Raw genomic sequence first — 142,654 nt, 5'->3', positions numbered from 1 at the left:
ATTCCTCTGCTATTCCCAAATAAACTCAACCCTGCTTTTATAATTTGTCAATTATTTTATTTAAGATTACAGTTTCTTTGGTTAAGAAGGAATTCTGACTGGCCATAATCTATATTAACATTTCTCTTCCCCAGCCCTGCTTGGCTGTGCCCTCTGAGACCCTTTCTCTTCAGGACCTTCCCAGCCCAGTTACTAGCTGTTCCCAGCTGAGCCAGGAGCAAGAGAAATATGCCATCCCTGCTAAAAGTTGGGGAGTGTTGAGGTTGGAAGTAAAAATTTGGGAGTCATCTCATATTGGGGGGGGAGCTGGAGGAGACTGAATAACCAGTGAGTATGGATAGCACACAGAGATAGATGTCCAAAGACTGAGGGCTATGGCACTCCAAAATATAGATGCCAGGAAGAAATGTAGGATCCAGCGATGAAGACTAGCTTGCAGAATTAGCTTGCGAGTTATAGTGAAAACAGCAGAGTCCCAGGTCTTGGAAGGCAAGTAAAGAAGGTGGGCAGGACCACTTACCCAAGCAGTTGTAACTGTTAGTCTCCAGGTGCAACAGTTTCAAAGCTGTGAAAGCTATGGGAACTTCTGGTTCAGATGAATGATCCAAACATAGTTCTAAAAGCCAGTTCCTCCTGAAATCCTAAACATGATGCAAAGCCTTTGTCTTAGGCCATGATGAAGGCCACAGACTGGGTGATTTATAAACAGCAGGAATGCACTTCTCCCTGTTCTGGAGGCTGCAGCAGGTCTGGTGAGAACCTACTCCTGGTTCCCAGACACCATCCTCTCACTAACCCTAATCCCTGGGCAAACAATGCTGTGACTTATACAAAAGGAAGCCCTGTTATTCTTAGTGACAGTCTACATGCCTCTACCTGCAGTGGAACAAACATTTGACATTGAAAAACAAAGTCTTGATTACTTTCAAGACTGGGCCAGCTGAGGATCCTGAAAATATTACATGAGAGCTGGATAAACCTCAGTTAGGGTTAATTCCCATCACAAGAGTTATCCTCTCGTTACCCAATTCATACATCACCTGTCTTCTGCTAGATTTCTAGGGCTTTACCTGTGTAGCAGAAGCAGCACCTTGTTTAATTCAAGTTGCCAAATGACGACCTTTAAAGACATTTTGATTTTTCTTTTTACTGCTAAAGAAAACCTTAGCTCCATACTACTGCCCGGGTGGTGGGAACCACAGGGTCTCCAGCGGCTAGTCCTCTCCATCATTCTGTCCGATGACCACGTTGTGGCCCCTGCTGCGGCCTCTGGGCTCACGGAGCAGAGTGGGGAGCACGACTCACAACAGAGACCGAATCCAGGTGGGACAAAAGTTCGCACTGAAGTCAAGCGTTGGGACTTTGAACACTGTTCCGAGGAAATACCGCCAAAGACTTTTTTTTAAAGGATCTCTCAATTTCCAAACCAGAAATACTGAAAAAATAAAGTGTGTGGAAGACGTTTACATGGTAATTTTACTACTGATACACAGTTGGCAGAAATGGCTGTGTGCTGAGTTTTCCCAGGTACTTATTTGTCCTTTTTAAAAAATAATTAATTAATATTTATTTTTGGCTGCGTTGGGTTTTCGTTGCTGTGCATGGGCTTTCTCTAGTTGCCCCGTGGGCTTTCTCCAGTTGCAGAGAGCAGGGCTACTCTTCTTTGGGGTGCACGGGCTTCTCATTGCAGTGGCTTCTCTTGTTGTGGACCAGGGGCTCTAGGCATGCGGTCGTCAGTAGTTGTGGCTCGCGGGCTCTAGCGCGCAGGCTCAGTAGTTGTGACGCATGGGCTTAGTTGCTCCGCGGCATGTGGGATCTTCCCGGACCGGGGCTCGAACCCGTGTCCCCTGCATTGGCAGATGGCTTCTTAACCACTGCGCCACCAGGGAAGCCCTGTCCTCTTGTTTTTTAATGCATTAAATGAATGGGAGGTTGACAAGAAAATCTCTGTCGAATTTCTTGGACGGCAGGGAGGGGAGGGCGCACCAGAACTCTGAGGCCGGCCTCGTCCCCAGTACGCCCCATGCCTCGCCCCGCCAGCAGCGCCGCCTAGCCCAGGCCAGCACCGAGGCAACGCCTCTGTCAGCAGCGCAGTCACGTCCCCGCCACGCCCTGAGGCCTCGCCCGGCCACCAGCGCGGCCACGCCCAGGCCAGCACCGAGGTGACGCACCGGCGCCGGGCAGTTGGTAGTAGGAGTCCGAGTTCTGCCCCTGGAGCTGACTGGCCGGCTGCGGCCCCTCACACTGCCCCGATTGGCTGCCGCTGCTCCCGCTGTGACCGCCGGTTGGCCCAGGCCGTTGCCCCGGCGACGCGGGTTGCTGTGGTTCCGCGCCGCGCTGGGAGTTTGGGGTTGGTCCCAGCCGCCCGCTGGAACAGAGTGGCCTCGGACGCTGCAGGTGGCAATCACCCAGACCCTAGGCCGGCAGGTGAGCGGGGTCAGACGGCCAGTGGGGTCCGGGCAGGGAGGGGGCCACCCGTCATCCGGACCGGGGGCGGGGTACCTCGGGACCTGCTGTCTACTCGGCGTGTGTGTGCCCCTGCTGTATACCCTGCCTGGACGTGTCCCTGCTGTATACCCGTGTGGATGTGCCCCTGATGTATACCCTGCCTGGACTTGACCGCATGTCCCGAATAGTGAGACGCCTGCATACCTGTCAGGTGGAGGAGGACAGACAGAGCAGGAACAGGGACCCGGCCTCTGCAGCTCAACCCCCGCGTCGGTTCCTGGTTCACCCGAGAACAGAGAACAGCCGGTCCAGCGTGTCTCCCGGCATGAGGAACACGAGCAAGGAGCTGCACGGCGCCGCAAGCCGCTATGCTCCCTGCGGTGAGTGACCCGAGGAGAGGAAACCCGCGTTTGCTCTGCGGCTGGACTGGCTCGGCTGGACTGGCTCACACCAGCGGGGGCTGCCGGGAGGGGACAGGACAACACGGGGTACCCTCAGAGAAAGCTGCGCACTGCCCCTATGCCCCAGTGTGGAAGCAAGGCTTAAAGGGTAGCATGGGGGGGGAAACTAGGTTTGTTAGTTTGCTTGTTTGTTTTTTTCCCTATATTCAACAAAAGAAAGCCAGGCTACCCACTGCTGTTGGAGCGCCTCAGTTTTTGGAGCGATAGCGTCTCTGAAAATTTCTCTGTAACAGCAACCCTGTGTAAGTCTCACAGGGGTCTCCCTGTATGTTGGCTTGGGCACTTTCATTTTCAGCTGCATCCCCATGTATTTCATTGATCACCTATCTCTTGCTCCTAATTTAGACCCCAACCAGGGTAACTATGTCTCCTGCTTTAAGCAGTGGGACACAGGAAACAAGCCTCTGGTGGAGGCTCCGATGGCACTGGGCTTGTCACTGTGAAACTGGAAGAAGGGAAGGAGGAAGACCTGGGTGCTGGAGTCTGATTTTGCCTTGATTTTTATGCTGCCCCATCTGGAGAAGGGCTGGAGAAGGAGGGAGGAGAAGAGAGCCCCAGAGCTCGGCTGGGAAAGGCAGGGTGAGGGCTGGCAGGGGGGCTGCGGGCAGAGGGACCAAGTGTGGTCTTCTTCACAGTCTCAACATGCTTCTTGCCTGGAGCTCTGCTGTGGCCACTATGGGTGGGTCCGTGGCTGTGCTGGGAATGGGGCAGGGGACACGAGGCCTGGGTGTCCGTCTCCACGGTGGGCTTTCAGCCTGGGTCTGACGTCTCAGTGCCTTAGTGTGTGGCCTCCCCGTGTGAGCAGCGCAGAAGACGGCGACACTCGCCAGGTGCTCTGCTAAACACTGTCACACTAACACTGAACTTCAGAACAACCTGCCGAGGGGCCCTTAGCCCTGGTTTATAGGTGAGGAAGCCGAGGCTCAGAGTTTCAGGAGGCTGCCCTGTTCTCCAAGGCCGCGGCGGCCCAAAGGCCGGGCTCCAGAGCCCCGTGGGATGTGCCCTCAGACACCAGAGAGCTGCGGGGCTGAGTCCCTTTGCGGTGTCTCTGAGCCTGGCTCCTTATGGATGAAGCAAGCACGCGAGGGGGCAAGGGAGCCCGTAAAGGAATCTACGTGGTAGTTAAGTGATCTGGCGCCATACAAGTACTGATAATGTTTGAGGACAAGACAGTTCTCGTTCCTTTAACCCTGTGTGTGTGTGTGTGTGTGTGTGGTGACAGTTGGTTCACAGTGACTCGTGTGCTGGCTCTCTGAGCAGGGCACGCAGTGATAAACAGCCAGCTAGGTTAGAGCTCAGTGCCCGCCCAAAACTTCCAGTACTGAGAAGTAGAAGCCACTCTGTTCTCTGTGGATTAATTAGTAATCAAAACACAGAGAGGAAAAATAAAGCTGGAACCGAATGCCTTCCCTCTAAAGGAAAATATTTGCGCTGAATACAATCAGATAAGATGGTCCTACCCATCCTCCTAGCTCTTAAATTTCTTCTCTGTGAGCTTGGGCACACTTCTTTAAAACTTTCCCAGGGGGTGGTTTCTCATTTTCAAAACTATAGTGTTTCCACTATACTGTTCATCTAATTACTGTTCTTTAGATATATAAAAGATTTCCCATGAACATTCATTGTCATGCAATGAAGTAGCTTTAGTTCCAAGTACAGACTGGGTGGCTAACTTTTAGCTTCAGAGGACGGTGACTTCTTGTTCCTGGGAACCATGTGTGCTTGTGTAAAGGGATCTATTCAGCGCCGCCTTCCTGTGCTCCTACTGTACCAGTCGGGGTTCTCCGTAGCCCAGCGATGTGTGTGTGTGTGTGTGTGTGTGTGTGTGTGTGTGTGTGTGTGTGTGGAGAGAGAGAGAGAGAGAGAGAGAGAGAGAGAGAGAGAGAGAGGGAGATTGACGGGGAGATTCATTTATTTTAAGGAATTGGCTCACACAGTTGTGTAGCAGGCAGGTCCAAAATCTGCAGGCCGGAGACCCAGGGAAGGGCTGATGCTGCAGTCCTGAGTCCAAAGGCTGTCTGGGGGCTGAATTCCTTCCTCTTCAGGAGACCTCAGTCTTTTCTCCTAAATCATTGAACTGATGGCATCAGGCCCACCGACGTTAGGGAGACTTACCTGCTTTAGTCAGAGTCTATTGATTTGACTGTTAATCTCCTCTAAAAAGCACCTTCACAGTAACGTGCCGGACTAAACATCTGGGAACTGTGGCCTAGCTAAGGCGACACATAAAATTACCTTCACACCTGCCAGGAGCCAGTGCTATGTTAGACCCTGAATGCCATGCTTTTTTTTTTTTTTTGGCCACGACGCACAGCTTGTGGGATTTTAGTTCCCCGACCAGGGATTGACCCTGGGCCCTCGTCAATGAGAGTTCAGAGTCCTAACCACTGGACTGCCAGGGAATTCCCTGAACGCCATGCATTTTTGACAGCTGGTTCCAGTAAGCTCGTAAATGCAAGAGTTACTTGTGCTATGATAGTGGCATCTTTCTTATCTCACACTCCTGGATTTTGTGTCCAAAGTTTTCAATCAGCTGGGATATTTGTTCTTATATTTGGACATGCGGTTAATCAGTTTCTGACACAAAGAGTCACCAGCACACCAAGAGCCCGAGTGTCCCAGGGTCTTCTCTCTGTGGAGCCATAAGTGGGCCTGATCACTACAGGTCCCTGGGCTTCTGCCCACACCTCTCGCTCCTGGCAGGGACCCTCACAGGTGGTCACAAAGCAGCCTGCAGGGCTGTGACTTAGGTGCCCACTGAGGGGGCCTCAGGGCTCTGACAAGACCAGTTCAGCTCACACACACACCGCCCCCCCCCACCCGTGGCCACGCTGGGTGGGGCGGGGGATTCAGATCGATGGGGACGGAGGGCAGGGAGCAAGCTTGCCTTCATTCACCACCCCCGTTTGTCCTCCCACCCTCCTCTTCACGGGACCCTCTCCCCTAGAAATCCCACAGCTTTATCTACACACCGCGCTTCACCCTTGTGGGACCAGACTTGATGTTTCCATGGAAGCCACGCGCAGCCCACCCCTGCCAATCTGCGGCCCCAGACGCTTCCCACAGCATGAGGATGCCCGGGACAAAGCCCCGCCCCCCCTGCCCTGCCCCGTTCAGCCACCCTCCTGAGTGCTGCTCTCCTTTCCTGTCTGACGACTCGTCCCGCTTTGGCCTCAAGCAAAAGGAAAGCGGTGGGGTTCAGATAACATTGTTTGCCAGTGAAGCCTCCCTGATGGCGGCACGCAGTCCTGCATCTTTCTGCTCCTGTCAAATTAGCAAACCTGTTCAGTTAGGCTCTTACTTCTGGTTCAGTGTTTGTTTGTTTTTCCAATTGGAGTATAGTTGATCCACAATATTGTGTTAGTTTCTGGTGTACAGTAAAGTGATTCACTTATAAATATATATCTATTCTTTTTCATATTCTTTTCCATTATAGGTAAATATTTAGTAGAGTTCCCTGTGCTATACAGTAGGTCATGATAGATTATCTATTTTATATATAGTAATGTATATATGTGAATCTCAACTGCCTAATTTATCCCTCCCACCCACCTTTCCTCTTTGGTAACCATAAGTTTGTTTTCTATGTTTGTGAATCTATTTCTGTTTTGTAAATAAGCTCATTTGTATCTTTTTTTTGATTCCACATATAAGTGATATATGTGGTATTTGTCTTTCTCTGTCTGACTCTGACTTACTTCACTTCGTATGATAATCTCTAGGTCCATCCATGTTGCTGCAGATGGCATTATTTCATTCTTTTTTATGGCTGAGTAATATTCCATTGTATATATGTGCCACATCTTCTTTATCCATTCATCTGTTGATGGACATTTAGGTTGCTTCCATGTCCTGGCTATTGTAAATAGTGCTGCTTATGAACATAGGGGTGCCTGTATCTTTTTGAATTAGAGTTTTCATCTTTTCCGGATACATGCCCAAGAGTGGGATTGCAGGATCATATGGTAGCTCTATTTTAATTCTTTTAAGGAAACTCCATAGTGTTCTCCATAGTGGCTACACCAATATACATTCCCACCAACAGTGTAGATGGGTTCCCTTTTCTCCACACCCTCTCCAGCATTTATTATTTTTTAAATTAATTAATTAATTAATTTTTGGCTGCATTGGGTCTTTGTTGCTGTGCGTGGGCTTTCTCTAGTTGTGGTGAGCAGAGGCTACTCTTCGTTGTGGTGTGCGGGCTTCTCATTGCAGTGGCTTCTCTTGTTGCAGAGCGCGGCTTCAGTAGTTGTGGCACGAGGGCTCAGTAGTTGTGGCTTGTGGGCTCTAGAACACAGGCTCAATAGTTGTGGCACATTGGCTTAGTTGTGGGATCTTCCTGGACCAGGGCTCGAACCCGTGTCCTCTGCACTGACAGGTGGATTCTTAACCACTGCACCACGAGGGCAGTCCCCAGCATTTATTATTTGTAGACTTTTTGATGATGGCTATTCTGACTGTTGTGAGGTGATAACTCATTGTAGTTTTGATTTGCATTTCTCTAATAATTAGTGATGTTGAGCATCTTTTCATTTGCCTATTGGCCACCTGTGTGTCTTCTAAATGTTTATTTAGGTTTTCTGCCCATGTTTTGATTGGATTGTTTAGATTTTTGTTATTGAGTTGTATGAGCTGTTTGTATATTTTGGACATTAAGCCCTTGTCCATCACATAGTTTGCAAATATTTTCTCCCAGTCCATAGGTTGTCTTTTCGTTTTGCTTAGATTTCCTTTTCTATTCAAAAGCTTATAAGTTTGATTAGGTCCCGCTTGTTTATTTTTGCTTTTATTTCTATTGCCTTGGGAGACTGACGTAAGAAAATGTTGCTACGATTTATGTCAGAGAATGTTTTGCCTATGTTCTCTTCTAGGAGTTTTATGGCATCATGTCTTATATTTAAGTCTTTAAGCCATTTTGAGTTTAGTTTTGTGTGTGAGAGAGAGAGTGTTCTAACTTCATTTATTTACATGTGGCTGTCCAACTTTCCCAACACCACTTGCTAAAGAGACTGTCTTTTCCTCATTGTATATTCTTGCCTCCTTTGTCACAGATTAATTGACCCTAGGTGTGTGGGTTTATTTCTGGGCTCTTTATTCTGTTCCACTGATCTGTAGGTCTGGTTTTGTGCCAATACCACACTGTTTTGATTACTGTAGCTTTGTAATTTCATCTGAAGTCTGGAACAGTTATGTCTCCAGCTTTTTCTTTTTCCTCATTATTGCTTTGGCAATTCTGGGTCTTTTGTGGTCCTATATAAATTTTAGGATTATTTGTTCTAGTTCTGTGAAAAATGTCATGGGTAATTTGATAGGCATCATGTTAAAGCTGTAGATTGCTTTGGGTAGTATGGCCATTTTAACAATACAGTAAGTCCCCTACATACAAACAAGTTCCGTTCTGAGAGTCCAATTTGTTCATAAGTCCAACAAAGTTCGCCTATGTACCCAAATAACACAATCGGCTATATAGTACTGTATTGTAATAGGTTTATAATACTTTTAACACAAATAATACATAAAAAACAAACAAAAAGTAAAGAAAATATTTTTAATCATACAGTACAGTACCTTGAAAAGTACAGTACAACAGCTGGCATCCAGGGGCTGGCATCCAGTTAACAGGCAAGAAGAATTACTGACTGGAGGATGGAGAGGAGGTGGGAGATGGTAGAGCTGAAGGATCATGAGCAACAGGAGTTGGAGGGCAAGCTGCAATTTCACTCATGCCTGATGTTGATGGCACAGGTTCTGGTTCCTTGCTGGAACCAGATGCATGTTCACATCTTTGAAAGTGTGCAACTTAAAGGTTCATATGTAGGGAACTTACTGTATTAATTTTTCCAACCCAAGAGCATGGGATATCTTTCCATTTCTTTGAATCATCTTCAGTTTTCTTTATCAATGTTTTATAGTTCTCAGCATATAAGTCTTTTGCCTCCTTGGTCAGGTTTATTCCTAAGTTTTTTTTTTTTTTTTTTGTCTTTTTGATGTGATTTTAAAAGGGATTTTTTTTTTTTTTTACTTTCCCTTTCTGATATTTCATTGTTACTGTAAAGAAATGCAACAGATTTCTGTAATCTTGTATCCTGCTACCTGGTTGAATTCATTTATCAGTTCTAGTAGTTTTTGTGTGGAGTCTTTAGGGTTTTCTATATATAGTATCATTTCATCTGCATATAATGACAATTTTACCTCTTCCCTACCAATTTGAAAACTTTTTATTTCTTTTTCTTGTCTGATTGCTGTGGCTAGGACTTCTAATACTATGTTGAATAGAAGTGGTGAGAGTGGGCATCCTTGTCTTGTTCCAGAGTTTAGTGGGAAGGCTTTCAGCTTTTTACCATTGAGTATCATGCTGGCTGTGGGTTTGTCATAAATAGCTTTTATTATGTTGAGATATGGTCCCTCTGTGACCACTTTGGTAAGAGTTTTTATCAAGATATCTCAGTGTTTTTAAAGTTCTAAGTTGATCAAATCTTGGCTAACATTTGGTCACATAGTCCAGAGGCTTGCCCACGTTTTAAGTGCTTTGGGATCTTTCAGGAATGTGTACTCCCGGAAATGCAGTCTAGTCCCAATTTATGGAGGATTGAAGGAGAAGAGAGAGAGAGCTGCACATGTAGGGGATTTGGATACCTCACTGGGAGGCTAAAAACCCCAGGGAAGGGCTCTGCTCTCACTGCTTTGGGACAGAGGGGCAGCCAGCAGCAGAGGGGCCAGCAGGCCTTCTAGAAGGTGCTTGTCATCTGCTGGGCGCCGTGGCTGCTGCTCGTGGCCTTTAGGGACTGTTAACTACACGACTGGCAGGGTTATGCCTCGGGTGACAGGCATTTACAAGAGGGCAGTTTCACCTGTGCTGGTGCCCCATGTTGATGTCCTCTTCTGGTGTCCTGGGAGGGTGTGACGCCCTCCCTGGTGTAGTTATCTTCTGAGCAGTGGACCAAACCAGCCTGGATTCCGTAAGTAATGACCTGACCCTTGGCCTCCTCTTCCCTAGATTGGTATTACCACCTTCCTGTGAAGCAGTCTGAGAAAGCCGTGGATGCCCCGCCAGCGTCCCAGATCCCAGGCCTCAGTGACCTGAGGGCAGCCCCCAGTGGGCACACGCCCGGGGCACGAAGGTGCTTGGTGAAGGAAACGGACTCAGAGTACGTGAAGCTGGCGAAGCAAGGTGGCCAGCCCGGTAAGCACTGCAGGCTTGTGCTTTGTGGCGGGAGTGACACGGTCGTCTGGTCATTGTGTCCTCCCTGTAAAAATATGTGAAGTGTATGAGCTTTGCCCAAGGCCGTAGGAAGTCCAGGTCAATGGATACAGTTCAGGGTGCAGACTCTTCAGGGGCGTGCTGCCGTTTATGGGAAAGACCTACTAGGCTGTGAGTTCACCGAACTGGGATTTTCCTTCTGAGTGACACCCCTGTGGTGACTCCCTGTCTAGCTGCAGTCTCTGTCTCTGCACTGCAGTCGCCCAGCTCAGGGCCACCCCTTCCCCAGTCGCCTGTGAAGCATCTTTGTTCCTGTTGCTCTGTCTCATCATCCCTCATCCTGTGTATTAATATCTTCTTGGTAATGGGAGGCCAGGGATGAGTGTCCATGGTGATGTTTATGAACACCACACTTTTACCCATGATGTAACTGAGAAAGGCCTGTTCAGCTGTGCTAATTAAAGTTGCTGGTCAAGTTAGGAGTCACATCTATCTAGCACACCTTCTGGCTGGCCTTTGTGGTGAACGAGCCTGAGAAACGCTGACCTTTCTCTCTTTCTGACCCCTGTTCCTGCTGTGGAGATTGTCACGGGGAGAGTGGGCGACATGGCAGAGGGCAGCACCTGGCTTTAATGGTCAAAAGCCCGGAACAGACCATGTGACTCACTGCGTGTAAAGCACAGAAGGTCCACCACCTCCCCACTCCCCAGCCACCAGTTAGGACATTAGTGGGACTGCTGGCAGAATCTGAACAAGATCTGTAAACTGGATAAAAGGATTGCATCACACTAATTTCCTGATTTTGATCACTACACTGTGATTATGTCATAACTGTCTCTGGAAGCCTCCCAAACGGTCCCCCAAACAGCAATGACAGTGACAATACTAATGGGTGGGGGGGGGGAGAGAGAGAGAGAGAAAGAGCAATAAAGCAAATGGGAAACAAAACGCAGCATTTGAGGAATCTGGGTGAAGGGTTTAGGGGAATTCATACCATTTTTTGGACCTTTTGTCTAAGTCTGAAATATTTAAAAATGGAAAGTTCAAAAAAGAAAAAAGTTATACATGTCTTTCTAATAGTAAGAACAGTCGAACAGTCGATGCTGGCCGTCGCTCCCGCTTCCCCGCCTGACTGACCCCTGCCTGGGAAAAGCCCTCAAGCCGGGGGAGGGGGACGAAGACCTAGCAGCAAGTCGGGGGGTCGGCGGGAGCTAGAGCCTGAGCGCGTCTCTGACCCTCTCAGCCTGGCTCCAAGCGGGGCACCGGTTAACACTCCCCCTGCCCCCAGGATTTAGAGGGGCCGGTGCCCCGCTTCCCACCGGAAACCTGGAGGGGGCGGCTCACCCCAGAACTGCCGCGTGGGGGGTGGAGAGCAGACTGTCCTGGCCAGAGAGAGGAGCCAGGGCGCAGCCCCCCGGGGGGCCCGAGGAGTTCTGTCCCCGCAGATACCGCCCTGGGGCAAGGACCCCTCCCCCTCCCCCCCAGAGACAGGGAGGAGGTGGCCTGCGGCGGGGCAGGGGTACAGGAGGGATGTCCTCTGGGCACCAGGCAGCACGAGCACTGGCGGGTGAGGACACCGCGGACACCCCGGCGTGCTGTCCCCGGCCCAGTGGAGTCCAGGAGGAGAGCCGGTCCCCTCGTCGCTGCGACCTGCCTGCTGGTAATGCGCAGGCCGCTCACAGCCGTGTCTTTTTGGCCTCGAGATCTGTTGAAGCACTTTGCCCCCGGGACCAGTAAGGGCTCCCCCGTGGCCTACTCCTTGCCAGACTGGTACGTCCACCACAGCCAGCCGCCGACGGCCGACCGGAGGCAGTGAGTATCCTGACCCCCGCGTTGCGGCCCCGCCCAGGCCTGCGTCCCCAGCCTCTGACCTCCGCGCCCGGCCTCTCCGCCCGCCGCCTCCCTGCAGCCCACTGTCTCCGGGAGGCTGGGCGCCCTCTTCCGTCCCGTCCTTGCTGGGGGTCGGCTGGTTGCCCAGCTTCTCCCCGCCGCTGCATCCCGGAGGGCCCTTCCCTCTCCCCTCCCCTCCCCTCCCTCTCCCCTCCCCTCCCCTCCCTCTCCCCTCCCCTCCCCTCCCTCTCCCCTCCCCTCCCCTCCCTCTCCCCTCCCCTCCCCTCCCTCTCCCCTCCCCTCCCCTCTCTCTCCCCTCCCCTCCCCTCCCTCTCCCCTCCCCTCCCTCTCCCCCTCCTTCTCTGCTAAGGGCCTGGACTTTATCCTAGCAGAACCAGGAGCCCAGAAAGTGAGGGGGGTGTGGGTGGGCGGGGACTGGAGAAGGTCAGAGCTAGGTGCTGGGGCGGGGGGAGGGGGAAGGAGGGAGGCAGAGAGGGGAGGTCAGGAGGTGGCCCTAAGCCGCGGGCCGGGGCCCTTCCGTCCGTTTCTGCAGGGTCCCCGCTGCGTCCATACCGGATTACATGGTTTATGAAGAGTCTAACCGCGATCACGCCAGTGGCAACTACGAGTCCAGAAGGGGGCCCTTCGACTTTGACATGAAGACGGTTTGGCAAAGAGAGGCAGAGGAACTGGTAAAGGAGAAAAAAAAGGTGACTGGAGCCCCACTAGATGGCATGGTTTTGCTTGCCGCCCGGAGCACGCCCCGCGATGTGCTTGTCGGCAGGGTGTGTCCCGTGGCCCCGGGATCTGCATCTTAAGTTCGATCTGCTAAAAGGCCAGAGGCCACGGGAAATTAGCTTCCTTCTTCTCCTTAAGAATGCGACCCTTGAGGTAAGATTGCCTTTTACTGAGTGTGTTTTAACCAGCTGACACTCATCTCTGGGAAGGTTGGCCGTCACTTCTCATCTGCCCAGATAGAAAGGACATTATCCAGTTTCTGAACAAGCCCGTTCTGTTTAAGGGTTTAAGTTAAAATTCCCCGGAATACCCTGTACGGACAAGAAGGGAAGAGGAGACGCTGCTTTTCTTCTGTGCAAACCCTGGGTATTTGTATTTGACCTTGAAGGAGCACCGAATGCAGGACACACACTTTCAAGGCATTTCTGTTTCAAAGGCACCCTGTGAAGGCCATCTCGGGTCAGTGGCTTTCTGGTGGCGGTGTCTCCGTTCATGGGGCTGGCGTGGCTCCTGGGACGTGGGGATCTGTGGGTGAACTGGTGACGTTCATGTTAAAACCGGCAGTGGGTCCTGACGATGAGCAAGGTTGGCCGCCCTCCCCCCGCACGACAGGGGAGCGGCCTCGCTGGCTGGCAGGTTCCTCGCCTGACCCCAGCCCGCTTCGCAGTGTCTGCTTGGAAGAGAAACCCTGGAAGTTTATTCCGGGGCTTGCAGAGTTGAGCACTGTGCAGTGTCAGCTGCGTGCAGCGGGCCGGCTGTCTGTCCTCAAGACACCCTGTCCCAGCCCTGAGCCTGGCTCTGGGGGGTTGGCATGTTCAGTGAACGGGCTGCTCCTGGTGACACTTCCCAGCAATAAACAGAGGCTTCGGATGCTAACCAGGGTCACGGTGCCCATGCCCTATAAAAGGCTGGATGCTGTACTGCCGCCAAACCATTGACAGAGCCATGCAGGGGCTGAGAAAGTGCAGGGAGCAAACCCTTCTAAGTCAGGGTATCGTGTGTCTCTCTGTACAGGTTAGGCTACCAGCCATCAAGTCCAAGTATCCGAGCAAAGCCGGGACCCCGCTTGGCCCCAAAGACCCTGCAGGAAGCAAACTATCCTTTCCCCCCATGTAAGTGCACAGGCTGCGCCAGCGTGGTCTGGATTCGGTTTGGGTTTGATCTTTGGTCCAAGTGACAACAGTGACAACCATGGCTCCAATACACGATGCTGATGCCGGCCTAACAGTATTCGCTTCCCAGCAGCAGGTTGTGGTGATATGACTTCAATGGCACAACTTCCCATGGCCTGGCCCTGTCTACTGGCCTCCTCTTCCATTTTCCCTTCCCTCTGGGTGCCCCCTGGGCCCCTGTGGACCCATCCTCCCCCGCCCTGAGCGCTGAGCTGAGCTCTCTCCTCTGTCAACCTGTGTCACCCAAGCTCACCCTATAAACTTGGGGCCACATGTGTGTGCTACTCAGTCCTGACGTTCTCTGTCCCCAAGGCCTGGACCCTGGTGTCTGCGCCTGGTGAGTCCTTGGCTCTGCATTCAGCTGGAACATCTGTCAGGCGCCCTGACACTTCATTACTCGCCCAGCTGGAGCGGGGGTCCCCGAGGCCTTCTGTTTCTCTTCCCGTCCCCAGAATCTCACTGTAGTGCTAGAATTAATGCTGTTAATTGTCTGACTACTTCTTACAATTGCTTCTCCTCTAGTGAGGCTGGGGGAGGAGCAATCAATCAGTTACATTGTGTGACAAATGCCATGAAAGCACCACACTCAGACTGGGAGGGCAAAAAAATTATATCTGTCTATCATCCATCAACTATCTATCTATCTATCTATATCTGTATACCTCTATGTCTTTCTATCTATATCCATCTATATTTCTATATCTACCTATCTATCTATATTTATATATCTATATCTATCTATCTATCTATCTATCTATCTATCTATCTATCTATCTATATATAGAGAGAGAGAGCACGCCAGAGCCATTAGGAAGACTCTTGACAACAGAGTGATTTACAAGTAAGAAACCCAAGGGTCGGAGGGCACAGGTGATATGCGTCACCTGTTTTACATCTGATCTCCCCGCCTCTCCTAATGGAGGTTATGATAAGGTCTGCAAAGATGTAAATGACAGAGAGAAGACAGAAGTGTGTAAAGAAGCAGCAGATAATCTTTAACATGAACAGGGAAGAACTAATTAAGAAAGTAACAATTTGTTTGAAAGTGGTAGAGTCTGAGTCACTCATCCCTCCCCAGGGAAGGGGCGGTTCTTTCATAAGAAGGCATCCCTGGGAAATGCTGGAATTCTTCTTCTCTTTGGCTGTTCTGAAGAAAGGTTTTGGAAACTGAACTAAGTGCGCGCTCACTGTGTACAAGGATGCTTGGAGGTTACTTCCTTATGCTTAAAAGTGGAGAGAGATTGAGAAAGAGAGATAGAGGGAGAGAGGGAGAAGCATCTCTGTTGTGTCTTCAGGGACAGTAACGCATCTAATTTACCATCAGTATGTTCGCTGAGAACGCTTCTGGATTACCCTTCACCTTTGTACTTAAGTACTTAATTTTTCTCTTTTTGAGGCCTGGTCAAAAAATCAGTTCACCCACAAACGTTTCCAAACTTATTAGCAATGGATATAACGCTGAGTGGTTACAGCAGCAAGCAGACCGAGACAAGAGGACCCTGCAGACATCCAAGGCCTCTGCTTCGTCTCTGTCCCAGTCTCCGTGGGACGCCGAGCCGCCCCCAGACCCGGAGGCTCCGGAAGGCGCCAAGGAAGGCCCAGGTGAAGTGCACGGCCCCTGAGACCCCTTGTCTCATTACCTATATCATAATGAGTGATCTAAAAACCGCATAAAAAACCTGCAGAGTTATTGAGGTTACAGTTACACATGAGGATAATATATATTGTGCTTCTTTCCTCTTTATTCAGATGAATAGCAAAAGTCATTTCTGTGGCTTTACATTTTATTCTAGTTGTCAAAAATTCTGATGCTTTATGTGTTGTGCCACACACATGATATCAGTTTTAGTCTCCTGGGTCCAAAAGATTCTGATCCCTGCAATGCTTGGTCCTCTCTGAGGCAGCTTCAGATAAAGCCCCAGTTCCTGAAAAGAACTCACAGTTCAAGCTTGAATTTGTTCCATTATCAGCATTTCTTAAACTTTGTCATTAAACTTTGAATAGCTGAGATATTTCCGTGAAATTAGCTGTTCAAAAAGTTTATTAGTTTGATTTTCAACAGTCACTGTCACAGGGACAATTAGTCTTATTTTGGGCCATGTCCATCTTAAGGTCTATCGAGTATGATATTTAGTTTCTGTAGCTCTAGAACTTATTGACCATTTGCCTTTAGGAAACTTATTTTCACTCCGAGGCTCCATTTCTCTGATTAAGGAGGAAGGAGCTGTGTTGTGTCTCTTCAAGCATCTCAAGTGTTTTATGTGATGTTTTGTAAACATGAGCTCTGCCCGTCTTCCAGGCCAGTGGGCACCACACTGGCCTGGCCAGTGTCTTAATGATACCCTCTCTCCATTGTCATCATGATGCCATTTTAAGTCATACAAACTTTTACTGATTTTTAAGGAATTATTGAGAGTAATTCTTTTAAAATTAGCCTATTTTATTAAATTGAACAACTAATGCACTTGTCCTTTATTACAGAGTCTTCTCCTCCAAGTGAGTATTTATAGAGAAACTGACCTGCAACCAAGTATAAAAAGTGTCTCAGACACAAAAACAATTGATGGACATAGTTCTTCAATCTGGAGATGATGCATCTCAGAAGCCTGTGAGGTCCCTCTCCAAACCACCCGTGTTCTAACTACAAAAGCTGGTGATATCTATGTCTTTAAAAAGTCAGAGTTCTAGGACTTCCCTGGCGGTCCAGTAGTTAAGACTCCACGCTTCCATTGCAGGGGGCACAAGTTCCATCCCTGGTCAGGGAACTAAGATCGGCATGCTGCGCAGAGGGGCCAAAAAAAAAAAGAAAAGAAAAGAAAAAAAAAAGTCAGACTTCTAGAAACACAGTTTGGGGACAGCAAAAGAAGGACCACTTACATTATTACAACAGAATTATTCTTTTATGCATATCACACAAGATAAAGCATATTTCAGTTTACTTCAGAGGCATACATTTTATTAGACACTACGTGAGAAATGTGGGTTTAAATAATGGTAAAGAAGTGAAAGGCCAGGAGAGGCCTCTAATTTAAATACAGGTGCCCCTATATACACTACCAAACGTAAAATAGATAGCTAGCGGGGAGCAGCCGCATAGCACAGGGAGATCAGCTCGGTGCTTTGTGACCACCTAGAGGGGTGGGATAGGGAGGGTGGGAGAGAGGGAGACGCAAGAGGGAGGGGATATGGGGATATATGTATATGTATAGCTGATTCACTTTGTTATACAGCAGAAACTAACACAACATTGTAAAGCAATTATACTCCAATAAAGATGTTAAAAAATATAAATAAATAAATACAGATGCCCCAGGCACAGAGACCCACCTGCACAGGGTCTCTGAGGGTTTTTAGTATTGTTTTTCTGCATGGTCTTAAGTAGATAGAATTTACCTCACCACCACCAAAATATCTGATCTGGTCTAGGAACTGTCGTTGGACATTAAGGTGACACACTTTCTACTGGGAAATAAATCACTGCAGTGCTATATACTCCACGTGTTTAAATTAGCAGCAAGACCCTCTTAATCTCAGAGGAAATTTTTAACAGCTCAAAATCAGTGGAAGACTAAGTAGGCTTGGTAAAGCCCCTGTAACCTGGAAGAATCACCGTCTGGCTGAGCAGACCTGCCTCTGCGCATGTTCTGGGTCGCCGAGGTGTCACTGACCGGGTGCCGCCCCGCCCTCCCCAGAACTTCAGATCCGGCCGCGGCGCGCTGGGGCTGACCTCGGCCACTCGCTGCCCTCTGTCTCCCGTTCCTCCTCCTCTGTCCATCCTGGATTTTAACGTGATGAACAGCAATCGCCCACCGGAGCTTGCCTTTTCCGACCCGAGCCGGCCGCTGCAAGTGTCCGGACCTCATCAAGGCTTCTTTAGTGTGTTTTCCCTCCACCTGTCGCAGGATTGTCATTTTTCACTGCAATTTTTGCAGCCGCTCGAGGTGTTCCTGACACGCCAGATAGCTAGCTGGCCTTTTAGATGAGTGGCACCGTTAACGCGGGTGCGCAGGGTGCGGTGTCGGGGTGCACGGTGGGGGCCGGGCAGCATCCCCTGGGGCCGCAACAGCCCGGTGGAGCTGAGCCGCCCCCCTGCCCAGGCCGCGCCCCACTGCGCGTTCAGCTCCGCCCTCCTGTGTCAGCAGAACCTTCCCGGCACTTGCAGGCTTGACTCAGCGATCACCAGCCGCCTGCAAGTTGGAGGCTGATGTTTCCGACGTGCGATTTGTGGCTGCGGGTAGGACCGTGCACTAGACTTTTGTGTAGACTTCAGTAACAATCCTTATAAATAGGTGCAGAGGTGCATGTTTTCTTTTAGTTAAAATTAATAGGTTCAATTTTTTAATTTATAAAACGCGCCATCTTTTGTCTCTTTGCCCTTAAAGTCTTATCTTTATTTTGCACTGCAGGTCCAGTAGCACCTCCAACTGCCTCAGCGCCCGCGGAGCGCAGATAAACCCCGCTGTGATGTGCAGCTAGGACCTATGTAACAGCTATAGTTATAAGGCTCCTGTTACAGTTTGTTAACATAGATTCTCACGAAATGATCCATCTTAGAACAGATTTGACGTCGCTGCTGCGTAGATGGTGCCAGTGTTGGGTTTTGTTTCTTGCATCCCTCTGGGACGCCAGGCGCATGGGCTTTGCGCCACTGCGCCTCGCTGGCCTGGGAAGTCCCAGGGTCTCGGAACAGGCCACTTCCTTCCCACCCTCGGCCGACGTCACCACCCGCGTGTGAGCCTCTACTGGCACTACTTCTGTTGAAATCTACGGTTTAGACTCTTAACCGGAAATAACTCACCCAAAAGCTTTTTCACTATTTGGTCCTGTAATCTTTGTAGGAATAATTTTTCTGTTACAAAAAGTATTTAATTCCAGAATATTGTGCAATAGTTTATATTAAGAAACAGATTAATTTATTATGCCTTGAAATTTTAAACATTTAGTATGAAAACATTGTAGCATTTGCTAGTTTTAAATGTTTGAAAATATTTTTGGCATAAACTGAAATCCATAATAGTGAACATTTATTATTTTGTATTAAGTAAAAATATGTTTAATTTAAATATTTAATTTAGTAGTCTTAACAAAAATGTTTTACTACTCAGACAATTCTCTCAGTTTATAAATTTCATTGCTATTTATATGTAATTAGCATAAAAATGTAGTTTTATATTTTGTACATTTAATTCACTCATAAAATAATAATATTCTGCTGGAAGATTTTCAGAGAGCCAAGTAAGTTCAGAGATGTTTTAGCTTCTTTCCCAGAATAAACTTATCATGCATTTGCTCACGTAAAATCTAAACGTTTTCAATTAATTCTTTAAACGATATACTGAACTGAACGCATGGATGCATGTGGTTGGGTAACTACACAGCTCAGAGGACGTGAGTGGCGCGTGCGGTGAAGGGAAAGAGTCTGCTCTAGAGGAAGGTGCCGACTGTCCCTGGTTTCTCCCCTCCCCCTTCCTTTCTCTACTTCAATCTCTACCTCATTCTCAACCCGCCCCCCCCCCCCCCAAGAAAAAACCATCAGGAACAGGTATCAGTAGCTTAAGATCCTTCGATCCATTTTGAGGATATTAGAGTAGCAGAAACCCGTGGTTTTAGGGAGAGGACAGAGTTTGGGGCAGGGACCTGTGATCAGATCTCGGCTCCATGCAGGGCACCTGGGGTCTGTTATTGAAAAAGCCAGTCGTGCAGTTAACTTTCTGCTTGGTAATAGAAAACAAACGTTATGAAAACAGAAGATTTGCACATTCCATCTAATTGTTCTGAAGTAAAGCACTTTTGCCAAAAGATCAAAAATATAGCTAGATCATACTAAATATAAATTGTCAGTTAAAACCAGCAAAAGAAGTGTTTAATGAAATAGTACTTTCACACGTATGTGCATGCATGCACACTCACACACACCCTTCCAGTGTCGTGATGTTTTTCTGACAGGCTCAACACAGCCCAGCTCACAGAGCTTAGCTCTGAGCCTTGGTTTCCTCCTTTATCAAAAGGAGATACTTCCGGGACTTCCCTGGTGGTCCAGTGGTTAAGACTCTGCGCTTCCAATGCAGGGGGCACGGATTCCAGCCCCAACGGGCCATCCCACAAGCCATGTAGTGCGGCCACTAAATACATACATAAATACATAAATAAAAAGGAGATACTTCCTATCCAAGGGCTGTCATGATGATTAATCAAAATAAGTTTCAACAAGGTTCCTGACACAATATCTGACACTGTACTCAATCATTCTCTCAGCTTTCATAAATCTGATATTCAATTTGGTGGTCAACTTGCCCATGAAGGGAGCCCCAGATACACATAGGAAAGCCAGCATCCCTGGAGAAAGCTGGGATTCTAACCTCTGTTAACTGATTTAGTACAGAGCCTGAGATCTGCCTGAAATGGGCCCAGAGGTCACGCTCTATGAAAAGCAAAGTAGAAGTTAGTGGAAGAGAGGAAAGACGGAGAATAGCTTCAAGGAGGAGAATGCAGAGCAGTACAATAACAAGTAAGGCACCATGGAAAGAAAGTGGAAATAAATGTCAGGAATTAGAGCAGATATGATGACGGAAGAGAATGAGGTACTTCGCACCCTACAAAGGGCTTAACTCGAGCCCAGGAAACATCTTAAAAAATTGGCCAGATTGTACATTAAAAAGCAGCAGAGGAGCTTCCTGGTGGCTCAGTGGTTAAGAATCTGCTTGACAATGCAAGGGACAAGGGTTTGAGCCCTGGTCCAGGAAGATCCCACATGCCGCGGAGCAACTAAGCCCGCGCGCCACAACTACTGAGCCTGTACTCTATAGTCCGCGAGTCACAACTACTGAGCGCATGTGCCGCAACTACTGAAGGCTGTGCGCCTAGAGCCCATGCTCCACAACAAGAGAAGCCACCGCAATGAGAAGCCCGTGCACCACAACGAAGAGCTGCCCTGGCTCGCGGCAACTAGAGAAAGCCCACGGGCAGCAATGAAGACCCAACGCAGACAAAAATAAATACATTAAAAAAAAAATCATAACAGGCTTTTGTATCTCATCTGACCCTCGTCGACCCCTGCAGCAATGGGCATCGTTCGCATGTGAGGGATGAGTTCAGCAAGTCACCGGCCAGCACGCAGTGCGGCCAAGGGCACCAGGGTAATTCACATGAGGGAAAATTCACTACAGACAGCACCAGTTAATGGTTTAGAGCGAAAGCAATGGGGCAGAAAGCTCGTGGAAAACGGCCTGCAGGCAGAGCCATGTGGATAACCCTGGGCTCTCATGCGCCTCTGTGTGTGATGTCCCAGAGGGGACACTGGGGGGTGGGGGGGCTGCCCTTTCCTGTGCATCTGCCCGCAGCACTCCTGCAGGTGAAGGCCCAGTGGGTGCCAGCCTGTCAGCAGGTGGCATCCATCAGGTGCCTGGGAGCACTCCTGAATGTTTGGGTGGGCGGCCTGAGAATACCCTGTGTGACACGGAGGTACCTTACCCCCCTCCGCCCCATCGCGTGTGCCAGGAGGGGTGCTTTTCTCCTCCATCCTGTCTCATTAAGGATCAAATGCTGGCTCTGCCCCATGATGTTGGTTCATGACCTCCTGATGGGTTTCTTCAGGGTCTCCACCGTCGCTCTGAGAGGCATCCAGGAAGTAGGGCAGCCCTGGGCTGGAGAGGGACTTGGCCGGTGGGAAGCAGCAGGAAGCCTCACTGAGTATCTCTGAAATACTCTCAGCTTTGGGAGAATCCGAGCTTGGAATCACTCTGGGGTTTGGGTGAGCCCGACTGAGTTGGTGTCACCACTTGGTGCAGGGCAACCAGTTCTGCAGAAACCTTTGGAGTTCTCTGGTGGGTTGGGCTGGCCTGGGGAGGTGACGGCGGGGTGTCCTTGGCTTTGCTAGCTGAGGGATCCGCGCTGGAGCTGGCCGGGGCTGGGCTGGGTTCACCCGTGTGGTTTAGAGAAGGCTGGACACAACTTGTTTCCAGGTGTCACATTTACCAGGTGTAACTTAACAAATAGGTAAGTCTTTGGTATTTGGTTTTCTGGCTCCTGTGCAGCCTGTTGGAAAGGAAGGAAAAGGAGACCTTCATCCCCCAGGGGTAGCAGGCCAGTGCCATCCACCGCCCCAGAGAACAGGGCTCCCCGCACCTCCTCCCCCCACCCCTGTCCGGGTACGTGACGGGACAGGCAGCTCTGGCAGGAGACCCGGAGGCAGTTCCGCCGCCTCAGCTGGTGGTTCTGAATGAATGAGTCATTTCCTCCCGGGCCTTCCCGGGTGCCGGGTGCTCCCAGGACCAGGATGGTCCCAAAGGGAAACCCAGCGCAGCGCGCCTGGCCTGCCCGGCCCCACTCCTACCCCGGGGCCCAGGGCTCCCCATCTTCATCCTCTCTGCCACTTTCCCCCGGCCCTCCGGCTCGCGCTCGGGGTGGGCCCCGCGGACACCCGGGCTCTAGCATGAGCGGTGACCTCGGGTAGTCACCTCTGTCCCCCACGTCTCTGCTGTCAGGCGGGGAGGAAGCCGCAGGGAGGTGTCGTGGGCGAGGCAACTGGTTTCAATTAGTAACCTGCTGGTCATCCGCCGCCGCCCGCTGCGGAACAAGAAACCAGGCGGGGGTGGGGCGGGGGCGCCGGGAGGGGAGGGGCCCCGGGAGAGGAGGAGGGGCTGGCGGGCGGGCGGGGACCCCCGGGCGGCCCTACTCCACTCGCTCGCCGGTAGCTCTCGGCAGGCGTCGGGCGCAACCCGTGGCGGTCCCTGCACGGGAAGTGTCTGCGGCCAGCGTCCTGTTTTCAGGAATCATCGACCTGCCGGTGAGGCGGCTCGGGCTCGCGGACGCGGGGCCATCTGCGGGGAGGCTGTGCGTGGAGGGGGCGCGGGCAGAATGTGCGTGGAGGGCGCGCGGGGAGGATATGTGGGGAGGGTGTGCCGGGAGGGCGGGTGGGGAGGATTGCGCGGAGGGCGCCGTCCGGATGCTGGTCCACCTGGCGGAGGCGATTCGCGCGTGGCGGAGCTGGGCAGGTCTTCCTCAGTCCAAATTGAGCGGGAAGGGAATCGGGAGCATTTGGAACGTCCCCGTCTTGTCGGGGGAGAGGGGAAATTACGTTTTGGAGAATGAGTGTTACCGTACTTGCAGAGTTCAAATGGACTCAGGTGTGCGCCTTGAGCCAACAGACGACAAAGTGTCATAGCGTAAAATACTGGCGTCGAGGTGTCCGGCAGGTCAAAAGAGAAACTTCAGTCACAGAGTATCTGACACAAATCCGATTTGCAGCGGGGAGCGGGTCCATCTGCAGCTCTTGTATGCAGCAGGCTGTTCTTAAGACTGGCACCTGGGGCAGCCTCGCCGGCTCCGGGGTCGGGGCGTGACCCGGGGACTCAAGGTCACCGGCCCGAAGTCTCCCTGCCCCCACCGCCCTTCCTCCAGGACTGGCGGTCTTTGGCCCTCCCCGCCAGAGGTCAGCCGTGCCCTGGGCGGCTCCCCGCCCATGGTGAATTGCAGAGAAACCCCGTCTGAAATCCAGGTTAGAACAGGACCATTTCCTGGAAGGCCTTCGAGGCCGGCTCCAGGCGTGGCGACCCTGCGCTCTGCACTCCCCTCGGCTGTTTTCCGTCCTTCCGTCTGCCTCTCCGCCACCTTGCCCTGACTAGCCTGGCCTCACTTTGACCCATCTTTCCCCACTTATTCTGTTTTCCGGGTCAAAGAGACCTTCGGTTCTATTCGTTGGCTGTGACCTTGGCTTTTAAAAGACTTGCGATTTCCCTGAATAGAAAGATTGTCTGCATCTGGGTTTCCCACCCTGCCAACCCCTCCCATCCTGTCTGCTTTCACTCTGCCAGGCTCTCGGCTCCACTCTCCCACTTCTCAGCCAGTCTTCCATGACTTTTTTCCCTTTTCAGAGGCCAAACTGACCTTCTAGTTATCTCTCTACTAGACTCCTTAATTCAGCCAGGTTTATCGGGCATGAATTATAGTCTTTTCTAGGACTTTCAGCCCTGGTGGGCACTGAAGTAACACTTTAGTTGAAACAGACAAAGTAGTTTTTCTTTACATTGGCTTTTGTCCAAGTGGACTTTTTCGTTAATCAAAAAATTAATACAAACTCATTGTTAAAAAAAAAAAAAGAACCAAAACTAACATATAACAGAAAGTGAAACTTCCAGCTTTTCCCACTTCTTAAAGGTAAACCCTGAACATTTCTTTCACTTCCTCCCATATACACACACACATTCGCTTTTGAAATACGTTCATTAAAAAAAAAATGTTATGGGCTTCCCTGGTGGCACAGTGGTTGGGAGTCCGCCTGCCGATGCAGGGGACACGGGTTCGTGCCCTGGTCCTGGAGGATCCCACATGCAGCGGAGTGGCTGGGCCCGTGGGCCGTGGCCGCTGAGCCTGCGCGTCTGGAGCCTGTGTTCCGCGGCAGGAGGGGCCCCAATGGTGAGAAGCCCGCGTACCGCAAAAAAAAAAAAAAAAAAAAAAGTTATAAACGTTTACACACTTAGCTATATGCCAAAGTAACCCACCTGTCTGAATTTGGTTTAGTGGGTTAAAACTAAAATAAAACAGAACAACAACAAAACAAGAAAACCAAAACCAACTGAAGGGTGTTTTGATTTTGCAAAGTTAGTGTTGCTGAGACAGTCTTAAGTAAGGAAGGGGTGGGGTCAAACCAGATAATGTCGTATCTCATGGAAGTAGAACAGGCAACAGAGAAATTGTAACGTGCGCTGACAGGCCCACATTAAGAGCTAGAGTGCGAATTTCGGTTCGCACTGTGTTCCCTTCAATGGTGGTTGGGAGGAAGGTGAGCGATGGCCTCCCGTGTCTCAGGTGGAAACAAAGGGTAGTTCTCAGTAATTAATGATTTAAAAAGGAACAAATAGTTCAGGAACAACCAACTGTTCTCAGGCAAGAGAAGTCACCATAGCAAAGGCAAGAATCAGTCATAAAGACTCCCCGTTTTGTTTCAAAGGGAAAGATTGGCCTGAAGCACATTCTTGAGCTGTTTTGCAGGATCCAAACCCCTTTAAGCGCCCAACCACCAGATTAACTGGTGCCTAAGGGGTGGTGATGCTGACCTTTGGGACCCACAATCAGGTGCCTGGATTTTGTCAATCTAGAGTGACCTTTACCTCTTTTTAATGCTAAAATATCTGCCCCAAGGGTGGGATTGCCGCCATGTTTGCACATGCACTGTGTGTTGGGGCATGTTGTCCGCTGGGCAAGGGCGTCCAGAACTCCCGTCTACACGGAAGGTCACGTGTGCCCTTTCATGAGTACACATGTGCCTTTGGCTTAAAGCATCCCCATCCCGCAGCTGGGGAGACGGTGCTTGGACGGCTAGCTCCCTGTCTCCTTCCTTGTTACCAGCAGTAAAGGCTCCTGCTTTAATCAGAAGTACCTGGTGTGTTTATTGGCTCAGCGCCCCAGGCAGTGGGCCCATCGGGTCCCCTAGCAGTCGAGGAGCCTGAGACCCCAGAGCCAGGATCAGAGTTCTCTGGGAGGTGGCACCTCCCGGCCGGAATCTAGTGAAACCCTCCTGTTTAGAGAACATGGGGTCCTGGAAAGTGAGAGGAGACACCTTTAGGACACCCGCGGCCCTTGGGACAGTGTTTGTTAGAAGGCATGCTTTCTGAGACAGGCTCCAGGTCGGGGGGGTCTCACGCCGCTGGTCGGCCGGGCTGTGGGAAAGCCGTCAGCTCTCCTGGAAGCCCTGTCTCTGGACTAGGGCTCACCTGGGACCCTGCTGCCCCCTGAACGACAGAGTGGAAAGTCCATGCTTCTCTAGTACTGGACTCGGCCCCAGGCGCCTAGTTCCTACCGGAGGCCCCGTATCCCCCGGCATTTCTGCCTCGGGTGATGGCTGCAGGCACCTTGTGCAGGAACCCAGTGCCTCTGACGAAACGTCCAACCTCACCCCTTGCTTGGAACATCACACTGTGGCCTTCTTTCCCTGTCCTCCCACTCGACACAGCATCCCTGGCAGCCTCACCCTGATACCACCTTCCAGCCCTTTGGATTCGCCTCCTGGATGTGGAAGGTGCCACACTTTCCTGTTCTGATTGCATCTCTGCTCACGCTGTGTGCCCTTCAAATCCAACTGCAGGGAGGAAAAGCTTCTATCCTCTTAGATTCAGTTCTTGGGGGACTGCAGGTTAAAAAGACAAAAGACAGATTAGCAAGAGAAAAGACAGATTTTTATTTACATGTGTATGGGAGAGTTCAGAGAAAAATGTGATTTCAGGAGGTAGTTGGAATTTGGGGCTTATATACCATCTTAAAAGACGGGGTGGGGAGGGCTTCCCTGGTAGCGCAGTGGTTGAGAGTCCGCCTGCCGATGCGGGGGGATGCGGGTTCGTGCCCCGATCCGGGAAGATCCCACATGCCGCGGAGCGGCTGGTCCCGGGAGCCATGGCCGCTGAGCCTGCGCGTCCAGAGCCTGTGCTCCGCAACGGGAGAGGCCGCAGCAGTGAGAAGCCTGCGAACCGCAAAAAAAAAAAAAAAAGGGGGGTGGGGAGAGGCAGAGAGGCACTTCTGGGAGAGAAAATGACAGAAGGGGGTGGGGCCAAAAGGGCACTTAGAGAAACACAGAGGACTTCTGAGAGACAAATGGCCCCTTAGAAAAACAGATGAGATCTAAGATAGGACAATATCTATTTGGGTTTTTTTCAGAGAAAAGAGTTTTTTCCTAAGGAGGGGTGGTGACATGTTTGGAAGTCTCTAGGTTCAGGCAGGTACGGGCTTTCGGGAACTCAAAGTCTTCAGCTCCGAATAGTTGTTATGTGACAGCGGCTTATTCTGGAGCCCTTTGTGTGGATCCAATATACAAACCTCTGACTGTCATTCCCTGCTTCCAGGTTTTCCGAGTCCCCCGGTCACCCCCAGGACGGTGTCACGTTGTCGGTGGTGACACGCGGCTGTCTGGGCACCTGGCCCCTAACCAGCGCCCGAATCCCGTCTCCCCATGCTGAGCTGGCTGAGCTGTTTCTTCTGCACCCTCCACATATCTCATGGGGTTTCATGTCTCCTTGTTGTAAATACCGTTAGTCCTGTCCTCTCTCTGCCACATCTTTTCCTGGCTATTCCTAGTCGGGGACCACTAAGAAACAACCCATTCCTCACGCTGAACTAGATAGACCTCCGGGCACTGTTTGCACCTTTCCCTGGCTCTCCGTCAGCCGACCTGCATTGGAGCTCATGGTCACTCGTGTTTGCGGCAGTGGACTCCGGCTTCTCAGAGCCCTGGGTCTTTCTCATCTCCCTTCAGATCACACACACCCCAGCGGGTGCGGGTTCTAACCTGAATAGGTACACCTTGAGGAACCAGGACAGCTACCTGTTGGGGATTTGACACATTGGATGACTAATGTGTGCAATGCTTAGCACTTTCTGCTCTCTTACAGATAATACTTAATTAGAAAGGCATTAAGTTACTAAAAAGGTGAACTAAAAGTACCAGGCAAGTGCCCGAATCCCCCCTGGTGTTGCAGCTCCATCCACAGCCACAGGGGCTGAGGCGGGGCAGACAGACCAACCACCTTGAGTCTTTCCTGGTTGGACAGCGCTGCGACGCTAATTCAGTGATGGGGTTTGGCAAGCTGTATTTTCTCCGCCACGGAGGAAACGAAGTGTATGCTCCACAGGTTTCGTCCTGGGATGATGCCCAGGCTAGAAGTCTGCTGTATGATGTCAAGCGTGTGTCCTTAGGAAATGCACATACATATTATCTGTTGGAGGAAACAGGTCCAGGTGCATGATAACATTAATTCAGTAAAACAATTGAAAAAGCGGTTGTCAGAAACATTCCCTAAATTCTCTGAATGAGCTCACCTATGAATGGCCTCTCCTAGTTACACTGCACAAGGGCAGTGCTGGACAGTGCCCGCCCTGGGCCTCTGCGTGCAGAGTAGACGGTGGGGCATCCCCCCACGAGTGTTTGTCTATGCCTTAAGTTGTGACCCGGAGTTGAACAGACTGCAGTGGACCCTGGGGGACTCCTCCTCTCCGTGTTAAACCCCAGTGGACCAAACTTGGGCCTTGTTGGTAAAGGGACTGCAGCATCCCCTGGGCCTGTTTCCTGATTCCTTTGACGGTTGGAAAAAATAATGCAGCTTGCTGACTGAAAAAAAAAAAGCACAACCTAACATTTGGGAAGTATGTTTTATGCGGCGGCCTCCCTGAGGACTAGCCCAGCACACAGCCTCTCAGAGAGCTCTGAGGGACTGCTCCGAAGAGGTAAGGGGGGAGCCAGGATAAAGAGGGAGTTTTGCTGAAAAACAAACAAACATGTAATTAAAAGATTACTACTAATCAGAAAAGCAGGCATCTCAAGGATTTCAGTGCTATTCTGTGTATGGGAAGATGCAAGAGTCTGGGCTCATGGAAATCATTCCTTTGATGTGCATCTTCACTACCTAGGGCCAGTGTCCTTCTTTTCTCCATCCTGAGTCCCCTCGGGGTGCACCATGAGGGCTGCTGCAGTGGCTGATGGAGGTAACATTCCCTGTTTACAGGAATGACTGGTGCCATTCGTTTGCCTACAAGTTTATGCACTTTTTTTTTTAACTTGAAAATTTCTTCTGAGATTCCACCATTGCCCTGTGCCCCTGCGTGGTTATCACTCCCTTCTTAATCATCACCAGGGTCTCCTTTCACAGTAACGGGGCCCGCTCCCCTCGCTAGTGGCCTCTGGAAGAAGGGGGAGTCTGGGTGAGCAACCAGCCTGCCAGTGAGAGTAGAGTGGCTCCTGGGCTCCCCGTCCTGTTCTAACTGGTCTCAGCGGAAGTAAATTGAGAGGTTCACCGCCTCCCCACCTTTGACCTTTTTCAGTGGGCGGGGTAGGGGGTGGGGTGGGGGCGTGGCCATATCGTTGATCCTCCACACCCAGGTCCTTCTGAGAATGAAATGTGGCTCTGGTGACTATACCGGGACTCCCAGGCCAACCTGCCTGTGTGCTCACTCCACCTGTAAGTGTCTTAAGATACTTAGTGGGGAAATTTCCAATTAGAACATTGCAAAAGTCTGTGATTTTCTCTGCACAGAGTTGGTTCAGTAAAGCCTTGCTGCCCCCAGGATGAGGCTCAGGCCCAAGGAGGAGTTACTTTGGGGGTGGGGGGTGGGCGGGGTCGCAGCCTGGAGGGGAGCAATCACCTGGCACTGAGAGTACAAGGGGAAGCAGACCCCGAGCAGACTCAGGAAGGAGCCCAGGTCTGGGGCAGCAGAGGGCAAGGCCGAGGCAGGGAAAGCGGTTCTCTGGCTCAGGGGCAGGAGAAGCCACCCGGCCTAGAGAGCAACACTTTCTCTGCAAGGCCAGACAGGAGGTCTTCTCTGTGGCTGAGATTCCTTTCCTGGAAAATAGGGGTTGGGGACCTTCTGGGGTGCACTGTGCACCTCTGATTCAGCCGCTGCCCCGTGGGAAGGCGCCTCTAGCTCTTCCTCTTTCTGAGCTCCCCACCCCCTACCCACAGAGGAAGAGCCAGCAGCTAGGAGGGGACGGATTGCAGGAGGAGGGGACCCCAAGCCCTACTTCATCTCTCAGTGGACAAGGGAGAGCCGATAATGAGGGCTGGGGGCTGGCTTCGCCGGAAGGCACGTCTGCACTTACTGCAGACAGTGAGGTGGATCCCAGAGGGATAGCGGCTGCTGACTGCAGGGTGGAGGTGCCAAGGGCTGCATTTCCTGGAAGCCAGACTTCTTCAGAAGCTGGGCTGTCTGCATCAGTCTGTCTGATGGATGCTGTAAAGGCAAATTATGACCTAAGATTCTGATCACCAAGTACAATTCTACTTGGTTTTCCCCACACTGTCGAGCAATTCTCCACACCAGCCCCTCCACCAGGGGGTCCTACAATCCAACTCAATTCTGACACTGTCTACCTGGGGACAGTGTCAGACCCCAAAGGCTAAGGGCTCAGTCTCATAAGACTGCCCGCCTTCCCCCTCCCACTGCCCCCGATCACAAGTCCAGGTTATCACCTGTGCTTCTGACCCACTGGCTATAGAGAGGAGGTTCCCATAACCCCCCTCCTTGGGTTCAGTCAATTTGCAGTTGACTCACAGGCTGACATTTCCTCAGAAGTGTCCTGTAAATGCTAAGGGAGCATGAAGGCTAGGCGAAGAGAGACAAGGCAGCACTGCAGGAAAATCTGTGCTCCAGACCCAACTATGACAATATGCTTTGGTTTTCAGAATTTGCCAAAAATGGTCAGTATCTAAGTGTAACAGCGGCCATTAACCCTTTTTTCCAAAAAGAGGGCTTTGGGTTTTAGCTTTGTGAGGCTGGTTCTCTGGTAAGTGGCTGGTGAGGTAGCAGGTTGAGAACCTGACCTGGGGATGGGGAGCTAGCTCCACCGTAGACCACTCACCGAGTTCACCCAGCAGGTGCTCGGGCTCAGCTCTGCGGGCACTGGTGTCGGGTCGGTGCTCTGGTGGCTGAGCCCCAGTAAGAACTGTGGTTGTGTCTCATGGTTTTCCCTTCCTCTGGTTCTGGAGTGGGACCAGGGCAGGGGTTGATCCCTACCTGCCCCAGGTCTTTCCCTTCCCTTCATGGCAGGCCCTCAAGAGCTGGTGCCTTTGCCGGGCCCCTCTCTGCCCCCTGAGCTGTCCTTGAGGCCTGCTGGAGGAGAGTTAAAATTCTAGAAGCGTGAGGCACCCAGGTGTGGTCTGTTGGGTCAAGGCAGTCTTGTCTGAGGGACCAGGAAGTGAAGAAGGGTTTTCTACCAGAGTAGGAGACGCCAACCCAGGCTCGCTTTGGGCACATTTCCGCCAGCTCCTCTCTGAAATTAGCAACCCTCCAGGTCTTATATATGTACGTGTATGTGATGTAAATTTGTTGAGTTCCTCTTGATGGCACTGACCTTCCACAGGTTAGTGTGGCCTTGCTGACGGTCCAAGTGACCTTGGTTCCTATTGGGGGGATCCACGAGGAGCCCATTGGACTGAGGTGTCTCTAATGCCGAGGCAGCCTGTGTCAGCACACTGAAATCTAAGCTGTAAATGCCTCCAGGCTACAAAATCAAAATGCTATGAACAACCACTCACACAGGCCCCTGGGCCTCATGCTGCAGCCGTCAGTCACGTCCTTGCTTTGCTTCCACCTTCTCTCCGTCTGCCGCTCTCCTGCTCCCTTGTCAACCACTGACTCCAATCGAAGTGCGCTCATATAAGCTCCTCAAGTGTTGACTATTACTTCTAACAGACTCTGTGCTGTTTTCTCCTAGGGTCCTGCCTCAGCTGAGGGATGGCCTCGCCAGGGGCTGAAACAGAGAAACCTGGAAATCACAAGTAAGGCTCTGACCTGCATGCTGCTGGGCTCGGGCTCACTGTGATGACTTTGAGCCACACAGTGCTCTAAGAGCTGACACACGTGGACACCTTGGTTCTCATGTCAGAGCCTGAAGCCTGGAGGACTGACCACTCAGTGGGCATACAGCTGAGCTGGCTGAAGACCCCTGGCACCGGGTGCCAGGGCCGCTGCTCGTAGCCTTGGGATGTTTGTTTCCCAAGGACGTCTGGGCACTTGCTTGGGGTGCCCAGACCTGTGTCCAGTGGGGTTTCTTTACATCTGGACACTCTTCTGAGTCACAGTCCCTGCTTCTTTCCCAGCTCTCTCTTGGTTCTGACCTTTCAATACTTTCCTTATTTCTTTGCAGTTTTTCATTATTCCACTATGTGATTCACATGGCCACTCTTTTATGTATATTTGTGCATTGCTGGTGTTGATGAAAAAAAATTACTCAGTAGTTGATCTAAGGAAGAAATGGAAAATTTTATTTGAGCCAATCTGAGGATTATAACCCAGGAGACAGTTTTTCAGAAAGCTCTGAGCATTGCTTCACCCATAAGAGGTCAAAGCACGGTTATATAAGTTTTTGAGACAAAGGGTAATAATACCAAATGATGCGTTACTGACAGTTTACACAATCCAGATCTACATGTACAGAGTAGTGGGCATGGGTCATCATGGCCCCTCACAAGATTAAGAAGGAAGGTTATCTCTTAAGGAGTTGTGACCCTTGATGAGATTAAAAAGGAATGCTGTCTCCTAAGGAGGTCTGGCTAGTACAGATGTACAACCCCCACTAAAGGGAAGAGAGGAGATCCAAATGGACAAAGGAAATGTTATGTTTAAATTTTTCTCATTTAAAATTTTAAAATATGAACTTTTTCATCAATTTCCCCCTTCTGATCATTAATCTTTTGATAGAAAGCCTTAGGTGATCAAATATTTGTTCCTTTGATGCCAGGGTGGTTGCTTACCTGCCCTGGGTTCATCATGTCCCTTGATGTCCAGACCTAATAGCCTGCTCCTTTCTTTCCTTTTAAGGGGTTATATTAGTAAGATGTCTGGCAAGGACTGTCAGTTCCAAGTTGTCCAGTAGAAGTTATGCCAATTTAACCTTGCATGTACCTTGTGCTTGTTCATTAATTTATAGTGAGCAATAGATGTGATCAAAATTGACAGTAAAATTAATGTCATTAGTAAGGGTTTAAGCGAAGATCCTCCTAAACCAAAGCATTTTTCTAGTATTTTTACTAAATTTGGAAGATGATCATTCAGAACAGAAATTTGATCCTTCATATGTCATAAGACGAGCTAACAAATATCTTGGCCAAATGGTCATACCACTGGAAAACTGATAGAAACCCAGAATCCTCATATTAAAGGCAGATTGGCAGGGGTTGTTTTCAAGGATACCTGCAGGTGAACTTAAGCCCAAGGGAAAGCAACTACATCTTCCTAACCAACCCAGGGAAAGCCAAGGCCATAAACTTTTCTGTAGGTCTACTGAGTCCTGTTAAGAGATACCCAATATTTAACATCTAGTGAAAAGGAGTATTTATGGCCAAGTTCAGAACAGGTGTCATTAAATTGGCCAGGTAGGCTGGTCTCACTTAGTGATATTGGTGATAATGTTAGCTTGAATGGTGCTGATAGTGTTGGTCTTAGTGGAAGTCTAAGAAGGCCTGATATGGTCCCTTCCAAGGTGGCTGTAAAGAGTCCTTTATCTGATATCTTTTCCCGTATGCATAATCCCCTGGTTGCAGGTCATGGCACATGTGATCTTCATCTGAAGATAGATGACTGAGATAAGTTTCAGAAACAAACTCTACAGTAATGTAACATAGCAACAAGGAATTATCTGAGAAGTGAGTCTGAGGCAGTAAATACAGACCTCAGTTAACAATTATCAGGTAATTAATTTTATTACCTGATAAAGCTACTGGGAACCCAGGAGTTCCCAATTTCTGGAGAGATTAGGTAGAAAGAAAAGATAAATGTCTCAATTCCACTTACAAGGGAGTAATTTACCCAAATTGCTGTAAGTCATAATTAGCTTGAGGGGAAGAGTTTCCTTATATCTGGAAAACAGATTCAAAAACCACCAACCAGGGAATTAATTCCCTGGTGGTCCAGTGGTTAGGACTCTGTGCTTTCACTGCAGGGGGCACGGGTTCAGTCCCTGATTGGGGAACTAAGATCCTACAAGCTGCACAGCGTGGCAAAAAAAGACAACAAAACCAAACCCGGAAAACAAAACCACCAACCAGGGATTGAACCCAGATCCCCACAGTGAAAGCACCTAGTCCTAACCACTGGACCACCAGGGAATTCCCAAAAAGTCCTTTCTATGAATCTTTTTGAAGATGAAGCAGTCTATAAATGACAAAAGACTTAAAAAAGCAAGGTTAAAGATCTGATTACAATGCAATTGTCAAAGAAACTTGGTTATTGCTTTGTCATACAACATTTTAAGACAAGAACTAGAATTATGACTATAAACATTTACCAGGACATACCAGATTCTTAGGAGCTCCATATAATTTCTAGAATATGTATATTAATAATATTTACCCATACAATATAACCTAGGAAGGTTTATCACCACTCATTTGACAATGCTTCCCATGTAATTTAACATACCAAATAAGCCTAATTAATTTAATATTCCTCTCTCTGAGGTGCTTCAGGGGTCCTCTCTGAAGAACCCCAAAGTTAGCTAGAGGTCAAAAGAACTTCAGGGAGAATTTGATATTTGGGAGTTTGTCAAAATATCAAAAAAGGTTTAAAACACTTGGTCAAATAGGATATAGGTCACTGAGGAACAATACTTAATTCACTTAACCAAAGTGACAATAAAATATTTCACAAGCAAACACAGCTCACTCAAAAGGCTCACTTAAAAGGCAAAGAGGGCTTCCCTGGTGGCGCAGTGGTTGAGAGTCCACCTGCCGATGCTGGGGACGCGGGTACGTGCCCCGGTCCGGGAAGATCCCACATGCCGCGGAGCGGCTGGGCCCGTGAGCCATGGCCGCTGAGCCTGTGCGTCCAGAGCCAGTGCTCCGCAACGGGAGAGACCACAACAGTGAGAGGCCCGTGTACCGCAAAAAAAAAAAAAAAAAAAAAAGGCAAAGAAACTTACATAATCCATTACCAAAAGCAACTCAATGTTCCAAGAAAACTTTATTCTCTTAACAGAGAGAGAAAACCAGACTCCAGTCTTGCATCAGCTACTCTTAATAACAAATGTATTTAATTCAATTCAATGCAATCCTAGCCTCACCACACACAGAACTCTTTTCTCAGTGTTCCCTTTTCCACACACTTTCCATAATGTTCTGTCTTTTGTCCCTTATTTATTGATTATGCAGAAAAAAACAGCTCTAGGACAGAATTAATTTCTTTCCGTTGAACAAAATGATTTCCATTCCTCATACCTTCTTTGGCTGAAAACACGTCTCTGACCTTCCTTGCATACTGAAATGTTTCCCTTATTATTTTAGTGGCTTTAGTTACATATATATTATAATTCTTAACCTTAAAACCTAGTATCCAGCAGAAACTAACAAATAGGCAATTATGAACTGTCTTTTACATTAGCATCCCAAACATTATCATCCCACACATTAGCAAACGTATACATACTATTTACCATTTCTAGAAAACACATGGTTTTTTTTTCTAACAGAAAATGTCTTAGTGTGGCACCAAATATATTTTTATTAATAGTCCTAAATATCTTTAATTTCTCTGTAAAAGGAAGCTTATGTTCAGTAATTAATGTTTCAGTATCTTATTTGGAATTAAATTCTGGATAGTCATTGAATTCCCATCCTTTAACTTAATCTAACAAAACTCTAAAGTTTCAAGTTATCTAAATCTGGAGAGACTATTTTTAAGCAGACATTCCTAAAACATAATTATTCCTTTAGAGTTTACACCAAAACTCTCATCATTTCCATTTAATTCACTTAAAAGTTTAGCATACCAAGTCATTTCTCTTGCTGACAAATTTTGTAACAGGAATAATAAGATCTTATGTGATTTCTAGTGAACCTGGGTACAGTAAGAGTATTATACTTAATGTTGGTGACTGTAAAGACATGTCTGTATTAATTAAACCATTTGCTTTCATTAAAATTAATTTTAATGAAATTAAAATTAATCCTAGCTCACAGGATTCTGAAATTCATTCGAGATAGTTTCTTTTATATTTCTAGGTATGTATATAAGTAGCAGCTAACTTCCTTTAAGCCAATTAAATAGAGCTCTTATACAAATTAATTTTGGCAATACTACACATCGACAATACAGTTAGACACATACAGACACACAGACAGAGACCCCATGGTTCCCAAAGTTCCGCAATTTCAGCCCTGAGTCAGGAACAATAATAGAAATCCCTTCAGTTACAAAAGAAGTTGGATTCAGATTGGGTTTCTGGCAGATGCAACAGGGTTGCCTGTCTAGAGGGCCAAACCCTTTTTACTAATATTTATGAAGAAGACACTTAAGATTTGCGTGTCCTTGACAAGTCAAGTTCCAAATTACCTATCTCCCTTTTGTTTTCTTCTCTGGATAAGAGTTGCTTTCCTGAAATCTGCATTTTAAAAAGATTGCAAATCATTCTGGAGGTGATCAGGTAGAATATTTGCATCTCAAAGGCATAGAGGGAGAAAGGCAAGTTCCTCCTAGGAGGACTTTGTTCCCTTAAGGCCAGGAGTTTTTTTTTTCTTCTTCAATGCCTACAAGCCTCTGAAGATAAATAGGGGAGGATTTTGGAGTGGTGAAAGGATTGGTAAGCTTTGAGATGTTTCTGAAGGCACACCTCATGTCCTGTAAAGACTAGATTTGTAAAACAAGGGCAGCTGTTTTTCATTCCTCAAAGAATTGGGTGACCTTCTCAGTGTATCAAAGGACTGACATGCCCATTCGTGTATGTTGGAATGTTTGACTTCCCCTCACTTAGCTTAGGGGAGAAACCCCCCACCCCCCCCAAAAAAAATTCCTGTCAAGCTCTGAGTATCAGCTCTGGTCAGTTTAGTCAGACCACAGACCAGTGCCCTCCCATCTTGGTAATCCGTTCACAAAAAATTTGAGGATCCTCCCTGGCTTTAAGAAATTCTTTAACTATGGCCCTCAGTTCCAACTTTTTGAGACAAAGGGTTGTATGTCAAATGATGTGTTGCTGACAGTGAACACAATCTAGATCTATAGGTACAAAGTGAGTAGTGGGTCATGGGTCGTCATGGCCCCTCACAGGATGAAGAAGGAAGGTCGTCTCCCAAGGAGGTCTGGTTAATGCAGATGCACAATCTACAGTAAAGTGTGTGTGTGTGTGGGGGGGGGGTGGCGGAAACAGGCAGAGAACAATTTTATATTTAAAATGTTCTCATATTGCCCTAAAATACAAATTTTTTTCATCACTGGAGAAGCAAGAATTTGATGTCTTAATCCCAATTCCTACATGGACTTGAAATCCACTACTTTTCCCAGTTTCCTCCCCACCCACCTCTGCTGGGGTTCCCTGGGAGACCCCATCCTGGGCAGTGGCCTCTCCTGGTTCTGGTGGCCTCTTGCCTTGATGATGTCCAGGGCCGTATGCTGCCCTCTGGGAACCCAGCTTAGGGCTCCTTGGTTCTCTTCTGGGAGGTCCCTCAGGAACTGCTCTGGATACTTGCACGTGTGGGTCACCTAATTTCACACGGGCACCTGTCCCCCCCTTTCCTTCCCCATGGGTTCTGAGGTCCATTTTCAAGTTTTGGAGCTGCCCTGAGAATAGTACTTGCAGAGAGAATTTTTAATTGCACTAGTAGGATCGCTGGTGCTTCTTCTTTTTTTTTTTTAATAAATTTATTTTTGGCTGTGTTGGGTCTTTGTTGCTGCGCGCATGCTTTTTCTAGTTGCGGCGAGCTGGGGCTACTCTTCGTAGTGGTGCGCGGGCTTCTCACTGCGGTGACTCCTCTTGTTGCTGAGCACGGGCTCTAGGTGCGCAGGCTTCAGTAGTTGTGGCTCGTGGGCTCTAGCGTGCAGGCTCAGTAGTTGTGGCTCACGGGCTTAGTTGCTCCGCGGCATGTGGGATCTTCCCCGACCAGGGCTCGAACCCATGTCCCCTGCATTGGCAAGTGGATTCTTAACCACTGCACCACCAGGGAAGTCCCTCCCTGGTGCTTTCAATCATTGACAAGCAAACACGCCCTGTCCCCACTTTCCGAGCCCCTCCCCCCCGCCCCTCCCTGCCCCACCCCCCTTCCCGGGTTGAGGATCCTGGAGGCTGGCTGAGCGGGTGGTTGAAACGAAGGCTGGAGAAGGGAGGCCTGGCGTCAGGTGCCCTGGATGTGACTCCACTGAGCAGCGACCCCTTCCTGTTGGTTAGTCATTATCTTCCCCTCCCTCCGACGTTTTATGGTCAATACCAGCTTGTATGGTCCACCCTCCAGAGGCCAGCGTGTCCTGTGAGGAGCCCTGAAGTCCAGCTCATGAGCACAGCCTCTTATTAAAGGTGTGACCCTGAGCCTTTATGACGGGGACTGGTAGAACCTAGCCTCTGTGGCAGTTGTGGTGTCGAATGACTTATACGCACCACCACTAATGGCATGGTTTCCACCGCAGTTGAATGTCTTCCACCCTGCTGCTCTCTGCATCCCTTCGGCCTGGCACAGGGCCTGATGCGTGCTTGTGTGAGATTCAGCTGAGGGTCCCCCTCCTCCCTGCCCCAGAGCCCCTTCCTTGTTCTCTGCCAGTCCCTTGAGCGTGCGGCGCAAGATGTCTGGGCCAGTTTGTCTAATGGTCAGTCGTGTTGTCCCTTCCCTGCTGATAAACTCCTGGAATCAGAAGCCGAGTTTCATTCATTTTGCATCTCACCCATTTCTTTTACAGAGTAGGTGCTCAATGAATATTTGTTAAATGAATAAAGTGACAGAATAAAGCAAGGTAAAGTCACTTGACATCATGTGTAGACTAGAAAAATAGTTTTCCAAGTAATATGTCTGTGACTTGTTATTTTAAAATCCTTTAAAAAGTGGAGTTTAATCTATAAAAAATTGAATCACTATGTTATAGACCTAAAACTAATACAATACTGTAAGTTATCTATACCGCAGTAACAAAAATACTTGTTCTATTCACTGTTACGTGTCCAATTTACATATTTTAAAATCCTTGTTGGTCTTCACAGTTATGCCATATTTCCTTCTCCTCTTCCTGGAATGAAAGAGGAAGGAAACGTTTTCTATTTTGAAATATGACACAAAGTTGTTGTATCTCATTCTGTTTCGTCAGTTCCAATGCTTGGCCGTTAGCCCTTCTATTTGTACTCTTTGTTCATAACATCCTGAAGGAGAACAAGAACCATAATTACAGTAAAATATTTGTCTTTAAAGGAGCTTCAGATGCTCTGGCTGTGTTATGACTTCAGAATTTCAGCTTGGTCTGGAGAACTGGATTTGGTCCCTTGAAAAGAGACCTCCCTGCCCCAGGAGAGTAAGCCTGGTCAGGACCGGTCGGGGTCCAGTGCAGACTCTGGCTTGGGCAGGTTGCTTGCCCCTCCTGAGGGAGACTCTCGCATCCCTGCCCCGGTGCCAATAGCACAGTCTGCTAGCGGTCCTGCTGCCAGTTTAGTGATGAGCTCAGCGTGTTGGCCAGTCCACCAGCACCCTCCCCTTTAGAAAAAGATCTGTCTCTCTTCAGTATTTTGTTCGCATCTTTTCTACATCAGCCTTTTGAGACTGTTTGCCTGTGAGTTAACTTAGATGCCATTCTAGGGAAATCGGAGGGAAATGTGAGAAGCACGAAAGTAGGAAGCGAGGAGATGCAGGAGAGAGAGAAGCAGGTGCCCTCGGCCTGGAGCCTGGGCATCTACGGTTGCTGACCGATGGATCCAGAGAGAATAGGTGTTTACAAATCACAGGCTGCTGAGAACTTCTCTTCCTGTATGGTTTTTTTCTCACAGAGTTAGACGGAGAAGGAAATGTGATCCGTGGGTTCGGGGCGGAAAGTGTGACTCTGAAGGAAGAAACAGCAAGTCTTGATTGCTGGGGACCCATGGCTGCCTCCCTCTGTGCCACTGGCATCTGGCAGCACACCTGTGAGTGGAGTCAGGAAGGCACAGCTGTGGAAGGAGGCGTGTCTAAGGCTGGAGATGCAATCTAGACCCGGGCATCGTGTTTGTAAATAAAGTTGTGTTGGAACACATCCACACTCATTTGTGTGTTGTCTGTGGTCACTTTCATGGGCGAACAGCAGGGCTGAGAAGTGGCAACAGAGCCCCTATGAACTGCAAGGAAAAAATACTTACCATCTGGCCTTTTATGGGAAATGTTTGCTAACCCCTATTGCAGGCCAGCAGCGTGCTGTCCAAGAGAAATATAATGTGAGCCACACAAAGTTTCTAGCAGCCGCACCGAGAAAAACCAAAATGAAAAGATGTCTTGTCTCATTACTCCCTTTGGACATTGTACCAGCAAAGTGCTGGCTAGTGAAACAAAACGAAAAAGCAAGGCCTCAGATTGGAAAGGCTATCTCTGGGTGGGAGAATTAGAGGCTATTTTTCTTCTTCTCATCCATCCATATTTTCTGTGATAAATGTATTATTTTTATCCATTTATTTATTTATTTATTTTTTTGCGGTACGCGGGCCTCTCACTGCTGTGGCCTCTCCCGTTGTGGAGCACAGGCTCCAGACACGCAGGCTCAGTGGCCATGACTCACGGGCCCAGCTGCTCCGTGGCATGTGGGATCTTCCCGGACCGGGGCACGAACCCGCGTCCCCTGCATCGGCAGGCGGACTCTCAACCACTGTGCCACCAGGGAAGCCCTATTTTTAAATTGAAGCCAAGTTTATATGTTGAATGAACCTGGGTTGGGTAGCAACTGGCTACATGCTTTATATGGGATGATTTGGCGTTTTGATCTTTTTTTTTTTTTTTTCTTTTTGTGGAGACTTTCGACTTCGGGGATCTTAGTTCCCTGACCAGGGATTGAACCCGTGCCCTTGGCAGTGAGAACGTGGAATCCTAACCACTGGACCGCCAGGGAATTCCCATGATCTTTGTGCTTTTTTGGTGTTCTTCTGCGTTCTTCCTGATCATCCTCCAAAGAAGCCCTGGGTGTGAAGAGCGGGTGAGGGGAAGGAGAGAGGGAGGAACGGAGAGAGTGTGGGAACCTCTGCAGGCTGGGATCGGCCTGCCCGCTGTGGCCCATGCGCCTCGCTGGCACAGGGTGTCGCTGTGGTCCTGCCGGCCCCTGGACGCTGGTTCTCTAAACTGCCTCCTTTCCTGTTTTGGGACAGCGACTTTGTACAGCTTTGCAATCCCCACGTGGCTGCAATGAAAGAAGATGTCCTCTACCATTTCAGCCTTAGCACCAGCACGCACGACTTCCCGACTATGTTTGGAGACGTGAAGGTAAAAGCAGGGGTTTTGATTCTGGGCATTTGCCCCAAGATTACCCCCCTTTCAGGTGACACAGGTAGACTGCGCCACACAGGGCGGAGGTGACAGAGGACAGGCTCTTGAAGTTATATGTTGATCGGATTTTTGCAAATTGTTACCTTTCAAGAATATGAACTATTGAGTGAAAGAAAACTATCACAAAGACGTATTGGTTCCTATAATTGAAACAATGTAAAATAAATTTCCTAATGCTTCACTGAGAGACTAGAAAGGAGCAGACACTACTCCTTTTCTAGGGGAGCAAGGGATACCCAGGAGGGGCAGTCGCATGTGTCTGCTGTCTCTCATTTAAGATGCACATCCATCTGTTTAGCTAGTTTGGTCCTGACTTATCCTCGCAGAGGACTTTTAAAGTGTCTAATCCCCGTGTGGAAAAGTGGGCTAACGTTTAGAATTCAAAACTGAAACAAGCCAGTGACCCTAGGTCCAGGGCTGCCTCATGCGATCGTAAAGTCATAACCAGGTTACATCCTGTCAGCCACCCAGATCTTTTGTTCTGTTCGTTTCAAACCGAGGGACGACTTTCCACGTGTTGTTGTCTTTTTGTTTTTAAATTTTTATTGGAGTCTAGTCGATTTACAATGTTGTATTAATTTCAGGTGTACAGCAAAGCGAATGAGTTATACATATACACATATCCACTCTGTTTTAGACTCTTTTCCCATGTAGGTCATTATGGAATATGGAGTAGAGTTCCACGTGCTATACAGTAGGTCCTTAGTAGTATCTGTTTTATATACAGTTGTGTCTATATGTCAATCCCAATCTGTCAATTTATCCCTTCCCCTCCTTTCCGTGTGTTCTTAATTCATTCCGTTTTCATTCTCTCCTTAAGTTTAACCTGTAATTTTTTCTAGGCTACAGAAGTTTTCCTTTTTATGTTAAGAGGCTAATAACTATTTGATCACCAAGTCCTTAAGACTGGCTTATTCACCTGTTTTTCTTTTGACGCTTTCACGTACGACACTTTGCAGATGAAGGTTCTACTCCTCTGAGAGCCACCTGCTCACCGCACAGCTGCGACTCCCCGAGCCCCCACTGGCCCCCGGCTCTTTCCACAGGTTGGCCATTTGGGCCTCTGCCAGCCAGTGAAACAGCAGTTAGAAGCCCGTGTTACAGATGGGCTGTGGGGCCCTGGTTGCACACTGAGGGGCCCGCAGCATCTTATTTCAAACGCCGGCTCTCTCCAGTGCAGTGGGCTGCTGTGCACACGATGTGTGGAGCCTGGGCGGGCGTGGAGCCTGAGCTTTCCTGCTGGAGAGGGCGAAGGTGTGGTTGTCCTGGCTTGTGTGGAGCTGATTGCTCTGCACTGTTGGGGCCTCTTGCACTGAGCTGTGAGTCCATGAACGAGTGCTTCTTAAACTCAAGGGAGTGTCAGAATCAGCAGGGGGCTCCTTAGTGAACACATTACTGGCTCCCCAGATGCGGGGGGGCCAGGGAAGGGACCTGCATTTCTAGCAAGTTCCAGGAGATGCTGCTGCCGCTGGCGGGGGGCACTTTGAGGACCCCTGCTGTACAGACGGGGTGCAGCGCCTGTGCTGATTGGGGCTCTGTTCTCTGTCTGCAGTTTGTGTGTGTTGGGGGAAGCCCTTCCCGGATGAAAGCCTTCATCAAGTACATGGCCGTGGAGCTGGGCCTTGACCACCCAGGTGCAGAGTATCCCAACATCTGTGAGGGCACCGACCGCTACGCCATGTTTAAAGTGGGCCCGGTGCTGTCGGTCAGCGTGAGTACCTGCCCTCGTGGTGGGCTCAGCCCTTGGCTCTGCAGGCCCCATCCCCGCCCTGCACACAGCCTGACAGAGGAAACAGGAGTCGAGGAGAGCCTGGGGCTGGGCTGCACAGGTAGTGGAGCCCGTCTCCAGGAGAGACAGATACACACGTACAAACACACGCGCACACCCACCCAGCTGTGCGCACACAGTGAGCACCCAGGTTGGAGACCCGGGAAGATGGTGCTCTGCCTGGACCAGGGCCACGAGGAGAGCCGGGCACCAAGTGGTCCCCACGCCATCCGCCTGTGTTACTTCACACACATGCGATTCAGCAATGGGTGAACACAGAAACCTCTGGTGTTCTCGTTTTCCAGTTTTGGTTCCCTTTGCAGAGGAGAACATTTTTAGAGGAAGTGCTGCCTTACAGTAAGGCTGCCCCTGAGGCTGGGACAGGGGCCCAGCCCTCTGGGCAGCTGAGACGTCTGGTGGTACTAACCACCCGCAGCACACCCAAGAGTAAGACGTAATCCATGGAAGCACTTCCCACAAGTAAGACTGCAGGACGAACACGTTCTCCAAAGAGGGCTTGGCCTCAGGGGCAGCTCCTGGCAGACGTGGCACCGGGAGGGCCTCTGAAGAAGGGCGGTTTTGGGGATGCGGAGGTGGAGGAAACGGCACAGGCAGAACCGCGGCGGTGGAGCCACCAGCCAGTTACCGAGTTTGGCTGCGGCAGAGCGTGTGGAGAAAAGGGAAAACGTGTGCGGGGCTTCCCACGCCAGGGGATGTCTGTTACCTAGCAACAGCAGCCTCCTGGTCCTCAGCTGCCATCTCTTCCACGGGTGGTGTGGATCAAAGGGGTCATCCATTCGACAGCTTTGTGCAAACCTTTACACTTCCCCAAGTGTTCGGTTTTTACATGTACGTTAGGAAGTTCATCTTCTTTACCACCAGTTAGCAATGCAGCACAGAACACACAGAGGTGCTACCAGAGCGTGACGCTGGCATTTCTCCCTGGTTCTAGCATGGGATGGGCATCCCCTCCATCGCCATCATGCTGCACGAGCTCATCAAGCTGCTGTACCACGCCCGGTGCTCCGACGTCACCCTCATCCGCATCGGCACCTCTGGCGGGATAGGTTAGTGTGCAGAGTGCCACTGGGACCCGGGTGGGCAGCGTGGGGACCCAGAGCTCCTCCCTGAGCCGTGCCCAAGGAGAGCTCAGCAGCAGCAGGCATTTTGTTATTTTTTTCTGGTCCAGCTACTTCTCCCAACTCATACCCCAGAAATAGGCAGAGAAAGGCACCAGGCCACGTGCACCCGAAAACCCGTCCTTTTGGAGTTATACAACGTGTGCCTTCTTGTTTGCTTGATTCTCTTTTAATTCTTGCTAATCCCTCTTTTCTCTGCCTTTCTCCTTCACTTTGCTCACTCCTCCTCTTTATTCCTGCAAAGATGTGAAGCACCTTATGAGAAAACCTACAGGAAAATCAAAGGGGGAAGAGACAGATGCAATACAAAATTAAGATGTGTCCTTAAGTTGCGTAAAAGCCCTCCCGTTCGCAACATAATTTTTTTAACATCGCAAAGGCAACAAAGAAAGAAGAGGATGCAAGGAGAAAGTAAAACGCTAAACATCATGTTGAGTTTTCAGCCAAAGTCTTTGAGGCAAACTTGTTTTACTCTGATGTCCCACCTCTGGGCCGGTTTTTCTGCGGAAAACTGGGTGCTAGTAATTCTCACTCCCGCTGGGGAGCTGGGAGCTGCTGGAAGGAGGTCTGCGGTCATCAGCCTGGCCTCTGTGCATTTGTTTCTGACTGCCTAGACCTGACCTCCCCTGCATTTATGGTAATTCGAAAATTTAGGTTTTCTCGCTGTGATAGAGGATCGCTGTAGGTCCTAAATCTTCTCAATAGGTTATCTCATTTTTCTTTTCACTATATAGACAGATTGATGGTTAACATCCGTGTTTGCAGATTGTAATTCAAAGTTGAAAGGAGCTGTTCTCGGGAAAACACCCCAATGACCACGAGCTCCCAGGCTGTGCACACTTAGTCTGTGATACCATCGACCCAACGGACTCGTGGCTGTGCACATCGCATCAGTGTGGGCGAGGAGCTCCAGCAAATCCTTCCTGAGTTCTTGCTTTGGAGGGATTTTAAAATCAATAATCAGAGAGAGAATTCTGGAGGGAGTAGGGTGGATTTTGAATCTCCCAAAATTGCCCCATAAAAATGGAGAGATCAACTAGAGAGCCAGACCCCAAACCCCCGACAACAGTGTGACATGGTGTCCCCACAAATCCCAAAATAGGAACAGTGGGTGGCTGGCATGGGCCGCCACTCGGGAGGGAGAACTGGGTGACTCCAGCGTTTCTGTCAGATGTGAGAATTCTGAAACGGCCAACAGGTATCCGGGGAAAGGGCAGGGCCTGTGTGAGGAAGAGCAGCTGACACTGGGAGGGGTCCTGCGCCCTCCAATTTGAGGTCTGGAGTGGCTTGAAAATTCTAGGCCCCGTGAGTTCATGAAAGCCGTCAGCTGAGCTTCTTTCCAGGTCCACACTCGGTGTGGGGAGACACCTGAGGAGAGCCTACGTTGACCAGAACAGGGACAAAGCAGCGAGGGAGAGAAAGTCCAGATGCACATGCAGGGGGCAAGCAGAGCCAGAGCTTGGCAATTGGCCACGTTTTTTGTTTTTTAAACTAAAGTAGAGACACAATTTATACTTTATTTATTTTTTAAATTTTATTTATTTTTGGCTATGTTGGGTCTTTGTTGCTGCGTGCAGGTTTTCTCTAGTTATGGCGAGCGGGGGCTACTCTTCCTTGGGGTGCACAGGCTTCTCATTGTGGTGGCTTCTCTTGTTGTGGAGCACAGGCTCTAGGCACGCAGGCTCGGTAGCTGTGGCTCGTGGGCTTCAGTAGTTGTGGCTCGTGGGCTCTAGAGCGCAGGCTCAGTAGTTGTGGTGCACGGGCTTAGTTGCTCCACGGCACGTGGGATCTTCCCGGACCAGGGCTCGAACCCGTGTCCCCTGCACTGGCAGGCGGATTCTTAACCACTGTGCCACCAGGGAAGCCCATGGCCACGTTTTTTAATGTTTCATGAGAGCGGCTGACGTGGGGCTCTGGGAAAGATCTCCTGGCTCCTTCCTCCTCCCTAAATGTTTAGGAAAACCAATATCACATTAAAGTAAGTAGTAGTGTAGTAGTAGGAAAGGCTCCTGGTCAAATCCCATGCAAAGTTATTAAAAAACCAAAGAGCAAGGAGCAGAGTAACGTCTGTACAATCTTGGAAACGCCCAGGGAGGCACAGGAAGCAGGACCTCCGGTGGGTCAGTCCTGGAGGGAAGCCAGGGTGTCAAGAGCTGGTGACCGCAGGAGCCAGGTTTGGGGTGCCCCAGTGTTCCTTACTCAGAACCTGAAATAATAAGGTACAAAACAGGGACCAGCTGAACACATACTGGTAAAGGGAGCCCCAGACAGTTCCAGCAGCGACGGAAAGACGCTGCTCTGTGGGGATGGGCCGCCCATCAATTTCACTTTCTTCTTTGCACTTTTCTGTATTTTCTGCAGCGTCTACACATTCATTACTTTACCTTCAGGAAAAAAAAAAAACTGGTGCTGAAAAGAGATCCTTACCTATTTCTTTTTAGGGCATGACTGACCCTTCAGTGTTACAGTGCGTGGACGGGGCCCTCCCCTCCCTAACCGCCCCTTGCAGCCGGGACACCCGCTTCTTCCTGCAGGTCTGGAGCCCGGCTCCGTGGTCATCACCCGGCAGGCGGTGGACGGCTGCTTCAAGCAGGAGTTCGAGCAAATTGTCCTTGGGAAGCGCGTGGTCCGGAACACGCACCTGGACGATTGGCTGGTGCAGGAGCTGGTGCGGTGCTCCGCGGACCTGGGCGAGTTCCCCACGGTCGTGGGCAACACCATGTGTACCCTGGACTTCTATGAAGGTGAGGAGTGCGCTGGTCTCCCGCCTGGGGGTCCGCACCGCTGTGGGCCTGCGTCTCAGCACCGGTTACCTCGCGGGCCAGTGGGTCGAGGACAGGCGGGGCCCGTCGGGCTGGAAAGCATTTCTGTCTGGGGGCGGGGAGGGCATGCAGTAGGCGCTTACTGAGTGCCCGGGGGTGGGGGGCGGTGGAATGGGAGGTGGGCGCTCCCGGGCCAGCATCGGCTCTCCACGTTCCCAGGGCAAGGCCGCCTGGACGGGGCACTCTGCTCCTACGCGGAGAAGGACAAGCAGGAGTACCTGCGGGCGGCCTACGAGGCCGGCATCCGCAACATCGAGATGGAGTCGTCCGTATTCGCCGCCATGTGCAACGCCTGCGGCCTCCGAGGTTGGGTCCCTAGGCCGCAGCTCCCCCAACTGCCCCCCCACCCCCACCCCCCACCCCCGTCCTCCCGGGCCCCGCCCATCGCCAGCCTTGGCCTTGCACCCGCCCTGCCCCCAAGGCGTGTTTCTGGACCCCTGCGCTGGGACCTCCTTGGATTGTCACGTGGTCCAAGGCAGGGTCCTCAGTGTCTCTGCAGGGATTCACGTGCCACCGAGAGGCCAGAAAGATGAGAAAGTCCCCCCTTCGGGGCTGGGCAGGCTTCGCGGCTGACTCTGCAATGAATCTGGCCTTCAAAGATCTTTGGATTTCTGAATTGGGGCTAATCCACCGCAGCTCCTGGCCTCACCCTTCGAGGTCCAGCTCTGCCTTCCGGAATACCTGCCTCACAGCTTTCACGTCACCTTGCCTTTCAAGGCAGTGCAGGGCCCCCCGAGCTGGTCCTGGGGTTTGCTTGGGGATCTGTGGGAACAAAGGCAGGCAAGGATAAGGACAGAACAGGATAGTGTGGCCCTCTGAGCTTTTTCGTGTTCTCCGTCTATCAGAAGCCACTGTCGGCCCCTTCCCTTGAGGCCTGGACACTGGTCTCTGTGAGCTAAGCTAGAATCCCGCTCTTTGCACTGACCTGGGGTTTGCTCTTTGCAGCGGCCGTGGTGTGCGTCACGCTCCTCAACCGCCTGGAAGGTGACCAGATCAGCAGCCCCCATGAGGTGCTGGCCGAGTACCAGCAGCGGCCCCAGCGGCTGGTGGGCCACTTCATCAAGAAGTGTCTCGCGGCAGCCTGAGGTCCCCAGATCTCCAGACATGAGCGTTGGTGTTTGCAGCAAATAAAATCATTGCCACAATCTCCTGTATGACTTCCTGCATCCTTTGTAGAAGAGTCTGGGGAACCGATTGTGTTTCAGAGGCAAAGAATCCTGCATTAACTACGCAGGAGTTTTTGTTTTTTGAAAGCTTCATGGGAGAATTTCCACCACGTTAGCCTGATTTGGGTTTTCTTTAAGAATGCTCCTCTGAGTATTTGACATATTTTTAGGGAGGTTTTTCAGACTTGTAAATTCTGATAGTTGTCAGATTTCACTCACTAAGAGAGAAGTCACGTCTACCCTGGCCTGACACCTCCCCTGCATCTGTGCCCCCGTGTCCCTTGGCTTCTTCCTGGGGAGTCAGGACCCCCCAGCTGGGAGACTGGGGGACAGGCAGAGGGAGAATCCAGGGTGTCCCCTCCTATCTCAGGTGGGTCTGGCAGCTGCTTTGGGGCTGTCCCCGTGTCCCCCCAGCCCGAGGACAGTTGCCCCAGTTGTCTTCTTGGCACGTCTATAGCCGTCTGACAGTGTTTAGTGTTCGACTCTTAAGTGCCCAAGGCGTGCTATTTACTGATTGCACATATGTGCTACTTGGCAGGTAGCTCTGTGACTTTTCGGGGTGCGGGGAACTGCGCGGGGACCCTGGTGTTGACGTACGAGTATGGTCCACACACTCTTCAAGAACCCTCTTCCCTGAGATTCTTAGGTTCACCCCAAAATGAGGGTGGGTAATCAGGTCATTCGAGACCCACTGAGCCAGGCACCGGTCCAGATGCTAGAACCCCCTCCTGGCCCCGCTTCTGTGCTGGAGGCTGCAGTGTGGAGAGGGAATGCCTGCGGTTTCTCCCTCGGCACCCTGGAGAGGTGTCTGCTGCACCCCAAAATTGAGGCTGCCCAGGTGGGAGCCGCCTGGAGACCCCCCGGGAGGCTGGCAGGTCCTAGAATGTGTGTGTCCACCAGCTCTTGGCGGCCTCCAGCCCTGGCACAAGCTGCAGGAGCTATGCCCAGGTTCCTGTCACCGGGCTCCCATCTGCCCCCAAAGCCCGAGTGCCCCCACCTTCAGCGAGACATTGCCGGTCCCTCTGGACGCGCGGCTGCCCGGTTGACCGGTGGCCCCTGCAGCCCACGTGTCCGGTTGGGCCCCCGGTGCTTGTGGTCACTAGGCCCCAGGCCCGGGTGAGGGGCCGTGGGGGACCTGCGGGCTGGTCCTGTGTGCGCCCCTCCCACGCAGATGTGGCCGCGGGGTTCCTCGTGGTGAAGCTGCGGGGTGGGGGGTTGGGGGGAGGCAGAAGCTGGGCGGTTGGCAGCCCAAAGGGCTGTTACAGCCTGAGAACGGCCGGTTCTCCTTCGGCCGCTGTCGTTGCGGCAACTTCCCGGGCACAGCCACAGCCCCGCGTCCACTGCTGGGAGGTACCCCGGACCTGAACACCGACCCCCTCCTCTGGGGCGAGGCCGCGGCAGATGAAGTCTGGACAAGGCTCTTCCTACAGATGCTGAGGCCCCGCGGAGGCGCCCGGGTGGGCCTGCGCCGCCCTCTGCTGGCCATGGCGGGGAGGGGCCCTGCCCATCCGTCGGGGGAGACCCCGCCCTTCCTCACCCCGGGGGGGCGGCTTGTGAGGCCACGTGACGGCCCCACGAGGGCTGAATGGTGCCCACCCGCGGGGAACACCGGTCGGACTCTTGTGACGGGATGAAAGTAATGATCACACGCATTTCCACCACGACAGCCTAAGTTGTGGACTAGTGTGGTCTCCGGGAGGACTCCGGGGCTGACGGTGCTTCCCCCGCCCTCACCGCCCGCCAGCAACCGGGTCCGTCTCTCCCTCCATTCTGGCCCAGAGAGAACTGGGGCCGGAACTGAGGACCGGGGCAGCTGGAGAGCTGGTTCAGGAGGTCTGAGAGACGGTGCGGCTGCGCTGGTGTGGCGTGCTCTGCGCACACGTGTGCGCACGTGCACACACAACACACACGGGCCCGCACAGAACACGCCCCCGTGCAAACGGGCACACACAACACATTTCCCACACACACGCAGGCCCCGTGCACACGTGGGTGCGCAGACATTCACTAAGCAGGAAAGGAATGGCACTCAGTTGCCTTGACCTCCCGGGGGAAGGAGAGCTTCGGCACCAATCCCACCCTCGGGGCGAGCCGGGGAGCCCAGCCGAGGGTGGGGCGCGCCTGCTCGTTTTAGGGTCTCCTCCAGAGAGGATGGTTTAAAAAGAAAAGTTTTTAAAGGTAACGTATGACTGTCCTAGAGTAGATACCAGTGAAATGTGCGCTGCGGAAATGAACCGATCCTGTGGCGAGGAAACCTTGGTCCCGGTGTGGGAGGGAGGGAGCCGACTTTGCCTCGGAAGACTCCCCAGGTGCATGTGGCTCGGGAGAGGCGGGAACTGCAGCCTGAGGAGGGATCTCACGTCCTGTCGTGGGCATTTAGAAGAGGCCTGTGTCGTTCTTTTTAGTCCCAGACAGGAAGGACAGTGCTGAGGCCACAGGTGCTGGTGCCGTCTTACCCACCCTCTTGGGTCACGATGCACCTATGCACACGTGTGGGCCTGGCTCTGTTGTGACCTAGGGCAGCTGCTCACCTGTGACATTAGAATAACGACGCCTTCTCCCTTAGTCATGAGGGTGTCAAGGATCCGCAGGTGAAGGTCACCTGGCTCCGTGGGTGTCGGTTTCTCTCACGCGACCGCGGTGGTGCTCCTCCCATCAGGCTCGCACAGGCAACGAGGGGATCCTGGGATGCTCGCTGCCTCGGGGAGACCTCTGTCGCCATTGGTCCTGAGATGGTGGCTGGCCTGCCTTCCAAGCTTCTCCCTCCGTTGCTGTGGTTGCTGCTGGCCTTGCTTTACTCTCCTCTGCGGATCCCCTGACGCCATGGAGTGGAGCAGTCCCCCTCCCACCGGCACCCCCGGGCCCGGCTCTGGTCTAGGAGTCAGGGATGCACAGATGTCAGTGAAGACGTTCATCATCTGGCTGCTTGTCTGGGGCCCAAGGGCTTTCCAGCTCCCCCAGGATCGGAGGTTATGTGACTCCCCTAAGCCATATGGTTTAAAAAAGTCAGTACGGCAGTTCCTCCAATAATTCTACGTAGGATCATCACGTGATCCAGCAATTCCATGTCTGGGCACTTGCACAAAAGAATTGAAAGCAGGGACTTGAACAGATGTTGGTACACCTGTGTTCACAGCAGGCAAAATGTGGAAACGGCCCAAATGTCCATCAACAGATGACTGGATAAACAAAGTGTGGCAATCCATACAATGGGAATGATTCAGCCTTAAAAAGGGAGGAACCTCTGTCACGTGCTATAACACGGATGAACCTCGAGAACATTGCTGTGTGGAATAAGCCCATCACAAAAGGACAACTGCTGTAGGATTCCACTTACATAACGTCCCTAGAGTGTCAAGTCCACAGAGACAGAAAGTAGGATGGTGGTTACTGGGTCTGGGGAGGGAGATGGGGAGTTAGTGTTTAATGGGGACAGAGTTTCAGTTTGGGAAGATGAGAAAGTTCCGGAACCCTCCCCCTAGTGTGCTTCTCTGACAATCTCCAGCACTGGGTGTGTGGGTGGCCTACATATTGATTCGATTCTGACAGTGAACTACCTAGAATTATGTCAGATCCCACAGGTTGAAGGGCATGGTCTTGACTTGACAATACTGCTCTTGCTTTAGTCGCCAGCTGCAAACAGGGTCCCCAGGCTGCCCACGCTTCAAACTGGGGGCTTCCCATAACGCTTTCAGGTTTGATAGTTTGTTAGAATGGCTCACAAAGCTCTGGAAAGTGTTATACTTACGACTACCATTTTATCGTAAAGGCTGTAAGTGAGCAGCACAACAGGTAGGCCAGGTCCAGGAGGGTCCCGGATGCAGGCGCTCCTGTCCGCAGGGGTCAGTGTGAGCTTCCCTCTGCACATCCACATTTTCACCAACTGGAAGCTCCCTCAAGCCTGGCGTTCAGAGTGTTTAAATTGAGTTTTCAGTATCTAGGCATGATCCAATAAACCATTGACCACAGGATTGAACCCGATCTCCAGATCTGCTCCCCTCCCCTCCCCGGGGGTCAGATACAGTGGAAAGGGGTTTGTTATTATTCAGTTGGCTGGGGACTGCCAAAACAAAGTACCATAGACTAGGGGCTTAAACGATAGAAGTCATTTCTCGCAGGGAGGGAGGCTGAAAGTCCAAGGTCAAAGTGCCAGCTGATTCAGGTCCCAGGTGAAGGCCCTCAACCCAGCCTGCAGATTGCTTCCGGTAAGGACATTCATCTCATCATGGGGGCCCCACCCTCATGAACTCATTTAACCCTCATCACCTCCCAAAGGCCCCACCTCCAAACACCACCACGTTGGGAGTTAGGGTTTCCAAACATGAATTTCAGGGGGACACAGACATTCAGTCCATAGCAGTTGTAACAAAAGACATTCCAAGGGTTTCTGAACCAGGATAAAGGCCAGATATATATGCTTATTATCTCACAGCACCACCGAGGTTTTTTTCTTTTTTCTTTTTTAACATCTTTATGGGAGTATAATTGCTTTACAGTGTTGTGTTAGTTTCTGCTGTATAACAAAGTGAATCGGCTATATGTATACATATATCCCTATATCCCCTCCCTCTTGCATCTCCTTCCCACCCTCCCTATCCCACCCCTCTAGGTGGTCACAGAGCACTGAGCTGATCTCCCTGTGCTGTGCAGCTGCTTCCCACTAGCTATCTATTTTACATTTGGTAGTGTATATATGTCCATGCCACTCTCTCACTTCATCCCAACTTACCCTTCCTCCTCCCCATGTCCTCAAGTCCATTCTCCACACCTGTGCCTTTTTTAATTTTAAAATTTTATATAATTTTTATACAGCAGGTTCTTATTAGTTATCTATTTTATACATATTAGTGTATAGATATCAATCCCAATCTCCCAATTCATCACATCTGCGTCTTTATTCCTGGCCTGCCCCTAGGTTCATCAGAACCTTTTTTTTTTTTAAGATTCCCTATATATGTGTTAGCATACGGTATTTGTTTTTCTCTTTCTGACATACTCCCCTCTGTATGACAGACTCTAGGTACACCTACCTCCTTTACATTGCTCTTTTGCTGAAATTGCTACCAGAATATTGGAGGGAAGATGACAAGATTATCAGAAGGCTAGTCTGGAAGGTTGTTTCTAGGACGGTGGGTTTGTGTAGCTTCTATGAAAAAAAAAAAAATCAAACACCCAAAAATCACAAAACAAGCCACCTCCTTCTTACTTGGTGGGAACCCTGTTGTTTCCCTGGTTTATTTATTAATAGTTGCTTTCTTTGGCCCAGATAGGCCTGGTTTTTTCAAGTATAAGAAAGATTAAGAAAACCAAACTAACCTCCTAGTAACAATAACTGCAGAGAGAGAGGCAGAGGACCTCGAGGCTTGTTTGATGAGGTTGTATTGTAGCTGAGGCTGTCTCCTGGGCAAGCTTCTAGACCAAAGAGCACGTTTTCCAGCCAGGAGATCCGAGGACCGCTTTGCAGGGCCTCGGTCTGAGGTCAGCTCTGCGCTTTCCACTCAGTGTGCACCCTTCTCTCCCCCTGGTTCCCACCCACTGGGGACCGTTGCTTGCTGCAGCCACACCAGCGCTCCCCCGAGGGCCTCCATGGTGCCTGTGCGCCCTGGTCCCCGGGGTGCGCCCACCAGCAGGGGCTGGTATGAAGCTGAAGCTCCTGGCGGAGTCTGACCTGCATACCCTAGACCCCTTCCACCACCAAAGGGGAGGGGAGGCGTGGTACCTGCATCCCATCTTGACCTTTGTCTCAGACTTAGAGAACCACCTCTGGGTGTGGGGCAAGGGGCTGCTGTAAAAGACTGAAAATGGGAGTGGAAGCAGAGTTGCACTGGACCTGGGTGGGCCTGTGAGCATGGAGTCTCTCCACTGCCAGTCCCCTCTCACCTGCGCCTGGGTCACGGCTGCCAAGCCCAGCGGGGTCAGACCATCATCTTCTTTAGACCAGGATCGGGGCTCGCCTGGTCTCCCCACAGCCTGCCTGGTGGGCCTTCCCGGTCCCATTTCACCGCCTGGGTCTGGTCCACGCTGCCTGGAGCCCCAGGGCTCTCTCCCAGGTTCCTCCAGGGAAGAGCTTTGAAAAAACACGTGTTGGGTATATTTGTTGAAGACTAGCGTGGCTGAATAGGACAAGACGCTACAAACAGCAAGGGTTAGGAAACTCTTTCTGGCTGGGGATGGTTTGGTGGTCTCTCCGAGGGGCTGCTAGAGGTACCCGTCTCCAGCACAGCCTTGAACTCTTGTCAGTCACGCAGCTGGTGTGGCGTGTCAGCCCCAGATACAGGCGGGACTGAGCTCCCCTCTCGTGGGGGCTGCCTGGTTCCCAGCCTGCTTAAAAGTAATGGTCTTAGAATAAATCCGAAATAGTAACATAAGCCAAAGGGGGCTCAAATTACCATCCATCTCGATGGTTCGTGCTACCTGTCGGTGGCTTCTTTCCAGAAGGGATGTCAAGCCCCGTGATGCCTGCTGGTGTGTCCAGGCTCCGTCTTCTGGCCCTGCAGTGGTTCTCCAGCTGTGAGGGTGTGTGTGGCCTGTGCTTTTGCAGGTTTAGTACCTGTGCAAGTAGCTTATAGTAAAGCTTATTCAATATTCTATCTTGAGGGCTTAGTGTAAGAAGGAGCATTTAAAAAATATGTATCGTCCCTTATATTAACTGCACATCAAATTCTCTTCCAATTTCATAATTAGAGGCTTGGCATTTTCTCTTGCTGTTTGGTTATTAAGACCTTGTTACATGTATTACCAGTGTTTCCACAGCTACTTGTTCTTTTTCTGTGTTTCCTTATTTTTATTGTTTAGATAAAATTTGTATATCTTATCATCTCTCCTTCTCTTTGAAGTACATCTTTTGTAATTCCAAAATGGCAGGAATGATATGCTTCATTCTTCCATAGGTTTGACCAATATTCTCCTCCTCTCTTCTAGTTTTTCTACTATTCAATTTACTGTTCTGGACTTCTGTCTACGGAGAGTGCACTTCTGAGCACTGTGTAAGGCTTTAGTTTACCTCTGTGACAAGATCCGAATTCAGGTGGCCTGACACCATGGGTGAATTCTTCCTTGCTCATTGTATCAAAAACGCTATTTTGTCATGTGTTTTGAAACTCAGTAGAGTCTATTTTTGGACTTCCCATGCTATTTCATTGATCTGCATTTTTGCACCAGTTTCATTTTTTAAAAAGCATCGATACTTTAATATGTTCTACTATTTTGTAGGATTATAATCTTTCATAGCTCTTCGTTTTCATTCAGAATTTTCTCTGCTTTTGGAGCATATTTGCTCACCAATTATATTTTAGTATCATTTTTGAGTTAAAAAACAAGGCCAGTTGGAATTTGGATCAGAACTGTGTTCAGTGTGAGCAGGTGCTTGGGGGGAGAGGGTGGTCTCAGCCCTCCTCTCTTGTGTGCCCTGCGGTCATCTGGGGCCATCTGTGTCCCTATGCACAGAGCACGCCGTCCCTGGACGCTGGTCCCCTTGCCCTTCTCCTCTCCTGTGACCTCAGTCAGCCTTTTGGCTGTAGCCTTCTGTATGATCACTGGACTTAACTGTGGAAGGAAGCGATATCAAAATCACTTTTTTGAGGGAGTACGTATTTTCCAATTGTCTCCTTAGAAACATCCATTGAATTGGAATCTTTGTTTCAAAAAGTCTACACATCTACTATTTTTTTTTTTTTTTTTTTTTTTTTTGCGGTACACGGGCCTCTCACTGTTGCGGCCTCTCCTGTTGCGGAGCACAGGCTCCGGACGCGCAAGCTCAGCGGGCATGGCTCACGGGCCCAGCCGCTCCGCGGCATGTGGGATCTTCCCAGACCCGGGCACGAACCCGTGTCCCCTGCATCGGCAGGCGGACTCTCTACCACTGCGCCACCAGGGAAGCCCTACATCTACTATTTTGAAACGTATAGTTCACCGACTTTCAGAAATGTTGTACCAATGTGCATCTCCTACCAGTGTTCCCTTTAACTTGGGTGATTGTTTGCTTGTTTCCTTCGAGTCCTTGAGGGAAGAATTTATTTCTCATTCAGCGTTACGACTCACTCTGAAGTCCCCCGAGCAGTGCTGGAACGAGCAAAGTGTTAAATGAATGTTTAATGCATGTTTGTTGAAAGAAAAGCAACTGTTTTTCAGTATAAAGCTCAAAAAAATTAAGGAAAGGGAGAGTTTATTCATGTCTTCCTCTCAGTACCAAACTAACTCCATAACCAACATAAAGGTTTGGAAAAGGTCCTCTTGGGGAGGGAAGTTCGGACTGTGAGGGAGAGATAGTCAGAAGCCCCAGTTCTGACCTGCGGTGGACTTGGACCAGCTCAGCTCGTGGCTGCCCTTGGGCTTTGGCTCTCGCTCTGTTGGAACCCGCTTCTCTTGCAGTATTTTATGGCAAGGACCTCGTAATACTTATGGGAAAGTCTTCTCTTCTGAGCGGCTGGCATCCAGAGGCCCAAGCGCCCCAAAGAGACACAGTAGAATTTCACGCTTATTGCAAAGCCCTTTGTTTCCAAGGAGAAGGGCAGCAGGCTAATCCTACGTTGGACTGCAGCTTCCTTCTCCAGTGTGTAAAACGGGCACAGTGTTCCCTACCTCACTGATGTTGGGAGGATGAAGTGATGGATGAGCAAGAGCTCGTGAGCACTCAGGGGATGCAAACGAGAGGCGGGAGGGGGGCCTGGCCCTCTTTACAGCTGCGTCCCCAGCAGCACCTCCTTCAGGGGCTCTGGGCTCCAGGGAAATACTTCACAGGCCTTCACACCCCCTCCCCCGTGTGTGTTCACTGCTGTTTCCCCAGCGCCTTGCCGGTACACTCCTCCTGAGGAAGGAATGAGGTCACTTGTTTTATTGCTCTAGTGCACAGCATTTATTGATCCATCCTCTTTTTTTTTTTTTTTGCATGACTTCCTCAAATTATTTTCATTCACAAATAATGCTACTGTCAGCAGGATTGAACACACCTTTGGTTCACCCTTATTTATGCCTTCTCAAAAAGTAACTATTAGGTGGAAGCTTTTTATAGGTTAAAGCTAGTCTAATATAGGTAAACTAATATGGTTCAACCTCTTACATAGTTGTTGAATTGCTGAGCTGTAGAGTTTGCACATCTTCAGCTTAACAATGTTGTCAGGCTGCCTTCTAAGATCCTGTTGATCTGTATCCTCACCGATACTTTTTACTTTTCCCAAACTGGTAGATGTAAAATGGTATCTCCTGGGGATAATTTGTGTCTGCCTGAGTCCTACTGAGACGAATATCTGCGCGTATATTTCTGAGGGTCCATAATTTGCTCTTCTTTTCGCCTGTTTTTTGACTGTTTTCTATTGGATTATCTCCTCACTGATTTGTAGGCATGTGTATATATTCTGGATACTATCTTGTTGTTGTGTATGTTGAAATAGATTCTTCAAGTCTGTGGTGAATCTCACTTTTCAAATAGCTTCTCTGAGGATCAGAGATTTTAATTTAACATGGCTTATTTTTCCTTTGTGGTCTATGGGTTGTGTGTGTGTGTGTGTGTGTGTGTGTATTATTTAAGACAAACAAAACTGAAGGAGATGCTCTATGTTTTCTTGCAAACATTTAAAAAAATTTCTTTTCTCCACATGAAGAGTTCTGTACCCTCACTCTGAGGATAACCAATTATGTGGCACAAGTTGTTGAATAGCAAGTTTTTCTCCTATTGGTCCGTTGACCACCTTTTTTCCTGCATCAAGTTTCCAAGTATACAAACCTCTGTTCCTAGGCTCTATGCACTGTTCCCTAGGTCAGTTTCCATATTGTTGAAGTAATAGCAAGTGGTCTTACTTACTGTCATTCTATATAAAGTCGTGATGTGTGGGAGGACAGATTCTTTTAATCTGTTGTTGAAAATTGTCTTGGACATTTTTTGGTCTTTGTTTTCTTTGCTTTTTTCCCCTCACATTCTCTACTCTTCTCCCTCTGTTTTTTTTAAAAATTATTTTATTATTATTATTATTTTTGGCCATGCCACGTGGCATGTAGGATCTTAGTTCCCCGGCCAGGGATCGAACCTACACCCCTTGCCTTGGAAGCACGGAGTTTTAACCACTGGGCCACCAGGGAAGTCCCTTTGTTTTCCCAAATAATTTTACGCATTAAAAAAATGTCAGCTCATTAAAGTTGACAACAACAGCAAAAGCAAAACAAAACAAACAAAACCTTGTTGGAATTCCATTGGAATTGTATTGAACCTATAGATCAATTTGGGTAGAATTAACATCTTTACGATATTGCTATTTCTTATGCATTAACAATGTTTATTCATTTATTTAGGTTCTCTCTGGTGTCTTTTAATACAGTTTCATAATTTTCTTCATGAAATAATTGTACATATTTTGGTTAGATTCCCCCCACCCCCAGTTACTTTAACTTTTCATTGATAATATAAATGGTATCCTATTTTATTTTTGTATATACTGCAATTTTATTTCAATTGCACAAACAAATTTAGCGTGTAGGAACTTTAAATGAAACAGTACGGTAAAAATAGCAAAGAATGAAAAACTCTAAAAAAGGAAATACACCTAAAGCATGAGAATTCAACATGCATTAGTGTTTCATCTTCCGTTTTGATTGACACTTATGAAACAAACTTTGAGATCATGATGACTATTCTGAAGAGATTTCAGCACCAGCACTAAGGTTGGTACATTCAGTTGGTTTGTAATTGACTTATTAGCCATTTACATAGTATATAGTACAGATTTGTCACAGGTTGGATCACAGTGTTAAAGGAAAGAAGGACCTTCCTTTAATTACAGAGGATCCCCTAAACTGCACTCAGCTTAAGACATCCGATGTGTAAGAGCACGAAACCATCATAATAATGTGGGTCCAAGGAGCATAGTTTTGTTAAGGAAAATAACCTAAGCTTCTGTTTCCCACTTTAATTACTGAAATCTCTAACAATGAAAACACTGTCACATAGGAAAGTAAATGTATATAGTTATTCAATCAGGCTTCTCAGAAAGAACACATTTAGCAATCTGGGATAATGCAGAATGACAAGAAATATAACATGATTCAACACTGGTTCTTTTTGTCATTTTACACAGACATCATGTTAATACTAAACCAAGGCACAAAGCGTTTAGTGCATACACCAGTTTCTTTCTTAAGATCTAGCATTTTTATTGTAGTCTTTTATCTTGCTTCTGACCACTTGTACTCGGTACTTTATCCTACTATAGAATGTTTAACTCAGTCAACAAAATCAAAAGTGATTTCTGACCAGATTTATGGGAAACATAAAGATTTATATCATCAAAGTGTTTGCATGACCAAAAGTGAGATAATAAAGATGAAAATTCCTTCTATTTCTTTTAGAAAATAGTACTTTATAAGCTTGCTGCATCTTTAATGTCTTTACTCTTGGATGACAATGAATAGTTGATAGAAAAAAAGAACTGTAATGGTGTTTTATTTTAAAAATACACTTTCTGGACTTCTCTGGCGGTCCAGTGGTTAAGACTCCCTGCTTCTACTGCAGGGGTCACAGGTTTGATCTCTGGCTGGGGAACTAGGATCCCGCATGCCGTGTGGCCAAACAAACAATTTCTTACTGAAAATTATGAGAATGATGGTGAGATAGGATTGAATTCTCCTACAAAAGTAACTTTGGAATTTTCTTTCTGTAGTTCTATCAGTTGTTGCTTTATATATTATGATTACATTTATTAAGCATATAAATGCATAAAATTATTATATTTTCCTATTGCATCACTTATTTTATTATGTAGTGATCTGCTCTGTGTCTTCAAGTCTCTTTTCTGATATTACCATAGTTAATTTGTTTACTATTTACCTAGTATATATTTTTTGTCTCTTTACTTTCCTCCAGTCTGTGTCCTTATGTTGGATAACTTGGTTTCTGATTATCTGAAAATATTCTTTTACCCTCATTTTTGAGAGATGAGTTTTCTGGGTACACAATTCTAGATCAACCAAATTTCTCCAAGTAATCTAAAGATATTTAATTGTCTTCTGGTTTCCCGCTGTTAATGAGTCTTTGATAAGTCTAATTATTCGTTTGAGGTAGTGTGTCTTATTTCTTGAAATGCTTATTGGGATCTCCTCTTTGACTCTTGTGCTGAAGCTGTTAATGTGGATTTATGTTTCTTGGTACATGTTATATTTCTTTTATCAGTGGAATTTGTGCACTTTATATGTTCTGTAAAATTCTCAGCCATTAGCTATTTAAATGCCTCACCTGCTTTCTCTCCATCCCTCTTGAGGGGTACGCTCTCTTTTGTAATTCAACCTTGCAGTTAAAGATTCAACTCATGACTTCTTTATTCTTTTTAATTAATTTCTTTTGTCAATTCTCTCCTCCGAGCTCTTTGGAGATTTCTTTTACTCTCTCATTTCTGTAAGATCAGCAATGCAACAAAACTCTATTCTTCCAGCAGGCGTTGCCCTATTGTTGCTGGTCAGTGTATCAAAAGCACAGTGATATTAATTGGATTTTTAGTTTTGTCCCATTTTCATTTCGGCTGGATTTCATTGCTAAGCCTTTTTCCCCTTAGGGTTCATGGTTAGTAATCATCTGTGTTCTTTTATGGTTGAGAATGTATGTATGCTGGTTTTATTTAAGGGTCATTTTGGCTGGGTATTGTGTTTTTATCACACTTCCTTTCTCTTAGAACTCTGTAACTATTGATGCGTTGTTATCTAGCACTGAATATTTTGAGCATATGTTTGAGGCCAGGTAGATGTATTTCCTCGTGTGGCTATTTGTAGTATATTTCCTTTATCTCGGAGGTTCAATAGCTCTAGTTCAGGTGCAACTTAGTTTTCAGAAATATGGCGTACTCTCCCAGTCTTGAAATAACGTTTTCTCTGTTTTAGGGAAGTTCTCCCGTGTTATGTCTTTGAGCATATTTTTTGTTCCATTTGTTGGATTCTCTGCTTCAGGGATGGCAATTATCCTTATGCTGTGGAGTCTTTTGTTTTTCAAAGCTGATTCTGTTAGCTTTTTGTGTTAATATTTTTGCCTTTAAAACTGTTTTTTTTATTTTATATTTTTAAAATCAGTGTTGTTATCTTTGTTTTGTGGTTTCTAAATCATTTAGAGTTCCACAGTTATGATTTTTTTTGGTTATTTTTATCCCTTAGATCTGCAACTTCTCTTTTCATTTATTTATTTATCACCTTTTTTATCAGCTCTTGTTTTCTGAATGTTTGTTCTTACTAAATTGTTCTTCTTTATGAAACAGTTGTAAAGAAATTCTTCATTTTATCTGAGCTGTTTCTTTTCCAGCCATGGCCATGGCTTTCTTTTGCTGGCTTTGTTTGTCTGCTTCCCACCAGTATGTTTAGATAGCTGTTTCACTCTTTGTTTTCATGTGACTGATGCTTGGGCCACTTAGCCCAGGTGTTGTGTTTGTCCTTGACTCTCTTTTCAGTAATCCTGAGACAAGTTTGATTTCTCCTTCAAACTCTGATGCAGTGTCTGAGCACATCCTATATGTGCCAGTTTTCTCCAGCATGAGGGATGGTTGGGATGCTGGTGGGGATGAGATGCAGGCATATTAGCCTAGCCAGACTCCATGCTCTCCTTTGAGATTTTGTTAAAGGTTTTATACCACATTCACCCATCCAGTTAGGGAAGTGAATCTCCAACTTTGGATTCTTTTTCTGTTTTTATGTGTAGCCCTGGGGGTATCTCCAGCAGAGTCAGGCTCCTTGTTCACTTTCTGTGTGTCATAGTTTGAATGTTCCAGCAGCCATTTTTCCACCTCCACTGTCAGAAGAAGGAGAAAAGGAGTCCTTCAGGGCCCCTGACTCCACTGATGCGTGTATGGGGGAGAGTCCCTTGCTCTGCAGATTTCGGGCCGAGTTGGGACTGACCCGGGTGGGCTTGTGAGATCCCCACCTCCCCCCACAGCTGTCTCCTCTGACTTCATTTCTTTTCCTTTTCCTCCCTCTTGTTTTGTCTGGGAAAAGAAAAAGTCTGTGAGAAGATTTCAATACACCATTTTACCCAGGGTTCCTCTATTTATGTATTTGTATGCATGTATTGTTACGGGCCCCCAAAATGCAGTGGTGTCTCAGCTGTTCTGAGGGAACCGAGGCAAGGGCATCCGTAACCATTGCTGTGGGATGTGGAATTTGGGGGTGCAGGACTGGCACTTCTGCCGTCTCCCAGGGGAGCTTCCCTCCTGGGACTCTTGGCAGGAAGGAGGGGACTTCATGGTTGTTTGGAAACTCATGATAGCACTGGCCCCAAACAGAAAGCTTCGCAAATTCCATAACTGGGTGATTGGTTAAGTAACTTAAATTCTACAGTAGATTATTATATAGTCTTCAAAAACAATGAGGCTGATCTATAAGTGCTGATATGACAAATAATTTCCAAAAACACTTGTTATATTTATTTATGTCTTTAAAAAAATGAATTAAGAGAACCGTTCGAATAATTTATCTTTTGGGAGAGTGGTTGCATTCTTCCTGTACTTTTTGAATTTCCTAACCATACATATATTTACTTATTTATAATATCAAAAGTAGCTATGTGAGTCTTGGCTCTGTTTTCCTTATACTTTTTTTGTCTTAAAAATGGCTCTTATATTATTAAAAAATTAAAAAAAAATCCCAATTAACTATATATTTACTCTTCTTAATGGTGTCAAGTTATTGTTTAATCTGAGGTATATTTTCTATTTTGCACATTTATATTCAGCCAGGATTAATTAAGGACTCCCCCCTACCCCAACCTGTACTCCAAGAACTGACTCATTTGTTACAGAGAATGAACAGGTGACTTAAGTTTTATGGTCTTCTGTGTGTTTGTGACCCTTATGTCTGGTTTAATTGCTACGTTTTGAGCCAGAGGGTGCCCTCTTGTGGGCGTTTTCTCTGTTATCAGGGTGGATGGTATTGGATATCAGCACTTTCTCAGAGAACTTTCCATAACGATGCACTTTCTGGCACAAGAAATACTTCCTCATGACCCGTCTCCAAGAGGGTGATTTCTTTTCTTCTTTAATTACACCAGGGATGGAAATATTCTTTCTCATCTGGGTTTTGTCTTTATGGTTTCAGGCCACATAACACTCACTTGGGCACACGTAGGTCCGTTTGCTCGACCTTACCGGGAAGGGCTGGGACAGGGGGATAGGCCTGGGAGCTCAAAGACCAAGGCAGTAAAGTGACAGGAAGTTCACTTTAGTTCAAAGCATCATGACTCAAGAGTCTGAAAGAACAAGACATGCTTTTTAGTGTTGACAGCGTCCTTAACCTAACCTGCAGATTTTTAGGTTTTTGTTTCTGTGGTATTAAATGCCTCGCTTGTTCTGTGTCTGGCTGTAAACTTTTATTTGTAAACTGAGTGGAAGCCAATAGAAGAACATTGTCCACCAAAAAACAAGTGTAGAATGATGACAGTAAAAATAATCTTGTGATAATTGAGGATTTTCTATTAATTAATTTTTCACTGGGCTATACCTTAGGTATTTCTTTCTCAAATAATTAAATTCTGTGTATAGATGGCAGTGCCTTTTCTTTTGACTTTGAAAATTCAGGGTTATACAAATTATTTCAATCCCTATGGGTAGCTCTTTTGCAGTCTGTATCAAGAGATTTGACTCCAACAAGCTGATTTTTCAGAGTTTGTTCCAGTCTGAAGAAAGTAATTTAAAAGAAAAATTATTTATACGCAAAAAATGAATTGATAGAAAAATGTGAATTATGACATATTCATTTGTAAGAATGTTAGATAACCAGTAAGATGATGGTTATGATCCTTGTGCGGCATCATCAGAAAATATTCATAAAATGAAGGTAAGTGGCTGCCACCACCAACTTTGGGAAAATATCTACTTGGATGGAAAAGTCAGGAATGTTAAAATAGTTAGAAAAATAAACTAGTGAATTTGTTGGAGTGTGAGAAATATGGATGAAGTTGTTTGTTTAATGTCTTTAATGTCATAAAGTCTGCAATAAATAAATATGTGGAGAAACAGGGAAGGAGCAGAAGCCAGGTCTGGTGGGAGAAGGACCGGGAACTGACAGTTGTGGATCTGGATACAGTGACAAGGGAACTGGGGCCATCTCCGTGGGGCCTCGTCTCAAATGATTGTTCTCAGGGACACACAGTAGGGATGACAATGACCTCCTTTAAAGGAAGCCTGGTCTGGCCTGTAAACCCTCCTTCAAGAGATGGAGATATTGTAATGCTTTTCGACTCTATCAAACACTAATTATTTTTTTACAACTTTCCAGGTCCTCTCCCTGGGTGAATTCTTCTGGCTGTGTATTCTGTTTATGATTCTGATAGTACTTGGTTTTCAAGAACCTCCCAGACATAGAGACAATTGTGAGTTTTACTTTTATGACACTTTTTGAATTACAAACATCAGAAGAAGAAAACGCAGCATTCTTTTTTTGTTGTTGTCCTTTATAAATTCTGAATCCTGAGTGAAATGAATGGATAGAGTTCTGTTGTAATATCATAATCTCTGTTTCTGGGGTATGTGCCAGTAAGCATCAATTTAGATTTTTTTCTCTTAAGAATGATATTCACACATGTTTGCTCTATCTAGCAGATAGATTTATTCCTTGAACTATACTGCCTTAATTTGGGAATAGGTATATAAGTCATTATAAATATAGAAAGAATAGAGGAAGAGGTAAAAGGGGGCAGATGCATTTCAGTTTTTCCACATGATAGTGGTGATGGTGGTGGGATATTGAGGATGGCAATGATGGCGATGATGATGGTGAGGATGGTGAGGACTGTGAGGATTGTGATGATGTTGACAATGGTGATGATGGTGATGACAATGATAGTGATGATGATGGTGGTGATGGTGGTGATGATGGTGATAGTGGTGATGGTGGTGATGGGATGATGATGATAGTGATGACAATGATGGTGACGATGGTGATGGTGGTGATGGGATGATGATGACGATGATGATGATGGTGATGGTGATGATGGGATGATGACGATAGTGATGACAATGATAGTAATGATGCTGATGGTGGTGATGATGGTGATGACAGTGATAGTGATGATGGTGATGATGGGATGATGATGATGATGATGGGGATGATGGGATGATGATGATGATGGTGATGATGGGATGATGATGATAATGATGACAGTGATAGTAATGATGGTGATGGTGGTGATGATGGTGATGACAGTGATAGTGATGATGGTGATGATGGGATGATGATGATGATGGTGATGATGGGATGATGATGATAATGATGACAGTGATAGTAATGATGGTGATGGTGGTGATGGTGGTGATGATGGTGATAACAATGATAGTAGTGATGCATTGAGAAACCATTATTAATAACTTTCTCTGCTCCAGGAGCTTTATCAGCAAGACCATTTTGTTTATCTGGTTTGAAACCTCAACAGCATCACTCCTTGAGAAATGATTGCCTATTTTGTTTCTATGAGACTTACGCCCACTTGAAATATGGATAATGTGGTTAATTCTAAAAATGTTACATGAATAAAAATTACTAAGGGATGGCTTTTATCTAAAACCGTATGTCACCATTCACAATAGTGGATTAATGTATTTATTCATTTGGCAAATAATGTTTTGAGTGCCTTCGTATCCCAGGCCTTGCTGAGGATGAAGTTGTGGACAAGGTATTTTCCCTACCCTTCCAGCACTTACTGTGGGGCCAGACTATTATGATCAGTGGGACAATGGCATGATGGGACTCTGTAGAGGGTGCATGTGAGCACAGAGGAGAGGTGGCTGCTCCATTCTAGGGAAAGGCTTCTGAGCAGTTAGCAAATGGGAAACTCTTTCAGATAGAAGAGTTCAAGGGAGGAAGGATCTGGGCAGGGCAGACAGCGTGGGGAAGATTGGAACTAAAAGGAGTTCAGTATGACTAAGGAGCAGAGTGTGGCTGGAGGAACAAGCAGGTTCAGATCAGTAAAGGCTTTGAAGGATGCTGAGGATGGTGACTTCCCAAAGGGCACAAGCAGCCACCAAATGGTTTCAGGAAGTTCCTCCTGGGACGAGTACGTGGGGCAGTGCTCTAGGTGCAGGCAGAGGTGCACTTGAGATGGGGGGCTGGGCACCGGGGAACACAAGGTGAGTCATGGGGCACTGCGTCACCAGGCCTGGCTTGAGCGGGAGGAAGAGGACAGGCTCCTTAGAGGTGAAGGGGGGACCACAGTGGGCTGGGGCTTGCGAGGAGAGGGGGCCTCCCGCTGGGACACCTGGGTGGAGGGGCACCCTTCTGAACTGAGGACACACAGGAGGGGCTCAGGGGCTGTGTTCCGTGTGGCCGGGAGGACCCCCGAAGGGGAGAAGCTCCTGGGACCAGGCCTCATGAGGGGCACAAGGGGGGCAGGCCAGAGGGACAGGAGGAGGCCGTGGAGCCATGTGGGGGGCACTCAGGGCGGCCACGGTGAGCAGTCACAGGTGTTGTTGCCACGTGGGCAGGGGGAGGGCTGACATGTCCTGTCGGGGGCATTGGTGCCATTGCCCAGGGCGGCTCGGTGGGTGGGGACATGGAAGGCAGGCTGCAGTGACATGAAGAGTGATGTGGAATTTGCAGTGAGAAACTGTAAGGCCTGAATAAATAATTCCTTCTCAGTTATATCAACTGTCAGTCTTTTTTTTTGGTCGCGCCGGGCAGCTTGTGAGATCATAGTTCCCTGACCAGGGATCTAACCCACACTCCCTGCAATGGAAGCATGGAGTCTTAACCACTGGACCTCCAGGGAAGTCCTCAACTGTCAGTCTTGATCTAAATATGCATTCTGAAAGTGGACAGGGGTATTTTGGAAAAGTCTTTTTTAAAAAATAGCGTGTCATTTATATACTTTAAAAATGCAAGGGTACAAAGCCCCTTTCACAAGGTTGTGTGCATGTATATTTGAGGACCTGTAGCAAACGCACTGGGTGTGGCTTGCGTCAAGGGCTGGGCAGGAAGTGGGGAGGCAAAGGGGAAAGTGAAAAGAGACAACAAACAAAAGGGCCTTGCATGGGCCCCGAGGTCAGGGAACAACGTGCAGGAGAAGTAAGGCGGGACCGCTGCTGGGGGCAAGACAGCAGGCAGGAACGTTGGTGTCACAGGTGGATGACGTGCCGTCAAGGACTGAGGGCCAGACCCCGGTCAGCAGCGGCTGATGAAGATCTTGAGTGATTTCATCACTGATAACAGAGCATCAAGTCTACAGCGCCGTGTGTTACAGGGCAGCCCCGGCACGTGGGACCAGCAGCCTAGGATGTTCCTTATGCTAAAGGATGATGCCCGTCCTGAAGCATTTACCCAAGCTCTTACTTTTTGTCAGGAGTACAGTCCCGACGAAGAAGTGGCCTTGGGAACATCGGAGATGTTGTTTAGAGGCTGACGCAGATGAGCGTGTACAGGGAAGAGAAGACTTCGTCTCAGTCTCAGAGGGGTCCTGAGCCCAAATCTCTGAGGTCCACACTTTGAAGCCCCATCTGCCACACCCTGATGTGTGAGCCCAGGCGAGGGGTCTAGCCCTGTGAGCCTCTTTTCCATAAAGGCAGCTGATTTTACCTGCCTTCAGGGCTGCACCGAGGACTCAGTGAGAAAGCCGGTCCCGAGCCTGTGCCCGGCACAGGGTGTGGCCCAGAGGAGATGACCAGCAAACATCCACGCCCGTCTCTCGCACGCCCGCTGTCCTGGGGTGACCGGTGTTACTGTACGCCCCGTTTAGGTGAGCACCATTCCTGCGTGTCCCCGAGAGAGACGGGAACAGAAATCACAGTTACTAGCTGGAATGTGACCCCATCCCTTCGTGGTCTCCAGTGCTAGGACAGGCCCGGGTCCTGAGTTGAGAACTCCCCTGCCCCTTCAGCTGAGAAGCCTACTCATTTGTCTTTCCTTCATTCATTGAACATTTACTGACTGTCATGGGCAAAGCACTGAGCTGAATGCTGGGCGTAGTGGGTTCCCAAGTCCCAGAGAGTAAGGTTATCGCCCAGACCAAACCAGAATGGAGGGGAAAGACTTTCACCAGTGTTTTACGAGCTACAGCATACTGGGTTAGTGCTGGTTGAGCTGTCTGCACTCGTCAGCACCCCGACTCTTCTGTCCATATGGTGATGTGAAGGGGGAGTGGGGGGCCCATGTGACCAGCATTTTATGGAGGAAAGTGGCTTATTTTTATTTTATTTTTTTACTGAAGTGTAGTTGATCTACAATGTGTGTCAATCTCTGCTGTACAGCAAAGTGACTCAGTTATACACAGAGACATTGTTTTTTTTCTTGTTCTTTTCCATTATGGTTTATCCCAGGATATTGAATATGGTTCCTTGTGTTGTACAGTAGGACCTTGTTGTTTATCCATCCTATATGTAGTAGTTTGCATCTGCTGAGCCCAAACTCACAATCTATCCCAATCCCCCCCACAAGCTTGGCAACCACAAGTCTGTTCTCTATGTCTGTGAGTCTGTTTCTGTTTCATAACTAAGTTCATTTGTGTCATATTTTAGATTCCACATATATAAGTGATATCGTATAGTACTTGCCTTTCTCTGTCTGACTTACTTCACTTAGTATGATAATCTCTAGGTCCATCCATGTTGCTGCAAATGGCATCCTTTTGTTTATTTTTATGGCCGAGTAATATTCCATTGTATATATGTACCACATCTTCTTTATCCATTCATCTGTCGATGGACATTTAGGTTGCTTCCAGGTCTTGGATATTGTGAATATTGCTGCTATGAACATTAGGGCGCATGTGTCTTTTTTGAATTACGATTTTGCCCAGATATATGCCCAGGAGTGGGATTGCTGGGTCACATGGTAATTCTATTTTTAGTTTTTTAAGGAACCTCCATACTGTTCTCCACAGTGGCTGCACCAACTTATATTCCCACCAACAGTGTAGGAGGGTTCCCTTTTCTTCAGGAAGTGGCTTATTGTACCAACATTTGTCCTGAAAGACCTTGGACCCTATCCAGTTTTTCTAAACATCTTTGCATTAAATCATCTTTAGCAACTGCACTTAGACATTAAGAATCCAAGGTGTGTGAGACTTGAAAAATTTCCCAGACTAAGAATTCCTCCATTTTTTGTATGAGACGAGAGGAAGTGTCTGCTCTGATTCTTCCCGCCTACAGCTTGTTCACAGCATCTGTAGGTGATGGTGCCTGACAGAGATATTAACACTCCTCTGGCGGGAAGATGCGGCCAGGCAGAGCCGTCCTGGCTTGAAGCCTGTGTGCAGACCCTGGGGGAAAGGGGTTATTGCAAACGGTTTCTCACCTTTTTTCTTTTTTCTGTTGGACTGCTCAGAGCTCCTTTAAATAAACAACAGGATTAATAATATAACAACAGGGTATTACATGTTACCGAACTCACTAGGTATTCCATTTCTGGGACCAGTCATATGGACTCATTTCTGCCTTGTATCCACATCCAGGTTATTTGCAACCCCGGGATCTGCCCAGCCGGGGAGTTTTCCCCTTTGTCCAAGGCCTTCTTTGCAACACCGGGTCTAGGTGCAGGAACACAAGCTATGAATGGGCCACAGAGCAGCATTTTTGGTAAGAGAAACACAAACATCCTTTTCAGAATTCATGGGAAGATGCTGTATAGAACAGGCATGAGGCTTTTAGTACAGCTTCCATCATTTGGGATGAGCCAGAGATCATAAACAACACAGAATTTAGAGTTACTAGAAAATCAGTTTTATTAAATTCAGACTCACATGAAAACAACTCCAAGTAACGGTTCATTTCCAGTAGGAGGACTTTCCACTGCTGTTAAAAGAATCACAAAGTGAGTACTGATTAGCAGATGCCATTTGCTTGTCATAGTTTGTTTTCTGTAGGTTAAAATTCTGACCTCGAAATCACCTGCTTAGCCAGCTATTCATTTTGGTGCCAAATGCCCCAAAACAAGTATGAGTTTGAGTTACCCGCTGGGCTTTTCCTGCTGTGCTGTTTTGGACCAGCATCCTGTTCGCGGCTGAGACACAATCTAGTCACTCACCTGGACCAGGTGACAGTAGCTGTTGTGACTCTAGATGCTGAACCAGACTTGTGTTTGCCTGTGGCAACAGTTTGCACCAAAGACCAAAAAGAGAAAGAGTGGGAGGTATTTTGTGCGAAAAGAGTCAAAATAAAGGGAGTTTTAACTTAGAGCACCCTGAAGGCTCTGGAAACTTCTCTCAGCGGAGTTAGGAATGAAAGGAAGTGACTGATTCATCAGATAGTTTCAGTTTTTCTCCTGTGAATAATCTGGCTTTGCTTCCTCTCTCCTTTCTGGCGTTGAACAACCTAACATATTTAAGTGTAAAGCCTGTTAAAATATGTGATCTTTATCTTTCAACTGTAAGTTACAAGAAGAGAATGAAAAGTTTCTAGATAATTTTGGATACATCTGGTACAATATTTGTCAACGGTTCTTACATTTTTTTGAGAGAGGTAATATAAAAGTATGATATTAAGAAAATCACTTGGACGTAGTCTAAAATCATGACCCTGAAATACTTGGAGATCTTTTTGCATGTGTGGAGAAGAAAGTGCCTTCCTGGGAAAATTAGAAGCGATTGAGGCTGATCAGTTTCCATTTCAGGTCTTTGTTATATCTCTTCATTGCTCAGAGTGGGAAATTTGAATGTAGTTGAAGTCGGAAAAGTGGGGCTTTGCACCCAAACTCTACCTGCCCTGTCACTCCTTGTGTGCATCTGTGCAAATTCCTTACTGTCTCTGCATCTGCTTCTCACTCACCTCCTTCTCCTGTTGTGAGTGTTAAAGTAGGTGGTAAGGAAGCCCTCCCACGGTGGGAGGTAACAATCACCCATCCTTATTGCCCTGGCTGTAGCAGTCACACTGGAGTCTCCACATCGGGAAAGAGCTCGGCCCTTGTCCTCCCCGTCCACTCTGCATCCTCACCTCCACTTGCCGACACCAGGTGATCCCACAGGCTGTTTCAGAGCCTTGGACGCTGATGGCCAAAAACAGCTCCTCCCGGGCTTAGTGGTGTCTGAGGCCGAGGTCTTTTTTTTTTTTTTTTAATTGGGGTATAGTTGCTTTACAATGTTGTGTTAGTTTCTACTGTACAGCAAAGTGAATCAGCTCTACATATACACAAATCCATCTTTTTTGGATTTCCTTCCCATTTAGGTCACCACAGAGCACTGAGTTCCCTGTGCTCTACAATAGGTTCTCATTAGTTATCTATTTCATACGTAGTATCAATAGTGTATATAGGGAAGTCTCTGTTCTCCCATATAAATTTTACAAACTTGTTGTCAAGGTCAATGAAAAAACTGTATTGGGATTTTGATTGGAGTTGCGTCAAATCCAATGACATGACACATCCTTTAATTTACTTCATAGCTTTATAATATTTTTGCATAAAAGCCATGCATACTTTTTGTTAAGTGTGATATGATTATAGTTTTAATTTGCATTTCCTTAATCATGAGTGATGTTGAGCGTCTTTTCGTATGTTTATTGGCCCTTTGAATTTTTTTGTGTATAAAGTGCTTGTTCAAATCTTTTTACAATTTTTTTAATTTTTAATTTTTGGTTTTACTGAATTCTTAGAGTTCTTTACATATTTTGATTGTAAATCATTTATCAGAAAGATGTATTGTGAATATTTCTGTCAAGTTTCTGACCTGTCTTTTGAAAAGCAGAGGTTTTTTCCATTTTGATGAAATACAGTTTATCACCTTTTTCTGTTTTGGTTTGTGCCTTAAAAAAAATCTTTTTTGAATAGAAATATAGTTGATTTATAATGTTGTGTTAGTTAGGTGTACAGTAAAATGATTCAGTTATACACACACACACATATATATACATGTATATAATGTGTATATTCTTTTTTTACGTCCTCTTCCATTATAGGTTATCACAAGATATTGAGTTTAGTTGCCTGTGTAGGGAACTCTAGTAGGTCCTTGTTGATTATCTATTTTATATATAGTAGTGTATATATCTTAATCCCAAACTCCCAATGTATCCCTCTCCCCCCTCTTTGGTAACCATAAGTTTATTTTCCATGTCTGTGAGTCTATTTCTGTTTTGTAAATAAGTTCATTTGTATCCTTTTTTTAGGTTCTACATATAAGTGGTGTGATATGATATTTGTTTTTCTCTTTCTGACTTACTTCGCTAGTATGATAATCTCTAGGTCCATCCATGTTGCTGCAAATGGCATTATTTCATTCTTTTTTATGGCCGAGTAATATTCCATTGTATATATGTACCACATCTTCTTCATCCATTTATCTGTTGATGGACATTTAGGTTGCTTCCATGTCATGGCTATTGTAAATAGTGCTGCTTATGAACATAGGGGAGCATATATCTTTTCCAGTTAGAGTTTTCATCTTTTCTGCATATGTGCCCAGGAGTGGGATTGCTGGGTCATATGGTAGCTCTGTTTTTAGTTTTTTAGGGAACTTCCATATTGTTCTTCATTGTGGCTGCACCAATTTACATTCCTAGCAACAGTGTAAGAGGGTTCTCTTTTCTCCACACCCTCTCCAGCATTTCTTCTTTTTGATGATGGCCATTCTGACTGTTGTGAGGTGATACCCCATTGTGTTTTGATTTGCATTTCTCTAATAATTAGTGATGCTGAGCATTTTTCACGTGCCTTTTGGCTATCTGTATGTCTGGTTTGTGCTTTTTGTATTTTTCTCTAACAATGAAATATTTGCCTAATTGAAGATCATTACAATTGCCCACTACAGTTTCTTTTAGAAGTTTTGTAGTTTTAGCTTTTGTTTGGGTGTACGATCCATTTTCAGTTAATTTTTTTATATGATTTAAGTGTTGAGGTTTATCTTACATATGGTTGTCCCGTTGTTCTAATACCATTTGTTGAAAAGACTATTCTATGCCCACTAAATGCCGTCGGCACCTTTGGTGAAAACCAACTGATGTGATAATACCATGCAGCTCTGGTTTTGCCCGCTTTTATTTCAGTGGTCTTTAGGACTATCCTTAGGCCGACAATCTAACTATAGCTTTAGGGCAAATGTCTTGAAATCAGGTACTATGAATCCTTCAGCTTTGTTTTTTTTCCCCCAAAGTATTTTAGCTCTTCTTTGAATTTCCATATACACTTTAAAATCAGCTTATTTAGTACTACAAAAAAGCCTGCTGGGATTTTGATGAGGATTACATTAAAAGATAGCCTTATAGAGATTTACATCACATACCAGAAAATGACCCATTTGAAGCATAAAATTAAATAGTTTTTAGAATATTTACAGAGTTGTGCAACCATCACCACAATCAACTGTAGAAAACGTTCAATCACTCCGAAAAGAAACCTGTGTGAATTAGCGCTCACTCCTTTTCTACCGTCTCCCCTGCTCCTGGCTCAGGCATCTGAAAACTGACTTTCTGTCTCTGTAGAACTGACTGTTCTGGACATTTATTGAAGTGGAATTATGCAGCTCTGGGTTTTTGGTAACTATCTTCTTTCATGTAGCATAATGTCTCAGGGGTTCATCTGTGTTATAGCAGGTGTCAGTACTTCTTTTTATTGCTGATCAGTTAACATCCCATTGTATACCATATTATTTTGTTTATCTGTTCAGAGGTTGATGGTCCTATCAGTCGTTTCTACTTTTTGGCTATTATGAATAATGTTGCTATGCATGTGCTACCCTTGGACAGTTTTTTGTATGGGCATGTGCTTCTTTCTCTTGAGTATATGCGAGGTCATATGGTAATTCTATACTTAATATTTTAAGGAACTGTCAGGCTGTTTTCCAAAGGCTCCGCCATGTTACCCTCCCACTGTCAGTGTCAGGGGTTCCGTGTCTCTGTACGCTCACCAGTACGTATGCTTCTTTCCTTCAGATTATAGCTGTTCACGTGTGTGATGCCATGTGAAGTGGTAACTCTTGTGGTTTTGATTTACATTTTCCTAATAGTTAATGATGTTGATAGCCTTTTCATGTACTTATTGACCATTTGTATATCTCCTTTGGAGAAATGTCTGTTCAAATTCTTTGCCCATTTTTAACTGGGTTATCTGTCTTTTTATTGCTGGGTTGTAAGAGCCCTATATATATTCTGGATACAAGTCCCTGAACAGATATATGATTCACATGTAATTTTTCATGTTTTGTTGGTTGTCTTTCTTAATTGTATCCTATGAAGCACCAAGTTTTGTATTTTGTTGACGTCCCACTTATCTATTTTTTCGTTTGTTGCTTGTGCTTTTGGTGTCATATCTAAAAGTCTTTGGCTAACTCATGATCATGAAGATTTACTCCTATGTTTTCTTCTAAGAACTTTATACTTGTAGCTCCTATATTTTGGTGTATGATCCATTTTGAGTTGACTTTTGTGTATGGTGTGAGTAAGGGGTCCAGCTTCATTCTTTTCCATGTGGATGTCCAGCTGTTTCAGGGGATTACATTTAATCTGTAGATTAGTTGGGAGAGAATTGATATCTTAGCAACACTGAGTTTTCTAATCCATGAGCATGATATATATCTCTATTTATTTATTTAGGTTTTCTTGAATGTCTCTGAGGAATGTTATTGTAGTTTTCAGTTTTATACACATTTTGTTAGATGTATTCCTAAATAGTTTGTGTTTTTTGGTATTGTTTAAAAAATTTTAAATATGGACAATCAGTTCTAGTGGCTTTTTAATATATCTCCTAAGATTTTTTACATACATGATCACATCACCTGGAAATGCAGTTTCACTTTATCCTTTCTTACCTGGATGCTTTTTCTTTTATGTACAATTTAATGTATTCTCTATTTACCTTCTTTCTGTTCAAACTTAGATCATCGATTTTAGACCTTTTCTAATATAAAGATTAAAAGCCTTATTCTTTCTGAGCACTACCTTAACTTCATCTCACAAATTTTGATTTGCTGTATTTTTGTTTGCATTAAGTTAAAAGTATTAACTGATTTCTACTGTGGTTTCTTCTTTGACTTATGGGTTATTTGTAGGTCAGATGTTTAGCTTCTAAATATTTGAAGATTTTCCTGAAATCTTTTTATTACTAATTTATGCTTAATTCCACTGTGGTCAGAGAATTCTATGTGATTTAGGTCTTTTTAAATTTGTTGAGACTCATTTTATGGCCGTAGAGTCTGATCTCCTTTGATAAATATTTAATGTTACCTAAAGCGACTACTTGCCTTCTGCTGTTGTTGGGTGGAGTGCTGTTTAAGTCTTCAGTATCTTTACTAATTTTCTGTTTGTTCTATAAATAATCGAGGGAGGATTTGAAATCTCCAATCATAATTGTGGATTTTTCTGTTTTCCTTTTCAGTTCTACTGGTTTTTGCTTCATTTACTTCGGAGCTCTGGTATAAGTGCATACACATTAGGATTGTTAAATCTTTTTTATATTGACTCATTTATCATGATATAATTTTATCCAATTATCTCTATTATACATTATGCATACAGCACATTATATATGCAATGTGTCATGTAAAATACAATATACACATTACATTACATCCACTATATAAAATATTATATTATAATACATAATGCATAATATATTATAAAGTGATATAGAACCTTTTTATCCCTGGTTGTATGTCTCTGAAGTCTACTTTGTCGATAGTTACATAAGTACTGTCTGTAGCTTCCTTTTGATTAGTGTTATATGATATATCTTTTTCCATCTTCTTTTACTTTTTGGCTATCCGTTTCTTTATATTTAAAATGTAAACACCATATAGTTGGTTCTTTCTTTATTATTCAGTCTGACAGTCTGTGCCTTTTAGTGTTTAGACCAGTTATTTTTAATATATTGGATTTACATTTTGCACTTGTTTTCTACTTCCGCCGTCTCTTTTGTACTCCTATTGTCCTCTTTGTTGCCTTTGTTTATGTAAATTGAATATTTCTTATTCTTTAATGCTTCTCTACTATTGACTTATGAACTGTACCTTTTGTTGTATTTTTCTAATGGTTTATGCAATTTCATACTAGTGTACATGTATCTGTAGGAGTCATTCCTAGAAGCAGAACTGCAGGTCAAGAGGTAGATACATTTTTTTATCTTAATGGCCTTTTCCAAATGCTCCTATATGGTGATTGTAATATATTGCACTCTATCTTCCAAAATATGGGGCTATCTCTTTCTCTAGTAAGGCAAATAGAGGGTCTTGTCAAAGTTTTAAATTGCTGCCAATCTGACTTCTCATTAATTTCTTGATGAGAAATGATATCTCAGTGCAGTTTTAATTGCATTTTTCTCATTATGGGGGATGTTGAACCTATTTTCATATCTTTGTGTACAATTTATACTTACTTTCCTGTGAAATATTTTTCATGTCCTTTGTCAATTTTTCTCTTGTTTATTATTTTTCTTCTTGATTTCTAGAGACTCTTTACATATTAGGGAGTTAAACCCTTTATCTGTGACATGAGTTGTAAATATTCTTTCTGGAGTTTGTCATTTATTATTTGACTTTGCTCATGTTTTAACTTTCATTTTGAAAGAATTATAGATGCAAAGGGAGTTGTTAAATAGTACATCAAGTTCAGCTTCTTCAAATAGTGAGATCTTATATAACGATAGGACAATATCAAAACAGGCAATGGGGGCTTCCCTGGTGGTCCAGTGGTTAAGACTTTGTGCTTCCAATGCAGGGGGCCCGTGTTTGACCCCTGGTCAGGGAAGTAGATCCCACATGCATGCCGCAACTAAGAGTTTGCATGCCGCAACTAAGGAGCCCGTGAGCCGCAACTAAGGCCCAGCACAACGAAATAAATAAATAAAATGTTAAAAACAACAACAACAAAAACAGGCAATGGACATTGGCACAATACTGGTAAGTAGACTGCAGGTCTTATTTCTCCAGTCTACCCTGAAAACAAACACAGGAGCTCTTCATTTTGGGGACTGGCTTGGGAATCCCTGGTGAGAATCGAGCAGAGGAAACCAAGAGGGTGCTGGGGACAGAGACTCTGAAGTCCCATTAAGCATGTGTAGACAGAGTGTCTGGTCTGGAGTTTGGATTTTTAAAAAAATAGATCTAAAGAAAGTCCCAAAGACTTCTTACTTGCTTTCTTCTTTCCTCAGATGTGAGTTTCTCAAACTTTGCCTCTCTTTTAAACCCTAGACCTGTTACAGGTTTCAAAAGCCTTTACATCCTTGCATGCACCTGCCCTGAGTTACAGGTGGGCGGTGAAGGTAGGGTCTGGCCGGCCTTACTGGCCACAAGGCAGCTGTGGGGCACCCAAGACAGCATTCTTAGGAGCATTATTTTTACATTTGGATCTGGTTGTCTTAAGAAATAATTCTAACTCTGTAAGAACTTGTCTCATTTGTAAACCAATAAGAAAAATTAGCACAGCTTATCATAGAAACAATAATCCTATTCCTTTAGCTTGTTTGCTTATTCCTGCAGCTCCTTTGCTGAAAATGTGTCTGTCCCAGAATCAGGTATATTATGACTGCCCTTTATTCTTCTTTAGAGAGAGCTGGGAGCTGGACTCTGTGCTAATTTACACAGGCTCCCTCTGCTGACCCTCCAACAACCCCATTAGGTGGCTCATGTTATGATCCCATTTTAAAGATGACTTTCCAAGGGAGACGTTGCTTGAGAAACATTTTGGCTCTGGGGGACCCTCACTGGGCCTCAGTTTCCTCATCTGCAGACTGAGGGAGGGCCCTGAGCAACCCCTCCCACCTCTGCTGTCCTCAAGTCCTTCAATGAAATCGCACAGGGGCTGCTGGATGGTTCCTGGCCCTTTGAGAGGGTGGTCTCCTACTGGTCTGAGGGCCACCAGACCAGTAGGAGACCTTTTCTTGTCTTCCTGCATCAGATCTTCTTTGTCCCCCTCTTCCATTCACAGCTCTTCCCATACCAGGCAGGGAGCAATGTCACCTGATAAGAAGAACACAGAAAGGGACTCAGGAAGGAGGAAACTGGTCTCCTCCCAAATCCTATTACAGCACTGGGATTTCCCTGGGGCTGCAGAATTCATTCTCTCTCTCTCTCTCTCTCTCTCTCTCTCTCTCTCTCACACACACACACACACACACACACACACACACACACACATTTAATCCAGGATTTTCTATGTATTGTTTTCTGCTATAAACATTTCTCATGTTAGTAATAGTTCATAACTGGTCTTAAGGACAAATTGAGGTAATTTTGGAATAATAATGAGAAAAATAACATAAAACCAGGTCGTTATCACAGGGAAACTCCCCTTGAATTACATCAATCTCTATGATCTGGTGATTCTGTGGTTCCCAGGGGGCGACCAGGTGTGGGTGAGGCAGGAGAGTGTTGTCCACAGCCTCCAGGGGTCATTTTTATCCTTTAATCCGAGGCCACAACAGAAGTAATAACTGATTCCTTGTGCTTCTGGAATTCTGAGTCACTCACGGTGAAGACCACACTTGAAACAGTGAGATTTCCGTCAAGTGTACCCAGCGCCGGGCTATCAGGGCCTGGCCCTGGCTCTGCTCTATCCATCCCCTTGCTTTTGGCAAATTCATTTTGATTCTCTGGGCCTCATCTCTCTGTCTCTGAGTGGACTGACCTGAGAGGCCCTGAATTTATTTTATTCGTCACTAAACCCTTGTTGACCCTCCTTTACTTCCTTATAGGGGTGACAGTCTCTGGTGTGCTTGGGGAAGATGCAGCTTTGCTTTTCTTCTGCAGTGGGTTTACCTGTTGACAACTCTTCCTTCAGTCACCGTGTTCGGGAATTTGTAAAATAAAGGGTTTGGGAGTTAAAAAAAATCTCATGGGTTCTATAATCTTTTAATCAAGAAAAGTTTCCCCCTTTTTTTCCTCTCGGATATGCTAAATGTGACTGGACACTGGCTTTCTTTAACAGCCTTTCAGCAACTTGGGAAATGATTCCCTATTTTATTTTAAATCAGTGTTTTCTTTCTGATTAAGGTAAGTCCCCACTGAATTTGAGATCAGACGTAGACATGGTAGATGGTGCTGACTTTCAAGGTCATGAGAATGTTTTCTCTTGTTTACTAGAAAAGAAATCTTTTCCCCGCATACATGATATCTGTAAAGTTAAGAAAAAACATAGCAATTTAATCATCATTTTTCCATTAGAATTACATAATATTTGTAAAATAAAAATTCACCCGAGTATATTTTAAAGGTCGAGTTGGCTTTATTGAATGATTCATGAATCGGGCAGCTTCCTGTCTAGTAGGTAGAGGGGCTTCAAAGGGCTATAGAAAGGGAGAGACTTTTAAAGGCAAGACAAGGAAGCCACAAACAAAGAAGATTATTTCAGGCTTAGGTCACCCACCTGTGTCGGGGACAGAAGGGGCCTATGTGGCAAATTATCCTTCTTTGGAGGGTGGAAGGGATTACCTCTTTGGTGCTGATCAGAACATTTCACACTGACCAGGGTTATATTCCTGGGGAAAGCCGTAACTGCAGTTAGGTTAGGTATTAAGTCTTGGTGTTAGCACAGGAGACTCCATCCAGAGCCTGTCATTTCCTTTCTAACACCGTGCCTTTCCCCACACCATGGGGTGAGCGCAGGACCGTCTGTATTAGAACCACTAGGAAGTGTGGGTTAAAATGCAGGGTCTTGGACAGGCTCCAGGCAGCAGGTGGGAGGTGAGGCTGAGGGTCTGTATCTTCACATGCTTCCACATTTCACATTTACTAGTGTCTTCTAGTAGTCAAATTTCTCAAAGCTAAAATAAAATTAAAGGCAACAAAACAAAACAAAACCTGGAGACGATGTTTCTTACAAATTCAATAAAGGGAAGCTGCATTTCAAGCGTGAGAAGACAGGGAACATCCAAGCAGAAAACCGGGTCACGGCCTTGACCAGCCAGTGTGGGTGGCACCCCCTCCTGCTTGCCAGCCTGTGTGACCGAGCCTGACTTCTGTCCTTGGTGTCCAGGTGACCGCGGACTTGGGTCTTGACAACGCCCCCACTTCTGCCCCCCAGCTGACCCCTCACAGGGAGCTGCCTTCCGACCCTCCCTGGACGTCCCCCAAGGGTCCCTCTGCCTGACACCCTGTCTTCCCTGTGCCATGGCGGGGGCGACCCACCCTCCCTCCACTGCAGACTTTCCTGCTCACTCCCTATCTCACTGCGTTTGACTGTCCTTGGGGCGTCGACCCAATGGCATTTGTAATGACCAGGCGTCACTGGGGGCTCATCCCATCCCCTCTGTGTGCAGGGCCCCTGTTCACTGCTGGGCTGGCTCCCAGCACCTTGCTCAGGGGAAGTGGTATAATATGTGTTGAATAAGTGAAAAAAGATGAAGTAACTAGTAAACATATAAAATGGTTGAGCCTCACAGATAATAAGGCGATTGAGGACAACTTTCTAATTTTAAATTGGCCACAGTTTTTTAAAACGACAAATTCCATTCTGGACGAAGATCCAGTAAAGTGGGCCGTTGGGGCGTTGGTGGAAGTGTACACGGGCACAGGGTTAACTGAGAACACTTTGGCCTTGGGTGTAAAGCTCCTTAAACTGCTGAGGAAACTCGTGCCTGTAGAAGAGTTCTACTCGGGTATTTACTCCATTTATTTAAAGTTCTTCTAGGCTCCCAACTGCAGCAGCCTTCTCACAAGAAGGCTGACAACCTGGCCTTCTTAAAAGAGGTATAGGACCTCGCCCAGGAAGTTTATGAAATGATGGACAAGGCGAGAAACTTACAAAAACTTTGGGTAGAAAGATCCAAGACTCCAGGCAAGTAAATCTCTGAAACTCTCCACTCCGTCCCTGGTCACAGGCTTAGGTGGGGCCCCGTGACAACCCAGGATGTCTGTAAAATCCTGTTCATGCTTCATACCCCCTCCAGTGGCCGTCGCTGTGAGTCTTAGAAAAAGCCACCCCCCTCCAGGGACGAGGCCTGGCACCTGGGGCGGGTTGGGAGCCTGGGCTGCATTTCCGCTCCCTCGCTCACGGCCCTGGGGCACAACCCTCAGAGGGGCTGCAGCCCTTGCCCCTCATCTCCGAGGGTCCAGGGCCTCTCCCTCCATTGGTCCTTCTCCTTCTCTTTCTTCTGTTGCTAACGTCTTTTCTCGCTCCCTCTTCCTCTGTGTTTAAAATCTGTCCCCAGGTATCACACACACAAATACACACACACACACACACACACACACAGAGACACACAGATACACACAGACACAGACAGACATACACACACAGACACAGATACAAACACACACACAGACAGAAACACAGACAGACATATGCACACAGACACACACACACTTCTGATTCCTTTCCTCCTCCCTGTAGACTTGGTTGGTCTTTCTTTGTTGGTAACACTGCGATTCTGGCCTCATGATTAGCTTGCTTTGATAGCAGACCTTCTGGATTATTGGGCTGCATTATTTCTGTTCACGATGAAGCATGTCCACAGTTTAGGCCAACTCTTCTTTGTAAATCCCCAGTAAAGAAAGTTCAGTGGCTATAGGTTTTGACGAGCTTGGTTGACAAGTGGAGAAGCCAGGCTCTCAGAGGGGCAGCTCACTGCCTGTCTTCACACAGCCAGGTTAATACCTACAGACTTCATCAATAAACGGGGCATAGCGATCCTGCCCTTTCCTTTTTTTTTTTTTAACAGTACCCCATCTACAGCACCCAGAAAAATACAGGACATTCAGTTAAATGTTAATTTCAGGTAAATAACTGCATACTTTACATACTTAAAGTAAAAATTTAAATGGGCATCTTATGTTATCATTTGCTAGATTGGCAACCCTAAGGACCCACCTCGAATTTATATATATATATATATATATATATATACTTCCCCCCCCATGGAATATATACAGGAAAATGGAATGAAGCGTTTGGCAGAAAATACAGGAAGAGCTCTTCAGAGGAGATAATAAACATTACGTGTTATTCCTACGAGAGGAAGCAGCGCTTTTGTCCAGGGTGGACCGCTTTGTCCACAATGGACCCAAATGCAACAACAAAAAACCAGAGTAGCTTAAACACCCAAGGATGGGTTTCTTATATGAGGTGCTGTCATGGGGTCATTCTACCTTCATAAAATTTTTTTCCAGTGAGGTCTCCAACGTTCTGTTAGAGGGGGAACTAATGTTTTGAAGTGAAGACCCCACTTCGTTTTCTGCTGTCTGAGCCGTTTCCTGTGGTTTATGTGTAAAAGAAAACCTACTCTGCTCATAGCACTTCTGACACCAAATGTCTGGGTTCTCCAAACCAAGCGACTTCTCAGTTCTCGTGGACCCCAACTGGGTGTGCTGTGACTTAATCCGGTTCTAACAGACCCCGTAGGTGAGGCCTCAGCCCCACAAGGCTGCTCTCACTGCAGAGTCCAATAGCAAGGAGTGGGTGCCCGGGGTCTCCACACTTCAGTCCCACTTGGCTGTAAATCGGGGGTTCTCACAACCCTTCCTCAGGTCCTGTGATTTGCTAGAATGGTCCACAGAACTCAGGGAAACACTTTACTTGCTATTAGCAGTTTATCATAAAGGCTACAGATGAACAGTGAGATGAGCAAGTTACAGGGCAGGGTCTGGAGGGTCCCGGGGCTCGGAGTGTCTGTCCCTCTGGACTTAGTGTGTGGATGTGGTCACCAGCTAGAGGCTCTCTGAAGCCATCATTTCGTGTTTTTGTGGAGGTTCCATTAGGCAGGCGTGACTGGTTAGATCATTGGTGGTACACTGCCTCTCCAGCCCTTTTCCACTCCCTGGAGGTTGGGGTTGCGGGGTGGGAGATGAAAGTTCCAAGTCTAATTGTTACTGACGTGGGCTCTTGGACTCTTCAGTCAACAGGAATGGACGAGGGGCCAGGTGAGGAACCCAGGCAAGGCTTTACTGGGGCTCCGGCTGCACCAGGGGGAGCGAGAGCAAGTAACCGATGACCTTGCTCACTCCCGTTGGCGGGGGCGGGAGTGGTGAGCTGGTCCCTTAAATGTGTTGAGGGTGGGACCAGCGGGGCAGCTTGGGTGGTTTGCCTGCCCCCCTGGTGGGGCCCTGCTTTTGCTCCTGACATCTCAGAAGCAGCAGCTGGGTTTTGGCCTTTCTGTATCTTGTTCATATTTGCCCCTACTGTGCATTCGTGCAGTTATTTTTAGTCCCTTATAGTTTCTTGGTATCTGTTGCTCCAGGAAGACGTTGGTGCAGTTGCAAGCACTGCAGAAAAGGTCCCAGGTTCCAGCCTGTCTCAGAACTGAAGCCATCTGGGGGTGCCAGCCCCAGACATGTCATTAGTGTTCAGAGGCACTCTTGTCACTTGGTAGATTGCAAGAGCCTTAGAAGCTCTCCTGTAGGGAACAAGGACTAGTATAAAAAGAGATGCTCCTGTCTCACCCACCCCTCAGGAAACGGTGAGAATTTAGGAGCCTGTGTTAGGAACTGAGAGCAGAGACCAACATACATTTCTTATTTTATCACAACCGGATTCCAAATATAATCTGAAAAATCGTATTTTCACTTTTCTCTCCCTCTTCAAATTTTTTCTTTCTTTGTTTTTCTTTATTTTCCTTTCACCCTCTCTATCCTGTCCAGAATGCTCACAATGCCTGTGGATTAGAGATTGATAAGATAATAAATACTTTTCGGCAAATTGTTGAAATTTGGTTTACTAGTTAAATCATTTTCCAGGAATTTACTTAATATCAATGTGTTTTGGAAGTCGAAAGTGACTGTTTCCTTCAGATTTATTCTTCGGTTTTGTGTAATCAGGACTCTGTGATCGTCCATTTGATTTTGGAACTAGAATAGCTGCTCGGCACATGCTTTCTGGTTGCCGACTGAGCTAATACCTCTGACATCTTTATTGTAGATTCTTCTTATGGTTTCAGTTTTTTAACAGTAAGTATTTTAACAAAAGTTTGAAACTTAATCTTCAGAGACATAGTGGTGTCAACTGAAAAAAAATGCATGACCTAAAAGTTGAGAATTACGTTTTGTTTGTCGGATTTTCTGAGGACTTAAGCCTGGGACACAGAATCTCCGATCACCCTGAGGGATTCCTCCAAAGAGGTTGGTGGTGGGGGAGCCAGGATGTATAGGAGTTTTTGCAACAAAGACCAGGTGGTCGGACCATCAAAAGAGTACTGTAAATTAAAGAAAAAACAAGCATCTTAAGTGGACGAACTCAGCACTTTTCTATGTATGGGAAGATGCAAGAGTCTGGGCTCACTGAAATCATTCCTTGTATATGTGCCTTAGCTGCCTGTGGCCAGTGTCCTGCTTTTCTCCATGCAACACCCCTTGTTTACTGATATGACAGGCAACGTTTTTCATCCACAATGGTTAGGTTCAAAACATTGATTTTAATTTATTTTTCAAACAGGCCTTTTTAATGCTTTGATTGTTAGTAACACTATGTAGAAGCTGTATTTGAGACAGCCAGAATCACTCAAGAGATGAGTGAGTGACGAAAGACGAGTTTTACTTTTCTCAAGTAAGGCTCTGGGTTTAGAAAAGCAGAAGGTGGACATTGAGACTGGACGGTGGTGGGTGACCCAGAAAGAGTGGCTTTAGAAGACAGGCGTGTGGTCCACCTGATCTCATTAGGTTGGAGATTCCTGTGTTTGGCGCAAACCTTTGAGTAGCGTTAGGCACACAGCCTTCAGTTAAGGCACTAGTTATTGATGGGGGGAGGTTTTGCTTTCCCAGGGGCATTTGACAATGTCTGGACATATTTTTGGTGTCATGATGGGGATGCAGGAGGGATTTTTGTCTAGATGGAAGTACTCAGTTATATCAGTCATGACTGTGTACACCTGCAATAACAGAAAACCCCCAAATAACAGTAGCTATTCCAGTTTTGTCCAGATATGAACATCTTATCATTTATTTACAAAATCAATCTCAAAATCTTAGAAATTCGTTCAGCTTGTTACGAAAACAGACCTCTACATCTCGTCTCCTGTCCAAACCTCCACAAAATTTGAGAAACCAACCTAACAGAGTAATTTTAAAATCGTGACCTACTAGGCATGACTCTGGACCCCAGGGGTTCTGCGTTCTTACAACTTTTGCAGCACTACCCCCCCATCACCTACTTGGTGTTTTGCACTATCAGATGGATCTCAGTAAGACTGAGGAGGTGATCGCTAAGCTGGAGAGTCTTCACTGGCAGCCCCCCAGTCTGGGATTTTCTACTTTTACTGCCGAGACTCTATGCAAACAATGTCCGTGTTGAAGACAGCCTCCTCGGGGGAGGACACCTACTCCACTGGGTTCTGAGGTAAGTGAAAACGAGAAATATAACTAATTACAGATGATTTGGTTTTTCCTCCTCACTTTTTAATGGGAAACTATTTCTCTGAGTGATTGATACAAGAAAACCATGCAGAATGATGTCACCTGAAAATGGCTGGACTCTTGCATCTCCACGCCTGCCCCTCATCCCCCTGTATAAATATTTTACGTAAGTGCAGTGATGTTCAGAGCACGTGCTCCCTGATTTTAAAAAAATTAACATTATATCATTAATGTTTCCTCTGTCCTGATAGTCTTCAGATGATCATTATTAGTATAACTTTCCATTTTGATTAGGTATCATAGACCGTAATTTTCTTGATAACTTATAACTGGTCTTTGGTTGTTTCTAAGTTTTTCATTATTGGAGATGTGACACGAACATGATACTTTAGTTTCTTAGTAAAAGCTGCTGCAGTGGCCCCAAATATTACCCAGAATTGCTAACTCAGTTCTTTCTTCTGCGGTTCAGTGAGCAGCACGTTGGTCTCCTTCGATGGGCCTGGCCCCACGTTACCCAGGGATGACCTTTGAGATGACCCCTTCCCATGGTGGGTTTCCCACATTTTAATAACATGGTCTTTTTGCTCTCCAATTGAACTCTTTTGTGTAAACCTGTTGTATGAATATGGTGTTTTATTAGTAAAAGTTGATATTCTTTCCAGATTTTTAACTGTTACTTGTCTTATCTGCCGTCAGTGGGAGCAGCCAACACCACCCCCAGGCCAGGGCAAGAGGGGTCCTTGCTCCAAACGGGGCCCTACTCTGGCCTTTGCAGCAGCCATGGCTCAGGAAGCCCATGGGGCAAGGGCGTGTGTCCACAGAGCCCCCCACCCTGGAGCCCCCTGCCCCCGGGGCCAGAGCCCACCGAGGGCAGCTCTCACCACTGGAGTGTGCACAGTGGTAGCTGTCCAGTGGCAGCTACTGGCAGGAGTGTAGATGTGTTCGGATGTGCAGGCCGAGCGTCCACACGTGTACACGAGGCCTTTGAGGTGCAGTCAGAGCTGGAGGCCAGGCTGGGGAGGGGTGGGCTTTGGGACCAGGACTCCCACCCCTGGTGCATTACATTCTGAAGTTGAACAGGGCTTCCCAATTTGTTATGAAGGTGTGCTTGCCAACATGGGACGGTGGGGCATATTTGACATTTGTTGGTTTGATTTATAACGTAAGTATCTGAATGTGGTTGGTGTGCTTCCCTTGGTCTCTTGCCCCGAGCCCTGGACGGTCAGCGGTAGACACGAGAGCCCGAGGGCCCCCATCAGAGCAAGACAACCTTTGAAATTAGAAGGTATTGGTGGTAGCTGTTGAACCACATAAGCTCCAGCATTAATTTTATTTCTACACTTTACTTTGGTGGCACAAGTATCAAGAAAGTCCGCGTTCATAGAGATAAAGTATTTGCACGTGGAACCAGGTTCCAGATGCATTCTGTTATCTAGGGAGACTCTTCCCTACACAGGGATGTGCTTCCTCAGTGAGAAGTGCCGGAAAATAGCCTCTTCAAAGCACAACTTAGGCATTACTGGTGTTGCAAAGAACTAGACATGTTCCCACTTGGATTGAATGGATTTTCTAATTTACAAATTTCATTGTAATTAGTTATAAGATATTGATTCTTAGGAAACAGAATTAACACTGTAGACATGTGGACTCCCTTGTTCTGTGAAGCAGTGTGAAAACCGGTGACTGAAGCCTTGACACAGCCAGATGCGGGGGTGTGGGGGGAGGACAGTGGGGGGAGGGGGAGGGGCGCTCCAGCAGGTGTCCCACCCCAACCCCAGTGTCAGGCTGAGAGTGGGAACTTGGAGCGGGCAGGCTGCTACGCACAGGCTTCCCTGAGGGGACAGCACTTTGCGCCTGTCAGCTGCCCGGGTGAACACAGGAGAGCACTTACCTCTCGTGTCTGGCTCCTGGTCCAGGGACTCAGGGTGGCACTGACAGCCCCGGGAGTGGGGAGTGCGGACGTGTGAGTTGCAGCCACATCCTGCGCAGGGCGAGGCAGGTCGGGGGATGCCACCTGTTTTGCTGATGGTGTTCTGGTTCTGCTTTGCTTCTAGTTCCTTCTCAGCTCTGGAACATTTAGACTGGCTGCCAGTCAGCCACACCTTTTCCAGGGTCTCTGCAATGGTGCTGCATGTGGCCATTTTGACGCTGGTATTCCTGCAGGAGAACGGAGCAGCGGCCATGGGTGTGGGTGTCCTAACAGCTGTTATTGTGACATTTCACTGTTGCACGGGTTAAATTCATCGGCAGCCACCACAGAGCTAAAATGCTGTTCAGAGAAATGATTTAATTAAAATATCAACTGCAAGAAAGAATTGGTTGTTTCTGTTTGTAAAAGAGAGACCTAGACTGAAAGTTTGGGAATCAGAGCAATTTGACGTTCTACCACTGTCGAAATTCTGCAGTCGCTGCAAATAAAAATGTTATTTATAATTTAAAAAATAGCTGATTTTAAAGTTATTGGACTTGATGTCCTCTAAGCATAGACCTGTCACTGGTTCTTTGATTTTCACCTTTCCTCCCTTCTGAACTCGTATTACTGAATTCCTAGTAGGAGGAAATATGTGGAAATCAATAAGGCCAGTGAGAGGGGGGGGGTGATGTCGATATAGAAAGCCCCCAACGGAATAGACAGCCTTTCCACAGGGGAAGGGGGATTGTCTAGCTCTATTCTTGACCCAGGTATCCTTTCTTTCTCTTTTTCATTAAATACTCATTTTATTTTATTTTGCTGACAAATAAAATTATATGTATTTAAAGTGTACAATGTGATGATTTGATATATGCATACGTTGTGAAATGATTACCAAAACCAAGTTAATTAAAACATCCATCACTTCACACGGTTGCCCTTCTCGGGCGATCATGACTTCTGAGTCAATCTTAAGTGTACAATGGGGCGTTACCACCTGTAATCACAGTGCTGTGCAGGAGGCCTCCAGAACTCAGTCCTCTGAAACTGAAGGTCTGTTCCCCAGCCGGGATTCCCGGTCCCCCACTTCACCACCTCCCCGGAGTTCCCTGTGACTGGGCCTTTTCTGTTGCCCCCTCAGCCTTAATTTCAGGGCACGTGGGGTCACGCAGCAGCAGGTGGGTTTGCGGTGCTGGCACGTCGCGCTCAGCTGATGGCTGTCGAGTCGTGATCTGAACACCTTGAGCTGGGTGTTCAGATGAAGGGCCACCTTGGAATTGATGTGCGTTTAGGTTCGCAGGTGCCAGGCCACACTCACCTGAGGTCATCTGACCTTGGATGTCTCGGATGTGTATTCTGGGGGTGTCACTTCTGCATGGCATTGCTGGGCTGCTTGGGAAGCTTTATGAGTTTTATACCTTGATTTACTCTGTTAGGGGAAACTTTTCCTTTGGTTTAAAATAGTTTTTATAAATATGTTTTTAAAGACTCCACAGAATATGTTATGCTATAAATATACCGTAATTTATCCTTTCTTCCCAGTGCTAGACACTGAACTGGTTTTCAATATTTAATCAGTACAAAACCAATGCAATAACATTGTGGTACATGACTTTTCCCTCAGGTACCTTATTAGGTTTCTTGAGATAGATATTTTAAAAATAAAATTACTGGGTCCAATAATGTGAATTTCATATGTTTCTTGAGCTACGTTATCGAATTACCCTCTAGAAATTTGCAGTCATTTATGTCTGGAAGCATGTGTCATGTCACCGCACTATAGCATCCCATACCAGCTTCTGTGTGTTTGCTTTTCCTGTTCGACCGTCCAAATGGCCTTTGGTCTGCATTTGCCTTTCCATTCGAAGTGGAGAAGACATCATTTTCCGAATGACTTTCGACCTGTGACAGTGTTTTTTTTTTTATTATTATTTATTTGTTTTTAGTTCTGGCTGTGTTGGGTCTTTGTTCTGTGCACGGGCTTTCTCGAGTTGCAGTGAGTGGTACGCGGGCTTCTCATTGTCGTGGCTTCTCTTGTTGCAGAGCACGGACTCTAGAGTGCAGGCTCAGTAGTTGTGGCGCACGGGCTTCATTGCTCTGCAGTGTGTGGGAATCTTCCCGGGCCAGGGATCGAACCCGTGTCCCCTGCATTGGCAGGCAGATTCTTAACCACTGCGCCACCAGGGAAGCCCGTGTGACAGTGTTATAGCAGCTGACAGTATAAATCATTAGTTGTCTTGCAGAGTCAGGATACAGTCTGTCCTTGAAGGAGCTGGTGTGGGACCCACAGAAGGTTCAGGCTGACCTGAAATCCCTATTCGGTTTTGATGACCTTCACGCAGAACGAATCCTGAATTATTCCGCTGTTTTCCATGTTATCCCTGCCTCAAAGGCAGTTTGGAAGTAACAGGGCACCTTACTGGTCTCAGCAGCAGCGGGGGAGAAGCCAGGCCCTGAGGCTGGGAGGTTCTGGAGGCCAGTCGGGGGCCAGATGGGGCGGGGGCACGAGAGGACTGCTTTCCAGGCAAAGAGACGCTTGGGGAGCAGAGGTGGAGGTCCTCGGGGCAGCTGGGGTCACCAGATTTGAGCCTTACTCTCCAAACTGTGAAATCAGGGCATCGGGGTCAGACCAGCTGACCCCGTAGACCCTGCTCGCTGCAGCTCCCGAGGTTCGGAGGCCTTCAGCTGACGTCCCTTTAGTCACCTGGCGCATCTGTGGACATTTCTGCTTCGTGTGGGGCAGGACGCAAGCACGGCACACCTGTCTCCCTTCCCTGCACAGACCGCCCCGCGAGACCCCCTTCCCACCTCAGGGGGACGCCCTGGGTCAGGGTCGAGGTCCTTAATGTCTGGGGAGACCCAGGCCCTCCCTCTGGGCTCGGGGTCTGCGCTCAGGGCGTGGATTTTGGTCACGTCTCAGGATTCCCACGACCTGGTGCTTCCCCAACAGCACTTCTGAGTGCAGACTGAGGCTTTCCACCTCTGAGCTCCGGGCCAGGGCTCTTGGTCTGGGGTTAGAAGTTGGCTCCCCTCCCCCAGTGCACTGCTGACTCCTGGGCTGGCCTGGGGTTTGGAAAGACCCTCCCGCCGGGCAGGTCGTAGCCTTGGCTGCTGTATAAGGAGTTTGATGTCTCTGTCTCACACCTGGTGCAATTTTATTAACCATCTACTTCCTGTTGGGCTTGGAACTGTGACCCTGGCATTTCTCACGGGTGCTTTTGTAGGTGGGATGTGAAACCCCAGTCGGCTGACTTTTTTACTCCAGTTTTCTCCGCACTTTGTGACCTGTCTTCCGTTATTTTTAGGGTATAGTTTGAGTCAAACTATGTAAAACTTTTATCTTAGAAGGGTAACTATTTTGAGATTAGAATTAAAGGAAAACGATCAGGACATACCACGGAGTGTCCACAGAGCTCCGTGGACATCATGTATCGCAGGTGTGTCTTCTACGGCTGCTGTAACAAACGACAGCCCAGGAAGGAATCAAGGGGTCTGCATGGCTGTGTCCCTTCTGGAGGCTCCCAGGCAGGCATCGTTCTCTTGCCTCTTCCAGTTTCTAGAGGCAGCTGCTTTCAGTGGCTGGTGGCCCCTTCCCATCCTCAGAACCCATAATGGCTGGTTGAGTTTTTCTCACAATGCATCACCCTGACTCTCAGGACCCTCATAGTTTCCTCTGGTCATTGGATGATCCAGGATAGTCTCATCTCAAGTCGGCAGACGGGCACCCATCATTCCATCTGCAACCTCACGGCCTTCCTGCCAGGCGACATGATACATTAACAGGTTCTGGGGATTCACAGGGGAGCATCTCTGGGGTCCACCACCTGCCTTCCAATGGCATCAGCGTGGGTCCCCCCAGTCCTGCCGACTCCAGGCCCTGCTGCTCCCGGCCTGCCTGGGGTTTCTGCGTCTGCTGCCCTGGGAGAGGGTGTCTTCCCACTGCGTGTCATCAGACAGACCGCTCGGGTCCTGAGGGCAGGGACAGGGCTATATTCCTCTGACAGGCCACGTGGTATTGCTGAGTGTTTTGTTTTTTTTTAAAATTAAAAAAAAAAAGAAACAATACAGAGACCACGAGGGAGTCTGTGGCTTTGTGCCTCGATAGTCACAGGGAGTAGTTTTAATCTGGATCCTGAAGGGAACTACAGAGGGAATGAATGGGGCTTCGATGCTTTGTGACCACTGCTGCCAATGGGATTTCTGAAAGATGACGCCACAATCGTAAAACTCTGTAATAGAGGAACATGGTTTCTTCCAACATGAACGGAAGTATTTTTATGGAGCTGTATTAGAGAAGTTCATTTACAGAAATAAAGGAGGTTTGGTTTCAAAATATTAAGCAATTTCTGACTCACAGCTCCAATTTGAACCCTTCCAACTTCATCCATCTTTGATAGATAATTAGAAAAGAAGATGTTTTTGGCAAAGCAAATTTGTTAGTCCAAGGTATCAGTTAAACTGGGCTGGCCCATGGTTGCCTTTGGCCTGAGAGTGGAGACAAACAGTATCTGAAACCAGCCCTGTGTCCTGGAGAAACAGCAGTGCTCCTGAAAAATGTCATCGACTTATTCCTTAACTCCAAAGGCCTCCCTTCCAGGCAGATTCACATGGACGTTATCACTCTATCACCCTGTTACGACTTCAGTCAAGCAAATGTCAGAGGTTTTTCTTTGGCAAGATTGTGGTGTTATTCGGAGAGAAACACCCCAGAAAAAAAGACCCTTGATTTCTTAATATTTTCCGTAGCGTTGCCAGATTCCCACAGACAGTTCACTGGGGCGGATGCTGTGTTCAGCCTTGTCCGGCTGCCACGAGAATGAAGAGGAACGGGGTGGGGGGGGGGTCACCCTGCAGACTGCGACCCCAGGTGGTAGCGGCCAGAAACTACCTGCTCTGCGCCACCAGCCAGCTGCACCTCTGCAAACAGGTGCCGCCCCACAGCAGACACCTGTGTCGTGGCATGTCCAGACCGTGCACTTTCCTCCTGCATCTTTCCCTGCTTGATTTTATTTGTTTGTTTGTTTATGTATTTATTTATCTTTTGGATTTTTTTCCTGAGTTTGACTTTTTTTTTTTTAATAAACTTATTTATTTTTGGCTGTGTTGGGTATTCATTTCTGTGCGAGGGCTTTCTCCAGTTGTGGCGAGTGGGGGCCACTCTTCATCACGGCGCACGGGCCTCTCACTGTCACAGCCTCTCCCGCTGTGGAGCACAGGCTCCAGACGCGCAGGCTCAGTAGTTGTGGCTCACGGGCTTAGTTGCTCCGCGGCATGTGGGATCCTCCCAGACCAGGGCTCGAACCCACGTCCCCTGCATTGGCAGGTGGATTCTTAACCACTGCGCCACCAGGGAAGCCCGAGTTTGACGTTTTTTAAAAAAAATTTAATTGAAGCATAGTTGATTTGCAATATCGTTTTCATTTCAGATGTGCAGTGCAGTGATTCAGTTATACACACACACACACACACACACACACACACACACACATCTATTCCTTTTCAGATTCTCTTCCATTATAGATTCTTACAAAATATTGAGTATAGTTCCCTGTGCTATACAGTAGGTTCTTGTTGGTGATTTTATTTATTTTAATTTAATTTTATACACTTAACATGAGATCTACCTTCTCACTGATTTTCAAGTGTCCAACACAGCACTGCTGACACTAGCACAGGCTGTACAGCACAGCCCCAGAGCCAGCGCGCCTTGCTCGCTGAAGCGTTACAGGGGCCAGCCCATTCATTCTGCGCCCCCGCCGCGACATTCACTCTCTGACTTCACGTCCTTCCCAGGGAGAAGCGTGAGGACCCCGCAGGCTGGACACCATGTGCACCTTCTCCACGTGCATCTGCTGACCTTGGCTCGCTGGGCACTCAACACAGCCGGCACCAGAGAGGCCCTCTTTATTGATTTATTTTTAATTTTTATTGAAGTATAGTTGATTTACAATGTTGTGTTAATTTGCTGGACAGCAAGGTGATTCAGTTTTACATATATATATATATATTCATTTTCATCTTCTTTTCCATTATGGTTTATCACAGGGTATTGAATATAGTTCCCTGTGCTCTACAGCAGGACCCTGTTGTTTATCTATCCTATATGCAGTCGTCACAAAGTCCCACTTGGGCTTAAACATCACCTGGCAATTGCAAGAACCATAATCTATTTTTGGCATGTGCGATTTCCATTGGGCTCCTTTGACGCCCTCCTTGGGTGTTTGGTGCAGGGATTCGGTACCCTTGGGCACTGGGTGCTGAAGGGCCTGCCTCTTCACTCTGGTTTCGATAAGCCCTTTGCTTGAACAGCGACTGTAATATGAAGGGAAACTGCCTTCCCGGGGACACTAGTGTGTGCGGAGTGCCAGAGTGGTCACACAGCCAGTGGCCTCAGAAACTGCGGGACCCTGGCTGGTTCACAGCTTTCTGCTTTGGGGGAGGCCGGGGAGGGGTGTGAGTTAGAGGCCTGTGACCACCCACCCACCCCCCCGTTCACTTTACTGGGCACTGCATTTCCCATCACATATTTTCTCAAAGAGCACACCTCTGTACCTTTTTTCCTAATATGTCTCACTGGTAAAGGTCAAACTCTCAAATAACGGATAAACGTCCTTAAAAAAAAAAATACAGGTCTGACTGTCCACTTGGAGGCACTCAATTTATCTGGTGCTAAATGATCAAGGGACAGCATCGAGCTGACCAGCAGCAGCACCGTCAGTGGAAGCCCTGGCCGTGCGTTTTGTCTGGGTGGTGAGATCGTGGTGACGTGAAAGCTGTTCAGGGCACATCCCTGTCCACCCTGCATCCCCCGCACTCTCAGTCTGGGCAGGAAGGACCTGTTTTGGTGCAATGTTGACAATCCACAATATGAATTGCCTTTAGTATCCCCAAGTTCATGACATGAAATGTACTTAGTAACTATGTATTAATTATGATAGAATTCTAAGGCATATGAATATACTTATGCTAGCCCATGTCAGTTTAGTTTTTAAGGTATATTTCACTTGTTTAGAAACGTATGTTATCACCTTTTCTTTCGAAAATGGGAAGGGGGGAAGGAAAGAGAGAAATCGGACCAACAAAAAAGTTGCATGCACCCACTGTTGCAATTTGTAATCTTTAATTTCTGAGTAGAAATTAAAGCATAATACAATTGTCAACAGGTGTCTCAATCTGCCAACCACATAAAAATGGGCCGTCTGTCACCTAGAATGGTTTGTTACTATTTCTTAACTAAACACTATTATTTCCAGTTTATTATCGTTGATAACAACGTTCTTGTTTCTCAGTGTGCAGGTGTTTGACCAGTGGCAGAAGGGCAGCCTCTTCCAGAGGATCCTGGCAGGGACTGGACACAGGCTGGAGGCTCTGGGGACTCAGTCTGGGGAAGGGAGCCAGGCCTGGACGGTGGCGGGAGCTTTGCAGGCTGCCCTTCTCCTCCTGAACGACAGTGTGGCAGTCGACGGCCCCCAAGGCAGCCACACACCTACCAGGATGTAAGGCACATTTCCTGGTGGATTAGGCTAGACAACCCTGATTTTAAAGTGTGCATGACAAGACTGTTACGAAGGCATTCCATGTAGCCCCGGTTAGACAACAAACTGCTAGTTATTAGCAACTGGAAAATGCAAGGCTTGCATTGTGGACCCTGGTAGGACTGTTTGCAGCAAACTGGATGCCTGTCCAGCTGTTGAAAGCAATCGAATGAGGGCACGATGTTTGAGAGGGTTTTCAGATTGTGGACCTTAGGTCTTAACATCTTTGACATTCATTTAAAAATGAACAAAGACAGTTTAAAGGTTCTTTCCTGTAAGGAACTACTTGTTTTCCTATTTATTTAAACTTTTTGTGTAGTTGAAATGTTTACATAAGGTCCAGAAATATTTGAGAAGTAGGAAAGGTGGGATGTGTGTTATTATTTTTAAGGTAGAGAAACTGACTCACACACACGGTGGAGTCTAGTGCAACACGGGGTCTGTTTCTTCAGTAGGTGTGGCTGTTTGTAGTAACTTGATGAATCTTAGTAAACTCCTGAAGTTAAGGCTTTCCTTGGAAGAGGACAATAAGATTTCTTCATATTGTCACAAAAGGTTCATTTCAAACTGTGGGTCATAGAAAGTATTGCTCCCTGTACGGTGTGGAGAGGGAGTTATGATGTGCGAATTGTACGGTGCTGTACGTATGTCTTTTTCAGGCTCAGCGGCCATGGCTCACGGGCCCAGCCGCTCCGCGGTATGTGGGATCTTCTTGGACCGGGGCCCGAACCCGTGTCCCCTGCATCGGCAGATAGACTCTCAACCACTGCGCCACCAGGGAAGCCCAGTATGGGGTTTTTAACGACACACCTAACAAGTGGTAACTGAAAACACTGCCGACACTTTTCTTTTTCTGAAACCCAGTTAGGAAGCAGGGCGTTGCTTCTGAAGAGATTGCCCGGGGCACGTGGGGACCGTGGCGGGGGAGGCAGTGCGGCTCCCTGTGGGCCGAGGACGCCGAGGAAGGGTTGCGGGCAGCCGGCCACGGACGTCTGCAGGATTAGCTGGAGAAAGGACGGGGTACACTGTTCTGTCACGTGAGAGCTGCACATGCAGCACAGTGCAGGAGGCCAGGCGTGGGCGTTGAAGGCTTCCCTGCTTGGTTACCTGTTTTGAAGCTGTTTGAAAGTAACATCTCCGTTACTTAACACACAGTAGTAGAGACGCCATGTCAGGTCCCCCTGGACGATCCTACACGCCTCCAGCACGTCCTGGCCCTTCCGCCCTGGGTCCCGCTGGGGCCCCCATAGACCAGGAGCCCCGGGGACCCTCCCCGTCTCTTGGCTCCTTGGGGATCAGGGGCCTCAGTGGCCACATCCTGCTCTAAGTACCAAAGCCACTTGCAGGTATCCTTCTCCCGATCCTGACCCAGAGTTGCAGGGACGTGACCCGCCTCCGGTCATCCCGTCCGGCCCCATTCAGGGGGCCGGAGTCTGGTCGGAGGCGGGCAGCCTGCACTCAGCCACACGCCGTCTGGACACTGAAGCGCTCTCAAAACACGCTTCCATATAAAATATTTTCTAGTAACCGCAGGTTTCATGGCAAATATATATATATATATACATATATATATATATATACACACATTTATTTATTTATTCGTTTATTTTTGGCTGCATTGGGTCTTCGTTGCATGCGGGCTTTCTCTGGTTGCGGCGAGCGGGGGCTACTCTTCATTGCGGTGCACGGGCTTCTCATTGTGGTGGCTTCTCTTGCTGTGGAGCATGGGCTCTAGGCACGTGGGCTTCAGTAGTTGTGGCTCGTGGGCTCAGTAGTTGTGGCACGTGGGCTCAGTAGTTGCGGCTCGCGGGCTGAGTTGCTCCACAACATGTGGGATCTTCCCGGACCAGGGCTCAAACCCGTGTCCCCTGCACTGGCAGGTGGATTCTTAACCCCTGCACCACCAGGGAAGTCCAAGATCTCCAACTTGATTTCTTCCAAATAGTCACAAATCATCAGATGTTTCCAAAAGATTGGTTAAACCCTCTGTTACCCACACCACCACTGACTCAAGTTACTTTCATCTTTGTGTTCTGAATTTCTATTTACATTTGGATCCATTTCTGGATTTCTCTGTTCTGTCCCCTCCTCTCTCTACCTCAGGGTCATACCATGAACCATAATCATGGCAAATATTTTTAAATCTCACCTGGAACTTTATCCTAACCCTCACCTCTTCTACCCACTACTTGGGATATACCTTTCTGTTTTGGGGTAAAGAGAGTGTTTAATCCATATTCAGTACCTGAAGGAATCCCCAAATCAGAGGATTCGAGCGATACGACCTGTCAAGAACCTGGTTATCTGTGTACGTGGGGAACGTGGGACTTTGGTCTGTGAAGTCCCAAAGCTGTGGGATATTTTCCTGTGAAGTTTTGTTTCCCAAGGAGGCATACTGAACTGCTTCCCGTTACATTTCATTTATTTATTTCTGCCCTCAGATTACTGCACCTGCAGAAACTGCAGCGCGTCCTTTGGGAGCTGCCCCTGTGGCCGGCCCTGACGAGACTGCTCCAGCTCGACGGGGCTCTCAGGAGTGTGGTGGCCCAGAATCTACACCTTGTCCGAGGTAAACTAGCTCCAGGGTTATTTGTCCCCAACTCAAATCACGGCGAACATGGGAGCGGCTGGAAGGCAGGCTCGAAGCCGCCCGTCAGGTTTGGAGGTGAGGTATGGGCGTGCATACATATTCGTGCTTGTCGATGGTGCCCAGGGATGTTTCAAACCCAGCACATCCTGGCTGAACGAGTAGCGTGTCATAGTGGGGACCACATCCTGCTGTTCCCGTCAGCCGGCCTGGGGCCTGGAGTCAGCCGGCCTGGGGTCTGGACAGGCTCTTTTCTGCCGTCCCATCCACACCCTGTCCTCTGCCCACTCCCTGCCCCTCGGCATCTGTGGGGATAGCAGGTCCCCCTCGTCTGCCCCGATGCCCTTCCTTGACTGCAGTCCCGGGAGGTGGCCGTCTGCACTCTGCTGCTTCTCACGGTGGACGGAGGAAGTGAGACAGCTGATGGAGCAGCTGCCCGAGGCTCGTGTGTCTGCAGAAAGAGGGGCCGGAGTTGGGTGACTTCGTCAGGCCCCACCCTCGGGGGGACATGAAGTGTCTGATAGCAGGTCCAGAGGCTGACCGGCCGGCTGCCAGGATTCAGTCTCTCGATTCACGGCCACATGAGGGAGGGGTCGGGCATGGAGCAGTTGGCAGGGGGTGAATGTCTGTCCATCCTATAGAAATCCTCATTTGCCTGGAGACATCTTCTAAGGACTCTCGACCTGCTGGGCCTGGCCAGTCAAAACTGGAAAAGGACGTGCTTTTTGGGGAGCTAAAGCAGGTAAAGCACAGCAAAGGATCACAAGTAAGCACCTGGGACAGCACATTCCAGATGCTCAGGCAGTATTTCCTTTTGCTCTTGTTATGAATGGTGCCAGTGCAATAAAGAGCACAGGCAGTTTTTGAAGCACGTTGCTTTCTTTTACAGCTCTGGTTTCTGTTTGCGGGGCTCTGACTCTCAGAGAGCTGTGTCAGCCCCTCTCCGGGTGGCCCCTCAGGCTCTCGTTTGTCTTTTAGCTGCGGATGAAGAAGAACGCCACTGGTCTGTGCCTGAACGGACGCTTGTCCCAGACGGAAGCTCCCCTGCCTCCCGGGACTGCTGGCGTCCCCAAGGGGCTGGGCTGTGGTCACCACTCCTCCAGTGAGGCCAGTGCTTTACATAAGCTGCTTGAGTCACTGGAGGATGTGGTGAGTATCCACCGTCTGGTCTCTTCTGGGCACTGGGGGCTCATTTCTGAGGTGGATTCACCAAAGATGCTCACACGGGAGCCTCAGTCTTACAAGACAGCTGCCCCTGGGCGCCCCCTCCTGGAGGCCACCTTAAGAGGCTGTGTGCCACCCACATGGCCAGAATCTGCTTGGTGTTAAATGAGCCTCCCCAAGGGCACCCAGAATGTTTCCCCAGGCCGCATCCACTTCCCTGTGTCCAGGTTCTCCGTCCTGCTCCATTTCTAGCTGCAGAGGCTACAGCAGGCGGAGGCATGTCCGGTGGGCAGTCGGCTTGGGGCTGAGCTGTAGCTTCCAGGGGCCAGAGGCCTGGGGGGGGGGCGTGGTCTCCCCACATGCCACCCAGCCCCCCAGTGTAGGGCTGCAGGGTGTCGAGAATTAGTTAGTGAAAAGGATCATGTCCAGTCCGGCCTGCACTCCTCTTACTGAGCACTAAACATATTGACGTTCACCTTTTCGTAGTTCATTTCATTTTCAGTATTACCTGTTTCATGTTTATGTTCTTCCTTATAAACCATGAAATAAGATCAGTGAAACGATGAAACTAGTGAACTATAAACTGTGCCAGTTAGGGCAGTGGTGTGTCAAGCCAGTCAGCGTTTTCCCAGCACGTTTGCTCTGTGCGTAATCGTGTGCAGAAGGGTGCGTGCTGCCCTGGCCGAGGAGGGTGGAAAAGCTTGGGTCCTCAGAGGGTGGCACCTGGGAATCCTCCCAGATGAGAGCATGAGCCCTTAAGGAGGCGGGTAACTTGAAGCAAGGAGAACTCGGGAGGGTGCCGGGCAGAGGGAAATTGTGTGCAGGCGGGAAAACCATCGCCTGCTGGCACGGTTGCTTTTTTTTTTTTTTTGGGTATGCAGGCCTCTCACTGTTGTGGCCTCTCCCGTTGCGGAGCACAGGCTCCGGACGCACAGGCTCAGTGGCCATGGCTCACAGGCCCAGCTGCTCCACGGCATGTGGGATCTTCCCGGACCGGGGCACGAACCCGTGTCCCCTGCATCGGCAGGCGGACTCTCAACCACTGCGCCACCAGGGAAGCCCTGGCGTGGTTGCTTTTGTGCTCTTGGTTTGTAAGCTCTCTCCTGGCAGAAAGCCACCCGAGTTTCTCTGTATCGATGAAGCCTCTGTCACGGCGCAGTTATGTTTCTGTATTATGTGCAGGGTAGGTAGCCTTCCTGCTGGGGCTTAGGTTGTTTATCACCATGGGACGACCCCGCAGCTTGGCAGGTAGTTCTGCTGGTTCTAGCAGACCCCTCCCTCGTAGCTGCGGGACTCTGGGTACGCAGCTAGGGCACCAGGGGCAAGGGGTGTGCGGGGCTGGTCCTGTCTCCTCCAAGCCCCAGGGTCTCTCCATCCTTGTGGCCTGTCTGTGTGGTCCCCCAGCAGCCCGGGGATCCCAGGCGAGAGAGCGGTTGGGAGCCGCTCCTCAGAAAGGGGCTGTGTCCCTCCTTCTGCACCGTGTTGGTTAACAGGGGCCCCAGCCCAGCCTCGATGAGCCATGGGGTGCGGTTACAGGGTCGTGGTGCTGGGACGTCTGCCCCACTGGGGTCAGGTGGGGGACAGGCCAACACAGACGGGCTTGATGCCTGGGTGCTCTCTGCTTTGTGGCTGTCTGAAGCTGTATGTGGGGTCTGTTCACCTGAACAAAGACTCAAGTCCAGGACCAGGACCAGGTGGTCCCAGCCGTACGGGGCACAGTTCAAAGGGACCCCCAGCTGAGTAAGAACGGGTAGAGGCTGCATCACAGATGCCCACAGCTTCATTGCTTTATGTACCACAAGCAATGTTCTCTCTGCCTTTTAAGGGTCATCATTTGCAAGAGGTCATTACTGGGCCCACAAATATGCCAGTTTCAACACGGGAAGACGCCCCAGGCTGGCAGGACCTGGGGACACGGCTGTTGGAAGTGAGCCTGCCCTGCACTCAGCTTCTGTGGCTGCTGGGAGCCAGGGTCTCCCCCCACGACTGTACGGACTGGCTTTTCTCTGCGGCATAAGTACCTGTTGGATGGAACACTTCCGAACAATTGGAAACCGAGAGGACTCCAACCGCTTCCTTCTCTACTCGAGAGACAGATCAACATAGTATATTCTATTTCTTATGAAAAAATAGAGTTGTTTACTATTTTTTCTGTTTTAAAAAGATTAACCTCTTTGGTACTGTTGGAAAGCATATACAAAATGTGAAATAGTGAACAGTCCCTCCGAAGTTTAACTGTTGGCTTAAATCTCACAGGAAATCTAGGGAATCGAGGGCCCTCGTTTAGTTCAAGGTGCTTGTTTATCACGTCACCCAGGATACCAAAGAGTGGTTCTCGAGGGAGCTCTGCTTCTCCAGGAAATTTGCCTTGTTTTTATTTTATCAAATGTGAATTGTATGTGTGATGAATTTCCATTCTCCTCGGATGCTAGGACGTTCACAGTCAAATGTGTCAAATAGGAATGTATTTTTCTTAGCTCAAAACTCATTTCGTATTGTAGACATTAATTTTCCAGTTTCTCTGCTCTTGATGGAGATATTTTATGTGTTCTTACATTTTTATATTTTATGCGCTCCCATAAATGATTTTCCTTCATTTTGCAAATCAGGGTGGGGGAAGTTCATAAATAAACAAATATGTATTAGGAAAAGTATTTCAAAGATTCTAAGTTCCTTATATAACTGGACTGCCGGGCGTTTGTATATATTTGTATTTAGATGAGTTTGTAATATTGTCTTCTGGAAAACCATTATTCAGTTTTGTTTTTGATTGCAGGGTATTTCATACACTTGAGAAAGCCCAACGGTTCCTCAAACAGACATACCCCTGGAAAGACTTCATGGGGTTCATACGGAAGACTTGCCAGGTGGCTCGATATGTGAATAAGCAGGAAAGTTTCCAGAACAGTCTTCTTGGTAAGTCAGGAATGAGGGTGTTTTCCCCGTTCACTGTGGCAACACGGCTTCCTAAGAGCTGATCGATCCTAGTGAGTGAGGGGAGCTAAGCGTGGCTCACCGGGACGGTGCCGTGAGGTTTCCGCATTTACTCCCGTCAGCCATAACTAGACGGCCGCGGGTCCCGGCACAGTCACTGCTTTCTCTCTCTAAACTGTCCTGGTTTGGTCAATAAACACTTACCTGTACAGACTCATCATGACCCAACCTCCGAAAGTCCAGATGTGCTGTGCGTGGGACCCTCTCCCTTAGCGCGTCCGCCCTGCCACGGGGGAGACCCATGTGGAGTGTGCTCCACTCTCTCCTTACCAGCCTCAAAACCAAAAATCCCCTAAAATATGAATCTCATAACTTGCAACTGCATGACTCGTAGGGAATCATCCTGTCCCCCAAAAGACTTTTTTTTTAGAAGATGCTGGCAGGGCGACCCCTGCATCTCTGAGTTGGCCTCTTCCGGGTCTAGAGCTGGTTGTGTGTTTCCATCTGCCTTGGGAATTACACGCCCTGGTTTCCCATGTGTTCCATGGGTTCTGTCCCATGGGGTCATAGCATCTCCTTGGAACACCTGTGTCTTGGACCTCTAGGGGGTTTGGGCCTGGGGATGGGATTTCCTGTTCCTTTTCTGTGGTCATGTCCACCTAACACTCCTTCCTTCACTCCTCCTCAAACTTGTCTTAGGGGCTGCCAGAGACCCTCTCTCTCTGGTTCTCGGTATCAGACTCACCACCCACGAGAGGGGTCCCTGCATTTGCTGTGGTTACACTGCCAGGCTCTGCGCCCTGTACAGCAGCGCTGGGTCTGTGTTGGCTTCTCCAGTGCGTTGGCTGTGTTCTCTTGAGTTGGGTGCTCATCCTACATGTTAACTTTCTGCTTTACCACCTTGCTCTCCTTTTTTTAATCACTTATTTCTGCCCAGTTTTACCATTTCCAGAAATACAGGCTACAAACAGTTACATTCATCATCAGCAAGAGGCCCAGGTTCAGAAGTCCCAATGGTATTGATAATCACACACATTTGTTCTGTTTTGAGTGAACTGCTTTATTCAATCCTTGTGGCAACCTGTAAGTTGGGTACAACTTCATTTTCAGGTGAGAATACTGAAGCTCAAGGAGATAGTATTCTTGGAGTAGGTCACACAACTGCTAAGTGTCAAATCCGGGAAGGCTCACTGTGGAGCCTGTGAGCTTGACCACCCTCTTCCCTTTGGACGGATCCTTGCTAGGGGCTTAACTCTGCCCAAACACGCTCCACTGCAGAAATGTGACTGACTCCTCTTGACAAAGAACTGAGTTTTGTTGTTTTCTACTGTACATTTATTTTCTATTTCACTAATTTCCCTTTTAGTCTCTATTTCCTTCCTTCTAGTAAACTTAGTTTGATGTTCTTTTTCTAGATTCTTGATTTTCAGATTTTCTTCTTTTCTAACATACACTTTCAGGGCTATACATTTTTCTGTATGCAAAGCTCCATATATATTCCACACATTTTGATACGTTGTGTTTTATGTTAGACTCACAGATCTTTCTATATTGAACTTACTTATATTTTAAGATTTTGGGTAGGGAGTATAGTGTAAAGCAATTTTGATTATCACGCGGAGACATGGGTAGTTACCACTAGGGGGGATGAATAATAACCGAGGGAAATTCGTGGGCTCTGGGCCCTTTATTGCCTGTGTTGGATGAGTACACAGACCTGATTCACTTACATCCTTGCTACTCAAAGTGTGGTCCCTGAACCAGTGGCATCAGCACCATCTGGGAGCCTGCTAGAAATACCGAACCTTGGCCCCACCTCAGACCTATGGAGTCAGAGCGTGAAGTTTAGGACGACACCCAGATGGTCTATGAGCACGTGGAAGTGTGAGGAGCTCTGGGTTACATGCATGACTAGCCTGTTGATCAGCATTCAACTCTCGGTTATACATTCTGTATTTCCCCTTCCTCCTGTAGAAAACAAAACCAACTGCACGTGATAAGAATTTGTTATTTATATATAACAGAAACACGAATTACGTTTTCTAATAATTGGATTCTGCTCTAAGTATTTAAATCATGGACTGCAGTGAGTTTTGCAGGCAGATGGAGCTGGGAGCAGACCCTGCTTCTGACGCAGATTTTACTGAGTGGGTTACTGGCCTCCCATTGCAATCAGTTTTCTCCTTGGTGACATAGAAATTATACGGTCTACTGTACTGAGTTCTTATTAAGTAAGCTAATGTACGTGAAATTCCTAGTGCAGTACTTTTAGGCAGTTTCCATAGACACTAGTTCCTTTTTGTCCCCACAGAAATGATTCCAGAATAATAATGCACCACAAGGAATGGCCATGGAATTCACTGTGGTGGATTATGTTTCTTTTTTTGTTTAAAAAAGTTATTCCAAGTGGCTTGGTTTTCTGGTAGCATTAGCTTTAAAAATATGTGATATTAATCACACACATCTGTGCTAATTTTCAATATTGTTACCACCTTTTCCCCCCTTAAACACTTATAAAATTATATATACATAAGTCAGTCTATTGCAGCAGGAACTCAGCGACGTATAAAAATTGCAAGTGCCTCTGAAATAGGTGCTGGAGAGGTTAAATTACTTGTCTTAAATTAGAAGGATTTCTTTCTTTAAAAAAATCACCTTTATTGAAATATAATTGATTCATGCAACAAATCACCTGTGTTTAAAGTGTACGATTTGTTAGGTTCTGATGTGTGTATCTGTGAAGCTGTCATTACAGTTGAGACAGGGAACGTGTCCACCTGTCCCCAAAGTGTCCTCTTGCTCCCCTGTAATCCCCTCTCAGGTCAATCCAGCCCCTGCTCCGGTCCCCAGGTAACCACTGATTTGCCCTCGGTCATCATCAGTTAGTTTTTTCCTTTTCTAGAAATTTATATAAATGGAATTCCATAGTATGTTCTATGACATCTTTTACTTAGTGTAATTAATTAGTTCCAGCTCCATTCATGCGGCAGTATGCTCACTCCTCTTGACTGCTGAGTACTATTCTGTTGTGTGGACGTATCACAGATTGTTTACTCATTCACACGACTCACAGTTTGGGATGTTTCCTGTTTTGGGCTATAGCAAATAAACCTGCGAGGAACATTCATATACAATTTTTAATGGAAATATGCTTTCTTTTCTCTAGAAGTAAAATGGCTAGATTATATGGTACATGCATGTGTAACTTTTTAAGAAACTGACAAACTGTTTTTCAAAATTGTACCATTTTCAGTTTCGACCAGAGCCCCTTCTGCCAGAGGGTTCTGATTCCTCCACTTGGTATGGTCGGTTTAGAAAATTTTAGCCATTCTAATAGGTGTGGTATCTCGTAATGGATTTCATTTGCATTTATGAGTAGTGATTTGAACATGTATCTTTACATGTGCTTATATATCGTCTGTGTATCTTTAGTCATGAACTGTGTATTCACATCTTTCCCCCACTTTAAAAATTGGGCTGTGTGTTTCTTTATCATTGAGTTTAAAAGTTCCTTGTAAAGCAAGATAGAAGCCCTTTATCAGATACGTGCTTTGCGAATATTTTCTCCTGGTCTCAAGCTTGTCCTTCCATCTTTCTCAACAGCGTCATTCAGGAGCAAAAGATTTAATTTTGATCAAGGTCTATATATCTTTTTTTTTTTTCAGTGGATCATGGTTTTGGTAATATAGCTGAGAAATCTTTGCTAACTCTTGAGGTCACAAAGATTTTCACCTGTGTTTTCTTCTAGAAGGTTAATAGCTTTAGGTTTTAAAGTAGATCTGTGATGCATTCTGAGTTAATTTTTGTCTATGATGTAGGTGCATATCAGATTTTATTATTTTATCTTTTGCATATGGAGATCTAATTGCTCCAGAAAAATTTGTTGTGAAGATAATCCTTTCTCCACTGATTACCTTTGTACTTCTGTTAAATAAGTTGTGCAAATATGTGGGTCATTTTCTGCACTGTTTACTCTGGCCCAGTGATCTCTTTGTTGATCTTTACACCAGTATCATCTGATCTTGATTATTATAGTTTTATGGTAAGTCCTAAAGTCAAGTAGTGTAAGCCTTCCAACTTTCTTCTTCTAAAAAATTTTTTTTAGCTATTCTAGGTCATTTGCATTTTCATATGAATTTTAGAATCTGCTTGTCAATGTCTCAAAATTCTGCTGGAATTTTAACCAGGACTGAGTTGAATCTATAGATAAATTTAGGGAGAGTGACTTTTTTTCTGGTAGTAATGAGTCTTCTGACTCATGAACATAGTATATCTCTCCAGTTATTTATGTGTTCTTTATTTCCTCTTAACAACTTGTAGTTTTCACTGTAGAAATTTTAATATTTCTATGCTATTGAAATGCTAGTGAAGTATATATATATATATGTATATATGAATATATATACATACATATATATATATATATATATATATATATATATATAATGTTAAAACAACCTTGCATAACTGGGATAAATCCCAGTTGGTAAGATATATATCTTTTTCATATGTTACTGGATTCAACTTGCTAAAATTTTGTTTAACATTTTACATTTGTTCTATGAGGGATATTAGACTGTAGTTTTCCTTTCTTTTAATATCTTTGTCTTATTTTGTTATCAGGGTAATCCTGGCCTCATGAGTTGAAGAGTACTTTCTCCTTTTCAGTTTTTTTAGAAGAGTTTGTGTTGAATTGGTATTGTTTCTCCCTTAAACATTTGGTAGAATTCACTAGTGAAGCCATCTGGGCCTTTAGTTTTCTTTTTGGGAAGATTTTTAACTACAAATTCAATTTATTTAAAGGATATAGGGCTATGCAGATTATCTATTTCTTCTTAAATGAGCTTCGGTAGATTGTGTCTTTCAAGGAATTTTTCTCTTTCATCTGAATTGTCTAATTTAGTGTCATCCGTATCTCATAATACAGCTGACCCTTGAACCACATGGGTTTGCCCTGCGCTGGTCCACTTGTGTGTGGATGTTTTTCAGTAGTAAATACTACAGTACTCGTGCCATCTCTTGTTGGTTGAATCTACAGATGCAGAACCGCAGGTACGGGGGATATGATTTGGAGGGCTGACCGTATGTTACAAGAGGATTTTTTACTGCGTGGAGGGTTGGCATCCCTGACCCCCATGTTATTCTCTTAACATTACAGAATCTGTATAATCTTTACCTCTCTCATACATGATATCAGTGATATCAGTGATATCGTGTGCCTTTCTTTTTTCGTGATCACTCTGCAGAGAGGCTTGTCAGTGCTATTGATCTCAAAGAAGTAGCCTTTGGTTTTGTTCATTTTCCCCTAATGTTTTTCTTTTTCTTATTTCCTTAGTTTCCACTTTTATTATTTTCTTTCTTCTACTTACTGTGGGTTTAACTGACTCTGCATTTCTAGTTTCTTAACTTGGAAGTTGACTTGGAAGTTGAAGTCTCTGAGACCCTTATTCATTTCCCATATAGGTACTTAATTTCTCCCTAAGTACTGTTTTTTTTAGTGGCATCTCACAAATATTGGAATATTGTACTTTCATTTTCATCTAATTTTGAAGTACTTTTTAATTTACCTTTTGATTTCTTTTTTGATCTATGAGCTGTTTAGTTCCCAAATATTTGTGATTTTCCAGTTATATTTAGGTATTGATTTCTAATTGAATTAGTCAATGAACATCCTTTGTATGACTTTGATCTTATTAAATTTATTGAGACTTTTTTATAGCCTAGAATATGGTCTCCTTGGAAAATGTGCCATTGCTTTTGAGAAGAATGTGTACGATATTGTTGTTGGGTGGGACATTCTTCAAACATCAGTTAGATCAAGAAATCTGTATCCTTACTGATATTTATCTTCCTGTTCTATCAATTATTTGGAGAGGGGTATTGAAATCTCCAGCTATAATTGTGGATTTGTCTATTTATCCTGTATTTCATCAGTTTTTGTGTCGTGGTTTTTTTTAAAAATATTTATTTATTTATTTATTTGGCTGTGTTGGGATCTTCGTCGCAGCATGCAGGATCCTTCGTTGCGGCGCCTGGGCTTCAGAGTTGTGGCGCACGGGCTTACTCGCCCCGCGGCATGTGGGATCTTAGCTCTTCAACCAGGGGTCAAACCTGCGTCCCCTTCACTGGAAGGCGGATTCTTAACCACGGGACCACCAGGGAAGTCCCTGTGTCATGTGTTTTAAAACTCTGTTATAATGTGCGTAAAGATTTAGAATTGTTATGTCTTCTCAATTAATTGATACTTTTATGATTATGAAATAATAATGATATTATCATCTGGAATCTACTTCATCTGAAAGCTTCCTTTTGATTAATGTAGTGTGGTATGTCTTTTACATCTTTTTACTTTTAAGTTATTTATGTCTTTTATTTCAAGTACATTTTGTACATGCAACATATAATTGGTTCTTGTTTTATCTGACCTGACAAGTTTTGCATTTTTATTGGGTTATTTAAACTATAGAGTATAGGACTTCCCTGGTGGCGCAGTGGTTGAGGATCTGCCTGCCAAGGCAGGGGACACAGGTTTGAGCCCTGGTCCAGAAAGATCCCACATGCCGCAGAGCAGCTAAGCCCATGAGCCACAACTACTGAACCAGCACTCTAGAGCCATCGAGGCACAACTACTGAGGCCTGCATGCCTAGAGCCCGTGCTCTGCAACAACAGAAGCCGCTGCAATGAGAAGCCTGCGCACCACAACGAAGAGTAACCCCCACTCGCCACAACTAGAGAGAAGCCCACATGCAGCAACGAAGACCCAATGCAGCCAAAAATAGAAATAAATCAATAAATTAATTTATAACAAAAACAAAAAAACAAAACCATGCAGTATAAACTAAATAGTATAAACTCTTTTATGTGATTAACACTCTTTTCTAGTAATTCTACCTGAATTCTGTCAGTTCTGGGTAAGCTCTGATTGATTAATTTGTTTCCTAGTTATGGGTCACATTTTCCTGCTTTTGTGCACGCCTGGCAATTTTTGATTGAATGTCAAATGTTACGAATTTAGCCTTGTTTTGTGATTGTTATGTTGTTTTCCTACGTTATCAAAAACATTGCTTGAAATAGTTTGATCCTTTAGGGTCTTGCTTTTAAGATTTGTTAGGCGGGGCTGGAGCAGTGCTCAGAGAGGTTGTAAATATTCCCCGTTACTGAGTCAAGACCTTTTTGGCATCTTCTCCTCAATGTCTAACAAATCGTGGATTGCTCTAGTCTGGGTAACAGGAACAAAGTTTGTTCCTGGCCCTGCGTGATCACTGGCCCCTTATCTTTAATTTTGGGTGGTTCTTTCCCTGGCCTCAGGGAGCTCCTTCTCATGCATGGAGCATTCGTCCTCAGCAGACAGCAGATGACTCCCTGGGCAGCTACTCTGTCCCGTGAACCCCTCCTGTCTTTCGGACTCTAAACCCCCTCCCTTCAACTCAGGACGCCTACCAGACTCCAGCTCTGCCTTCTGAGTCACAGGGGGGAAGGCCTCACCTTGTTCATTTTCTACCGTTTGTTCATGGGTCTCTGTCCTACACTCCTTGGCGGCCAGTGGCACTTCATCTTGGCCAGAAGCGGAAGTCAAATCAGAAGGACTTCTAATCCTCTCTCGTTATATTTTCAACCATGTTAACTGAAACACTGTAGCATGTCTCACTTTACTAGACTTGACTTTTATACCCAACTCGAAATCAATATATGAAATGCCTTCCTATTTAGTTTTCTCTGAGGAATCTCCTTGTTATGAAGAAAACATGGATTGGAAAATCATTGGTGATAATTATTTCGCATTTTTGAATAACTTGATCAAGACTCCAGCAGCTTCCATATCTAGGTGAGTTTTCAGAATTCAACTTCTAGGTCTTGACTTAACTATTATCTGAAGATAAACAAAACCTAGTTATTGGAGGCACTTGCTTTAAAATGTGAGATCCTGATGTAGCTCTCAATAAAGCACTCCATATGGGTTTGGTTCTCAATAAATATTTGTGTCATACAATGTAGGACTCATGTAGGACTCATTTTGAAAGGAAACAGATTACGGCAATAAGATGTCCCCTTGAGAGCATAATTTATTATAAAATACTCCCAAAATAAAATCCTTCTTTGAAAAATAGTCTTATCTAGTTGCTTAGAGTTTAGACTCGGGATCGATGATTTCAGAGCCTGGTAGTTCTGGAGACTTTTGAGAGAGAATTGACCTTTGGAGCTAAATCTGCCAGATTATATACCGCTTGGCTATTTCAGCACATGTGTTGGAATGGACATTTTTATGTATAATTATGGATATTGTGTATAGTTTAAGAGCATACTTTATTGTCTGTGGGGTGTGTTGGGATGTGATGGGACAGAAGCTTTGCCTTAGAGCAGTAGTTCTCAAACTTGGGAATGGATCAAATTTATCTGTGAAATTTGCTAAAAATACAAATGCTTGAACTTCGCCCCAGACATGCTAAATCTTGCTTGTGTGTAGTACCCAGTTTTCTGTAGATACGAAAAATTCTACGGGTGGTTTTGGTGCAAGCCAAAGTTTAAGCAGCACCCCACAGCATCTGTCTAGACCCGGGATTCGTCACTCCTGGGGAGACTTTAAGCTCAGCTATTAATGGGTACAGGAGGAAGAGAAGGTGATGGACTCTCTGGAGAATCAGTCCCTTGATCGTGTTGGATTTATAATACCTCACTTTCCCGAAAGTCACAGCTATTTAATAGCACAGAAAGATGGCAATGAAACTAGTCTGTATATGCTCCAAGGACATGCTTAATTTTATCTTTGTAGACTCATAGCAGCTGGCACAGCATCTTTCATGATAGGGGCTAGGTAACTAGATGTTGACTTAATGAATGAATGAATAAGAATGGACAATAAGTACAGAGTTAATATTAAGAAAGCTGAGCTGGAAATGAGAAAACCCGGCCCATATTCCAGTTCCTGCCATACAATAGCAGTTTGAATTTGCTAATTAAAAAAAAATCCTGAAATGTTTCTTTTCACATGGAATAGAAATGATGCTGTGTACCTCAAAGGGCTGTTGTAGGCATGAACTAAGAGTATAGTGGTGAACGTGCTTTAAAAATTGTAAAGTGATATAAACGTGTGTGGCAATATCACTACCAGGAGTACTAGTTCTGCTTCGGCCCTTACTCATCCTACTATTACTACCCCATGACCTCTCAGATCCTAATGAAAAACAAGATCATTTGCATTCTGCTCTACCAATACACGATTACTCACATAGTTGTGGTGCATGTATTTCTAAGCAGGGCTGGATTTGAGTAAGGTTCATATTGAAGTTTTCAGAGTGTAGCTTTCTCTTTCCTGATCAAGTTTTTTCCCAGGAAATGTTTTCGATGTTCCATGGTTCAGATTAGCCGCTGTCTGTTCTACAAATGACAATAAAGTAAATTAAGTCTGTATTTTTCCTGCTTTCAGATCTCAGTTGTGAGAGAGGAAAACAATTCCTTGCACTTGACCCATCCTCTGTGTATTCTATGCCAGACTGTGTTACAGAACAGAATTAGAGAGTTAAGGAAGTTTAGAAAGTAATTCACCCTTTAGGGCATTAAGAGACAATACAGGTCAAAATCCTGTATCCACAATTCTGAAATCTGCAGAAGTCTGAAAATCGAAGCTTTTCTCAAGATCGGCATCGCAACTCATTCTGCAGACGTAAGTGTTAAGGGGTCTGTTGCCCCTCCCACTGAACCTGTTCGGAGGTGTCCCTGCAGAAGTGTCAGTGAGTTGATACAGGGCTGCCCCGGTGCCCCTGGTGGAGGGGCCATGAATGCATGTGTGATACTTGCACAAGCTCCCTTTCTAAAGTCTGAAACACACAGGGCCCCAAGGATTTCAGAAGTGGACTTGTAGCTCCTGAGTCAGTCAGTTCTTCAAGTGAGGGCTCCTATTAGAAGTGTGGGTTTGTCTTAATTGTCGAGCTGCTCCTTTGAGAACGCTTTGTATTTAAAAAATAAACCCCCGGAGGGGAAGTACGCCATCTGAAATGATGAGTTTCTGATAGTGGGAAGTACAGCATTGTTTAAAGATCACTGCAGTTGCTTTCTAGAATGAGAAATCCTAACACTTGTCCTTAGATCATACAGGGGCAGTTTCAAACCGTCTTGCAATTTGGACAGCCTCTGTCACCAAGACATTCTGAGATGTAATAAGGAATTGAATCCTAAGATGCCTCCGGCATAAACAGCAAACTTATCTTTAATGATCATGCATATAAACTCACTGAGTAAAGTAACTTAAAATACATTGTTTTTGGTGCAAGAAGCAGATTTTTAGCTAAATGTATGCAACTGCATTGTAGATTTCTAAAACATTTTCAAATGTTCACATGAATCCCTGTTGGGAAAATATATTGCCTAGTAAATATTTCATTTATGTTTTACTATAAAAAATCGGAGTATTATCTAAAAATTTGATAAGTTGAATTTGTCTTGAATTTATTTATTTTTTCTGATACTGCATCAGTTCTGTTAATATTGTAGGGTCTTACATTTCACAAAGGCACTTCTAATGATGGAAAAGAAGTTGCAGACCCTTGAGGATGAGCAAATGAACTTCCTTTTATCTCTTACGGGATTTTGGGAGAAATTATTATTGCCCAATCCTTTTGGCTCATCCAGTATTCCCAAATTCCATAACCTCTCACCTCTCCCTGAGACGATTCTAAATACAAGTCATTTGTGGATAAATCATTTAGCGAGTTTAGAGAGAGACACACCTGGTATTGATACTCAGAAACTTCTGGAATTCGGCAAAGAAATGATTGAAAAGGTACAAGCCCTTTAAAGTCTCTGGATAAGGAAGGAATCAAGAAATATCTTGAGATTTATGGAATTAATACTTTTTGGAATGAATCCCAAGATCCTGGCATTGTGGACACATGGTGCTTCAAAAGGAGAAAGAGCTAAACTGGGAATCTTGTCTACACTTGTAAATTTTTCTGATCCATAAAATGAGAGGATTCATAGTAAAAGCTTTAACTTTTCCCAGTTGTTCCATTCAGATTGGCCTCAGTCACCAGCCAGGAAAATGGATTTTGTTCATTTAAGTGAAGTGATAATAAATAATCTCTATAAATTAGGATTTCTGAAGCAGAAACAAATCACAGAAGCTGTAGGCACAGTCTATGCTATGAGGAATACATTCGATCTTTTCTCAGCCCTTTCTGAACCTCAAAAACAAGATATTCATAAAATTTTGACTCATATCTACCTAAATGTCTTCCAGGTCAAAGATTCAGCTTTACTTCTCTAGATTTACTCTTCATTTTACCAATATATTTATAAATTCTTGAGCATTCAGAGGAGAGGGTCTTTGCTGTCTTTCCTTACACAAATCTCAAAACACATTTTGGATATCATAAAGCAATTTAATTTCCAAAACATCAGTGAAGAACTTGCATTTTTTTCTTTTTCTTTTTCTTTTTTATGAAGGAAACGGGAGAAGGAGATAGGGAACTTGTTATTAAGCAGCTAATCTCAATCTTGCCTGATGTTGGAACGGATTTCAGGTGTTGAATACATGTATGTGGGTGTTTGAGTTTTTTTTTAATTAATTAATTTTTGGCTGTGTTTGGGTCTTCGTTTCTGTGTGAGGGCTTTCTCCAGTTGTGGCGAGTGGGGGCCACTCTTCATCGCAGTGCGCGGGCCTCTCACTGTTGCGGTCTCTCGTTGCGGAGCACAGGCTCCAGATGCGCAGGCTCAGTAGTTGTGGCTCACGGACCCAGTTGCTCCACAGCATGTGGGATCCTCCCAGACCAGGGCTCGAACCTGTGTCCCCTCCATTGGCAGGCAGACTCTCAACCACTGCGCCACCAGGAAAGCCCCAGCATTTGTATTTTTATATGAGACAACAGGGTTTCTTAGGGGAATTTCTGAAGTATCTTACTGTCAACAGTTGCTTTCAATTTTTAACTTTTTGGAGCTTCAAGTCCAATCCCTGTTGTCTACAGAGGGTCCCGCAATGGAAGTGATCCACGCTACTTTTTCTTTATTTCAGTATGTGAGCCAACTCATCAATGGCTCAGCAGAAGCCCTGCTAGGTAGTGAATGCTTTGTTCTGGATAATAAAAGCGTTTCTTCCATGAATTATTCAATAGATGAGGGGTCTTCATCTATTCTCCCGTGGGCACAAATCCTTTCAAACCTCTCAGCAAACGGCAGTGAGTTCCATGAATTTACGGCCGTTCACTGTACCATTTCATGGCTGCAAATGTGGGCCCAAATCTGTGGACGCCTGGCTCAAATATTTCAGCTGGACACGAATGTTTTCACTCCTCTTCGTGTTGGTCTCACTCAGATTTTGGCTGCACTGGAAAGTGATGTGAAAATTCCCCAAAGCTGCCAGGGAATATTTCCAGATGTGGAAAACAAAATGAGCTCTACTTTGAAGCTTGTTACTTGGATGTTGAATAGAATGATGGGACCTTATTGTTCATGGAATATGTCAAAAATAAATTGTGTGAACGTTTACTTAAAAAATGTGGCTGACTTTCTAAACGTTATACTTAATGCAGTCTTTGAAAAAGAAAAGGTACCAAAACCTGAGATTTTATTAACTCTTTTAAATGATTCCACAAACCAAGTAAGGATGATTATCAACAACTTAACAAGGGACGTTGATTCTGCACCTCAATCCAACTGGAAACATTTTACTGAATTAATTCTAAAACCCATAGAAATGTCAGATGAAATGCCTCGTCAGTTTCAAAGTATTTGGCTGCATTTAGTAGCTCTGGGGAAGGAAATTCAAAAACTTGTGAAAGATATTTCCCCTAACATCCTGGAAAAGAACACCTCTTCTAAAACTGAAAAAACAATTAAACATATTTGCTACCAGTCCAAGGGAAAATAGTATACACAGATTAGGCTGTCCATTTTAACAGCTAGTTACCTTGCCTTCAATTTATCTCATGATCTCCAAAATTCACCCCAGATAATTTCTCATGGATTAATGAAAGCTGTGGTCTCAATATTGAATTCATGAGAGAGGCGTTCAACGCCCTGATGCCCTCAGTTTATCACGATATTCCACAAGAGCCAGGTACTATTCAAGTTTTAAAGAAGGTAACTTCTCTCCTGTGCACGGTCAAGAAAACAGACATACACCTGCTAGTAGACAAGCTGGAACAGATAAGTGAAAGCCTGATGGATCTTTTCTTTTTTTTTTAACAAAACGTCTTTATTGGAGTATAATTGCTTTACAATGGTGTGTTAGTTTCTGCTTTATAAAAAAGTCAATCAGTTATACATTTACATATGTACCCATATCTCTTCCCTCTTGCGTCTCCCTCCCTCCCACCCTCCCTATCCCACCCCTCTAGGTGGTCACAAAGTACCGAGCTGGTCTCCCTGTGCTATGTGGCTCCTTCCCACTAGCTATTTATTTTACATTTGGTAGTGTATATATGTCCATGTCACTCTCTCACTTTGTCCCAGCTTACCCTTCCCCTTCCCCGTATCCTCCAGTCCATTCTCTAGTAGGTCTGTGTCTTTATTCCCATCTTGCCCCTAGGTTCTTCATGACCATTTATTTTTTTTTTAGATTCCATATACATGTGTTAGCATACAGTATTTGTTTTTCTCTTTCTGACTTACTTCACTCTGTATGACAGAGTCTAGGTCCATCCGCCTCACTAAAAATAACTCAGTTTCGTTCCTTTTTATGGCTGAGTAATATTCCATTGTATATATGTGCCACATCTTCTTTATCCATTCATCTGTTGATGGACACTTAGGTTGCTTCCATGTCCTGGCTATTGTAAATAGAGCTGCAATGAATATTTTGGTACATGACTCTATTTGAACTATGGTTTTCTCAGGGTATATGCCCAGTAGTGGGATTGCTGGGTCTTATGGTGGTTCTGTTTTTAGATTTTTAAGGAACCTCCATACTGTTCTCCATAGTGGCTGTATCAATTTACATTCCCACCAACAGTGCAAGAGGATTCCCTTTTCTCCACACCCTTTCCAGCATGTATTGTTTGTAGACTTTTTGATGGTGGCCATTCTGACCAGTGTGAGAGTTCTTTAAGAATGTCAGTAGGTTAGGTACTGGCAGTTTGGGGGTCAGCTTCTTTGTTGACTTGATGGAAAAACTTGTCGACAGCTCACGTTCTTGGAGTGTTAACCACCTACTGAGGTTCTCACGCCTGCTTCCTAAAGAGGACGCCGATGCCTCCATCGACGTGTACTATGTGCTCCCTCGTGCCATGAGGCTCCTGCAGGGCGTGGGTGACAAAAACATCATGGAGGCCCTCAGGGACGTCTGTAACTTCACGCTCCTGCATGGCATAAGCCTTTCAGACGTCACCAAGGAAGACTTCACTATTGTGATTAAAACTCTTTTGGACACAATTGAATTAATATCAGATCAACCAGGCATCCTTTCAGAGGCTTTAACTTGTCTTCCTGTGTTTTGGTGCTGGAATCACACAACTTCTGGATTTCAGCAGAATCCAAGGTCAGGAGCCTGTGATGCCCACAAGCTCACCTCTCCTTCCTTTTACAGCAAAGTGGCCAGTATCCTTGACCACCTCCACCTGTCTTCCCCAGGTGAAGACTCACAATGTTGGCATGAAAGCTCACAAGTGGAAATAACTAGGAAAGTAGCCTGTGTAATTCATGAATTAATGGATTGGAATTCCATTCTTCTAGAGCTGTCCAAAGTCTTCCATGTTAAGACTTTGCTTTTGAAAACTGTGCAAGAATTTTGTCATAAGGTGTTACCATTTGTCCCATTTTCTGGAAATTAGACAATAGCAGCATCTCTGAACTTTGTCCCAGCTGTTCCATAAAAGCAGATTGCTTTGCAAATCATAGAAAAATTAAAAAAAAAGGCAACTTTACAAAAGCCACATCAGATGAAAACCTCCTTGATAAACTAGCTAGTTTAAACAAGATCCTTAATGTTGATGACGGAACAGAATCATCTGTTAGAAATATTTCTAACAGATTTGGAAAGGATAATAAACTTGCTTTCTAGGGATGAGAGCCTAGAAAATAGTGCTAATTCTGTAGTCTCTCTATTCATGACATTTCTGAATGAAATGGTGGTAGTTTAGAAGCACTATCACGTTTTATTAAAAAAAGTGAAACAACTTACAACTTTGAAGATCTATGGCTTGAGTTTGAACAAATCATGAAATATCTAACCCATAACTTTAGTATCAGATCCCTGTTTTCTGAAATTAACAAGGAAATACAAATTACTAATTCAGTGGCTCTTCAAAACCTAACTTTGCCACTTGCCCATTTTTCCGAAAGCCTGGATTCATCATCCTTGAAGACAGTAGAAATCATTGAAGATTTTTTATTGATCATAAAAAACTGGTTTCATAAATATGCAAATGAAGATTACTCCAAAATGATACAAACATTATTTCTTCTTACAGCTAACGAGAGTTCAACTGATGATATAGCTTTGTTGGCTAAAGATATTGCTACCATTTTGGGTAATCTCTAAAATGTTTCTAGAGAAGATAATTTTGATGTTGCCCTACTTCTTCGTCTGCTAAACCAAGAACAGCTAATTAATTTCTCAGTTGTTCAGCTGCTTTTTGAAAGCTTCCTAATTAATTCAGTCAACAACTTAGCTGAGAGTGCTCAAGAAGCAGCCTTGAATTTAAGTGATACCAACCTTCAAATAATGAATTTCATTAACCTTGCCTTGAACCATACACAGTCAGAAAATGGTGAGAGAATCATTCTCCCTCCAAGAAGCATAGTGGATTTCTTGGAACAGCTTTTGAAAACATTCTTCCCCTTTTTACTAAAGGAAAATTCTGGGGACAAAATATCTCTTCTGCTGAAAGACTTCCACAAAGATGTCATTGCAGAGATGAGGTGAGTTTACTTTTGCTTTGTATAGTGCTTGTAGTTGCATGTTACAATCCAGTTTATTTCCTGGAGTTTATAGTGTCAATGACAGCACTTGTACCAACACCTTTGAATGATCTTTGAAGTGAATTTTGTCTTAATGAACGTTTTATAAAAATCAAGGTAAAATAACTTTGATGATTGTCATCTAACTAGTAAATATATGTATATAAGCCTAGCCCCTGGGAATTAATCACTTATTATGCTTTATTACAGTTTTGGATTATGAAAATAATTATGAAATTCTATTTTATATGGAACTGAAAAATTGTTATTATATATGTATATGGATATATGTGATGGTCATATTAATGCATTAACTGTCTAATCACAAATGAAGGGCTTAAGTATTTTCATTCCAATAAATCTACTGATGTTTATATTTGGAATTGCTAAAACTCCAAAATTTTAAAACTCAGAGTCACATTATGTTTTTTCATATATTATTTTTTCATTCCTTTTGAAGCTTGCCAGTGAAAAGGCTGGAGGGAGATTCTACCTTATTCTGTGATGTCCGTATCAGTCAGGTCTCAACCTCAGAAGCAGAAACAGAGCAAAGACTTCATACAGGGATTGAATTGGCTTCTGCAGTTTTGGGGTTGGCTGAGGGAGTCCAGAGTCAGCAGGGCAAGCTGTTAGGAAACAAACTGGAATCCCACAGGCAGGAACTGCAGGTTCCCATCCACAGGGGGCCATTGGGGGGCAGGGTTGGGGTGATGGGGAAGGAGGTATCCAGCTGCACATGAGGGTGGGCTCGCTGGGTCCAGGAGGTCCTAACCCTCTTGAAGACCTTGCGACTGGTGAGGTCAAGCTTCCCCGGGGCAGCATCCCTTCTCCCTGACTTAAAGCTGGCTGTCTGGGGTCTTCAGTCACATCTGATGAATTCCCTCCAGCAGCACCTAGGTTAGTGTTTATGATGCTACAAAGTGGCTGTTGTGCACTCTCATGAGCAAATCACCCGTGAAGCCCACCAGACCAGAAACACACAAGAAAGGGGCTCTGGGGCTTGGATCTGGGGCTCGTACAACCGAGTTGACAAGTCACAGAGCCCCTGCCATGCCGAGTGGCTCGCTAGGTCTTGGAACATTCAGAAGGACGTTACCTGTTACACTGAGAATCATTGTACAGTCATTTCACGTTCCTTTCCTTTCTAAAAGCAAAGTGCATGGCTTTTTAAGTTGTTAGGTTTGAGGCATTGCAATGGATTTATACATGAAATCCATCCAATCTTTTCATTATTTGGCAACAAAACACTAATTTTCATCTGGGATGTATTTTAGCATTTCAGTATTTCAGTCAGTATTATCCTCCCATGATGCTACTGTAAAGCAAAAAAAATCACTACAGTTCACCCTTGAACAACCACATGGGCCCAGTTATAAGTGGCTTTTTCATTAAATAGGTACTACAATACTACCCGATCCACAGTTGGGTGAATCTGTGGATGTGGAACCACAGACACGGAGGTTGGCTGCAAAGGAAAGTCAGTTCCCATAGCCTTCGGGTTGTTCAAGGGTCAATTGGGTATGTTTTCAATCTTTTCATTACTAACCGTGAAATTTAAAAAATATACATTTACAGTTTTGTCCCAAAGGATAAAATTCTAGAAAATTTGAAACGGGATCATTTTCTTATCTCCATGAAAGAGGACAGATTGGTGAACATTTTTTCATCTTTAAAGGAAGCTGTGTATCACCTAATCAAAAGCTCATTTATGTTAGACGGTGGAGAATTTTATTCTGATAATCCTCGAGTACTGCAGTTAATGGGAGATTTATTCCACACTCTTCTAAGGGAAACCTCAATAAAAAATGAGACTGAAAATAATCTGGAGTTTCTTACAGTGGTGAATCACTTGCTTTCCCATATGAACAGTTCTGAGGACCTTTTCAAACTCAATCAAGATGTCAGGTCTGCTGTTCACCTCGTGAGAGAAACGTCAATAGAGATAGCACGTCTCATGGACACTCTTTTTTTTTTTTTTTTTTTTTTAGCGGTACGCGGGCCTCTCACTGCTGTGGCCTCTCCCGTTGCGGAGCACAGGCTCCGGACGCGCAGGCTCAGCGGCCATGGCTCACGGGCCCAGCCACTCCGTGGCATGTGGGATCCTCCCGGATCGGGGCACGAACCCGTGTCCCCTGCATTGGCAGGCAGACTCTCAACCACTGCGCCACCAGGGAAGCCCCATGGACACTCTTTTAAACTCTCTTATTAAGGACTTACGTGCCCTGTACCCTGCCCTCCAAGAAGTTATACTCACTAATCTAACCGATTTTCTTTCCTTTATAGATAGTTCATTCCCCTCCCCCCCAACAAACAGAGCAACGTTAGAAATTACCAAGTGCTAACTTGGTGTTATATCAAGGGCAAGAGTGCGTGGAGAGAGTCGTGCCCTGGACCCCCTCTTGACCATGCTGGTGGACGATGGAGCCGAAATGAGAGGTCTCACCACCTCCGTCACCTCCACCGTGGACCTCCTTAAGCTGGCCGAGAAAACTTCAAGAGAGGTGGCTGCCATGTTTGAAATGCCTTTTGTCTTCACAGCCAACGACACCATGGTATTCTTGGACACCAACGACACCATGAAATTCTTGGACACCCTTTATTCCATTTTGCAACAAAGTGTTCGAGATGTTGCCAATGAAATGATTACTTTGTAAAAAGCAGATCATTTAATATTTGAAAATATAGATGACTTGTTGACGCCATTTCTTGACTTGGCCTTTGGGATGATTGGAGTCAAACCTGCTGTTTCCCAAGACTCTGATATTTTCAATATGTCATCTAGCATATTCACATATGTGAACCAGTCCAAAGATATTTATGATATTAGGGAAGAAATAGCTGAATTTTTAACTTCTGTGAAAATCAATTTGGGAGACATGGAATGTCTCGTGGCGGCATTTAATAATGGGACCCAAATATTTTCTGTGGATTCTGTCAACTTATGGGAAGAAATCCTGGATTACTTAGTTCCTATAAACAACATCATCAATCACAAAGACTTTTTATATTCTAATCCAATTTCCACTCATAATTTGCCTCAAGATACAAAAGGGGAAAGAACTCGTGAAGTGACCCTGTTTTTGCATGAAATACCATCATGAAACAGCATGGAACTAGGGAATTACTTGAGAAAGGTGATCGACCTCACCTCAGAAGCGCTTTGGCATAAGTTAGGGAAGGACAACAAGGATGTTCTTAGTCTGTTGCTGACATTGGCTCCACATCCAAATGACCTTTTGAAAACCGTAACAGCAGTTGGAAAGGCCTCCAGTGGGTTGAAAAGTGACAACAGAGGTGATTTGAGTAAAGCTTTGCTTTTCAGCACTTTGATTCAGGACGTGACTCACCAACAACTCAGAGAAGCAGTCCAGAGCGTGCTAAGTAGACTAGCTCTCGTGAGTCAAGAGCTTCTCCTCAACAGCTCTCAGAAGACACACTCCTTGAGCACTTTGTTTCAGCACATTTTTGAAATTTTTATTAATGCAACCCCTGGAGAGAATAGCAGATCAAGAAAAGATGAGAAGACCAAGGAAGAGCTGGTTGACTTTCCTGACGTCCTCAAACCATGATCACATTTTGAGAAATACCAGAAGGGATTGATTGCATTGGCTGGATACTGGCCAAAGGTCTCACTGATCCATCCAAGGTAATAAAACACTGAATTTGCTTCATTTCCCCCTGCAGTAACTATAAAACAGAATCAGGCAGGAATTGCACTGAACCAGGGTAAGCAGTCCTGCTTGAGCTCAACCTTCCTTACACTCTGAAGCTGGCTTCCCCAGGGCATGGTTCATGCCCAGTCTCTTGTCACTATTTGCCTCGTTATTTGGCATTCAAATACGATTTGAATTTATTCTACATTTCTCCAAAGTAAATTATTTTTTCAAAAGTAAAAACATCTTATTCTATTCACGTGCCCCAAGACTAGGTATGTAACCAGTTTTTCTGTTCCCCTGCTCTGGCAGCCGAGGGTTCTGCTATTTGATATGCAGATAAAAACCTGAGGCCATTCACATTACACAGAAAACTGTGCTGTCAAGGGTAACTGCCCCCTGGACAGGGCCGGGCTTCTTCCCTCCTTAGATTCAACCTGACTCTGTGGTTGATCTATGTCCAAGCACTGGCCGCCCACCCCGAATAGTAGGTCAGGGAAACCCTGCTCTCAGAAGGCCCAGCGCTGTTGGCTGTCATGCTCCGGGGGTCATCTGCTGCCTTAGGATGAGGGCGTGTGCAGCTGTGTCCCAGCCCATCCTCTCTGTGTGACAGTACGGTTCTGGTGGTCTGTGGTCTCTGAGTCCCACAGGGAGACTGAAAGTGAACCCTCACTCATCTGCCAGGTAGCCTGACTTATTCTCGGTTAGTCCTGTTGCCACACGGCTGCACCTCGAATCTACTCCTTTTTAATAACCTGGAAGGATCTCCTTGGATACTGAAGCATGTGTCTGTTGGCACAAAGAACTATTGGTGCCTTGGAATTTGAATGATGGCTTTCAGAGCCTCATTGTTTCTGATGCTAAACTGTGTTTGACTTGACACTCGGCCCTGAATTTTCATTTGAGCTGGAGCTGGTCCTGGCAAGCCCTGCTCTTCACCAGTCCTGGCTTTCACCTGCTGTTTCCAGTTCTCCACGGAGTGGATTTACACCGTGACCCCAAGACTGGAAACTAGTGGGCTGTGAGCTGACTGGGTGTAGTCGCCACCCCAGTGTTTAAATTCGCAAGGCTTGGTGCCCGCTTTCATTCTACTTTAGTGATTACTTGCTTCCAGTCTCTCCTGTTTTCACTATTCTTTGATCATGGCCTTCTTGAATGAGGAAGATACAAAAAGTCTAAAACAGAAAATCCCCCTGTTGTGGGTTTAGGGTCAGACTAGCCTGACTTGGATGTGAGTTTTGGTTCTACACTTCACTAACTTTCTGAATCAAGGCAAATCCTATAAACTTTCGGAACCTCCTTTTATTTGTGTATAAAACAGGGATAACAGTGATACCTTTGGGGGTATGGTAAGGATTCTACAGTAAAATAAACGTAAGCTATGCATTTAACATGCATATTAATTTGGGTTTAAGACATGAAGCATATTAGGGATAAAACAACCACCACAGACATCTAGGCAAAAACATTAGCTTAAAATTAAAATAAGAACAACAACAACAAAACTCCTGAAAAAGTAGAAAGGTCCATTAATATCCTAAAGATTTACTACAAGTTCCCAGATGGCAGAGGTCAGGGATCTAGAGCAAATTTGGGCAGAATTCATTTCTCCTGCCTCTGCTTCAGTGCCTGCAGTTATACAGAGAAGAGAAGCTTGGTCGTCCCAGACCTGAATCCACTGTTTTTGTCCCAAGGAACCCTCTGGCCCTATGTCATCTCCCCGCTTCTGGTCGGGCCTCATTCAGCAGCAAGTGTCACCACCTGTGTTACGTCCCATTAGAGTCCACCCCCCTGTGGAAGTGAGCGCTGCTTTTAGGCTCTTCCTCAGTCCCTAAATCTATCATAGCACTAAGGCCAGTGAGCTGCAGAGGCAACGGTGGTCAGAAACAGAAGGCAGTACCTGGCTCTGTTCCCTCCTTGTGTCTGAAGCCTTTGTAGCAAGTCCCCGGAGAGGGGTGGGGGACGTGCACCCCACCCCCAGAGGCCCTCTGCCCCCGTGTGAGGTGGTGGCCCTGCAGCCTCACCTGGGAGCTGGTTGGAAACGTAGGATCCCAAGCTGCCTCATACCTGCCCCGTCACAGCCTGCGATGGGCCGCCAGGCGGTCCTTAAGATGCGAGGGTTTGTGAGCCTCCTTCTGGACCACGTTCCTCATCTCAGAGGTTGAGAGACCAGGGCCTGCGGCAGCTCTGCTGACCAAGGCCGGCAGTGGCCAGTGGCGGCCGCACAGGGACCGTCAGATCTGACCCTTCCTTCCAGGCCCACAACGCTTGGGGCACAACTAAAATGCCGTCATTAAAATCCCACAATTTACTCAAAGTTTATATATAACATTACCTGATGGGGATTAATAAATGGCCCTACACATCATTATGGTTTTCTTCTGGCCAGAAACAAAAATTACACGTAAGCTCGTCTTTCTCTGGGGCTAAAACAAGTTGCTAATAACTATTTCCCACCCCCAGTTATTTTGCCATTCAGCTATACTTTTTTATAGTTGAAAAATTAACTTTATGTTGTTTGGAGTAATCCTTTGCTCTTGTATCTGGCTTCCCTAGAGGATTTTGTATGATTCCACCTGACCTTCAAAAGTGCCCAATGGCTCCCTACTCTCTTCATCCACAGTTAACTGCCGTAACTGTAAAGAAACCAGTTTTCATCACCTCAAGCATCCCAGCGCCCTGTCCATACGTGCATTTAGTCACTGAGCTTGCTTGTGTCCTGATAGGTACACACAGCTCCACCACGCTGAAGTTTCCGAATTAGCACATGAGAATTGCATTCTTTAAGGACTGGCTGGACTCTGACAACCAAGACACAATAATCCAATGAAGGAAAATCCACGTTTGCCGAGGGAGGTGGCCCTGCTAAGCCCTCAGGTGTGTTGAACTAAGCAAGGTTGTTCTGTGGTCACGTCAACACCACAGCAGAACGAAAAGTCAAACATTTTTTTAGAAAGTTTCATTCTTCCTCTGAGGAGAGTAAATTTAGAACAACATGCTGTAGAAATATTGAATTGCATATAAAAGAATGAAACTTCGCTGTGGTCCCCGGAAGCCATGCTGCAGGCTGTCCCAGCATCCTGGTGCCTTCTCCAGCGCGGTGATGTTTTCTCAGACCAGTGATGCTGCTGTGTCCGCCCCAGCAAGAGAGCCCAGGATGGGGTCACTCAGCATGATGTCGAAGGGGCTGGCCCGTTGAGAAGCCAACGGGCCTTTGTTTTTTTTTAAAATCAATCTCCAGGGCTTGTCAAGGATATTTATTTTCAGGGAATGTCCTTGGGCAGCTGTAGCCTTAATTAGTCGATGTGGCCCACAGTTAAAAAAATACATATATATATATTTTTTCTTTTCGAAGTGCTTCCCAGATAATGCTATTTATATGTTCAGTGTGTCTGATGTTTGGGATGGTTTGGAGTTTTGTAAAGAATATAGAACTCATCTGAGGGAGGAACAAAAGCCACGGGGGGCTTAAGATGCGACAGTTTGTGAGCTGCTCTTCTGGACCACGTTCCTCATCTCAGAGGCTGAGAGACCAGGGTCTGGGGGGTTAGAAAGATCAGGGTTAAAGCTGAGAGCTGCTGCGCCCCTTACCTCAGTGGCGTTAGGACCTAAGTCTGAAGAAGAATTCAGCGCTTCTGAGCCAGGACAGCTTATTACAAAGTTGGTCGGGAGGCTTTTCTGCCATGTTACTGGAGCTGGCTCCATAAAGACCAACACACACAGGTGTATACACACAAGTACACCTATGCACGCATGCGAACACAGAGACTTGCACGCACGCATACACACACACACACACACACACACACATGCACACACACACTATGGCACTCCAGGAGTCTGTTTAAAGATAAGAGTCTTCCTTACGTAAAGGTGGGTTCCTGTACCCACGTGGAAAACGTAAGAATCCCCCCCTGGCTTCCTCCTTTCTCTCTCACACTCTGATCATGTACCTTTGCATTTCGAGAGGACGGCCTCAGACAAGAAGAGAGAGCAAATGTCACGTTTGTTGGCAACAAAACGACGCTCTGAACGAAAACACGAGACCTGCCGTTTCCTAGGCTGTGTCCTCGGATGTCTGTGGAGCGAGCTGGCCCAGCAGGGGAACGGTTCATTCACGAGTGTTACGACGTGTTCTCGCACGGAGAAGCAGATCCTCACCTTTCACGACGCTGTCTGTTTCCCCCTAAGTGCCGCGGAAGCGAGTCGGGCTTTCCCGCAGCCTCGGAGCCCCCAGGACCTCGAGGTGATTCTGTGGAGAGTGGAGATGCTGGTCCAGCGTGTGCTCGTCCTTCTTGCAGGTGGGCTGCTTGGGGAGAAGGGCTGCCCAGTGGCCCTGCCGGGTGGGCAGCGAGGTGGTCAGGTGCCCCTGAGTTTCTCCTGGGTTCAAGCGCAGCCTTCTTGCCGGTTTCCAAGGCCCTGAGTCTCCCAGCCTCCCCACCCCCGGGCTGCGACCTTCTCCAGTCAGCTGAATGGCCCTTCCCTGCCCGAGCTCGGCTTCTGGGCTGTGTCTCTGCTCCTGGAATGTGCTTCCCTGTGTTTGTGGCCTGACCTTCAGCTGTGCCCTGCGGCTAGAGCCAGCGGCTCTTCCCGGAGGGATGCCTGCATCCCCTTCGCTGGCAGTGACCTTGAGTTGACCTCTATCGAATGCAGTGTTAATGCTCCTATTTCTTTTATATAGGAAATAAATATATATAGGAATATATAGGAAACAAATATATAGGAAACAAATTTATTTAATAATTAATAAATATTATGTTTAGTGGTATTACAGAGAACTACAGTCTATGGAGGATATCCAAACTCTGAATAAACGTGGGTGAACATTAGTAGGAAGTATTTGAATAAGGTAACAGTCATATCTCCCAGCAAGGTTAACAGCACTACCAGAATCACGTGAAGAAGCTGCCAACTTAAGCATTTGTTTTGCTTCCCAAATGTGTTATTTTTTGTAACACCACTCGCAGGATTTGTATAAGGTATATGATGCATGTAAATGTATTGATCTTTATTTTATTTGCAAGAATGACTCACTGTTAGCAGCAGATGGGGCCATGAACACACACCTACAACATGGCAACAGCTACAAGCAACATGGGCTGATTGGATGGTGACCACTTCTCTCTTGACTTCAAACTTCAGCTCCACGTGTCAGCAAAATCTTACAGAGCAAAGCTCAATGGAATTCTGGCACAGACATGGTAAATCAGGGCAAGTGCAGCTAACTCCCGTGCCAGGACTAGCTCGCTCTCACTGACTGCCAGTCCCCTGCCTGCTGCGGCTGACCTTTGATGAGTCCTTTGCCTTTTACCCTCTTCCCAGCGCTGACTGGTTCCCATTCACTTGGTGAGACCTCCTGAGCTCTGAATGCTGCTTCTCTCTAGTTGTTCCTTCTCAGGCTTCTCCAACACACTTCCCTGATGCTCCTATTTCTAAGTCTCCCCCCTCCCCCGGCGTCAGTCTTCCTTGAAGGCAGCATCCTTGTCTTCCTCTCCTGCGTGTGCCCAGTGCCTGGGGTAGAAGATCGTTCCACTGACCGGGGCTGGGCGACCCATGCAGTGACCCGAGTCCCAGAACATGTTCTCTAAAGTCCTGGCACTCAGTGCTTGTTTTAGCTTTCTGTGGCCCTTCCTGCAGTCGTCTGCGGCTTCCCTGAGAGCAGGATCTGTCAGTCATTCAGTTCTGTCTCCATGACGCTCAGAGTAGAGTCTATGCTAGTGAGTCATTAATACTTATATAGTAAATGAGTTCACTCGTTTGAGATCCTGCTTGTCAAATCCACTACTACAGATTCCAGTGGAATTTCCTCTTCACGCCATTGCTGAAGGACAGTGCCAGGAGCGTCCTTACAGGGCTGCTGGGTGATTTTCAGGACTTTCTCTAAGGTGTAAACTCTGGTCTCTGAGCACTTCTGAGTCCGTAGACTGGGCCAGCAGTGCTGGAGTGACTCTGCCCATGCACGTGTGTTGCTGCCTTTTCACGCCTGGTCTCCTGAATGAGGCTGCAGAGAACCCTCTCCTTGCTGTCGGGCCTGAGGTCCTTGACAGCAGGGGCAGCAGGAGTGCTGCGGAGACGGGTGTGAGCGCAGAGGAGGACATGGGTAAGCCAAGGGTGGGCTGATCAGGAAAAGAGAGGAGCTGGGGTCAGCGGAGCGGGCCGTGAGCCCTGGGCCCTGCGTGGAGCCCGCCAGGTTGGCCCTGCACCCGTCCCAGGTGCATCCGACACACCATCTATTCTGCTTCGTCCTCCTGACTTACTCTCAGGCGTTGTTATTATCTAGATAGGTGTTACCTCCTCTGGGAAGCTCTTCTTGGCCTCCACTCCTGGGCTCAGGGGCCCTGCATTAGGCCCCTTGGCTGTGCCCTGCGGGGTGGCTGGCCCGTGGTCTCCTCACGACCGGGCCTGCCTGTTGATCAGCAGAAACCCAGCGTGTGGGGACTGGAGCACATGCTGGCAGATGTTTGCTGAATGAAGGAATGAGCACATGCCAGGAGCCCTCACTGCTTGTACCTCTGTCCCCTGGGACTCCTGCCTGTGCAGGATCCGTTGGGTTTTACGTTGACGTCCTGGAGGGAATGTCTGGCCACGGCCAGCAGTGGATGGGCCCAGGTGTGTCACTGAACGGGTGTGCGGGGCTGGAGGACACCGCGGAGAGCTTGCTCGGGATGCAGGGCAGGTCCACCGCAGGGAGAGCGGTCCGGTGACCCAGGGTGGTTAACCGGGGGATGCAGGTGGCAGAGACTGGGAGCCAGGAGTCGGATCAGCCCCCAGCTGGGGCGTCGGGAGGAGAGGCCGGCCTTGGGTAGGAACCAGCATGTCAAATACCTTTGCAAACAAACGTAAACAAATGAGGTTTGTTCAGGGCAGTCTTGGTTTTCACCTACGGCCCCGGAGTAGAGATGAGCAGAAGGGCCGCAGTTTGAAGGTGGGTCGCAGGCCCCCCATCCTCCACTAGGGGCGCCACCTGCTCATCACAGCCAGCCTACGCCTCCGCTGTCACTGAACACTCCTAACGCCACTGTGCCTTGACCAGGTAACGCCCAGGATGTGGGCCTGCTCATCACAGGCCTGTCCCTCTGCCCCCGCCCCACCCCGCCGCCAGTTCGCTGCCGCCCGGAACCACGAGCTCTCCCTAAAGGAGGCGGCTGGCCATGGGGTCAGTGAGGGACTCTGGCCAGCAGCCTCCATCCCGCCGGCACTCTGCTCTCCTCACCGGTCTTCCCAGGACCACAGGTGCCTCCCGCAACCAGGCTGCCCCACGCCAGCCCCGCCCCGCCCCCCCCTGCCCCGGCGCTCGGCCCCGCCCCGGCGCTCGGCCGCGCCCCGGCGCCCAGCTTCCAGCAGCGCGGGGCCCGCTGGGACCGCGAACCCCAAGACGCGTGCGCAGACCCAGCGTGTTGGAACCGGGTGGACCAGGGCTGACACGGGCCTGCGGGCGCCCAGCACGCAGCTTTGCACGTGCTTGTAAGTGTCTTCATGTTACAGAAAGCGAAATGGACTTTTATGAGTAACAGAACTAATATTTGTTTCAATTAGAAAACGTTTTGCCCCGACAGGCAGGCAAAGGGCTCAGCGCCGCTGTCCGTCTCTAATATCTATACATAAATGCTCTAACGTACGGTTGTCTCAGTGCCAACGTGGAATCCCATGCGCAGTGAGAGTCTCCAGAGGTTGAGTCGATACGATGAAGGTTAGGGGTGCCAGCTCCTTACCCCCTTTCACTCCTTGCTCTAAATGGTTGAAAACAGCCGTAAGGAGCTCGATGGGGATCAGAAATCACATTAAAAAGTGGCAGCACGTGCTCTTCCGGAGTGAGCAGAGTCGGAGAAAGTGGCCGGACCTCAGGCTGAGCCGGGGGTCTCCTACCACCTCCCAGATCTGGACCTTCCATCCCCGCTGTGGGCAGCGTTGCGTCTGGATGGTCCAGTGCCCGGACGGTTACAGACCTGCCCCAGCCCGAGAAGGAGAGTCCACTGTGTGGTCTCCGCCTCGAGGGCGCGGGGCTCAGGCTTCCCACCGACATGGCACCGCCCGCCTGGAGCCCCTGTGCCCGTGAGGAGGGGTCGGAGCTTTCCTCCCAGTGTCTCTGCTGCTGGGAGGGGGGTGCTCTTTCCTCTCTACAGCCTCCTGCATGTCAATATTATCACGGTGTTAAATTTAAGAATAAAATCCTGCTATAGCGGGAGTGCTATAACTGAGTAGAATTAGATTTAATTTGCATATAGGTACAGATTATGAGCCAGAGGTGCTTTTCTACGAGGGAACCCTCCCCAGTGCAATACACTCTGTTCAGCCTGCGTTCTCGGAAATGAGGCTCCTTGTTTGTACCTGCGGCTCTGATCCGGATATATCTGGGCACCTGGGGGCCAGGATGAGGGCCTCCGTGGAGGAGGGAGAAGGCAGGGCTGTGAAGTGTCGGGTGGAGGATTGGGGGTGGCTTGGAGAGCTCCCTGCCCAGGAGGGGAGCAGAGAGTGAAGGCCCGAGGGGCTTCCACGAGTGTTGTCAGAATCAGACGCACAGACCTGCACCTGGGAGGGGGCCTGGGCATCCCTGGGTCTTGTGCCCCCTCACCCATCCTTCCCCTTCTGCTCTCCTGTGGTCGTGTCGTGGTCAGTGGAGGAGGGGTCTGTGCGCCTGTCTTAGGGGCAGTGACCGTGTGGGAGGGAGCAGCCTGTCCCCCGGGGTGGCAGACGTCTGAGGGTCCAGCAGGCAGAGGGGACGAGGGAGGAATGAAGCCACGTGTCCAGGAGTCCTGCCACCAAGTAGGAGACAGAGAGCCTGGCCCGATGGCCCGGCCCCTCTCCACTCTGTCCTCCCCGGGGTGTCAGATGGACAGGACTCCAGCCAAGGCCTCATGCTCTGTACACGCTGGACCCTGGCTTCCCGCCCGCCCTGGTCCGTGATCCAGAGGTTCCGTGCTGCTGGTGGCCCCACGAGGCAGCGCGAGTTTGGGTGCTCGGATCACATCCTGGGAAGCTCCCCTGTGCCCGGGGACCCCCGAAGGAGGGACTCAGAGCTCAGGACCCTCGACTGTGACACCTCAGGATTCTTCACATTTAACTCACTTGGAACATACACTTGTTAGTTCTCTGATCATCTGAGTGATCATGATTTTCCTTTGCAAGAGTGACCAATGGCACTTTTGAGAAAAATATTTAGAAGTTTTATTTATTAAAATATTATGTATTGATTTATGTTTGATGCCTTCACATAATCACCGTAACCTGGGACTGTGCTTCCAACATCAGGAAGAACTGGGTGATGAAATGAATACATTCTGATGATGTGAAATACATGGAATACAGCAGGACTGCCGTGTCCAGGGAGATGTACATAGATTTATATGAGTGTCTGCTGCTTTTTGGCATGTTTTACATTTTAAATTACCTATACTTGTCAGTTAATTTAACAAATGATAGATATTTTATATATTTATCAATTTATAGGTATACATATATTTTGCAAAATGATTGGTCTTTTATAAAACTGCTTATGCTTGTGAAAGATGCGGATAATGTATCCATGCAGTCTTAGAGTCAGGGCCGAGACCGGGGGTTCCTCCACGGTGCTTCTCCAAGTCCTCAGGGCTGCACCCCAGCTGAGGGGAGGCCTGGAGACTTCCAGGCTGCCCTGCAGACCTTCAAGGTGGGCAGACCTATGGAGAAATAGACACGTTTTCTTTTCAGTCATCGGTTTTGTGGCTGTGGATTTTGAAAGGCTTCAGTTTTCGGGCCAGGAGGCCATGTGCCAGGTCCTCAGCTGGGCGGTGCTTGTCCCTGCCGTGTCCTCTTGTCTTCTGGGTAAATGGCAGAGCCGGCTGAGGTCTGGGCTCTCCTGGTTCCCGGCCAAGGGCTTCCCTCCAAAGCCCAGCAGCGCCCAAGGGCAACTGGACAGGATCAGACATCCTCCATCTTCTCTGCGGTGCTTCCTGAGACCGAGGACAGTAGGCTGACAGTTTACAATCCACGTGATGCCCGGCGAGGATGCACGCGTGTCTGGTCTCCAGACTTCAGCTCATACCAACGAGTAAATATGTTTCTAACTGTATCGTTGCTGTGTTTTCTAGGAGCTGGAAAAGATAGGGACCTCTCCCCATCAGCTGAGTTGTGAAGGTCTTATCAGGAATCTGTCCAGTGCCCTGGAAAGCTTCAGGAGCAACTTGGAAGATGCCAGCGAGCAGGACTGTGAATGCCAGCCCGGACCGGCCTCCATGCTGCACACGCACACATATGTGCCCTCTGGCGGGGCCCCCACCTCCTCAGTCTCCCTTCATGAAGACGATGCATTTTAAATTATGAGTTTCAGACAATAATGTGTACAATATACCATTAACACGTGTTTTCTCACCAACACCAAAATTTCCCGTGACTTTAACTTTTTAAATTGTAAACTGTAGGAGCTGCATTAGTGCTAAGGCTAGCTTTACTGGGGATCAAGAAGTTGGATCAACATGTCGAGATCTGAGATTACAATACGGTATTGAAAAAGTTCTATAAGAGCAGTCAGCGATTTTTCAAATGACCTCCACACTGGATTCATTTTGTACTGTATTCTCAAAAGTGTGAGCCCCCAGAAGAGGAAATTGGGGCCTTCGTGTTCTGCAAGTGACTTATTCACAGAAGGAATGATGTTCCTCTGACTTCTCGATACCCCAATTTCTCATACATGCCACGGTCTATCCTATGGGTTCCTTTCTCATTTGTGAGAAGCCGTTTGTTACCCATCCTTATTCCCCTGACTCATCTTGCCTGGCAGGCACCTGGTATTGACGGGTATTCGCACACAGAGGCATTGTGTGTCGTAATCTCTGAGGAATCTTATGGAAAGGCAGTATTGTTCTCTAGTTCATTTCCTGGGAACTGAGGCAGCATATTCACTCCAGCACTGTTCCTGGTGTTTTATCTTGCCTAAATTAGCTTTAATTTTCTGCCATTTTAGGTTGGCCCAAAGCCTCGAGAAGACTTTGTTGTCTGGGAATCCCATTATGACTTTTCTTAGCAATTTCACACTAACTGGGGGTAAGTACGTAGTTCCTCCAAGTTTGCTTGATTAAAAATTAAATTTAGTTTCTCACACAAATATATTATTAAAATAAAACGTATTAAGGTAGAGTTATGCTATCTATATATGATAAATAACAATTTAGAGCCTGGCAGGTCTGATGTATTGGGGGTTGAGAAGGAAACCCTAAAGTCCTGGGTACCAAAACCAAGATGGGGAGAGAGAAAAGCTTCTGTGGCCTGGGTGTCTCCCGGGCCCTCCCTCCCTGCACATCTGGGAGTCTCTGCTTCCCCGTCTGTCCAGTCTTGCTATTCCTGAAGGCCTTGCAGCATCAACAAGTCAAGTATGAAGAATCCGGTCAAATCTCCTCTTGTTAGGAAAAGTGAGATGAATGGATACGTGGAGAGAAGTGCGTTTCCTTGGTCACTGTTCCCTCAGAAAAAACACCTCCTTCGAGAGTCGAGTGTCAAATGCACACGTCTTAGAGGAAGCAAGGGAGTAGAAATACCCCATAACCTGGGGTTTTGTTTCACTTCCGGTCAGATGATCTCAGTTCCTCCCAGAAGTGTAAGAGATGACTTTATTTAGTGCTTATTATGGGCTGGATGTAGTGGAGGAAACATCCTTGCCAGTTTTTTTTTGTTTGTTTTTTGTTTTGCAGTACACGGGCCTCTCACTGTTGTGGCCTCTCCCGTTGTGGAGCACAGGCTCCAGATGCACAGGCTTAGCGGCCATGGCTCACGGGCCCAGCCGCTCTGCGGCATGTGGGATCCTGCCGGACCGGGGCACGAACCCGTGTCCCCTGCATCGGCAGGCGGACTCTCAACCACTGCGCCACCAGGGAAGCCCCTTGCCAGGTTTTCATGTCAAATCTTGTCTTCACAGTCAGGAATAGCCCAAACGCTTATTATTACAAGATTTCCTTCCTTCTGATTATTTTTCAGACGTAAAAGTAAAAGAGTTGGTGCAGAACAACACCAAGTTAACTGAAGAGCTTCGATCTTCTCTCCACATCTCAGATGAAACTATCAGCAGCATTTTAGAAGCAAACGTTTCCCACTCAGAGCTACAGTTTGCTGCTTCTCCTGCCTCACAAGCCCTCGGCGTCCTGGAGCTGTCTGCCTCGTGTGGTCCCTTCTCCCCTCTCCCCCCGTGGCTGGGGGTTGAGTGGGAATGATGTAAAGAGGCAGACAGGAGATCAGAGAACAAGCTGGCCACCCAAGCACGTTATCATCTTCTGCCACCACCGTGGGGTCTTCAGTTTCATAATGTTGTCTTCATTGGGGTTTGAAAGGATAACATTGGTGATGATACTTATTCCACTGATTCCCAAACTGACGCACGACAGCCTGGGTAATTGATTTCCTTTCAGTAGGGAGAGCCGGGTCCAATCTGACTGCACCGCTTAGTGTGACAGCAGCGAGCAGTCAGGCCGTGTCATCCCCACGGTGGCTGAGGAACACTGATTAGGGCCCCAGAAATAAGGAGGTGGGGACGCGGGCCGTGGCGGTGGGCTGGGTTTGCGCGCGGAGGGAGGAGCCGGGGAATTTCACCTGGATCCTCGGCAGGGACTTCGCTGAGATGACCTTTCAGCACATCGTGTGGGGATTTACTTTCCTGTGCAGACAGCCTGCCAGAAGCACTAGCCACGAAGATGGCCCTCAAGTGACCATTTGTATTGACAATCACCTGGGCCTCAACGGAAGTTTACTTTCACGTTGATTCCTGTTACCTGGGGCTAAACGCAAGCCCTGACAAGTAGATGAGTTACTCAAGAATTAACCTGCTTTGAGAAAGAAACGGATTAGAAGCTAGGAACCCCAAATTCGAGTTACGGTCTCAAGTTGTCTGCGGTATGTCACATGGGTCTTCAAGGAAAATGTCAGAGGCGGCTTATCGGACGGCACGCGTTACTGGTGTGCGGGGGTCAGGGTGGGGTGAGGACACCGCCTCGCCGGCTGCCTTAACTGTAAACAGTGGTCAGATGTGGTTTGAAATCTTTATTCAGGGAACTTGTGACGGGAATGGAGCAGTGAGTTGATTTCAGTAGCTGACCCACAGGGCTGTACGAGGAGCGTCAGGTTAGCTGACTTCCAGCCTTTGTAGATTCAGAATGTTACCATCTTCTCGGCCCGGTGGTTGCTGCCCGATTAGCAAGTGGCCACCAGGGGTCGCTGACGCTCCGTGGTGGGAGCGCTGGGCCTCGAGAAGGCTCGCGTTCTGAGGTGCCTTTGCTGCAGGAGCGGCTGTGCGGTGCTTCCTGCGTGCACGTGTCTCTCACGATGTGAGTCGCTGCAGGCCGTCCCCTGAGTGGCTGGACGTTTTGGTCATTGGCGGGGGCGTTAAAAAAGCTTGCATTCTTGGCATTCATATAAGTAACGAAGTTACTCTCTGGGGTAAAGTGTATCCATGAACCCACGTGTGTCTTAGGTTACAAATTCATGTTTGGTAGGTGACAGTTTGGGGCCTAGGTTTTTCTGCGTGGTGAGGTTGGCAGCACATGTATGTGTCACTACATATAATCTGTAGTGACCTTTCACTGTTTCTCTCTCTGGGCGCCTCTGCCTTACTTTCAGTCAGTGCTGAATTGATCACGTCAGAGCCTCAGCGTTCCCGGGGGGCACATTTCCTTGGCACGAGGTCCTGGGAAAATGGCAGGAGTTCGCACTCATTCACTCACTGCAAATCTCCCTTCCCGTTGTGTGAGCTTCCAGAAGCTGGAGCCCCCAGCCCCCGAAGGGAGCCGGTGCCTGCGGGCTGGCTCGCCAGATCAACAGACACGTATGGGCAGCGAAGTTCAGAAGCGCGTGTGCCGCGGAATTTCAGTGTACAGTGTACAGCAGTGGGGCCACTGGGCCCAGGAGCCGCCCTGCAGACGGGGCTCGGGGCTCAGACGGACGTGATGAGAAGCCTCTGGCTGTGAAGAGCGACGGGAGAGTCGCAGGGTGGAGGCCTCGGGTCCAAGGGCCCGAGGCAGCGGGAAGGGAAGGGGCGGGGCCAGCTGTTCCGGGACGTGGTGCCCCTGGGAAGCTCCCCTCTACCCGCGCTCTGTCCTGAGCCCTGGCAGCTCCCATCAAAACCAAATCTCAGACTCCCGGACCCTGGAGCTCACCTCCCCCACTGCCATCCTGGACTGAATCCCCTCCACCCACCCTGGACGCACCCAAGCCTCGTAGGCTGCAGTGCCGGATCAACAGCGACTTCCTCCCTCTGTGTTCCAGGCCACATTTTTATTCTTTTAAAGGCAGCAGTGAGGTCGAAGAGTCAGGACCAAATAGACCGAGAGGGCGACCAGAGGGTCTGTCTCCCCCTATCCTCCACAACTGAGCGTGTTCGGAGGGCCTGGGAGACAGGCTCCCACCATCCTCAGCAGACTTGCCCACCCACCCTCCAGGTCCTTACAGACGGAGGTGTGGGAGGGATGCCCGAGAGTGATGATCTCTTCTGTGCGGGGCCCCCCAGAGGGAGAAAGCATCCTGACACCTTGCCTTACTTCCCTTGGGCAGGAACAAGTGCCTTTGGTGGATCTGGCCCAGCCTCTCTCGGTCGCTCGAAGTGGTTCCGTAAAGCATCAGGGACGCCTGGCTGGCACACGGTTCGGTGAGAGAGATGCCTTGCAGGGATTCGCCAGCACCTCCAGTTCCGTTGGGTAAACGCTGCAGCGGATGGTTGCTGGCGGGACTCATGTCAGCGTAGACACTGGTGAAAACGGGCTCATTCTGGCTTTTTCCCTCCGTGAGAGGGAAAGAAATAATCAGTATGTGAGTGGAGCTAAGGGTTTCTGGCCCATGCCGAAGAACTTGGTCCCACGTGCCCTGGGAGGTACCGCCGGTCACTGGGAGCGTCAGATCCTGAGGGAGCTCGTCCTGGGCTCTGAGTCCTGCAGACCACCCTGCTCCCACACCATCCGGATGGGCGTCGTGGTCCTTTTAACTTGGGGAACTTCAGACCCTCCACCACCAGCAGAAAAAAGTAAGTGGCTATTTCTAATGGGGCCTCTGTTTCCCTACTTACACTTAGGTAAATATTTTTGAGCCTGAGTTTCAGGATTGAGTGCACTGACCTCTGCAAAGAGTACTTCTTACTGTTTCTGGCCAATTATTCTAACCTTCGAGATATCTTTGATCCTGATCTACTTTGCAAAGTGTCACTTGTCTCTCAGCTTGGCCAGTCACAAAGGAGATGAGCACGTCTTCTATGCTTCTATTCAAGTCAGTAGTGCAGAAAGATGCCCACAGCCTGGGGATGCCCACACCTGTTTAATAGTTTGGGCTCTTAAATGAGCCATAGCACGTCTGGGGTCCTGCTAACTCATTAGTCTGATAACTTTGCCTTCGAAAGAAAATGACTTTGTGTTGACCTGGCCCACTTATGGCGACTCTCTCAACATGGTTTCAGCAACTGCCGTTTTCCTGAAGGGCTCATGGAGAACCCAGGATCAGAATTCACACGAGGAGTGACATTATCTGTGGGTAGTAGGACTGTTATCTTGTCTGAAGCCCTGGGAGGAGGGGGTTAGGGTCTGGTTTAGGAAGGAGGAGAGGGAGGGGAGGGCACTGGGGTTGGGACGGAAGGGCCAGCGGGCACCTCAGTGGGTGGGCACCCCATTATGCTGCCCACCCTGGGCCAGCTTGTGGGCTGGGTGCAGGGCGGGGGGCAAGGGTAGGGCGGGGGGCAAGGGTAGGGCAGGGGTGCACGGTGCTGACCCACAGACTTCTCGGTGGAGTATGGAAAAAAGGAAGGAATTTACTAGCTTAACTCTCTCTCTGTCTCTCTTAAATTTAATATTTTTCAATCAACAAACACATCTAATTTTTATTCATCTTTCTTCAGATTTCCTGTGTTTGTGCCGGTAGCCTCCAGTCAGTCCTGGTGGATGTTCCTGGGCTGTGTGTCTTTCACAGTGATCTCCTCTGGTCCCCCTGGAGCACCTGTGGGTCTTATCGCCGCCTCTTCCGCACAGACGGGCAAGCTGAGGCTTGCAGGTGCCACCAGCCGCTGGGCGGTCCCACGGCAGGAGCTGGAGTCGCCCTCCTCCTGGGCCCTGCCTGAGTCCTCCCTGCCTTCCTCCCACCGTGTGGGGCTGCAGCCCTTCCACACGGCCCTCAGAGCCGTCTCCTGCCCTCTGGGCTCATTCCCATCCAGGCCTCCTCATTGCGCGAGCCTGCCGGGACACGGGCAGCAAGGCCCGGCTCCTGCCTGTCACGTGGAAGGTGACTCTTAGTCTCGATCCCACTTCTTTGCTTCGACAAGCCCTGACGTGCCACGGTCCCCTCCCCCGCTATTTCCAGTTCTCCCCCGTCACTGTTGGTGTTTCTTTTCTGGTCATAATTAGGTTGAGAACAGTGATCGCTTCCAAAGCTTCTCTGCACCTCTGAGTCTAAAATTGTCAGCTGGGCGAAATGGGGACCATCTCTGGGGTGCTGCTCTGAGCACAGCGAGGGTTTCGGCAGATGCTCAGTAAACAAACTCCTGCTAAAAACGCAGATGCTTTGCCTAGGGATCACTTTCACTCTTACAGGGAGTCTGTGATCTCAATTATTGAATTGTCTGAGTGTGTGTGTGCGCGCATGTGCGCTGGGGTCACAGTGGTGGGGCGCTGCCTGCCCTAGATCCCTGGCGCCTTGAAGTTTTCCAAGCCGGGCATGGACGTGTAGGAAAGGCACCAGCAGCACGGCATCCGTGTGTCTGATAACTGACTGGACCAGCCTAAGCGAAGCCTGAGCTGAAAGATGCCTGTCTGACTTTAAAACAGATTCCCCCGTGATATTTCCAGCCCAACAAAACTGAGTATTACCTCTGTTTTTCTTATTCCCCGCCTGCTTCAGGTGCCTTTCAAACAGGGAAAATGGTCATAGTAAGATTAAAAAAAGATAAAGAGTAAAGTAGAGAAGCACAGAGAAGGTGTGGAAGCAAACACGCTGCAAGGAGCTGCTCTTGCGTGTGGCGTGACTGTGTGGTTTCTGCGCGATGGCACTCGGGACCTCCCCGTTGGGTGAAAAGAGGTGTACACAAGTTTTAAGAAAATGTTTGCCTTGGGGCTAAATTCTAAGAGATGCATGGAACGTGATCCTGCTTGGGGACCACGGGTGATGCTGAGATGGTGGCTAAGGCCAGGGTTCCATCGCAGGTGCAGAGGGACCCTCACCAGCCAGTTCTGGTGCCCACACGAGACCAGGAGCAATGATCCCAATTTAAGGAAAACTTCCACAGAAGCCCGTTTTACAGAACTGATCAAAGAGGGGCCTCCCAAATCAAAGCAAAGGGTGGATGTGCATACCCCCCCACTCCTGCTTCCTCTTTGAAACCCTCTCTCAACCAAAGGCATCCACCTTCCCTTAGAGACCACGATGGAAACAGTGGAATAAGGAAATCTTTCCCAAGGTACGTCTGTACCACATAAGTCCCTTGTGGAAAAAGGGGTTTTGGTTAATTATGTGTGAAAACAACATCTCTCTCAGAGATTCAAAATGTACGTCAGCATATTGATTACCTAACCATTTGTGATGGTTAATTTGTATGTCTATATGTGTGGGCCGTGGTACCCAGACATTTGGTCTAATGCCAATCCGAATGTCCCTGTGAAGTTATTTCTTAGATGAGATTCACATTGAAATCAGCAGATTTTGAGCAGATTACTCTCTGTGATGTGGGTGGGCCTTGTCCAATCAGTTGAAGGACTGAGGTGACCCCAGGGCGAGGGAATTCCTCCTTCAGACAGCTGCTGGGGCTAAGCTGCCATGTCAGCTCCGGGCCTCCTGATGCTGGCTGACCCTGCAGAGTTTGGTCTCGCCAAGCCCCACGATTGAGAGAGCCAGTTCCTTAAAAAAATCTCCCAGAATATGCACATCCTGTTGGTTCTCTTTCTCTGGGGAACCCCCATTAATCCCTTCTGCTATTTCTTAATGATTTGGGGGCATTTTATGGCATTATATGAAGGCATCTGACGAGTTCTCCCTGTTGACAAGGCTCCTAATAAGGGAACAGTAACTTCTGTTCACAGAGGGTCTTGCTTGGTCTGAACAATTTTGCAGTAATCACACCCATCAGAGTATAAACACAACAGGAAGTCTTTTTTTTTCCTTTTTTATATTCTGCTTTATAATTTTTCTTATTACAAAGATGGTTAATCAAAAGTCATTGCTAGGCAGAGACGCAGCCCTGGCCCTTTCACGGAGGGAACAGTGAGGCACCAGACACTAGCACAGCTGTCCTCAGCCCCTCCTTTTCACTTGGTTTGCTTTTTCTTTTCAAAAATGATAACAGGCTTGGAAATCTGGTTTTCAATTTTGGAGATGGAGGAGAAAAAAATAGTTCACGCTGTTGCCAATGAAAAATGAAAACTGATAATCTGAGAGCAAAGGCTAAGACTTAATGTCAGGAGGGAGAGGGTCTTCTCCTGAGAGCATTGTGGGTGGAGGGCGGACGCTAGTCCTGAGCGGCTCCCAAGCCATCACAGAGGGCAGGCTGCTTACAGAGTCAGGGAATGACGCGCACATTTTAGAAACCTTTCCATTCAAAGTGTTTGAAATGGAACAGAGGTTTGGAATCCATGAAACTGCAGGTGAATCCTCAGCGTTTTGGGAAAATGGGCCTTCAAGGGGCTCGTCATCAGGGGAGCTCTGAGTCTGGGGGCCGCACATCTCAGCTCTAGTCACGTCTGACCCTCGTGCTTTGACACAGGTTCTCTCCAGTGCCCCGACGGTGGCTTTGTCTCGAAGGCGTGATGGGGACGTTCTTTGTCTGCTGCTCAAGTTCCCTGAGGATGGAAATCTGGGTCTGCAGCGAGGGAGCTGTGCCGCCTGCCCGGGGCCCGAGTGTTTTCCCTGATTGTGCTGATGGGTCGGAACCTGGACCTGCGGAATTTCGTATACAAAGTAAGGGGAAGATGGCTGCGGGCCGGGGTCGGCCAGCGGGGCCCGTGGGGATGAGTTGGGGGCAGCAGGGCAGGCGCAGACCCCGCAGCCTCGGGGTGGGGCTCGGAATCAAGGGGTGTCCGGGAGACTTTCCAGGGTCCTTGGAGTCAATGTGCTCAATGGGGAAGGACCAGCGATCAAAGTCCCCACCTGAGCCCAGCACCAGGTTCCCTCCTCTTTGACCAGCACTTGACTGGAGTTTACCTGGGAGGCTGGCTTCCGCTGTGGCCCCCGCCCCAACTCCCCGGTGGCCCCTCTGAGTCAGAGCTGCTCCCCCGCCTTGGCCGTGGCCGCCTCTGCCCCCTGTCATGTCCTGGGGCCCGCGAGCTCTGTCCCAAGAGGGGACGTGCTCACCTTTGCCGGGGCCTGTCCAGGAGAGGGGTGCAGATGGGGGGGGACATGGGGCAGCCCCCCCCTGAGTGAACCAACTGTTCCCTGCCCTCCACATGCCCACACGCACGTGGGTGTGCGGGAAGGGGCTGAAGTGGCCGCGGGGACAGCTGCCCCGAGGGCAGGCCCAGTTACCCTCTGCAGACAGGAGCTGCACCCTGGGCTGCACGCCGGCTCTGCCTCTTCTCGAAGTCCCTCATCTTCCAGCCTCCACTGTTGGAATCATTACCTGTGTCTCCAGACCCTTCACCTTCGAGCTTAGGGGCTGTCTTGCTCCAGGTTTCTCCCCAGGGATGGATTTGCCAACACCTGGGCTCATCAGCGAGGGCTTCAGTGCCCCACATCCGGGAGGACAGTTTGGGGACTCAGGAAAAGGGTAGAGCTGCCCTTCCAGCCCAGTGTCCTTCATGGTCTCCCTCTCCTCAATAACTTCAGGAATCCAGTGGGTGATATACACGCTGAGAACAGAGATTAATTTTCAGAATGAGAATTAATTCTGAAAATTCAGAATTTTCATTTCCAACCCATAAGCAGGAGGATGAACGTTTCCTAAACGTCCCCATGCTCTGCAAGGCCACGTGCCTCGTGGTGGGATCCGTGCCTGCAGCTCACACACAGGCCAGTGAGTCCTACATCCACTCCCATGGCCACTCTTCCGCTTCACTGCGGGCACCCCTGGCGGCCAGGTCTGTTAGGTCCACAGAAGCCACCGGCTTGAGACTGGTGCTTCTCAGGCCCCGATAATGACTTTGACAAAGGGCCGTAAGGATGAGACACTGGGTTGGAGTTGGTCTCCCACACACAATGGAATCGACACCTCCGTTAATAACACCAGCTCCTCCTATCCATGTGGCTCCAGGGAAGCTGATGGGTACGCGGTGTTACACAGAGGTGTCAGCCATGAAGACACACTCGGGGAGCCACACCAGCACTGGGGTCCAGCAGGCTGGGCTCACTCCCAGCTTCCCTCGGCTGATAGTGAATCTGTGACACCTTTCACAAAGCACAATTCCAGGTTAACGTCCAGTGCGTTCCTCTGGCCGTCAGTGCTGGGACTCCATGCAGGTCAGTCCCATCGGTCGGTGCCCCGAGGGCCACTTCTGATGTGCAGCTGCAGTTAGAAAGGCGAGTGGGAAAACGATAGGAGCCTGCACCCCTGGCTCCTGCCGAGGAGGCTGTTGCCTTAACTGACGACACGGGCACATCATTGTGTGCAGAGAGAGTGAGAGATGGAGCAGGGGTCTCGGTCCTGCAGGTCAAGGGCAGAGCCAGCAGCTGAGGGGCAGGTGCAGAACCCTAAGGGCCCAAGTTTGAAAACCAGGACATTCAGAATGCAGATGAAAGCGGGGGGGAGGGTGGCTGTGAGTCCTGCCCCCTCTGTGGGAAGGGGCAGTGTGTGCTAATTTACCCATTCATCCAACACGTATTTCCTAAGCAACTATAATGGTATTTTTGGAAATGTTTATTGATTTTTTCGTTATATTATTACTATTTTTTTAATAGGTCTTTATTGGAGTATAATTGCTTTACAAAGTTGTTAGTTTCTGCTGTATAACAAAGTGAATCAGCTATACATATGCATATATCCCCATGTCTCCTCCCTCTTGCGTCTCCCTCCCACCCACCCTCCCTATCCCACCCCTCTAGGTGGTCACAAAGCACCGAGCTGATCTCCCTGTGCTATGCGGCTGCTTCCCACGAGCTATCTATTTTACATTTGGTAGTGTATATATGTCCATGCCACTCTCACTTCGTCCCAGCTTTCCCTTCCCCCATCCCGGGGCCTCAAGTCCATTCTCTACGTCTGCGTCTTTATTCCTGCCCTGCAACTAGGTTCATCAGAACCATATATATATTTTTTAGACTCCATATATATGTGGTAGCATACGGTATTTGTCTCTCTCTTTCTGACTTACTTCATTCTGTATAACAGACTCTAGGTCCATCCACCTCACTACAAATAACTCAATTTCGTTTCTTTTTATGGCTGAGTCATATTCCATTGTATATATGTGCCACATCTTCTTTATCCATTCATCTGTCGATGGACATTTGGGTTGGTTCCATGTCCTGGCTATTGTAAATAGTGCTGCAATGAACATTGTGGTGCATGTGTCTTTTTGAATTGTGGTTTTCTCTGGGTATATGCCCAGGAGTGGGATTTCTGGGTCATATGGTAGTTCTGTTTTTAGTTTTTTAAGGAACCTCCATACTGTTCTCCGTAGTGGTTATATCAACTTACACTCCCACCAATGGTGTAAGTGGGCTCCCTTTGGAAATGTTTATTAATTGATTGACATTTTCTCATAACAGAATCTTTTCTTTAATTTTTAATTTTTTAAATTGAAGTATAGTTGATTTATAATATTGTGTTAGTTTCAGGTGTACAGCAAAGTTATTCACTTACACATCCATACATATCTATTTTTTCAGATTCTTTCACCTTACAGGTTATAACAAAATATTGAGTAGAGCTCCCTGTGCTAAGCAAGCAGTATTGCCAGAGGCCGTTCTCGCAGCTGTGGCCACGTCAATGACCATGACAGGTAAAAATCCCTGCCTGTCCCCAAACAGAGAGGATGCAGTGAATAAGTAAAACACAGAGTGTGTCAGTGGTGACAGCACAGGTGGGTCCCGGCATCCGGAGCCACTGATACTTCTAAAGCACCCAGGGTGCATTCCTGGCCCTAATCTTCCAGCTGGTGATGGTGTGGGAAGCCTTTGAAGCTCTCTGAGCTCAGTTCCTTCATCCACAAAATCAGCACCGGCACACAGCCCGCAGGGGTTCGGAGGACGGGAGGATGTGTGCGCTGTGACACGGGGAAGCCGTAGGTAGATGGAAACTGTTTCACACATAAGAATCATTTTATTGTGACCCTCTTCAGTAGCCACTCCGGGCAACTCAAAGACAGAAAAAATTGTTTGAAAGTGATTTGACTTTTAACAGCCAGTCATATCTGCTCCTGGCATGTTCTGGCGATACCAGTACGGTTGAGCGTGCTCCCAGAACGGAGCCAGTAGAGAGGGCTTTATACGGCACAGCAGAGGTGTCTCCCAGGCTCA

General features: G+C 47.3%; 3 protein-coding genes and 1 pseudogene across 7 annotated transcripts; all 4 read left to right on the top strand.

The window, feature by feature from the left end:
• The first annotated feature begins 2,361 nt into the window (after positions 1–2,361).
• Positions 2,362–18,856, top strand: C9H7orf57 (chromosome 9 C7orf57 homolog). Of its 2 annotated transcripts, XM_060305135.1 has the most exons (9): positions 2,362–2,427; positions 2,660–2,828; positions 9,907–10,092; positions 11,814–11,922; positions 12,494–12,650; positions 13,693–13,790; positions 15,247–15,452; positions 16,332–16,346; positions 18,257–18,856. In XM_060305135.1, the coding sequence occupies exons 2-9, from the start codon at positions 2,774–2,776 to the stop codon at positions 18,301–18,303; spliced, it is 873 nt and encodes a 290-aa protein (XP_060161118.1). In that variant the 5' UTR covers positions 2,362–2,427; positions 2,660–2,773; the 3' UTR covers positions 18,304–18,856. The 2 variants fall into 2 exon arrangements, with proteins under 2 accessions (XP_060161118.1, XP_030727216.1); XM_030871356.2 differs by lacking the exon at positions 2,362–2,427 and having other exon boundaries at positions 2,597–2,828.
• Positions 18,857–22,501: 3,645 nt separating this feature from the next.
• Positions 22,502–47,439, top strand: UPP1 (uridine phosphorylase 1). 4 transcript variants are annotated; one of them, XM_030871347.3, is made up of 8 exons: positions 22,502–22,635; positions 31,045–31,108; positions 40,396–40,510; positions 42,126–42,284; positions 43,294–43,408; positions 46,015–46,224; positions 46,462–46,608; positions 47,248–47,439. In XM_030871347.3, the coding sequence occupies exons 2-8, from the start codon at positions 31,065–31,067 to the stop codon at positions 47,385–47,387; spliced, it is 930 nt and encodes a 309-aa protein (XP_030727207.1). In that variant the 5' UTR covers positions 22,502–22,635; positions 31,045–31,064; the 3' UTR covers positions 47,388–47,439. The 4 variants fall into 4 exon arrangements, with proteins under 4 accessions (XP_030727207.1, XP_069902422.1, XP_060161117.1 ...); XM_070046321.1 differs by lacking the exon at positions 46,462–46,608; XM_060305134.2 differs by lacking the exons at positions 22,502–22,635; positions 31,045–31,108; positions 40,396–40,510; positions 42,126–42,284 and adding an exon at positions 42,347–42,402.
• Positions 47,440–63,254: 15,815 nt separating this feature from the next.
• On the top strand, positions 63,255–88,928 carry LOC138842810 (ATP-binding cassette sub-family A member 13-like; annotated as a pseudogene).
• A 1,784-nt stretch (positions 88,929–90,712) lies between these two features.
• ABCA13 (ATP binding cassette subfamily A member 13) lies at positions 90,713–127,705 on the top strand. Its single transcript, XM_070046276.1, is given in 25 exon segments — positions 90,713–90,742; positions 91,268–91,351; positions 91,354–91,390; positions 91,393–91,448; positions 93,818–94,017; positions 96,498–96,625; positions 97,285–97,385; positions 97,622–97,792; positions 99,633–99,805; positions 100,566–100,723; positions 108,453–108,567; positions 111,231–112,135; positions 112,571–113,710; positions 113,713–113,924; positions 114,773–115,493; positions 115,496–115,688; positions 115,690–115,798; positions 115,801–116,591; positions 118,206–118,575; positions 119,108–119,182; positions 121,252–121,304; positions 124,475–124,584; positions 126,207–126,383; positions 127,317–127,439; positions 127,509–127,705. Coding segments are annotated over 25 exon segments (6,429 nt in total).
• The last annotated feature ends 14,949 nt before the right edge of the window (positions 127,706–142,654 follow it).

Source organism: Globicephala melas, chromosome 9, assembly GCF_963455315.2.
Source record: "Globicephala melas chromosome 9, mGloMel1.2, whole genome shotgun sequence".
Classification (NCBI taxonomy): Eukaryota; Metazoa; Chordata; class Mammalia; order Artiodactyla; family Delphinidae; genus Globicephala; species Globicephala melas.
Note: the sequence above shows the minus strand (reverse complement) of the source record. Positions and strands in the feature narration are given on the sequence as shown.

What these genes read in the sequence shown, in the direction of transcription:
- C9H7orf57 (XM_030871356.2), top strand. Translation starts at nt 2,597, where the DNA reads ATGTATACCCTGCCTGGACTTGACCGCATGTCCCGAATAGTGAGACGC. An exon ending in AAGCCGCTATGCTCCCTGCG is followed by an intron (nt 2,829 to 9,906) that starts GTGAGTGACCCG and finishes CCTCTTCCCTAG; the next exon opens with ATTGGTATTACCACCTTCCT. An exon ending in CCGACGGCCGACCGGAGGCA is followed by an intron (nt 11,923 to 12,493) that starts GTGAGTATCCTG and finishes CCGTTTCTGCAG; the next exon opens with GGTCCCCGCTGCGTCCATAC.
- UPP1 (XM_030871347.3), top strand. Translation starts at nt 31,065, where the DNA reads ATGGCCTCGCCAGGGGCTGAAACAGAGAAACCTGGAAATCACAA. An exon ending in TACCCTGGACTTCTATGAAG is followed by an intron (nt 46,225 to 46,461) that starts GTGAGGAGTGCG and finishes CCACGTTCCCAG; the next exon opens with GGCAAGGCCGCCTGGACGGG. An exon ending in CAACGCCTGCGGCCTCCGAG is followed by an intron (nt 46,609 to 47,247) that starts GTTGGGTCCCTA and finishes TGCTCTTTGCAG; the next exon opens with CGGCCGTGGTGTGCGTCACG.